The sequence below is a fragment of the Scardinius erythrophthalmus genome (genome assembly GCF_964197995.2).
Source record: "Scardinius erythrophthalmus genome assembly, chromosome: 17".
Classification (NCBI taxonomy): domain Eukaryota; kingdom Metazoa; phylum Chordata; class Actinopteri; order Cypriniformes; family Leuciscidae; genus Scardinius; species Scardinius erythrophthalmus.
Window position 1 is genome coordinate 9,004,238 of NC_138237.1, and position 144,179 is coordinate 9,148,416.

Sequence of the window (144,179 nt, forward strand, 5' to 3'; positions counted from 1 at the left end):
ATGTTGATAAACGTGTGTGTGATGTTCGCTCTTGTGTGTCGGTGCATGCTTGGGCAGCTGTGGATAGCTGTTCATCAATCTCTCATTTCAGGCATTATGATGGATGGATGAGCAGGCAGCAGTGATTTCTGGCTTGGGGACGAATGCATGTGTCTTGATGTGCAGAAATGTGTGTGCATTGTGTATTGTAAACGTGGCTCATCCTGTGTATGTGTGTGTGGTGTGTATGCATGTTCCCTGTGTATGTGTGAAGATCCATACTCCTGCTGAATGATCCAGGCTTTGATGAACATATGCGAGCCAAGGAATTTGTACAGGTGTGTCCCGGCATGTAATACAGAGAGACAGAGAGAGGACGTCTCTGTTAAAAGAGCCATAGAGTGCAATCATGAAATCTGTACTATATCTCATAATCCAAACACTAATATTTGCCTTGTGTGTGTTTAGACAGTGATGCTTTGGACTCAGCCTTATACTATATGTAACTCATGAGCATTCTCCTTTAACAATTTCCAAAATGAAAGCTTAACACTGTACAAATTAATATAGTGTTTTAGTCTCTCTTTGATTTCTGCATATTTTTTATTTTTTTGTGTGCGAAAACAAGTTTGTAGGAGGGGATTCGAGTCATATATAGAGAGACCAGAATATCATAGAGAATTGAGAGAATTGACTGTTTTGACCTTTTAGGCAAAGAAGCAGACAACTAGCAACCACTTAGGACACCCTAGCAACTGCATAACAACATGCTAAAAACTAGTGCTGGGAAAAAATTAATTGCGATTAATCGCATCCAAAATAAAAGTTTGTGTTTGCATAATATATGTGTGTGTACTGTGTATAATTATTTTGTATATATAAATACACACATATGCATGTATTTATTTAAGATTTGTATTTATTTACATATAAATTATTTATATTTATATATAATATAAATTATGTATAAATGTATATACAGTATATACATGCAAATATTTCTTAAATAAATACATGCATATGTGTGTATTTATATATACAAAATAATTATACACAGTACACACACATACAGTGAGGAAAATAAGTATTTGAACACCCTGCTATTTTGCAAGTTCTCCCACTTGGAAATCATGGAGGGGTCTGAAATTGTCATCGTAGGTGCATGTCCACTGTGAGAGACATAATCTAAATAAAAAATCCAGAAATCACAATATATGATTTTTTAACTATTTTTTTGTATGATACAGCTGCAAATAAGTATTTGAACACCTGTCTATCAGCTAGAATTCTGACCCTCAAAGACCTGTTAGTCTGCCTTTAAAATGTCCACCTCCACTCCATTTATTATCCTAAATTAGATGCACCTGTTTGAGGTCGTTAGCTGCATAAAGACACCTGTCCACCCCATACAATCAGTAAGAATCCAACTACTAACATGGCCAAGACCAAAGAGTTGTCCAAAGACACTAGAGACAAAATTGTACACCTCCACAAGGCTGGAAAGGGCTATGGGGAGATTGCCAAGCAGCTTGGTGAAAAAAGGTCCACTGTTGGAGCAATCATTAGAAAATGGAAGAAGCTAAACATGGCTGTCAATCTCCCTCGGACTGGGGCCACATGCAAGATCTCACCTTGTGGGGTCTCAATGATCCTAAGAAAGGTGAGAAATCAGCCCAGAACTACATGGGAGGAGCTGGTCAATGACCTGAAAAGAGCTGGGACCACCGTTTCCAAGGTTACTGTTGGTAATACACTAAGACGTCATGGTTTGAAATCATGCATGGCACGGAAGGTTCCCCTGCTTAAACCAGCACATGTCAAGGCCCGTCTTAAGTTTGCCAATGAACATTTGGATGATCATGGGAGAAAGTCATGTGGTCAGATGAGACCAAAATAGAAATAGAACTGTATTAAGGAGAGGATGACCGGGGCCATGTATTGCGAGATTTTGGGGAACAACCTCCTTCCCTCAGTTAGAGCATTGAAGATGGGTCGAGGCTGGGTCTTAATGACCCGAAGCACACAGCCAGGATAACCAAGGAGTGGCTCTGTAAGAAGCATATCAAGGTTCTGGCGTGGCCTAGCCAGTCTCCAGACCTAAACCAAATAGAGAATCTTTGGAGGGAGCTCAAACTCCGTGTTTCTCAGCGACAGCCCAGAAACCTGACTGATCTAGAGAAGATCTGTGTTGAGGAGTGGGCCAAAATCCCTCCTGCAGTGTGTGCAAACCTGGTGAAAAACTACAGGAAACATTTGACCTCTGTAATTGCAAACAAAGGCTATTGTACCAAATATTAACATTGATTTTCTCAGGTGTTCAAATACTTATTTGCAGCTGTATCACACAAATAAATAGTTAAAAAATAAAACATTGTGATTTCTGGATTTTTTTTTTTTTAGATTATGTCTCTCACAGTGGACATACACCTACGATGACAATTTCAGACCCCTCCATGATTTCTAAGTGGGAGAACTTGCAAAATAGCAGGGCGTTCAAATACTTTTTTTCCTCACTGTATATTATGCAAACACAAACTTTTATTTTGAATGCGATTAATCGCGATTAATTTTTTCCCAGCACTGCTAAAAACCAATGTAGTTATTGCTAAAACTATTAATAATCATTTTTGTCATTTCACTCAGTGAAATATGACTCACCCATCTCTGAAATGCCTTTTGGGCATGCAAGTGCATTTTCTATATCTTTGAATGGGGAAACATCAAATTCTCCAAAACTGCTCGCCAAGCTTACGAATAAATTCCATATTTGAAATCACCAATGAAATCTAACTCTCGAATCATGACAGAAAGTAATTTTTCAGCTGGACCAAGCTAATGCGCAGTGGAAGCACGCGTCTGACTGTTTCTATAGGAGCCGGAGCTTCTAACGGCAGCTGTAGTGACGCGATTACTTTACCAATCGGTGATTGGCTCTTATTTAGAAGGCGGGACTTATTCCGCCATATTGTGCGTTGCACTTTCTCCCATGAGTGCAGCATCTTCATGTAGGCCTATAAGTCTTTGGTATCGTTTGACTCGGGATGCTGTTCCAAATCTAAAGAGACCAATTTTGTGGCTAAACCGTTTAGAAGTTATAATCCAAAATAGTCATTCAATTTTCATGCAAGTGCAAATCTGGGCTGTTGGTGGAGCTAGAGGGATTGAGTTAGAGATTAAAAAATTGATGTGGTTAATGTTCAGACATCAGTGTGCCAGATTTCACAACTTTTTACCATACTGTTCTATGGGCTGCCAAAGACTCATTAGTGGAAGAAGAAGAAGACAAAGAAAAAGAACACTAACGGATACATGTGCCTACGGACCTTCGGTGCTTGGCCCCTAATAAAATGCTCCGAACCCCATTAGCAATCATCTACAACTGCCCTGCATCAAAGCGGTGACTTGTACATGGGTGAGCATCACTCACATTTCATGGAAATGTTAGAATATTTTTAAAAAAGGTAACTGCAAACTGAATGCTTTATTTGCCTAAAGCCAATTTGTAGTCCCATCTGGCACTTGGGGAGTCTTAATTTTGGACTTTGTGTGTGTTTTACAGGCGTGTGCAGGAGTGTCTGCCCCCCGCTGGCTCAGGGACACCCTACACAAAAGAAGCTGCATTCTTCACATTCCCTCTGAGGAGAGTTCCCGTAACCTGAGGTGGAGTGAGACATCAGTCCATACAACCTGTGTAACCTGGAGCTCTCCGAGCCGGTAGCCTGTGAAGACGTCATTCTGTACTGTAAACCTCAGCTGAACTACAGTATGATGCAGTGGCGGGCTGTGCATTTCACACCTAGGCCTTCAGTGGTGTCCTACCTGAATTAATAACGTTTAATAGTGTAGCAGTGCACAGACTGTCTATATTTGTTGTGAAATTGCTGTTTTTATTTTGTACCGGCAGTTATTGGGTTAATACGGTGAGTTCGGAAAAGGTCGGGTAGAGAGAAATGAGCGAATGAGTTCGGCTTGTGTGTTAGTGTACAGTGGTTCTTGAGTTCCGATTATAAGTTCAGAAATGGAGCCTCCCTTGTCTTGTCCTACAAGGGTTACAATAGTCCCTGTCAATATTAACTCTTGTATTGAGTTACAATAGAACATCATATTCACCATGGGAAAAACGGGGGCAAAAAAGCATTATACTCACCAAAACTACTGATTATCTTTTACACAAAATCCATCCTAATTTCTTTCCTCACAAAGACTTAAATTACTCTGTTGTACAGGTTATCTGTGCATTTCAGTCCCAAAAACCTTTTCTATCACCATTGAGGCTAATTGGCGCTGTCCCATTGTATTTCTGGCATAGGTTTTAATTCGCTTTAGGGCTGAGATTGTCTACTCGACAGAAGTGGTGGACACAGGGACAGTCACCACAAAACATGACGATGTGTACAGCTGCCCCATGCTCTCACACAGATTTTTGAAGGAAATCAATGAGCTCAGCGGGACTTTTGCCTTCAAAATCAGTCATGGCATTCATTACCGTCAGTCAGTTCTGTTGTTACCCGGACAGATCGAATAGAGTTCTGTGACTCTGCTAAGCTGGATGGCTGAATAAGGGATTTTTTTTTCTGGTACGTTTGTGGGTTGAAAAACTATTAAATCTACAGGAATATATTTAGTTTATGCTGTTCGCTATACAGATGCGGTTAGCTACACTGAACAAAATTATAACCGCAACACTTTTGTTTTTGCCCCCATTTTTCATGAGCTGAACTCAAAGATCTAAGACTTTTTCTATGTACTTAAAAGGCCTATTTCTCTCAAATATTGTTCACAAATCTGTCTAAATCTGTGTTAGTGAGCACTTCTCCTTTGCCGAGATGATCCATCCACCTCACAGGTGTGGCATATCAAGATGCTATAAACAGGCCTTTTGTAGAAAAAGTCTTAGATCTTTTAGTTCAGCTCATGAAAAATGGGGGCAAAAACAAAAGTGTTGCGTTTATAAGTTTGTTCAGTGTAGCTCAGCCTCTGACTACCAGTAATAGTACGCGCTCTGTCTGACCATCCAAGCAAAGGACGTGAAAATGCAGACGTTACTGGGCGCAAACCAGTTAAGCAGAAATCTCGCCCTGCAGCTAATTTCATTGGTTAAGGTTACTTAACCCTGGTTACTTAAAGGTCCGCTGAAGTAGTTTGGGCGAAGAAGTAAATTGCGCGAAGAAGAACAGCAGCATCCCGAGGATGGATGAACATGAGAGAGATGGCATTGGAGACTATATTTATTATGTATGTAATACAGAGATTCTGTATTTATTTATGTTAATATCTGCACAATTAATGTGTATTTAGCCTGCCTCTTCAAGCTACGAAATTAAGAGAATGGACTATTGGGAATAATTTAATACTCATTCATGGAAAAAGATATTAAAGTGCAAGTCATTGATTCTGATATGTTTGGGCCAGCAGAGAAGGCCTTGCTGGCCCTGACGGCCCACCACTGCCTTCAGCTGGAGATGATCTCGGCAAAGGAGAAGTGCTCACTAACACAGATTTAGACAGATTTGTGACCAATATAGAGAAATAGGCCTTTTGTGTTCCAGACTATGATGTCTCCTCTGGAACATGCACTTTAAGTCAGCATGAAATCAAATCTGACCCTATTCACATTCTTAATAACATTCCATGATTCATAACTGCACATTATTCCAGAGAAAGAAAATGTTAGTCTTCGTCAGTGCCATTGAGAGAAGCTCTGGTCTTCGTAATCGTTCATCAGTTGCTCCGCCTCTAAAATGACTTTCCTTTTCAATGAATCCCTCTTACATTTTTTCATCCTTTAAACACTTTGCTTCATTCTGGTATGTAACACCCACTTTTCATGATGCAATCATTTCCTAAAGGACGAAATTAATTCCCTCACACTTCCAAATTCCCATACTTCAAATGAATTTTCCCATATTCTCAAACTTCCTTTTCTTCTCTATATTTCTCCTCTTCTCTAGCTTGCTTCCTAATCTACTGTAGTTGTGGAATATCATTGGCCTTTTGACAAATTGCTTTATTCCCCTCTTTTCTAAGTCAAATGCATGAATGTAAATTTTTAATATCCTATGAACTGCAATAAGTCATATTACGGAAGTGAAATGAGTTGCAAATGGCATTTCACGTTGACTTTGTTGACTTAATACAGATCTAACGTGGTTAGTATTTAAAAAAAAACAAGCTAAAAATAAATTTTCCACATCTTACTCACATGAGAATGCAACTGAGTTTACTGTGCATACTGTAGGCTACCTCTTTTATCTATATTTATGCATTAAACAAAAAAAAAATATTGATTTGTAAGGGAAGTAACTGGCTTAATTTTGTTTTACGTGAAACCTGAAAAGGATTCCCTTCCCCTCGATACATTCGGACCCGTGTCAAAAGGTCATCGCCCTTGTGGCCTTGTGTGCTCCAGCTGTCGCGTACGTCAGGAGGTCCTGAATCGTTTCAGCCTTAAAATAGTTTGCAAACTTTAATTTTAGGAACGACTTGAAATAACCCTTGGCTCCCGCATGCACAGTACTGTTCCTATGCTAGAACAGTTCACAGAAGGTAAGACAAAGCACGTTTATTTATGTATTTTATACACAGTGGTTATTAAAAGTACTTAACATTGGTCCATTATAAGGATTAGAGGATTCTGATTGGTATCTAATTATTATTGGTATTCTGATTGATAATGTCCAGTCAGATTGTCATTATATCAAATAAACCATTCCGCACGAAAATTAATTTTATATTATATGTTTTCATTTCAATATGATTTTTTACAGCCTTTATGATACTAGACAAAAGAAGAATTATTTCTTTATTCATTATTTAGGATATTACCTTAACAAGAGCCATCCTTCAACTGGATGATTGCCCTAAAATGTTTTCTGTTGCTACACCCATCAAATTAGAAGTCAAAAAATACTAAAAGACAGTCTGCAGTCACTGCAATGGACTAACAACTTTCAGACAAAAAGAGAGAGAGAGAGTAAATGAAGTCCCACACTGTAAACTTCCCGCCTACCCATAGTAATAACCAATCAGAAACCGAGCATTTTTTGTACTGCTCTCTGATTGGCTGCTCGCCGTGTGACTGACAGTCTGTGTGAATGAAGTTTTTTCCCACTTTGGCTCCGCGAAGTTTCAGTGACGAGGGCATCACTGCAGCGCACTGAGGGGAAGGAAAGAACAGAAGGGAAAAGAAGGGAGAGAGGTGCCCCATCCATCCATCTATCCATCCTCTGAATTTTCCTGCAGGACTTTATTAACGTATGGCTGCATGAGAGGCTTTGAGCTCTCGCGCTTTCTCTCTCCGGGGCTGTTGGGTTACTGTCCTGATATCAAGCAGTTGTCATAATAATATCATTAAACTCTACGCGTCAGGACGGACGCAGGTGGTCATGGATACACCTATCAGATGGAAAGTAAAGCGGAGGTTTAAGGAGGTGCGACTGTCGGTACTCCTAGTATTCCTGATGTTTGTCACCTCACGAGTCAGCGCAGGTAAGCGGCGAATCAGCTGTTCCCAAACTGTTACTTTGTGCCGCGGGCCGCGCTCACCCGGGGCTGCGGTTCTGTTGCGCGAGCGCATTCCACGGTCAGTCCGCCGTCCCGGGACTGGAATGACCGGAGGAGGGGATGGGAAGGGGGGCCCTAGAGTGAGATTTTCGCGTCCGAAGTTCAGGTTCTGTGACTTTTGTTTTGCACTTTTTTTTTGTGCGTCAGCATTAGAGCAGAAACGAATAACGGAATGAGGGAAGTTTTCCCGTGCAAGGCAACAGATGCGTGAGGAAATCGTGATGCACCATCTTATTGTTGCATCAAACTCCTTTACGCTGCAACACTCAACAATTCTTATGCAAATTAGCAAACAAAGACCTCATAGTAGAAATCTGGATTCCAGGATTCCATGTGCGTGAATAGGCTCTTTAGTGGTCCTTTTTTTTTTTTGCATTTTAGATTCTTGACTTCAGAATATTGTTTTCTGGCATCTGTAAAGCAGCACAGATGGCATAGTTTTCAAGAAACTTACACTCTCCTACACCCTTAAAAATAAACATTCCAGTAGGAATCAAAGTCACAAGGAGAACCAAGGTCTGAAAACCATTCATGTGATGCTTCACCAGAACCCCGTAAAACCAATATGCTGATCTACCTAAACCCTATGCAGTGTTTTGATTTCTTTGCCGAATCTCAGAGACTTCAAAGAACCATTGGAGAAGCTTTATCTTTAGGGGAGTACGACATCAGGACCCTTTTTGGTATCAGACCATGCAACCTTGAATGGTCTTTGTAGACTTTTTGGAAGATGTTCCAGATGCTTTTTAGGGGATCTGGCAGAAAGTAGTTTTCCTTCAGCAGGCGCGCTAACTGCAGAACGTAATTGGAAAAATATGCAGGATGAGAAACACACCAGGAGAGAGAGCGACAGAGAGTTTATGTTTTTCCATAGGGTCATAAAAACGAACCCATCACTCTGGCTCTCCTTTTGTTCGGCGAAAGACAGATGAAAATAATAGATAAATGCAAATAAACGCACGTTAGTCTGTCTTGGTTCCTGGTAGATGGTCTGTAATGCAGAACATCAGTGGGTCAGGGTGGAGTCGCTGCGTGTCTTCTCTAGTAGATCAGAGATGCTCGAGGTGAAGCTCGCAATTATCTTGTAAACCACTTATAGAAGGAATTACCCAGCAGACTATGTAGAACAGTTAGTGTAGAGATATTTATATGCATTCATCAAGTCACATGCATTTTGAAATGATCAGCAATATGCCATTTGTTAAACATTGAGAGATTATTAGTTGTTTAATCAATATTTTCCATGCAATATGTATGCTTTTTTAGCATATAAAAAGCCAACTTTCAATGGTTTGATCAGTTGTTTAATCTGGTTTTAGTGTTCCGTCATTATAAAGCTCTGTATATCACACTGATAGTGTGGAGTTTACTAGTTGTGAACACGAATCTGTGGTTTGTACAGTAATGACGGAGCCAAAGCAGACAGGATATGATCTCTCATTCTCATCCTCCTGGTTTCTCCAGCCTGTCCCAGGGAGTACCCCTCTCTCGCTCTCTCTTTCTCCAGGCTGGAGGGAGGGCGAGAAAAAGGGGGAGGGATCGAGAGAGCGGGGTTGGAAATTCTGCTCTGCATGTGTGATCAGATTCGTGTCTGGTCATGGCCACTTGGCTGCTCATTATACTGATGGAATTATTGAGCTGTTTTAATTATAACAAGAACATTTTGGTCGAGGAACTTCTCAAGAACATGCTTACATGCTTAAATCAAGATTCCAAATAGAACCTTAAACAGTTTCATAGTTTGACTTTAACTTCCCAAAGAACTTTTTATTCTCCAGTTCTTTAGAAAACCACCATGTACTGGTGCTTTAAAGAATCTGAAGTTTTCCACAGTCATGGAGGAACTAGGGTTAGGGTTAAGGTTAGGGTTATTTTATAGACCCGGAAAAGTAATAGAAATCAAAATAGTGCATTTTTCTGAAATATTTCACAGACATGTCTCTTTGTAAACATAATGACATTTATTGGTAAAAAGGTGTGTAAACCAGTTAACACAGTCAGAAATGATTCTTTGCTCTACTTGAGAACCATTCATTTCCAACCATTCGTGTATCCAAATTGTTGAGCAGTGAAAACTTTTCAACTCAATCTCTTTTGCCTGCATGAGTCAAAGCTGAATTAATTAGAGTGATTCATTGACTTGACTGTATTAGAGACATCTGTCACAGAGCATCTGCTACAAAGATGCTCAGTGTCAAATTGGATTGAAATGCATTAGTTATTTGGTTTCATTCGCAATCTAGAATGCATTAGGCTAAATTCAGATGCGATCCCTGTAGTGTATACTATAGACTTTACTGTACATTACTGCACAGTATTTACATTACTGTATGCTTCCAATTTCTTAGTGTACACGTGTAGCGGGGTAATGCAGAAAAGATGGTGGATTTGATCCGCAGCCAGACTCACAAGTTTTCAAGGATGCACTTTTTTTTGAGCTGTGAAGCTGAGTCATTTAGCAACACTCACTGCTTCCACGACGGTGATGTCATGCAGTGGGCGGGGCTAATCAAATCTGCTGGTATAGAGTGACGTGCTGTCATAAAGTTTATGGTGGGACTGGCAGTGCATTGTGGGATACAGGGAGCTCTTACGTCAGAGTAGACAGAAGCTTGTAAAGGCAAAAATGGCCAATGGTGATGCTGCTGCACTTCCTGTGCAAGGCTATTCTGCTTTATTACTCACACTAGTGCTGTTTTATGAGATTTTTACGAACACTCTCGGCGGACCGGCCTCGCTCATTCAGCCTGTTGGGTGTGCTCCACTTTTGAGAGTACACGAATGCCTTTTAACAAATGGCATGTTGTAACGATTGTTTATTGTGTTGTTTCTGGTTTTGGTTACTCTTGTTGTTGTGTTCTGGAGACCCTTAAAGCCTTCAGAGGAGAAACTCTGGAATGTTTGGAGCCAAAATTTCACACCCTTGGAGCCTTTCAAAAATGTTTCTAGTATAATGCAAACAAGCTGTCCATTTCAGCTGTCTTCATTCAGCGATTGATTTAGTAAGAATCATAGAGAGGAACGTCATGACTCGTGAAGAAATCAAATTCGTGTTGCCTTTGGCTCTATCGGTTCCATTAACAGACGTGTTAAGTGGTGTCTTCCTCTGGCTATTATAAGGTACCTGTCCAGTTCCAACAGGAAAAGGATGAAGGGTTTCCCTCCTAATCAAACTCCCAGAATTCCTTTTTTTGCATACAAACTATCCTGTGCGGTATGCAAGATTAAAATGAGTATGTTCCAAATCAGAGTGTCATACTCTCCTTATTCAATAGTATGCAAGATTAAGAGTAATCACCCTAAAGCATGCAGGAAATAGTATGTCAATAGTGACTGGATGTCAGTGTGTGCAAGTATGCATCTGTTGACATATCATCAATCGTATATAGCCTGCAATATTAAGATTAATGCATCTCAAATCATAGTATGTCAAAATTGACTGGATTGCATAGTATTTACAATAGATTTTTGAAGTATATTTCTGTTTCAAAAACGATCTATTTTATATAGAATGCTAGGTTAAGATTAGTGCATCTCAAACTATTGTATTTTGAAGGTGCATGGATGGTGTACTATTCACAGTGGAATTTTTATAGTATGCATCTTTATGCATACTATACATCATACATAGTATGCAAGTTATAGATTAGTTTGTGCTTTTTACACTCTCTATCTTGTACAGTATTCAAGATTAGGATTAGCACATGCAAATCATGTTATGCTGTGAATTCATAGTATGTCAAAAGTGATTGGATGGCATAGTATTGACGATGGAGTTTTGAAGTATGCATCTGTTCACACACTATTTATCTTACATAGCTTGCAATATTAAGATAAGTGCATTTTAAAATAGTATGCTGGAAATAGTATGTCCAATGTGACTGGATTTCAGTATTTTTGTCAGTGACAAATAAGGTTTGTCAAGATGAGCAATTCGAAAAACTGGTTTTAAAAGCATATATCAGATATGTTAAAATGTACATAGTGTATTTATGTTGATTTTATGTATTAAAAATTACATTTGCACCATTTTTTACGATTGTGTCAAATGGTGTAACTGCCAAAGAATGAAAAATATTAAATATTTTATCCACCTAGATGGCATGTAAGTGTACATATAGAAATAAATACTATATGTAATGAAATACATTTTAATATATCACACAAAAATAGATTTTATTAGAGTTATCTCTAAATGTAATTTTTGCAATATTTGGCATATGCTGAAAACACCTCTGTTTTCTAAATAATCTGACAAATTATGTAAAAATGGTTAAAAACCATGTTATTACACTAAACTAGATTATTACATTTTATTCCACATTCATTTTCCTGTATATAATTATATTTTTTATGAAAAATACTGGTTACACCATTTGACAAAAAACAGTTACACCACCTGACCATGTTGCTTCTAGAGTCAAAGGCCTTTGTTTGTTGAAGAAATTGTGACTGAAAATCAAGCATGACTGTCAACAAGTTCAGCAGAAGTGGTTTTATTTTTGTCAATGCTGAAAAAAACTGAAAATAGCTAATGAGGTTCATTCTCGTGTTACACAGCATGTTTGAGCTTCAGCAAGAACTACTGAGGTTCATTATCGTGTTACTCAGCACGTTTGAGGTTCAGCAAGAACCAGTGAGGTTCATTATCGTGTCATACAGCACGTTTAAGCTTCAGCAAGAACCAATGAGGTTCATTCTCGTGTTACGCAGCATGTTTAAGCTTCAGCAAGAACCAATCAGGTTCATTCTCGTGTTACGCAGCACGTTTGAGCTTCAGCAAGAACCAATGAGGTTCATTCTCGTGTTATGCAGCACATTTGAGTTTCCACAAGAACCAATGAGGTTCATTCTCGTGTTACGCAGCATGTTTAAGCTTCAGCAAGAACCAATCAGGTTCATTCTCGTGTTACGCAGCACGTTTGAGCTTCAGCAAGAACCAATGAGGTTCATTCTCGTGTTATGCAGCACATTTGAGCTTCCACAAGAACCAATGAGGTTCATTCTTGTGTTACGCAGCACGTTTGAGCTTCAGCAAGAACCAATGAGGTTCGTTCTCGTGTTACGCAGCGCGTTTGAGCTTCTGCAAGAACCAATGAGGTTCATTCTCGTGTTACGCAGCACATTTAAGCTTCAGCAAGAACCAATGAGGTTCATTCTCATGTTACGCAGCACGTTTGAGCTTCTACAAGAACCAATGAGGATCATTCTCGTATTACGCAGCACATTTGAGCTTCAGCAAGAACCAATGAGGTTCATCCTCGCACGTTTGAGCTTCGACAAGAACCAATGAGGTTACATTGGTTACATTGAACACTTGAAAAGAGTTCCAAATAGTAGATTAGTTTATATTACATTTTTAATCAGCATCATAAACTAGTGATATTTGACTAAATTGGCCCCTAACAGAAAGGCTTGTAATAAGAGTCAATAGGTGTAACCGGTTTCAGTTTAAAATCAAATTTGACAGGCATTATCATGGACACCTATGTAATCATGTGGCCTTGGTGGTAATATTTAAAATGCAATTTTTTTAAGTTAATATAATAAGTTAATATAATATAATTTTTATTATAGGGTCATACCATTTGACATATACTTAAGAATACCTGACCATACCCTAAAATTGTCAAATTATCTCACATTTTAAAGAGAGTTAATAACATTTGCATTCAGCAGTTAGTTTCACCGGGGGTACGTCTCTGTGATATAATTTCCTGTCACATGGTCTTCTTACACAATATTAACAAAATGACTCCTTGAATGGTGGTTACACCACCTTGACACTTCAGGAATTTGACTTGACTCACATGATTCCCCAAATTAATTATAACATTCAGAACAATGGTGTTCCATTTACTTTTATTTACTGTTAAATAGTTCTAATGTTAGATTATGCCAAACTAGCTGATATTGTGTTTTATTGAGAATTTCACCTTTTTTAAACAAGATAAATTATTTGGTACAAAGTTTTGAAGGTTACACCACATAGACATTTTTGCAATCATCCCCCAAATATTCTCTCAAAATGAATTAAAACCAGAAATTTTAGAATTGGTCTTCAAAAAAGAGAATGTATGCTAGTCATTTGCCATTTTATTTTGAAATTTTAACCCTATTAAATTTAATTAAACCATATGGACACAAAAAAATTAGCGTCACATCATTGACCCATTTACTATGGATTTTTGGATTTATGGATTTTTTATGCATATTTTCACAAACTATAGATTAGGATTATTGCATGCCATAAAAAAAGTCATAGTTTATGCTGGCAATCAGGTACCCAGATGACATACTACATCCAGTTTGAAGCATATATACTGTATGCTTTTTGGACTAACTGGCCACAACCGCACAAGATTTGATTTGTATCGATTCATACTGTAATTTATGACTTTGTAGTATGTCTGTCTGCTGTGCTAGCTTGCCTCATACTCAAAAGCACAAACTTTTACTTTGCGAACACAGTATGTATTTTTCAAGGTTAGTATGAGTATGCAAATTGATAGTAGAAGTATGTGAATAGATGATAGTCCAGTAGTTACCAAGTCAGCATTCATGATTTTGTGTATTACGTAAGACCAGACCAGCTCTCGGCCCTGTACTTGGCTTCGATGTTTAGGAGGTCCAGCTCTGGGTTCTCAGGACAGAAATGTTGTACGTTTTGTACTGTATTAGACAGTGCTGTTTTTGTGTCCAAGTGTAGAAATGAAAGTTTTTTTCCCCTCACGGTTTGTGTGGTTTTGGCTTTATAGCGTGTGTTTTGGAGTTGCATTGTTTTATGATTGAAAGTGTTTCAAGTCTCCCTTCAATCTAAAGCCACATTTGGGAGGGTGATAGTTGGTGAAACCTTCAATGTCTCAGTTCACACACTATAAAAACCAGATATTACCTCTTTCAGACATGAGGACCAAACCCTGATCCACGTCTCTTGGGTTCACATATAAAGTTTCTCATGGATCATTATTTTGAACTAGTGTTTATATATATATATATATATATATATATATATATATATATATATGCAATATCAGACATACTGCAGACAAGATAGCAAATTATGTTTTTTTATATTTAAGTGAATTACAATATAAGATATGTATATTTAATATAAATATAAATATATCAGATTACCGTAGTTAAATTGGTTCACAAAGCTACAATGCAATATTTGAAACAACTTAATTGAACAATAATGATTAACTGCGGTATTTAAGAAAATATTTATTTCACTTGAGTGATGACTCAAAAGAATCATTGAATCGTTTTCTGAAGCAGTTCATTGAATCAAATGGCCTGAACTGCTAAAATGAATCTTCTAGTGAGAAAGGAGGTTGAGAAGTGTTCAGGACTGTGCATGTTTCAGAGAGAAAGGATCAGAGTAAGAAAGTGAAAAAAAAACCAAGTGATTGAGGGGAGAAAGGAATGTGAGTTATAGTAGTTAAAGACAGCAGACCTACAGGAGATGAGGTCACCGGTCAGAGGTTAAAGGTGGCATACTGTGGGTGGTGCTCTTCATATTATGACCACCCCAGAGGTTTACAGTGCCCCATCCTGAGACAAAGCGTCTGGAAAACACATCTCTTTGAGTGGGATCCATTTCACACTGTTTTGATGTGAGAAATGACTTAAAACTGTTTGTCAATTTTATACTTAAAGTGTGTCAAAGTTGGTTAATGTGCTTGCTAAATCAAGCATAACTATTATTATTACTCATACACTACCATTCAAATGTTTGAGGTTGGTATGAATTTTTTATGTCTTTGAAAGAAGTATCTAATGCTCACCAAGGCTGCATTTATGTGATAATTAAATGGTCGAAAAAAATTCTATAGAGTTTGAAGGACCATATCTATAGACCAGAATATCATAGATAGAGACTTGCGAGGGGGCTCTTTTGACTTGGCAACAACCTAGTAGAAACCACCCAGAACACCTTCTCAAAATACCTCAACAACTGCATAGCAACTCCCTAGCAACCACACAGCAACATTATCACTGCATAGCAACTCCCTAGCAGCCACATTGATCACCATAGAAACCCCATAGCAACATTCTAAAACCCCTCATAGCATTTTGCAACTGCATAGTGACTCCATAGCAAACACAGAACACCATAGAAAGCCCAAAGGAACATTCTTAAACCTCTTAAACCACTCAGAACAACTTTAGCAGCTTTATAGTGCTGCAGTGAAGAGTTCTGCATGGGTTTCTGCTCACATCTTCAGAAAGTGAATCTAGTTGCATCAGTATAGTGGGGAGTAGACAGGGTTTTAGTCTTTCGGATTACACCTGGTCTTGATATAGCCTGCCACCCCTGCTGCACACACACACGCACACACACACACACACACACACACACACACACACAAACACACACACACACACACACACACACACACACACACACACACACACACACACACACACACACACACACACACACACACACACACACACACACACACACACACACACACACACACACACACACACACACACACACACACACACACTGTTGTTTGCCATGCATGCGCGTGTGTGTGTTCAGATATCTCTGGTTCCCAGAGTTTGAAAGTTGAAGTTTTCGAGTATTGTATTTCTGTCTGCTCTGTTCTGTATGAATGGACTCTTTCACAGAGCTTTTAAACGGATGCCATGTTTGGGCTTTGCTAAGGCTTTGTTGTGATTAATTGCGGTCAGTGTGTGTGTGTGTGTGTGTGTGTGTGTGTGTCTGGCTTCTCTAGAGTTCTAAGCACCCCTACAACGGCCTGAGGTTCCCTTGGGCTGTCATGAAGCTCACACATGTGCACACACTTCCTCTGAAATAACATTCCCTTCATACCTGCGCTCGAGCTGCTAACTCGGTGTCAGCATGACTAGAGCACCTCAGAGCATCATGGGGTATGTGTGTATCTGGAGCAAAAAGCCACAGATGGGCCAGCGTAGATGGTTTTCTTTTATTACTTGGCGTTTAGGATTGGAGAAATCAGAGCGAGTGAGAGCGAGAGTTTGTGTTCTCACATCTGGAAGCTATAGCCGTCATTGTGCTGTCTGCTGATCCCAGAGAAAAAGAATGAAAAAAGAGGGGGGAAAAAAGGAAAAATGCCTTCCAGATGTTTTTCCCCTCCCCTTGCTGTGGAACAGCAGAAGAATAAAATACTGTTTCATTAAGACAGAAGAAAAATACATGGTCCTCTCAGTGAGGAAACGAGTGCGAATGTCAGTATGGGGGGTTGCAAAACGTGCTGCGAATTCACACTGATCACAAAATGGTTTGTTTATCTACATATTCTGCGCTTTACGCAGTTATGCCCCTGCAGACCTACTGACCTGACCCCTTTTTTTTGTAGATTTATGCATTTATGGTTCTGTTTATGCATGTGTGTGATGATTGTGTGTGATTGCAGAGCTTTTTCGAAAGAGAGGATGAGATATGTCAATCTATTTTTTTTCAAGGTTTCTTCTTTCATTCTTACTGCCAGATGACTTACACTGCAAAAAAAAAAGTTCCATTTCATAAAAAAAATATATATATGTTAATTATGTTAAATGTATATAGTTTGTAATATAATGTAATATATAATGTTATGTAATATAATATAAGATAATGTAATATAATATAATATAATATAATATAATATAATATAATATAATATAATATAATATAATATAATATAATATAATATAATTTTTATTATTTGCACTGTTGACAATCTTTTTCTTGTATTAATCATAAATCTCTTTTAATTTTCTTAAGATTTATGCTTCAATTTGTCAGTGGGGCAAGAAAAACACACTTAATTCATAGATGTTCTCTGAATATCATCATAATGTCCTACACAGATTAGCTTCTAAACTAAATTAATCTTGTTTTAATGATGTTTAGAAATGTTGGAAAATGTATGAAAAGCAAGACAAAAATGTAATAATTTTTTTTTGTTATGTGATGTTGTCAATTGAAAATATGTTCACAAATAGGTGTTTATAACAGAAATCATATGAATCAGACAGGCTCAGAATGGGAACAGTTTCTGAAACAGTTTTCCATGTTTCATTTTGAAATTTATAAACATATTGATAGTGTGTCATCGAGTTGCATTTGCAAAGTTAAACTCTGATCAGGTTTGTTGCATTGTCATCAAATACTGTTTCTAAAATCACCAACAATCTGACAATGAGTGACTTCCTATCATTTTTGTCTCTGTAAACATCTGGCATTGAGTATGATTATGTATTTTGCTTGTGTGTGTGTGTGTGTGTGTGGTGGGGGGGGGGGGGGGGCAATTGCTCTTTTGTGGCAATTAAGAGCCCTCATATCTCACATGCCACATTCATGACCCTGAAACAGGGAATTATGGGATTTCCCGGGGTTTATGACCAACACACATGCTCCCTCTTGCTTTTTATGTGAGTGACTGCAGATCTATCTTTGCATCTCATGGAAAGAAGAGACTTTTTGTGTGACAAACAGATGAAAAACGTTCATTCATATGCCTCAGAAATGCCACAGATGTTCACATCACTTCAAAACATCAGATGCCTGGATCCCTCGTCCAAAAAATGACCCACAATTCTTTTGTTTTCTCAGTAAAATGTACCATTATAGTCATAGTTTCTGTTAAAATACTGTAGTTACTGCACTATTGTTATTGCAAGATAAGGGATCTCTTGCAAACAGGGTAAGATGCTTTCAGAATATGCCTGTTGTTTTGTATATTTTCATATGCCAGTAGTCACAAATACCAGTTTACCACAATTGTAGAAACAATAACTGTAGTAATTATGGTATTTTAAAAGAAACCATGGTAAATGTTTGTACGGGTCAGTACACATGAGGTTTCAAAGCTTCTTTGAGTTTTCATAAGGTTTTCATTATCCTGTGGATGAGGAATCACTTGAGGGCAGCAGTTGGTCCTGTAATGCTTCATTTGAGCAGTATGCTAAAGGTTACGTGCTTGACTCTCTCATGTCTCTCTCTCTGTGTGTGTGTGTGTGTGTGTGTTTTACAAAGCTTTACTATAATGTGCATCTCAATCAATCAAACACTTCCATGTGTGTGTACAGCAAATAGCCTATTATTTCTGGACCAATGAGGTGGTCCATAAATCTTATTTTACTTTATTTTTAGGCTACTTCCTGGAGGTGATGATCATCATGTGTATTTTCTTTTCTTTCCTTTTTTTCCTTTTTCTTTTTTTACATCCTTGAGGTGATCATCATATTTACCCTATTTATTTTAGTTTACTTCCTAGAGGTGACCATCACATGAATGTTTTTATTTTATTTTATATTATCTATGATCTCATTGCCTATATTTTTGTCACTTAGTACAACATTTTCACTTACAGTGAGGAGGACAGTAAAAGTATGTCTTGCACCTTGTGCACATAACATGCAAAAGAACTATAGCGAGTGAGTTTTGTTCTGTTCAACATGAAGATCCAGTATGCAGTTCAATGACATCACCAGCTCCTTTTTGACCCTGCACACCTGGAAAATGCTCATGCTATTGAACACTTTTTTGTTCTGTGAATACTTGCAGGTTATCTTGGGTTACCGATATGTGGAGTTGGTAATGAGTGATTAATATTGTTCAGTGGGTTATTCATGAAATGTTTAGGGAACCCTGCAGGTCCAGACATGTGAGAAGAACTTTAGGATTCTGGAGTGGTGTGCGGAAAGCTGACATTCCTTCCACTGGCCTCATACTGAGAATATAAAATAGTCTCTCTCTCTCTCTCTCTGTCTGTCTCTCTCTCTCTCTCTCTCTCTCTCTCTCTCTCTCTCTCTCTCTCTCTCTCTCTCTCTCTCTCTCTCTCTCTCTCTCTCTCTCTCTCTCTCTCTCTGCAGTAGCAGTATCACATTATGAACTGGCCACAAAAACCACAGAAACGTTCAACTTTCTCCAGAAAGAATTAAACACACACACACTTCACTCATGCTTCAGCGCAGGACAGAGAGGCTTTTGTTCCAGAGTTGTAATAATCTGGCGATACTATACAATAGTATGTCGTGTCATGTGACTGAAGTCATTTTAATGAAACTGATGAGCTGTTTTATGGTTTTCTGCATTTATGAATTGCGGGTATTATGCAACAGAATATAAGCATAAAATGCAATTTTATTAGAGTTAAATGAAAAATTACAGTACCATGGTGCTGCCTTGTTTTTTAAATAATTCAAAATAATAATTTCAAATAATTTTTGGGTATCTTGTTTTGTAAATTACCCTGTTTTTTTGTGCATGATACCATGGTAGTTCTGGCTTCTACATGTACCCTGATTATACCATGCTTTTTGGGCATTTACCATGGTAATACCATTTGTTTTTGTACATGGTACTATGGTAATACTGTTTTTATATGTACCATGATAATGCCATGCATTTTTTGCATTTACCATGATAATACTGTACTTTTTTGTACATGTACCATGATAATACTGTATTTTTATACTTGGTACCATGGTAATACTGCTCTTTTATATTTGAATGAATGAATGAAAAACTTTATTAATCCCAGTAGGGAAACTTTTTTTACAATAGCAATACCATGCTTTTTGGACATTTACCATGATAATAGCATATATTGATACGTTACCCTGGCAATACCTTGTAATTTGCACATGGTATCATGTTAAAACCTTGTTTTTTTTGTTTTTGTTTTTTACATGTACCGTGGTTATACCATTATTTCTTTGGACATTTACCATGATAAAACCATATATTTGTACTTTACCCTTGTAATACCTTGTTTTTGTTCACAGTACCATGTTATGTTAGTACCATGTTTTTTTTTTTATGTGTACCATGATTTTTTGGATATTTACCATGATAAAGCCATATATTTATACTGTGTTTGTTTTGAAATACACTATGATAATACCATGTTTTTAAACATAAAGGCATTATTATATCATGTAGCATAGTATATATATTTTAAAAAACCATGGTACATGAATAGTAGCAACATGATTATCAAACACCATAGTATTTCCATCTGATACTGTCATTGTATCATGGTAGTTCATTTGTCAGGGTTGTGCTGGAGTTTTGTTCTGTTTTGCTTTTATGGGGTTGGATGAATTTGTAGTTGAGTTTGAATGTTCTTTGATGCTTTTAACATGTGTGTCTCTTTTGTAATAAATGTGTGTTTGATTTCACGGGAAGGGATATATGCTGCTCTCTTCTGAGTGTGCAGTTGTTCCTGCGTGCACTGATGGAATTGGATGCATTTGTACATGAATCGTGTGTGCGATTGAGTTGTGGTACAGCAGCAGATGAGTCATCGTTTCCAGTGTCTAATAATGCACATGCTGAACACCAGCCAGCGATTCAGTCAGTGAACGTGAGCCATTTAACATGGAAAAACTTTACACACTCTTTGCTGAAAGAGAAGCCTTTTTAACTTTATTAGACAATCAAAAACGATGAAAAGTGTTGTGAATGTTGCAGGCAGATTAAATGGTTTTTGCTGAATCAGTCAGTCGTTGATTGCTGCCCTAGTTAGTGGAAACCAGTGAACACCACACAGTCTAACCAAACCACCAAACCATACATACCATTATAGTGCACTTCAAACAGCCCACTGAAAGAGAGAGAGAGAGAGAGAGAGAGAGAGAGACAGAAGAAAAAAAAATATAATGGTTTACTTAAGCCACTTAAGAAGCTCAAAGCACCTGGTCGGAATACCTGCAATTTTACCTGTTAGCCCTATGAACCCTGCCCTCCCTCTCATTACACCTCTGTCCAGGTCAAAGGTCAGTTGGTGGACAGTGACCTCCTGCATGCGGCAGAAGTGAGGTCGTAATATAGATGGTCATCACCATCCGTGCACCCACAGGGCACTCCTCCCACTTGATTGGCTGCTATTGGTTGAGGAGCTGTCAATCACTCAGATTGACCTATCATTAAACTGTCACTACCGGCCTCCTAAAACCCTCAGCTTAGTGACAGGATAGCAATACACTCGAGTTGTATCCCATATTACGCACTATATACTATGTACTTATACACTATGTACTTATCCATATAGTGTATGAACTTTATAAGGTTATTTTGTCATTGAACATCGGAGTCTGAAGCCCCTCCCCCTCTGCTACATAATTAAAGCTGCGATAGTTAATGCATGAAGCGTCCAGCATTCGTTTTTTCAGTTAACCCTTAAATGCATGAATGTTTCATTATTACATAATCATGTCTTTAGCGACCCGGATCTATATCTAACATGGATGAATCTGTCGGGATAATTTAAAACTCTCCTGATATTAGAGTAACAATTACAGAAGAATAAAATAAAGTATAGTTTGTTAACTTTTGTAGCTTGGAAGGGTTCAGTTTGAGCAGATGTTTTGTACCGTCATCACTGTCCTCATCAGAACTCATTTCCCAGTACATTCAGTACACTCATATTCGTGACCTCAAACATATTCTCAAAACTATCAAAACTAACATCTTCAAAATCAATATTTTGATCGCTGACAGCTTTTTCACCAGATCCACCATCAAGTGTCAGTGATAGTAATATCTGATTGCATTCAGTATTTGCTCTGCAGTAAATCGCTGAGCCATTCCAAGTTTTGCTGATGATACTTCCTATTCTTTTGTTTTCTGCCTGCGATAACTATGAGTGAAACGTCACTTCATCATTGTGTATCAGACACTGACACCTTGTGGAATAAAGGTGAAATGCAATTATTCAGTCATCAAAGATTCAATTATTGTTGTGCAGAAAAAATATACTTACACTGTAACACACCATGGGTCGTTAGCGACCCTAATACATTTTTACAAAAAATGAATGGGAAATCAGCCATTCTTTTATAATTGTATACATTTTTTCATGTTGTATTGTTTATAATGAATTGATTGAGGAATACTAAGAAGGTTGAAGTCTAATTTAAAAAAATGAATGAGAAGGAGGGTAGTGATTCGTGAATGATGTCCCGAGTCACTAATTTAATTAAGTTAATTAAGTGCATCGTCCGGGTATTTAAAATGTACTTTTTCTTTTTGGAATTTTCAGTGTAATCACTACTCTCACTATTTAAACTACAAATCGGCATAGAATAATGCATAAGTGCCCGAATTTGGGACGCACCTTTGTAATATCATAGCAACATGCTAACAACTGATCAGAATACCATAGGAACCACCTAGCTATGAGTTGCAAACGGGCGGAAAATCTATGCCGCTGCCCCTCAAAACACACACAAGTCCCTTTCACACAGAGATTCCGGAAAATACACGGATAATGTGTCGTTTGATTTTGGTTAATTTACACTGCCAGTGATTTTCCGGAATCTGTGACTGGGTTCACACACATCCCGTAAAGATCCCATAAAGACACGTGACGTCAAGATGTGTTGTAGAAAGGCCAGTCTAATCCTCCGCTACCGCTCTTTCCATTGTAGTCGTGCACTTGGTGGATTTTTTTACGCAACGTCTGAAGTTTACTAATGATCTGCGCTTTCGATCTCGAGTAACCACGCTCAAGCTTTTTTTCCGGATTCGGTCGTACACTAACGCATCGCGTACCGTTCTACAAAGCTGGCGAATGATCTCAGCTTCAGTGCTGATAGTAAGGAGCTCCCTGGTCTCGGCTTCATTATATTTTGCAGACATTTTTTCGTTCTTTCTTTGTTGATGACGAACACAAACTTTCTTCTAAGAGCAACAAAATACCCCTTACGGCATTGATCCCGGGACGTGTTTGCGTTCACACAGAAGGCACTCTAGCAAATTTACGGCAATTATCAACGTGCTGTGTGAAAGGGGCTATGTACACTTTGAACATAAGGGTTGAGTTTCAGAAAGAACATTTAACTGTTGTCTTATGCATGCAAGTCTTTCTCTCTCTGAAGTTATTGCTTCACAGATCTTAGATTTTCCTGACACGCTTCCAAAACTACTCAAATGTGTCAGAATCTAATGCCACTGTAAAGCTGTGCTCCATTGAACAATGACATCACGGTGCGATTTAAATCAGTGATTGACACCTTTTTCAGGTTTTTTAAGGTCAGATTTTCATGGATTCATCTAAAGTGGTAGCGCATACGAGTAATTTCTCCATCATTACGGTCTGATGTGGTTTTATATTTTATGGAACATTCTAGGCATCCTAGAACATTCGAAACCTTTCTTGGTTCAAAATCCACAGAACCGCAGTAAACATGAGACGTTTCACTCGCTCCAGATGTGCTTTGGATATGCACAGTTAAGTTTTGTAAAGGAACTCAAATCATTTCTGGTCTGAGTGCAAATGTTGCTTTGTGGAAAACGTATTTTACTAGTTGTGACCCTATTAGTGTTAATAATGTTAAGACTTTTAAAGATTTTTAAAGAAATTAAAGGGTTAGTTCACCCAAAAATGATCATTCTGTCATAAATCACTCACCCTCACGTCGTTACAAACCTGTAAGACTTTCAGTCATGTTCAGAACACAAGTGAAGATCTTTTTAATGAAATCTGAGAGCTCTCTGTCCTTCCATCTACGCAACTACCACTTTCAAGCCCCAGAAAGGTAGTAAAGACATCATTAAAGTAATGTAACTCCAGTGGTTTAACCTCAGTTTTATGAAGCGACGTGAGTGCTTTGTTTGATCAAAAATGACAGTAAAGACATTTGTAACGTACAAAAAAATTCTATTTCAAATAAATACTGTTCTTTAGAACTTTAAATTCAGCAAAGAATCCTATAAAAAGTAATACTTTTAATACTTTAATGTTAAGTAATGTTCTTTACATTATATAAAGCTTAATAGGTTACATTATCACTTATCAGTTCATTAACAGTGATAGTCGAGTGATGAGTCATGTGATTCCATCTGGTTAAAGGTTTAGCTGGTTAGCATGGCTCAATTTGCCCCTGCTGGTAAATGTCAAAACTACACCATCTAGAGACCCTTCCTGTATATTCTGTATCATTTGGTGTTGGTACAGTAAGATTAAAAAAAAAATGTCTGCTCTTGAAGGCTGCATTTATTTGATCATAAATACAGTAGAAATAGTAATATTGTGAAAATTATTATATTCCTGTGATCAAAGCTTAATTTTTAGCATCATTACTCCAGTCTTCAGTGTCACATGATCCTTCAGAAATCATTCTAATATGAGGATTTGATAATCAAGAAACATTTCTGATTATTATCAATGTTAAGAAAAGCTTCATGTTTTTGTGGAAACCGTGAAAATTTTAAATTACTATGCAACACTGAGTTGACAAAAGTCAGGAAAAAAATACATATATTTTTATACACACATTATGTAGATGTTTGAGAAATGAGAAGGAGAGCGAGAAGTTTGCTTGTGTTTATAGCGCTGATCTTGTGTTGAGTAAATTTTTCCATCTCCCAGACACAGTGAGTGTTATCTGTGTGTTTCTGAGACGCACACTCACACACACACACATACTTGTATATGTGGTTTTTAGAGGACTCTCCATAGACATAATGATTTTTATACTGTACAAATCGTATTTTCTGTCCCCTAACCCTACCCCTAAACCACCAGAAAGAAAACTTTATGCATTTTTACATTTTCAAAAAAAAAAAAAAATCACTTAGTATAAATTGTTTTCAATGATATATTGAAAATATCATTTTATTCCCATAACGTTGGGTTTACCAGGGCCACATAAACACACACTGTAGATGTATTAGGATCAAGAGTTCTGTACTATAGTTAGTTTCTCATGAAATGCTCTGTTATTTGACTCTCAGGATCTGTTGCCATCGTCCTGTCAGTCATCTCTCCTTACTATCTTCACATGATAAATGAAATCTGATGTACACGACTCCCGCAGCTAGCCTAACTATGTCACTTTAGGGCCTCCGTAGAATACGTTACTCATTTTCCGTGCCTTTCCGAATTCGGAATTAGGCTTCGGGGACATCCCTAATAATTAACATGTACTGTATATTATATGCAAACAGTTGTGAGTGGTTGCCAGGGAGTTCATTCACTTTTTAGGGTGTTTTAAGGGTATTCAATGTGTCTTTGTGATTATGGTGCTTAAGGTGCTCATGGGATTCAGTAAAAATAGAAATGCATGAACTTGGATGTTTTATGTCTGCCAAATAAATATGTGTATGTCATTCTCTTATCTAGTCCATTTCCTGTTGTTTTGCGATTAAAAATACTTAGTCAGTCTGGTCACTATCTCATGATGGGAATAGAGAGAAAGAGAGAGAATTAATCTTGCCAATAGTCTTCCTGTGTCTCCTCCATTCACCTTCCTGTGTGTGTGTGTGTGTGTTTGCTAGTTTCTCTGCCACATGATTGTGTGTTCACAAGGTCCAAACTGTTTCCCCTGCATGCATATTGGAAGTTTTTGCATGTCATGCTCAAGTGGAGGACAAAAACGATGATTCATTTTATACAGAATGACCTCAGTGACCCCAACAAAGCTGAAGCTCAGAGCCCTCTGCTGAAAGCAAACTTGATTCTGTGCTGAATATTGAACATTTGTTTGATTCTCATGATGCTGTGATGAAGATCCAGGTCATCATGTGATCAGTTTGTCGTTAATTACCCGTGCTTAGCGAGAGGTTAACCACTGAAGAGTTTTAGTGGGACAGAAATTACACATGGCAACTTTAAGGTAGAAATGAATTTAAACTTCATTAATAATTTCAACCTTACATGTGCTTTCTATTATTTATTGTTTTATAAGATTAATGCTTGGAGATTAAAATCTCCCATAGGCCATGTTCACTGTTCAGAATCTGTATATAATATTAATATTCATACATTACCATTTAAAAGTTTGGGGTCGGTAAGTAAGTTTGAAAGGAATTATTACTTTTAATCAGCAAGTTCTAATACTTTTATTCAGCAAATAAGTTTTGAACAAAGAATCCTGAATAAAAATGTATCACAGTTATCACAAAAATATGAAGCACAACTGTTTTAAACATTGATAATAATCAGAAATGTTTCTTGAGCAGTGAATCAGCATATTAGAATGATTTCTGAAGGATCATGTGACTCTGAATGAAAACCAGAGTAAAATTCAGATTTGATCACAGGAATAATTTACATTTTAAATTTCATAATATTTCCTTTTTTGACTGTATTTTTGCTCAAATAAATGCAGCCTGGATGAGCAGAGGAGACTTCTTTCAAAAAGACAAACTCTTACTGACCCCAAACTTTTGAAAGGTAGTGTATTTAAAAACTGAAATGTGATTGGTCTTCATTCTTGCATTTATTTGCTTATAGAATTGTAATTTGTGGAATGTCTTACAGGTTTTTTTAACCTGTATGCTGACAACGTGAATGTGATGAGTGTCATGGCAGTGACATATCATTGATACAAACTAAAAATAAAATAAAATGTAGACTTGCCTGAAATATTCACATTATTCCTCTGCTCTGAAAGCAGTGTTATTTCCTTCAGGAAGTTCAAATCTAGTATTAGCGTCACTGTAAAGCTCCTTAATTCAGTGTGATTTGGTTTAATGAGATTTTGAGAAGCTTAAACATTTATAATGTGATCAAACAGTCAAGTTTTGGCCTGTTATAAACTGATCTGGGGTGTTTGGTGGTAAAGAGTTCAGCTGAGCTGTGCTGTTTTTGAGTTCAAGTATACCCAGCTAAAAGAGAATGTTCTCAGAACTTCTGGCAAGGATCTCTCAAGGTTATGAACAAACTTTCTTCCAGTAACATTAATAGAACGTTATCTGGTCTTTAATTACTTGAAACATTAGCACAAAATTGTTATTTCTACATCATTTATTGAATGCTTTTCTGAATGTTTATCAGAGAACGTTCACATAACCAAGAAAAAACGTTTTAAAACATTTAAAAATCTGGACATTTTGAACATTCTGAGAACATTCGTATATGACTTTTCATAACTTAATGGGAACTTTAGCAAACTTCGACCATATTTTTTGTTTAATGGGTATGCATGTTGACGCAAAGGTTTTTCAAAACCAGTGCTTACTTAATCACACTTTTATTTGAACAATGACATTTTGATCTCTACATTTTTAGCTTTTAACATTTATAATCTCGGGCAGCTTTCCAAAATAGTGCCAGATCTCTGAGAACAGGAGTAGTTGTGTGTGTGTGTGTGTGTGTGTGTGTGTGTGTGTGTGTGTGTGTGTTGTGCAGTAAGTTAAGCAGTATGATTTTGTGTGTTGTGCGGTTTGGATGTGGTTGTTTTGATGTGTTTATGTTTTGAACTGTGTGTGTGCGTCTGGCATCTGTTTTGCTGTCGATATGTAATTAAAAGTTGGCACTGAAACCCAACACGTTTAATGCTCAGAGATGGAGAGATTAGTCATTATGTTCATTTGATTTATTCTTATTTCCTGTGTATTTTAATTGCAGACATTTTCATCTAATTATAATCATCTCAGGAAATGTGTGTGTGGCAGTCGATGTTTAGGAACACAATTCTTCCTCCTAATAAGTTGTGAATGGGAATGTTTACACACACCTGAGCTGTGGTCTGTGGGTGTTTGCAGAGGGAAATATTGCGGTGACTGAGTAAATCTCAACAGGTGATGTTTCTGTTCCTCAGGGACGCCTCTTTAAGAGTGTAAACACACACACACTGTGCGGTTGACTGTAAGGTGAACCCGAGTGCTTCACCTGAGCAGGTTCTGTATGTGTGGGTGATATTAAACATGACATTTTACAGGATGTTGATAGATTCCACTTTACCAGAGCTGTAAAGTATGTTGTAAAACATCAAATTCACTTACGGCTTAAATATGTATATCCACCTGAACGGGAACTGAGTACACACAGCTGACACATAACACTGCACTGAGAACACCATATATACGCACATAATCCTATTGATCTGGTGGATTAAATCAAGAAGCCACCTGAGACAGCATGCTACAATGACTTATTTATTTATTATTATTATTTTTTACCATAGTAAGTTGTGTTTTTAGACCTAAAACGCTGTAATGCACTCTGATTCTAGTGGCTTTTTGCTTTTTTAAATTGCGGCAACAGAAATAAAAGTCCCCAATGTTACAGTACATTTTTAAATGTATTTATAATGATCATAATAATTGTTTTCTACCAGGTACAGTAATATAGTTCAGTTCTGTTCTGTATCTGTAGGATGTTTATTGCAATTTGGTTCATTAATGTAGAATTTACCACAGCTTTGAGCATCCAATCAGAATTAGAACTAAATTAATTAATCTTTTTAGTTTGTTCTAGTGATTTGTGTCTCTAAGAATTAATTTTTGAAGATAAAGGTTCTAATTAAAACCTAAAAGTATTTGTGTGTATGTTATTATATACATATTTATATTATTTACTCTAGTTTGGGGTCAGGAAAATAATTGATACTTTTATTTTGCAGGGATGCATTCAATTTATTAAAATTCACAGTAATGATGTTAATAATTTCTATTTCAAATAAGCGCTGTTATTTGAAACTTTCTATTCATTAAAGAATCCTGAAAAATATGTATCATGGTTTCCACAAAAATATTAAACAGCAACTGTTTTCAACATGGATAATAATAATAATAAGAAACGTTTTTGAGCAGCAAATCAGCACTGAATGCTAAAGGATCATGTGACACTGAAGACTGGAGTAATGATGCTGAAAATTCAGCTTTGCGTCACAGGAATAAATGACATTTTAAAATATATTCAAATAGAAAACAGTTATTTTAAATTGTAATAATATTTCATATTTTGTAATGTAATGTAATAATATTTCTATTTTTACTGCATTTTTGCTCTAACAAATTGTTGAGTGAGCAGAAGACTTAATTCAAAAACATAAAAAAATCTTCCCTACCAAAAACTGATCTGAGTAATCTTTAGAGAACCATACACCACAAATGCACTACAAAGAATTATAAAGATGAGCTTTATTTTTAGGAGTGTTGAGTTTTTAATGCTGAACTTCTGTAAGTGGGTTAGTGGGTCACACTGTGTTTGCAGGCCTTGATTCCCTGCTGTGGGTCTTGTGTGGAAAAACAGCTGTATCACATCGCCTCCATTTACAGCTTTTCCCTAAACATCCTTAAGAAAACATATATATACTTTTGTGAAAGTTTGACCCTTAGCTAATGCTTACTGAGGTAAATATTAGCTCTGCCTGCAAGCGCTCATGTTTTCTCCCCCAGTGCCGAGCTAAATGTTGATTCTAGCAGCGGCCTGTTTACATGAGAGATAGTTCATTACACACACGCTATAGCGAAGCGTTTGGTCTTCTATGTGCAGTAGATGTGCGACAAACCTTCATATCTGCGACTATTACCATTTATGCATATCAAAACACCTGCTGTGACTTAGTATGCGATCATGCATTTTACAGAGTATCTTCCGCAAATGTAAAGTTCAGGCGTGCTTTTATTTCCCACAGCTGGCTATGTTAACGATATGCAATCTGCTAAGTCTAAATTAGGATGTTGTTGACTGACACCACGTTATCATCGAGCTGGTAAAGCATGTCATTTTAAGACCTATAAATATAAACCAGCTAATTTTGGGGAAGCCCTTGAAGCACTTATATCCTTTAACCATAGAGATGCGTTTTACCTTAGCAAACCTCATTGCTATACTTTGACAGGGACTGCCAAATAGCTTTGGCTAACCAGAGAACCTCAGCGTGGTTCACCGATTCGCATCTCTGACGCCTCTGTCTGTCTCAGCAGTTCCCACAGGTGCTCAGGACAATCTCATTATAGTGTAATCAGTTGAATTATAGTGGCTGTGTCATTTTAGTACAAGTGCAGCTCTGATTACAGTGTCCCGTTCATGATGATGAATGCTATCAAATTCCTCAGGCAGGGAAAATGTGTTTGTGTGTGTGTACACATGATCTTGTCTGATGATATTACTTTTATGTTCGTATCAGCCGCTTGCCAAAGTCAATAACACGAGCTTTGCCATGTGCCAAACTAAGCAGATTTACAATTGGTGTGAATTAATCTGGACTAAAATCAAATGATCTGAAGTTAAAGTCTTTGGACGAGTATTATATTATGTGTGCATTTGACAAATGTGAATTAGGTTTGTAATATTCCTATTTAGATCAGTTTCATGTGTTTAGAGCATAGTCACAATGTTCAGTATTTTTACACTTTCATTAATTCATTTACGTAACATTTACCCTTTATGCACTTTGGCTATTCTCTTGCATTCAAGGGACATATTTTACGAAGCTTACGCAGTTCCTGGGAATTGAATCCATGATCTCAGTGTTGTTACTGTCATGCTCTACTGTTTGAGCTACAGGAATGCTATAATACAAAAAAAAATATTCTACATATTTTTTTAACTGTTAATATTTGTTTATTTTAACAAAATGAATATATACACTATATTCTTTTAAACATTATAATATTAACAAAAACATATTTTTTTATTAGTGATTTTTATTGACCATTAAGTCAGAAAGATTATTTTTTTTGTACTTATTATGTCAATAAGTAAAAAATTAAGTTAACTGGTCAGAGAAATGGATCGCCCCACACCAGACTCAAAAAAATATAAAGGGCGGAGCTTGACTTTGACCATTGGACTGTTAAAAGTGGGTGTTACAAAAAGCCATACAAATGAGAGTTTGCTGAAACGATGACTAAATATCTGTCGGGCTGCATTTCTGAGGATAAGAAAGATGTTGCATTTTGATGAAAGAAAGATTATGAAAACAAACATTTTTGCTTTGGAGCAATGTGCATCATTCAGAATTAGAACAAAAACGTGTATTAACAAAGCGAAGAGTGTCAAATTTGGTTTCATGATGACTTAATGAAAAAAAATGCCACACTTCAGCTTTAAAGATGCGCACTTTTCAAATATTCTTTTTAGTTTCTCTTTGCGAGCGGCAGTGAAATGAACAGACGGACTTTCATATAAATACCTAAAGGAAAAATGTAAACGCTCTGAAGCATCTCAGCGCTGTCTTCTAGACTAAATCAGACTGACCTGATCAGAATCACACCAAGAGGTCATGGATAAACACTGTCTTCAATGTAAATAAGACGTGCTTAAAATAATGACCTGGGATGTGTGTGTGTGTGTGTGTTCCTCGAGTGATTTTAACAAGCGGCAGCTGGAGGTGATTTGCAGACAATGAAATTGTTCCTCAAGTTGATCACCTAAACACACACAAACACTTTACCACAAATGTGTGTGCATATGTGCATTTAAAGCCTGTCACAAAGCAGACGTAGGAACTGTGTGTGGTCTTCACTCGATATCTCCCCTAGAGTGGAAAGGTTGTGTGTCTGCAACTTTGTAGACAGTGTGTCCAGTGTTCATATGGTCAGACGACCTCTAAAGACATTCAACACTTGGCTGGGTTTGTTGTTCTGTGTTGGGTCGTTCTCATGGTCGTTCTCATTGCGGTTTTATGGGCACAAATATAAGTGTGCTGCTTATTGCCTAATTGCATACTATGCAATGTATAATGCATACTATTTTCAGAATGCATACTTGCATGATTAAAATGGTAGTATCCTGTGTTGTTGTCATGTGGTGGTATGCTGCGTTGTCACATGACCTCAGTATTTTGCATGTTTAGTTCAAGAAAGTCGGTTATTTTGCAAATATATATATTTTTACTTTATTTTTATATAACTTTTCAGAACTAAGACAGTAACAAACAGCTTCATGGGTATTTACATGGGAATTCTTTCAAAATGTAACATTTAAAGAAAATAGTTTCCATAATCGGTTAGTACAAGAGATCCTTGTGTAAAAAGAAGTCATCAGGTTATCATGTAAACATATGAAGAGTTCAGATGCAAACCCCTCTAAGTGCCATCTGAAATTTTCTTCTAGAATGATCATTTTTATCAAGCTTGTATATTTAAGTTCAGTAATTTCACCTAAATGCCAATGAAAAATACCTATTAATTGTCATTTAAGTGAAATTACTGAACTTTAATATACGATCTTGATAAAAATGTTCATTCTAGAAGAAAATTTCAGATGGCACTTAGAGGCTTTTTGCATCTGAACTCTTCATATATACATTTACTAATGTTGTATTAGACATACGCAAATTCTCTCATGTCCATAGCCATACTTTCAAGGTGATTTTGCAATTCTAATGTAATTTACAGATGCCTTAATTTTTGCTGCCCAATCAAATAATGTATAACAATGAAAGATAAAAATACAAAAATAACATTATTAAAATGCTCTGTTTGTGTAATGCACTTTTTGGAAAATGTAGCAGGTCATCAGTTTTTATTTTAACACAAATCACATATAGATTTGATGGTGCTGAATTGTTTAATGATAAAATATATCAATATAATATAATATAATATAATATAATATAATATAATATAATATAATATAATATAATATAATATAATATAATATAATATAATATAATATAATATAATATAATATAATACAAAGTTGCTGATCTTTATATGTGACTTGAAATGGCTAAACTAATTTTGTGTCTCTGTGTCTCTCCTTTTTTTTGCAGCTGAGCCAGCCGATCTCCTAAAGATTTTAGATTTTCACAGTTTGCCAGAGGGTGTAACGAAAACTACAGGCTTGTGCACACACAGGAAGTCCTCAAAAGGGCCTGATGTCGCCTACAGAGTCACAAAAGATGCACAGCTTAGCGCTCCTACGAAACAACTCTACCCCTGTGAGTACCTGAGCACACATAAAAACACACAGGTGCACCTGTTTACTTTTCTTCATCCTTTCCAGTGTGTGTTTGGGCTGCCGACGTCTTTTCAGAGGACACAGACACTCTGCCCTAAATATTCAGAAACTCTTTCTTTCAACTTCACATCCTCCGTATAGACACACTGTATAATGTATTTAGACAATTGAGAGAGATGATGCAATTCCTCTGCATTCTGTTAATGTGACTGCATTTCTCACTCTTGAGCCAGAAAAAAATGCTATGCAAGTACAGAGGCGCAAAAAACCCCAAAGAACAGCCCTGTTGCATGTACAATGGGGCCAAAAGTCTGAGGCCACATGGACATCTTCTTTTTCATTTTAACCTGCGATTTAAAACATAATAAATAATAAAACCCTGTAAGATTTTATTTTATTTTATTTATTTATTTATTTATTTTTATTTATTTATTATATGTATTGCTTAGAGTCTATGAAATTCACATTTATTCAATTTCATTTAAACTTTTCACTTTTCATAAACTAATTTTTTTTATTTATTATTAACTGATGCAAAATAGCAACATTTGGTCACACTTTAGATTAGGGTCCAATTCTCACTACTAACTAACTATTAACTCTGACTTTTGCCTCATTTATCTCCTAATTACTGCTTATTAATAGTTAGTAAGGTTACGTTAGTTAAGTTTAGGTATTAGGTAGGATTAAGGGATGTAGAATATGGTCATGCAGAATAAGACATTAATATGTGCTTTATAAGTACTAATAAACAGCTAATATCCTAGTTATATGCATGCTATTAAGTAACTAGTTAATAGTGAGAATTGGACCCTAAACTAAAGTGTTACTTAACATTTTTACTAGTGGTCTCAGACTTTTGGAAACCACTGTACCTTACATGCTAATATCCATTCTTGAAAACACAGATGTTCTTGTGTTTTCTTATGAATTGCATTCAGACACATTTCGGAAGACGGTGACATGTGAAATCAAGCTTACGTAACTAAAAAATTGTGTAATTAAATATATTTTGGGCCTTACTGTACGTGTCGTTCTCAGATCCGTCTATGTGTGTGTGTGTAAGTGTGTGTCTGAGCAACTCGCCTCTACACAAAGGGCCGGAAAGTCACCGTGCCCTAAACTCTGCTTTTGGCAGGAACTCTGAAAATCTCAAGAATTTGATGGAAGGAGGGAGAGACGAGGCAGATGAGGAGAGAGATGCAATACCAGCATAATGAGACTAAACTAGATGAGGCTAAATCAAACTGAGTCACTTACTTCAGCTTGCAGTGGCTGTGTTCCAGACTCTATGAGCTGCCTACATGGACAGCATTCTCTTAAGCTTCATAAGTTTGTTTCAGATGCAAAGGCTTATTTAAAACATATCATACACATATAGCACATACTACTGCCTACTAAGATAGCTTTTTTTTTTCTTTTCTAAAATCTAATGCACCATAGCATAGTTTTCTTTTTGGAGAAGTATATTTATTCATCAATTATGTTTTTTTTATTAATTTTAAGGTAAAGATAAATCATTATTTATTTGTTTTACAGTATTGAATTTTATGTTTTACTATATAAATAGAATAAAATAAAAACAGCAAATGTAAAATGTAAATTTATTTTATTTTACATAATTTTATCTAAAAATAAACAAAATATAACCCAGGAAGGTAAATGTATTTTATTTTATTTTATTTTATTTTATTTTATTTTATTTTATTTTATTTTATTTTATTTTATTTTATTTTATTTTATTTTATTTTATTTTATTTTATTCTTCTATTTTTTATTTTTTATTTTATTTTATTAAAATTTACTAATATATATTTTTTTTCTGCTTAAAAAAGCAAAAATTTGGACTTTAGATGATTCATCTTGCGGTTTTTGATTGCATAAGATAGCTTTACACATATGATTTAATGGGAATTTGTCATTGATTTCTGTTGCCTCTAAAAAAACACATCTCTTCATTTATGATTCATTTTACCTTTGAGGATGTCCCCAGATGTCCCCAGAAGGGAGGTTTTGTCAGATTTAACTCACTTCTGGGGATGATTTGGTCCCTTAAGTACATCTAAGTAAACACACACTCCTGACTGCTTGAGGAACGTACAGGCAGAGTGAAAGCACATGGAAGAAATGAATCATCTATCGCTCCAAATACAATGCATCTGTTCTTTCTCTCTGTACACTTTTCACTCAGATGCTCAGGATTTACTTTATACACACACATGCACACACACACACACACACACACACACACACACACACACACACACACACACACACACACACACACACACACACACACACACCAAAATGTGGCCAAAAATTGCCAAAATGTGCCTATTTTTCATAACTCCTCCTTCTCTTGTCTCTTTCCTCCTCCTCATCCATACCCCTAAGGCCATTGTCTCCCTTTTGTGCCGTGTCTTTATGGTAACAGAGAGGGGTCGTAGGTCACTGGAGGTCGGGAGATGGTTTGTAAACATGGTGGAAAGTCAAACCTCTCGACAGATCTGATGAAAAACAGAGCCGGGTCAAAACGCTACATTCAGAGATGGCTCTTCCAGAATTTAAATGTACTATGTATTATGTATTTCAGACCTTAACGGAATATGTATCAAAGCTGATTTGAATAGCTTTAGTCGGTCTCCCAACCTAGTCTGGTTTTAGAGGGGTTTTGGGCACTTGTCAGCTTGGCCAGGTTGGGAGACCAGTTTAAAGACCAGCAAACCATAGGCTAGTAACTAAATCTACTTTAATTACTTTTCAGCCTTGTTTATTGGTATGACCAGTAGGATGATCTATAAAATCGAATCTTGAACTCAGTTCAGGTAGTCAGTGAAGGGTTTGAAGTGTGCAGTAATGTGACTCCAGCATTCCTTTAGGTCGTCTGCATAAAGACTTAATTCTTGGGGAAGAGAGAGATGACGAGACCGTAGATATGGCGTCCTCTCTGAACTCTGCTTTTGTTTCATATTGCCCTGGTGACAGGCAGACCTCGTCTCCAGAGTGATGGCCCTTGACTCTTGCCCTTTGACCTTTGTATCTGTCTTTAAAACACATGCACGCACGCACACACACACACACACACACACACACACACACACACACACACACACACACACACACACACACACACACACACACACACACACACACACACACACACACACACACACACACACACACACACACACACACACACACACACACACAGGAAACCAGGATAAAACCACAGAGCATCTCTTGTTGTGTTGTGTGTGTGTGTGTGACAGCTTGTACCATGACACTTGTGTGAACATGTAACAAACCTCATGAAATAAGCTGAATTGTTTATTTTACTATGTTAGTGAGGAGGACATTGCATGGACGTCCATTGATTTTATATCAGGTTATAACTGTGGCTGCCCCAAATCAAATTTGAATTTGATTATTTAATAAATGTAAATTTAATTTAAGTTGTTCCGCGCCAGACAAGTTTGACTTGTCAAGTAAAAAAATATATATGTAGGCTAATGAAGTTCAGTTTCCCAGAAAATAGCTCAAACCACTGAAACACAAAATGAATGCCTTCCAATACCCACAATAATATATTATAGGGGCTTAAATGACACACATTCACAGATTTTCAGTCAAAAATGTTTATTTAGGATCAAGAGTTTAATATATATATATGTGTGTGTGTGCGTGTACACACACACTGGTTAGAAGCACTGCAGGGATCTATACTATCTCTACAAAGTAGTTTAGCATGATAGAACAGTTCTTAATCTACAAAAGCAGCAAGATGTCGAGTATGGAATAATAAAACATTCTAAAATATGTAATTTGAAGCCGGTAAGTGATCTAAAATTTAGAGCCAGTGGTTTTGAAAATCTGTCTAACATCTGCAAAAGATCTAGAATATCTCATAAAGCTTTGAAGCAATATAGAATCTCTTGGAAAGCTGTTACATGATCTAGATAGAATGTGTGTTGCAAAACACTAAAGGGATCTATAGTAAATCTTACAAAGAGGTTTAGCATTCTAGAAGATGCAAAAATTCTTACAAAGCAAGAAGGTGTGAAATAGTAACAATCTAGAACTCACACTTAAAAATAAACGGGGCTTTCACAACGATGCCATAGAAGAACCATTTCTTTACAGTGGAAAAGGATATTCATATGATTAAAATGCTAAGTTAATTCTGTTATGGACTGTTGACTGAAAGGTTCTTTGGGGAACTATGTCTATATCTCTGTGTCATCACTGTAAAAAATAAAAAAAATCCTTTTGAAATCTTTCTTTTTAAAGCCGTAAAGTGATCTGGAATATCACTTTTGAATCCCATAGTGTCTCTTACTGAGCAATAAAGTAATGAATATCTCTTATACAATCTAGAATATGTCTAGATTTTTTTAAAGCAATCTAGAATATATTTAATGTTCTCTGTTTGCTCATTGACTGTTATTTGAATTAAGGTTGTTTTCAGTGACGGTTCTCTCAGCACAGCTTGTTTTTACAGAAACGCTGAAATTTCCATTTCAGTCAGATGTTAAATATCTTGGGTTTTGTCTGGTGGTTGGTGCCATCCCGTCATTTCATGACGTTTATATACACAGTGTGTGAAATTAAGCACAAAAAATGGTTCTTTAAAGAACTGTTCACTGAAAGGTTCTTTGAAGAACCAAAAATGGTTCTTCTATGGCATCACTACGGAAACCCAGTTTTGGAACTTTCTTTTAAGGGTTGTAATGGTGTGACTTGAGTAGAATGACTCTCAACTGACTGAAGACTCACAAAATATCTCCAGACATAAACAAAGAAGAAAAAGGAGGAGTTAGACATGGAGATGGGATTCCAGAAAAGCTGTCTGAAGTCTTTGAGGCGGGGTTATAGTAACATGTTCTCTCCAAACCATTATAAATTTTATGAAGTCCAGTAATGACTCTGAACCGGTGCAGTTGATTAAAGCTTTTCCACACAATGGCATAAACACACTGAACACAGGACCAATCATCAGGTGTGTTTACTGCACAGATGTATGAATGCTTTGTCTGTTGGACGACTGGAAAACTCACTTCCTGTCTGACCAGCCCAGATTTTCCCAGAGGTTTGGCGGCGGGCATCTGTTTGGCACATGTCGTGTGTGTGTGTGTGTGTGTGCATGTCTGTTTTTCTCATTTTAGAAAGAGACTGTTTAATTTCACAATTTTTTCCTTCTCTTTCTTTGTTTTTTTTTAAGTCTGACTTGACTTAAAGTCTTAAAGGGATAGTTCACCAAAAACGAAAATTCTGTCATCGTTTACTCGAAATGAAGTACCATAAAACTTTCAAGTCTTGTTTGCTGTCAGGTTCAGATTCAAATATGTTATCAGATTTGATGGCAGTGATGACAAATGAGATGCGAGAGCAAATAACATTACATTTTGGTCTTAAAGGAACACTCTGACTTTTTGGAACTTTAGCTTATTCACAGTATCCCCCAGAATTAGATAAGTCCATACATACCCTTTTCATTTCTGTGCGTTCTGTAAGTGTTATTTGACGCACCCACCGCTAGCCTAGCTTAGCACAAAGACTGGATGTAAATGGATAATGGTAGCATACTAATCCCAATAAGTGACAAAATAATGCAAACATTTTCCTATTTACATGTTGTGATCTGTATAGTCACAGCGTGTACAAATAACAAGGCTATATGAGACAGAGACCATTTTTAATCGTATAAATACTGGGAACTATATTCTCACTAGGCGTAGGAGCACAGCTACTTGGGCGGAGTGGCTACTTGGGCGGAGTGATTAGCGCAGCACACGAGACGCCCTGTTGTTGATTTAGCTGTGCTCCTACGCCTAGTGAGAATATAGTTCCCAGTATTTATACGATTAAAAATGGTCTCTGTCTCATATAGCCTTGTTATTTGTACACGCTGTGACTATACAGATCACAACATGTAAATAGGAAAATGTTTGCATTATTTTGTCACTTATTGGGATTAGTATGCTACCATTATCCATTTACATCCAGTCTTTGTGCTAAGCTAGGCTAGCGGTGGGTGCGTCAAATAACACTTACAGAACGCACAGAAATGAAAAAGGTATGTATGGACTTATCTAACTCTGGGGGATACTGTGAATAAGCTAAAGTCCCAAAAAGTCGGAGTTTTCCTTTAAATACACAATACCATTCAAAGTGTTGGCATATACATTTTTTATGTTTTTGAAATAAGAAATTTATATTCACCAAGACTGCATTTATTTGATCAAAAATACAGTAAAAACACTAATATTGTGAAATAATATTACAATTTAAAAGAACTGTTTTCTATTTGAATATATTTTAAAATGTAATTTATTCCTGTGATCAAAGCTGAATTTTCAGCATCATTACTCCAGTCTTCAGTGTCACATGATCCTTCAGAAATCAATCTAATATGATGATTTGCTGCTCAAGAAACATTTCCTAATATTATCAATGTTCAGAATCCTTTTTTTCAGGATTCTTTAATGAATAGAAAGTAAAAAAACAAAACTCTATTTTAAATAGAAATCTTTTGTAAAATTTAAATGACTTAACTTTCACTTTTGATGAATTCAGTTCATCCTCAAGAAAATGTTTCTGACCCCAAACTTTCTTCAGACGAATATAATGCACAAATCATATATTGATGATGCTTTACTGGCATTTTTGAAGCTTGACATCTCTAGTCACCATTCACTTTAATTGTATGGATGTCTCGTTTTACGTTTGTCACAAGAAAGAAATGGTACTTTGGAGTGACATGATGGTGCGTAAACGACGACAGAATTTTCCTCTTCAGTGAGCTGTTGCTTTAAGAATGTTGCTCATATATTTTTCTCTCTGTTTGCACTGGTTATTCTCTCTCTCTCTGTTTGTTCTCTCCACCTCTCTCTGCTAGATGAATTAGAGTAATAAAATGTCTCTTAGGGAACAGATGTTTTCCTCATTACTCTCTCCATCTCTCTCTCTCTCTCTCTCTCTCTCTCTCTCTCTCTCTCTCTCTCTCTCTCTCTCTCTCTCTCTCTCTCTCTCTCTCTCTCTCTCTCTCTCTCTCTACTCCCTCCCAGTAGATCCAAGATTCTTATCAGCACAGACATACACATAGACTGAGACTGTTACAGAGTTTCCCAAAGATGTGCCAAGTTCCCCATGAGATCCAACCGTTTTCCATTCTGCTCTTATCCGTGTCAAACACTTTATCTATGTTACCTGACAGCATCTGTCCGCTCCGAGACGTGATGTAATGCTCTGTCACACACTATCCTTAGTCTTTTGCACCCAGAAAACCCCCCAAAACACATAAAATTTCCAAGAATAACACTGTCTCTCTCTTTAGCGTCCGTATTTCCTGAGGACTTCTCCATCTTGGCGACGATGAGGCCAAAGAAAGGCAGTCAGTCGTTCCTGCTGTCGGTGTATAATGAACAGGGCATCCAGCAGCTCGGTCTGGAAGTGGGACGCTCTCCTGTCTTCCTGTACGAGGATCACCTGGGCAAACCCGGCCCGGAGGACTACCCGCTCTTCAGAGGGGTCAACCTGGCAGACGGAAAGTAAGACACTCGCACAAGCTGTGTATTACAGTTTCTCTCAGTCGCTTTGGTACATTTCTTGAATCATCCTTAAGATTTGCAAACCAAGTGCATTTCTCTATACAATTCGTACAAACATTATCTGCAAAAGCCTGGAACTTGCTCAAAATCCTTTGTTCATCTCTCAAAAGTAGATATTTATGTCAATGAACAATGAAGTCTTTGTGTCATTGTTCAACAACAAGATAGTCAAAAGTCGTGTTCAGTCGTGCTGTTAACATAACAGTGTTACTCGGTCAGTATTTTCTGACGTAAACTACACCTAAAATTTTAATGACGATAATTGAAAATTCACAAGACTGCACCACTTTATCTGTATGGCATATACACATTTCAACCGTACGAATTTACTCTATGTGGGGTATTGATTGCTAGACAGATTCTTGACTGACAGGATTCACAGTTACACTTTTACAGTTAGTCTGTCAACAAAGTGCAATATCATTGTGATATAAAGAAAAATACAAGACTATTATATATATAGTCCACAGTAGTGACCCTTATTTCACCAGAATCATGTCTACAATCTTGACCCCTTTACCTCTTCCACTGTTTTGCCTCTGTACCCTTCCACCATGCATCCTTACTCCTCTTCTTCTTCCCGGCTGTTGACCCTGTTTGTTTCCGTGTTGTTCTTCCATTGTTAGGATTTGTAACTCTGCGTTGTGCTCCGTCTATATATGCTTCAATTAAATGAAGCTTCATTTCAACCTCTGAGCTCTTTTAGAGAACTGGTTGATCATTGGTTGATCTAGTCCTTTACATTCCCCTTAGATTTACATTAGTGAATTCACCTCTGCAATTCATCAATTCAGGAGACAAGAATAGAAATGTATAGAAAATATGCTTGACAGTTTATGACTTATGCAAGGAACTAATGCCTAGATGTTTCGATGGGTTAGACTATTCAACAGAGAACCAGTATAATATATTTTGATCAACATAAGCAATTGATAATGTAGGAAACAGCAGCATTAATAATTGCATGAATGTACCAAAGCATTTGCAATTTGTTCAAAAGAATGAGGAATTGCTTTTATGATGTCCACATATGATTAGATGATGTGGAGATTGAACAAGTAGTTTTGAGAATTTCAGTTGTGGTCTGAGAAATGCACAAAGCGACTGAGAAAAACTGTGTTCTGTGTTTTTTTGTTGCATCATGCGACATTTTCTTGACACTGGAAACTTCAGGGCCAGTTACGTAACGTCTGGTTATGATTCAGTGTGTTTGGTTTTCATTATTACTGTAGCTTTGATGTGCAACATATGTAATCTGTCACACTGGTGTGAAGCCAACACCTGCACAGGTGAGCACACACAGGTGCAACAACCTATATAACCACATAAACACTGAAAACCACACATATACATGTATATATTATGGAAAACTTTGGGTGGATTGTTAGACAGGCACACAGACAGACAGACAGACAGACAGACAGACAGACAGACAGACAGACAGACAGATATATATAGATAGATAAATAGACAGACAGACTGATAGATAGATAGACAGACAGACAGACAGATAGATAGATAGAAAGATAGATAGATGGATAGATGGATGGATAGATAGATAGATAGATAGACAAACAGACAGACAGACAGACAGACAGACAGATAGATAGATAGACATACAAACAGACAGACAGACATATATATAGATAGATAAATAGACATACATACAGACAGACAGATAGACATAGATAGATAGATAGATAGATAGATAGATAGATAGATAGATAGATAGATAGATAGATAGATGATAGATAGATAACAGACAGACGGACAGACAGACGGACAGAAAGACAGAGATCACTCTATAACCCTCAGTTGTGTGTGTATGTGTTACTCAGGTGGCACCGTGTGGCAATCAGCGTTCACAAACAGACCATCACTCTGATTTTGGACTGTAAGAAAAAGGTGACACGGACGCTATCCAGAAGCCCTCACCCCATCATCGACACCAAAGGCATCGTGGTCTTCGGGACGCGTATCCTGGATGAGGAGGTGTTTGAGGTAAGGAGGAACTCTAGAAGCTTTCTCTTCATCCACTGGAACTGTCAGATATGTCTCAATTAGGTATTAGCTTTGTCTCTGATGTTTTTCCATTACTAAAAAAATGCAAAAGAATTATTGCATTTTTTTATGTAGATATTGAGTAAAAGACTATAAAATGAATGAATAGCATCTCATATCACTGGTCTTTAACACTTGTTTGAGTTCATATTGCAATGAACTCTTGCTTCTGATTGCAGACTTTGGCATCTTGATGGAGCTCAGTTTGAGTCATTGTTGTTGGAGATTTCTTCTGAAACTAGAAATTTTTCTCTCTAAAGAAAAAACTGAGAAGCGTGAGACTCCAGTGAGCTGGGTTTTTTTGGTCTTGTTGGTCAGTGTGTTCATGGTCTTTAGCAGGGGTCTGTGGATGTGTGTCTGTGGTCTTCACTGAGCGTTGAAGTATTTCAGCATCTCTCTGTCGAGTGGAGACGTGAGAGAGGAACGTGGTTGTGTTTGTTTAGCACCAAGTTGTGGTTATGTAGTGCTAATGTAAGATTGTAGGGTAAACCTGTGCCACAAGGGTTTATAGACTGTCCTGTGTGCATGTGTGTGTGTAATGGCCAGGTCAGCCATACAAGTTTAAAATAAGTATATAGTACATTTGAAGTGTGGCTGTGCTCGTATTTTTGGTCAGACTGGATTGCTCAATGATGATGACATACAGATCATATGCATACTTTTTGTGTAGTATGTAGTAAGGGGCATGGTGATGGTAAAAAAAAAAAAGATATGGGACGAAAAAATTATTTCAATGCTTTTGCATGCTCACATAACTTTTGCATTCCCCTGAGAAACTTTGCATTCGTTTGCAAAACTTTTGTGTCGGGAATAATATGAGATGGGAGAAAAAAACGCGAAAGTTTTGCGAGCGAATGCAAAGTTTCTGGGGGAACGCAAAAGATCTGCGAGAGAATGCAAATGTTTTGTGAGCAAGCATAGCACTTCTGAGGGAACGCAAAAAGTTTTACGAGAGAACATGTTTTTCGAGAAAACACAAATGTTTTGCAAACAAACGCAACGTTTCTGGGGGAACGCAATAGTTTTTCAAGTGACCAGTTAGAAGTTATATTTTTGAACAAGTTTTCTTGCTTCCAATTGCAAGTTTTGTGAACGCGAAAGCATTGAAAAAATGTTTTTCCTCATCTCATATTTGTTTCCATCTCCATGTCCACTTAGGGCCTCCGTAGTATGTGAACTTGGAACAGTATGCACATTTTCTGTACACATAGATTGAATTACCTAGAAAACATAATACATTTGCCAAAAGTACACTAGGTGGAATACTGCTTCCCACAATGCAATGTGCATTTCCAATGTGGCAAATGAACCAGAAGCGATGTCAAACACTGGGATTAGACAGCCAAAACTGGACAAAAATGAAAAATAACAGTAAATAGTTTATATTTCTGGGATGAGGACTTCATGGCACTCGCTGAATTATACACACTCTGTAGTGAAAAACATTTATACTGTAGTAAGCAATATGTTAGTGTTCTATTCGGAACATGTACAAATCCAAAACACCTTAGCAACTGCATAGCAACATTCTAATTGCTACTTTGAACACTTTAGCAGCGGCTTAGCAGCACCCTTGCATTGTGGCATAGAGTTTTGCATAGAAAATCACAGCTCACATTTTCTTTAGAAAATGTAAAAATTTAATTCAGTGTTTCTTGATAGCAAAAACTGAAGGATTGTGGGATTGGAACAGTCCATGAGTGGATGTGAGTCATTCAGCAGTACTGTAGGTAATGTTAGTGTTCATCCCGAGGGCTTTGACCGCAGACACACAGAGTTCGTGGAATGCTGATGTGTCTTTAAGGTTTGGTCTACCTTTCTGTTTGAAGTTGAAGTGTTTGGAGAAAATGGAAAGAGCCGTGTGTTTTTTTTTCCACAGACCGAGACACCGAGTCACCACAGAACCTTAACCAAACCCCTGCCGTATACACACACCGAAAACATATTTCATTTCAGAGTCTGCACATGTAATTCAATTCCCTTAAATGCAGACAAATTTCACTATGGACCTCTAAGATAAACAGAGAGAGAGAGAGAGAAGAGACGAAAGACAGAGAGGATAATGGTGAATCTGAAAATCATATAGACATTGAAGAAAAAGCGTACACTAGATGTGTGTTATTTTCATGAAGCAGATCTATTTAGCAATACGGTTTAAATTTAGGTTTAAGTGCTTCAATTTCTCTGTTTGATTCTTAATTTTTTTTAATAGAAAATATTAAGATATCACACAGACTAAATTAAAATGCTTAAAATGCACCCAATTTTTGTGTGTTCTTTGTGTTTTTGCTTGTTAGCTACCACTTTCTTAACATCAAACTCAGATAGATATATTTCTGAGATTATGACTTTATGGCACTCACTGATTTAAATAAGTGATGTAGCAACTGCATACTAAAACACACAATATTTATGTGTTTTATGTTTTTTTGCTTATTATTTTATGGTGTCCTCATGTTAATCATCAAACTATGTTGAAATCAGTTGTGAGTCGAGTATCTTATGTGCATGACTACAAATATATTATTTCTGCTCAGGTAGAGTGTTACAAATCAGTCACTTATTCATTTCTATTTCATTTAGAAAATTGCTTTAGAAAGTACGCACATATTTATAGACAGCAGACAGCAAGGCAGATGTTTATCTTCAATCTCCTCTAGCATCACACTGATATCAGTTTTAGGCTTGTATCAGATGGAAAAGTTTGCTTCATAACAGTTGATAAATATCTCACACACACAGAGACAAAGGTGATGTTTTTGTGGAAAGTTCTGGTCAGGATTTGGAGTTTGAGGCTCATGTCTCATGACATCATTGAGGGGGTTTCCACAGCACATGTACAGGTCAGCAGAAGTGTATGTGTGTGTGTGTGCGTTTGTGTATGTGTGTGTGTGGTTCAGGTAAACCCACAAAGATGGCAAAATCCAAAATCCTTGTCCTTGTGGGGGCATTTTTCGGTCCCCATGAGGAAAAAAGCTTATAAATCAAAAGAAGTGATGTTTTTTGAAAATGTAAAAATGCAAGAAGTTTTATATGATGGGTGTGTTTAAGAGTAGGTTCAGGGTTAGGGGATAGAATATACAGTTTGTACAGTATAAAAATCTATTGCATTTATACATTTCTGAGTGGAGCAAAATATTGAGTTAATAAAGTAGGTGGGACTTCATATTATGTATCAGTATTTGATTGGCTGAACCATGTTTGGCTGTGATATGATTGGTTATTGTTTTTTCTGTATACAGTATTGTTGTTCAAAAGTTTGTGGTCAGTAAGTTTTTTTAAAGAAATGAATGCTTTTTTTCAGCAAGAATGGATTCAATTGATCAAATGTGAAAGTATAGACTTAAATTGTTACAAAAGATTTCTATTTCAAATAAACGTGGTTCTTATGCACTTTCTATTTATCAAAAAATAAAAAATAATAATTATCAAAGTGTCCACAAAAAGCAGCACAACTGTTTTCAGCATTGATAATAATAATTATTGCAATATGTAAACAGAATGAATAAACTTTCCCTGCATGAATGAGCAAGAACAGTTAAGGCCCTGTTTACACCTGGTATCAAGATGCGTTTTGGTCGATTGGATCACAAGTAGACGACAGAGACATATTCCCGTTTACACCTTGTGTTTCAATTCGTCTCTTCTGTCCACTTTCAACCACTTCTGTCCTGATTTCTTCGAGGGGAGGGTCTATGGGACGGTAAATGTATGGGCTTTTTCAGATCTTTTTCAGAGTGATTTACATATGAACTGCCCGGAGACGACACAGCCACAGGACCAGCCGAACACTGTGAGTGTGTGTTAGAAATCAGGAATGATGAGAGAACACTGTGCTTGGTACATTTTTCGTCTTCAAACCAAACTCGGGTCTTCAGCTGACAGTTTAAATCCCGTCTGGCTAGAACGCTTCCCATAATGTTCACGCGTTAGATCAGTAGGACGGAGAGTAGACGGTCTTTTGTGGCTGTTCGAACACATGAGCGTTTACACTACAAAAGCAATCCGGTCGAATACGTTTTCGACTAGCTCTAGAAGCTCTCAAAACATTTTAGACCCTGTTTTCACCTGTATTTAGCGTCGTCCACTTGTGATCCGATCGACCAAAACGCATCTTAATACCAGGTGTGAACAGGACTTGAGATACTTTAGAAGATTTGGTTCAGTAGTTAATCCAGCATTTATCAGCAAGCTGATCCTAAAAAGCCAAGAATATTTTGCTGTAGGGCCGGAGATGCCATTATAATTCATACGGAGAAGTGAAAGTGGAGGTGAGTGATGGGAAATGGGAGAAGTGAAGTAGCAAAACTTGATGGAGGGTTGGTGGACAAAAATGCAGTGGTAGACATGCCTGTTGCTTTTGGCAAAGATCTTAAAGGTCTCCAGACGCTGCCACTGTGTGTGTGTTCACGTCATTGGATGGTTTGGTTTCTGTGGTTTTTTCTTCTTCTTGAGAATGGCCAGACGCCGCCTGGATGTGTGTGTGGACACCGTCACACGTGTGCATGTGGCGATTGTGGTTTCGAGGTCGCCCAGATATTTAGTCGTTCTTGTGGTGATTTTCAGGCTGCTTCATTAAAATCTTTTTGCAATCTCTCCCACTGCGAGAGCCCATGTTTTAATGCGGATCACATGCGGTCTGTTTCCCGTGTCTTGCGCTGATGAGGTCATAAGCAGCTGCGATGATGTCATTTTTAAACAAACCTAATAACTACAAGACCTCAAAAGCCTTAAAACTTCAGTCAAACCGGACAGAGTGTGTATGCATGGGTGAATTTAACACAACCTGTCAAGAAGGTGTCTGAGCCATTTAACTCCAAAATCAGTACAATTCACCAGTTTCTGTAAACACCAAGATGTTTTCAATTGTGTCATAATTGTAATGATAAACACATTTCCCCACAAAAAAAAATAAGATTTGTAAATGTAAAGCAAATTGTAAAGTATTGTTGTGGTATGTACTACTTTTAAATCATGCTGGTTTCATTGTACAGTAAAAAATACTGTATTACTTTAATGAGAATCATCAATGAGAATAATGAGAAATGCACAAATACTCAAAAGACTGGCATGGAAATATTGTCATTTTAATAATATTATAAATTATAATACTTATAATACTTATATATATACTATATATATATATATATATACTGTGAATATATATCATATATTATTAAATGTATTATTTATCAATATAATGTTATTTCTATTTTTATATAATATATTACTATATATATTATATTATTAATATATTATATTAATATATAAAAAAAAAATAGAACATATATAATATAAATTAGAAATAAATATTATTAATTATAAAATATATAGTATAAAGTAAAATATTAATAACATTAAACATTATAATACTTCTAATTTATACATGTATAATATTATAATTTTATCTTTAGAATATATATATATATATAGTAATGATAAATATATCATATTATTATATATTATAAATTATATAATAGTATTAAATGAATAAATTATAAATTAATAATTAAATTATTAATTATTAATTATTCTTACATTATAAACCTATATATATATATATATATATATATATATATATATATATATATATATATATATATGAGAATTATAATATATAATACATATATAATAAAATAATGATATATAATATATGACACAGACGTGTGTGTGTGTGTGTGTGTGTGTGTGTGTGTGTGTGTGTGTATATATATATGGACCATTAAGAACCATTTGGGCTGAAATATGACTCAGACATGTTTTCATGAGATTCACCCAAATGCGCGCGCGTGTGTGTGTGTAAGCATGTTGCATGTCTGTTGAAATGAAATATTGCAGGACAGAACAAGGAATCGAGATGTTTTCAAGCACTGAAGGGAACGTGTTGTACTCTGGGCTCCCTACCAGAAAAGTTTGGGACCGTTCCTCCATTTTTGCTTATTTGCAGCAGTGCCGTCTATCGCCCCCTTCTGTTGACTGCATCCCTGTGACACTAATTTTTGGAAAAGTTTTGAAGCATTTAAACGCGTGTGTGTGTGTGTGCGCAGTGTTTTGGCTGCGTACATTGCCACAGGCAGCTGCTGAAACAGTTAGCTCGGCCTCCAGAGAGAGATGTGGGGAGTTTTGGCCAAAAAGGCGCTCGTATTTCAAAGTTGCTGACAATGCAATGTCTATTATTCTCTCTCTCTGTCCCACATTAATGTGATAAACTTCTCTCAGACACACAGAAATCCCAGAATAGATCCGTTGTCTCTGTACACCTCTGTGTCTCTCTCACTCTTCCTCTGTTTCTGCTTTTCTCTGGCCTGTTTTTCTGCTCTTCTCCTTTCATCATGCTATGCAAACAGAAACAGTGTATGTTAAAATCTACAGTGATACAGAAAGTGCAAAGGTTTCATTTTACAGACCTAGACCTGATTTATTCCGGTTTAAAATATTCACATGACAGAGAAAAGAGTATTATTTCAGTTTGTGCTATTGTTAGCTTATGAGCAGCGGAGAATGACTGTGATTAATCATAGATTCAAGGGAAATGGGGATTTATGAAGGACTATAGCATGTTTAAAGGGTAACTCTCGCCAAAATTCAACCTAGGGTCTTTTTGTTAATCTACATGAGGCAAACTTCCGTTTAAAAGCATAACTAGGATGGAAACGCCACTTTTAAGATTGACCATATTTTTGTTTTCGGTCATATTGCCTTTTGAATGCCTTTCTATGATAGCATCAAAAATCGCTATTTTTAAAACACTAAGAAGGCCCGACACAACATGAAAGTTTGCTGGAAGTATCACCAGGGACTCTACACATGAACTCGAGCATTGAGAACATTGTTTGTGTACACAGAGTTTACTAAAAAGAAAGATTTTTAACAACTCACTGTAGCTGTGTCATTTTGATAATCAAAAATAGTCGATAGCCTAAAGCTTAGTTCCATATAAATTCATGGATAATTTGTTGTTTTGTCGTTAGTGAAAAGCAATATTGACCTTGTATTTGAAAAAGGATGCTCATATAAGAAAAATGATAACTAAAATATAACTAAAATTCAGAGTCAGTTCATTCACATTCGGAGATCGACTATTTTTGACTGACAAAATGTCGGCGGATTTTGACGGTCTTAAAGTTACCCTTTAAGAATGCCAAAAGTTTTAAGGTTAGGGTTCATCTGAATTTTTTTTTGCATGGTGCAGATGTGGTTCAATAATAGTTGAAAAGTTGGTCTGTCACCATTGTGTCTGTAATTTGCTTTGCATAAGAGTGTGTGTTAAAATTTCAGCTCACTAATCTACTGTGATTATATTTAGTTTACATTAAGACAGTAGATTTGTCTTTGTGTGTTTTGGGCCAGTTAAAAATGTTTGAAGTGTGTGTGGATTTAGGAAACTCTGGATTTTGGGATCTGAATCTGGCGTCAGGTCCAAACACATGTTTACACTGGCAAACAATCCAGAGCAACAGCCGACGAGAAATGACTACAGTCATTGTTCCTACAGTAAAGCCTTCGGGAAAAGTCACGAGTGACAAATAGAACAAAAACAGGGAATGAAACCAGGGAAGACACTGATGATACCTACACTGTTCAGGGAAAATGCTAATGCAAATGTACTGGTCAGAAGTTCGGGGGCGGTGAAATTATTTGAATGATAACTCGCGTGACTGCATTTATTTGATCAAAAATACCGTAAAACTGTAATATTGCAAAATATTATTATAATTTAAAATAACTGTTTTCTGTTATGTAATGTGTCCTCTAGAACTCTGTGTTCAGCTGTTTGGTCGACACTAGAAGCGTTTTGTCTTCCAGTTTTCGCTGTGGATCATGTTTCGCAGATCTTGTGTTTAGTGTGCCGATTCTGTCTGGTCACAGCCAAATCTCCACACAGCCTGGAGAGCCTTCTGTCTCTCTCTCTCTCTCTCTCTCTCTCTCTCTCTCTCTCTCTCTCTCTCTCTCTCTCTCTCTCTCTCTCTCTCTCTCTCTCTCTCTCTCTCTCTCTCTCTCTCTCTCTCTCTCTCTCTCTCTCTCTCTCTCTCTCTCTCTCTCTCTCTCTCTCTCTCTCTCTCTCTCTCTCTCTCTCTCTCTCTCTCTCTCTCTCTCTCTCTCTCTCTCTCTCTTCCCATGATGATTTAAATCTTCTCCATTAGGTAATGTGTGTGTGTGTGTGTGTGTGTGTGTGTGTGTGTGTGTGTGTGTTCTAGTCTCTTCATGTTTGACTCTAAACTCATGTCAGTTCCAGACATTCATCTTCCCAAGTTCACACTCACTTTGCCCACATTTTCTCCGCCTGCTTGTACAAGTTTCCTTGGGATTGCTGTGGGAAAAATGTGTATCTGTGCGTGTATAACAAGGAAAAGCAGGAATCTGACTGCTATAATAAATCAGTGTGGTAATTCCTGCACATTTACAAACAAAACTAAACAGTACTATTTTTTTGTAATGGTGAGGCAACATTGGCTTTTGAAGAAGTCTCACTTGATTTAGTTAAACATGCACATGGACTTTAACTCTCAAAACAAACAGTAAGCAACTAAAATGGGTCAAACTAAATTATAAAGAATTAAAACAATTATAAGAACATCAACTGAAAAATCATTGACTATAACAGAAACAATTGGTGTTATAAACATTATCTAATAACAATAATTAACAAACACGGCAGTGCATCATGGGAAATCAAGCTGATGTCCCAATATTTTAATGTTTATTTATTATTGAATTAAAATAACAATTATTATAATTAAGCCCATTTGTTAATGTTTATCTTTTATTATATGTTGTCATAAGACTGATTCCAACCGTTAACTTGTGAGTCTTTTTGACTGATTCAAAAGAGTCATTTGTTTGTGAGTCGAGTCAAGTCATTTTGTATGTAGTGCTGTATACAATACAGATTGTATGATCTGATTCAATGCAACTTCACATTTATAAAAAATCCATCGATTATTAAATCATTTCTGAAGCTCTACAGAAGAGAGAAATGCTCTCAAATGATAGTGTGAGAGTGTGTGTGTGTGTGTGTGTCTACAGGTGCTGGTCATTGTACCCTAATTCGATTGGACAGTTTTGGCGTCCGCTCAGGTCCTGACTCAACTCTCTCCTCCCAGACTGTGACCCACTTTCACTGTGTGTGTGTGTGTGTGTGTGTGTGTGTGTGTTTCCTGTCCTATTGCAACAGGTGTTTCATCCCTTTTCCATACTGTATTCATTATTGTTTTTCCAAAAACCATGGTTATTGAATGAAAGGGTAGAGCTGTAATGCAGAAAGCGCAGCAATCTCTCCTGTTTCTGTGTGTGTTTTGAGTTTTGGATGAATTTGATGTGACGTTTTTATTTCCTGGTTCATCTGAATGTCCAGATTGTGTGATTGATGTTTGACAATTCTTCATGCATTGGTATACATTTCATTTGTACGTTTGGCAACCAAGAACAGTTCTTATTCATTTTTTTTTCTGTTAACAGTTTCATCTGCAAATGATTCGCCCAAATAATTACAAATCAGTCTGAGCAGTTACTGAATTAGTTTAATAATAATAATAATATGTAATTATTCATTTAAGTACTATGTAATAATAATTAACTACATGTACTCACTAAAAGGTTAAGTTTAGGATTGGGGTTTGGTTTAGGGTTAGTTGCATGTAATTATGCATAATTTATAGTCATTACTACAGTGACTACATGTAACGTGTAACAAGGACACTGTAAAATAAAGTGTTAACATATATACAGTATATTATTGTTAAAGTTATTATTATCAACTGATCTTTTAAGCCTTTATTTGTATGTGGAGTCAAAATAATTCACATTTCTTAGTAAATGAATGAATTAGCCCTGTATGCTGTATAAAATATAACTGCTTTTTTTTTTGCACTTCAATCCATTACATCCTTATTTTAACTTGGATCAGTTTAGATTTGGCAGTCACTGTGGTCTATAGGGAGTAAAAAGTATGTTTCTCTCCGCTGGTCCACTGCCTCATGTTTTCTTTTACATGCCCTAGATCAAGTGTAAAGATATGTCAGTCCTCTATATTTGTTTTGTGTTCTCTTCAGAAGTTGTAATGGCAGATTTCTCTGTTTCCAGGGTGACATCCAGCAGCTGATGATAGTATCGGACCATCGTGCTGCGTTTGACTACTGTGAGCACTACAGCCCCGACTGTGAGGTTCCTGCCCCAGAACAACCCCAGAACCAAGACCCAAACACTGATGAATATGTAAGTTCATACTTCCTCCAAGATTCCCTTTAGAGATGGAAGAGCGATAAGGTTGTGTATATCCACCAAAGCTGTTTCATCCAGCTGAAAGTGCCTTAGCTTGAGAGCGTTGAGACGCTTTGCTTGCTATGTGTCTAAGTGTTACTAGTATCTGATTTCAAGGATAGTTTGTTTCTGCATATAAAAATGTCGATACAATGTAAAGTATTTGCTCGGGCGCTTGTTTTAAATAATTTTGTTCCGTTATTATGCTTGTTGTTTTCATTGTACAAGCAGGATGTGGCGGTTGGTCGGTGTGATATTTGTCCCGCCCCTCCTCCACTGTGATTGGACGGCTGGGTAAAATGTGACAGTGATGAGCTCTGCGTTCTACTCAAAGTTGAAAACTCTCCATAAAAACATAAAAACAAAACAAAAAACGAAGTGCTCAGCGTGAAATAGACGATCAGCGCAATTGAAAAAATACTTTGTTGGACACACGGCCTGAGGACGTCCCAGAATCCTTGGCGTTCTGTTCAGAAGTCAGCCCAGTCTGAACAAAACCAAAGCAAAACAGACAGCAGAGATCAAGTTCTTGTAGCTCGTCATGATCAGCTCAAATGAAGTCATGAACTTGTTGAGTGTTCGGACAGCCGAAGCACTTTTAAATCTTAATCCTGTGAAAATAAAGCCATCACATCAGCAAAGCACTTAGCAATAATCCCCAGCCATGGCAGCTTTTATAACAGATGTGTTTTGACCGGAGGTCATAATGGTGAGCCGGTAATGTCACTAAGAACCTAATTTATAATGGTAAATGATTTATTATTAGTGCTGCTCTAAGAAAATGTAGAAATCTGGTTTTGGTGTTACAAGTGGCATATCTGACTGCACAAAGCACTCACTGTTTGACTATTTATACACTTGTTCAATTTTATTCAGTCTTTGGAATGAGAAACACATTAAAACGGAGTAATAATACCTGCCCACACTTGTGTGTGTACGATTCAGGCATATTAATTCTTTACAGCTCTTTCCATTCCATCGGAAAAGACCCAGCTGCAGGCGGAGCAGAACTTATTTTTCCAACCGAACGGATGACCTCATCAGTCACAGAAAGAACGAGCGAGAGAGTGATAGAGGGAGGAAACGAGCAGGTCTCGGCCTGTAGAGCGTTTGGGCTCCGTTTGGCAGACATATTCTATTAACAATATGTAAAAAAAAAATAAAAAATAAAAAAAAAATAAATAACAGACATTGTTTTGTCACAAAATAAAATTCTAAATTCATATTTGGCACTTTCTGGTAGAAACAACACATTTAAAATCCCAAAGAAATTGTATTTTGCCAACAATTAGGAGTGTATTAACATAGAAGAGATCAAAAATTGGCCACTTAATATTTCATGAGGTCAATCGAGCGTTCACTCAGTCTCTGTCCATCTGCGTTCACTCAGATGCCAATATCCTCTGAGCGCAATGGAGAGAGGAAGAGAAGGCATTAAATGAAAGATTGAGAGATTTAGCATGTGAAAACGTTTAAGCTGAATAACACGGAGATGACCGACCGTTTCAATTGATTCTCTATGGGAGCCAAGCAAAAGGCGCGCTCAATGGGAATTGTGGGATTGACTGGGGGTGAGAAATGCTGAGTTTAATGCAAACAAGAGGTGAAAAAAATAATTTCACATTTATGTGACTAAGAAAACTTAAACATTTTGTTAGTAGTGCTGGAGTTTCTGGTGAATTTGATGCTTGAATCACACACATTCTAGTTTTGTAAGACTGGTTAATGAAAGAGTATGTATTTGACTGCATTTGGAAAAGTTTTTCCTTCTCTAATTCTGTATGCATGCACCCTGAAAGCTCGATGCTCTACCATTGGATATTCAGGAACAAAAAGGAACAAAAATGTGAAAAAGAATCGAGAATTAAACCACAGCTGTGAGTAATCTTCATATCTTTCTGTCGGAAAACTGCTGTGGCCAACATATGGTAAAGTTATCTCTGAGTTATGTCTGTAAAAAGAAATGACACACATGTGAGTGCATCATGCATTTTCAGCCATGAAGGGCTTTGATGTCAGTGTGTTGGCACGGAAATGACCCTCTGCTGACCTAGCGTTCACCTTTTTCACGTTTGTGTGTGTCAGGAGCTGTAAATCTGAGTGTGGGGTATTAGTAGGGGGCAATATGAAAGAAAAGCCCCTGCACCTTTGACCGGTCATTCAAAAGCCAAGTCCAGCGTTTAAAAACCAAAGCTCTCGACAGATGAAAACATGATGAGTTATCCGTTGCTCACGTGTGGGAATTAGGGAGAGAGAGGCAGAACGGTGGATCCGAGCGAGAGGTCGCCGAGTGGCTGGAATTTCTCACGTTCTTCTCTTCTTCTTGATAAGAGAGAACATGGATTTCCGCTGGACTCCATCAGAGGGAATCCCTCCTTTCCTTTGCTCTTTCTTCCCAGTGAATTTCAATCTATTAAGTCCAGACCAGTGTTGAACTGCTTAATTAGCATGCCATGAGGACAACTTATGAATGAAAGAATGAAAAAAGAGGGACAAATCTGTATTTATATTTACTTGTTTTATATTCAGATTTATTTTCAAATATACAGTATATGTATATACATACTGTATATGTGTATTTATTTAAAAATATAATGTCAAATATTTATATAAATACAATAAAGTAATACGTTTATATATATATATATATATATATATATATATATATATATATATATTTATATATATGCACAATAAAATAAAGTAAAATTAATATAAGACAAATTATCAAATCATTTGTCCCACCTGCAATATTGTGCTTTTTGAATATATTTATATTTACTAGTTTTATATTCAGAATATTCAATGTTTTATAATCAAATACCTGTACATATATGGATATTTATTTAATTTAAAATATACTAAAAATATTGGTAGATATAGATAATATAGGTAATAAAAAGTATTTTTTTTTATAAAAGAACAAATATCAAAATTAGAGTTTCAAATATTGTGCTTTTTAAATATATTTATATATTACGTTTATATTCAACATATACAATGTTTTTTTAAAATTCAGATACGTTTACATATATTTACTCTCACTTGAATATTTTTTATATAAAATAAGCACTTATGGTTGCGCTCTTTTTATCAAGGAGAACAAATAGCATATGCTGCATTCACATCGTGTCATAACTCCCATAATTACGGGATGTCAACGCTCGAGAGACTCTTGAGAGACGCTTTTGAAATCATGTTTGTGTCCTCAGGCTCAGAAATTATTTGTTTTTTTGCATTACTCAGATTGACAAAATGGATCCATGTGCAGGTTTATATCTTAGGATGTGGTGTGATGTGCTATATTCCATCTGAAACCAGTTTAAACAGCATTTTGCTCACATAATTACTATGCATGCAGCGTGAATGATCTCATTCCATGAGACTAGAGGACATGGAATATAGTCAACTACCCATATGCACTTGCAAAAGAACTAAGAAAGCGAATAAATGCACGCTGACACACTCGAGTCTAGAATATTCATATGAGTAACTCTGTAATTCTATTGTGGTGTTCTGTCGTGTTCTAGAACACAATTATCAGTATCTCAATTATCAGTACTCTATACGTTTCTGGAACACTGGTGGTACTGTGTTTTAAAATGTTATATTTCATAACACTTAATATTAAAATTATTTTTCTTCAGAACACAGAGGATGATAACTACTATTACGAATATCCCTACTATGAGGACATGGACGGGGAAAAGACAACGGCAACTGATGAAACGACTGGAACCGAAACTGAAGACCTAACGGTCTGTGTTATTTTAATATTGTTTATGTACTATTTATAGTATTTATTAATATTTTGATATAGCTTTTATTTTTTTATGCTTTCATTTTAAGCTTTAGTATTATTTACATTTTATTTGTAACGTTTATATAACTTTTATTCGTTTTTGTATTTTTCTGTTTAGCATACATTTATTTTATTTCAGTTTTAGTTTTATAAATTGTAACACTTCAGCTTAAACTTTTTTATTTCGTTAGTTGTCAAGGCAACATTTTACCTCTTTTAAGTTTAAGGTTTCATCTAATATTTCTATATTTAATGTTTCTGTTTAGTTTAAATTAACAAAAAATAAATTTAAATATTATGAAAATAATTCATAACAGTTAGGGCTGTGCGAAAATAAAGATTTTTTCTGAATTAAAATCGAATATTTATCATTAAACTGTGTTTGTTGGCCATTTCTGTTCCATAATTTGACATATTTGCAAGTAAAAAAGATATTTAATGAATAACAAATGTAGCGGGACTGTTGCTCAAAATAACTGTACTATAGATCGATTCACACAGTTCCCAGCATTATTTTTCGGAGAATTTCTACACAGTGAAACTGAAATATTCCTAACTGGGATCAACTGGATTGAAACTGAATCAGAAAATCAGTGCCAATCCCCAGCCTATCTCTTCTTAAACGGTGTCTATTTACTGTGTTTACCAGGTGTCTGTTCCGGATAGCGGTCGCGTGGTTTCCTCAGTTATCACTAGTGGAACAGGAGGCTCCAGTAGTTCATCCTCCTCTTCCTCTTCATCCTCCACTTCTACCACTACTAATGGTGAGGACCCGTATGACGGCTACGATGGGTACGGGACCGGATATGACACATACTACGACGAGTCGACCTCACGGCCTGATGGCTCCCGAACCATCACGGTCACTGGCACAGGCACTGGTGCTGGAGGAGAAGTAGATATTGGACTGGGTGAGGTGGATATGGGATTGGGAGTAGACCTGGACAGGCGGATCATCACATCATCATCGTCATCAGGAGGAGGAGGAGGAAGTGTCACAATCATTAGCAATGGAACCTCCAGCTTTGGCTCCGGCTCCAGCTCTGGCTCCGGCTCCAGAATCAGTATCGGCTCCGGCTCCAGCTCCGGCTCCAGCAGTTCCAGTATCAGCACTGGCTCCAGCTCCGGCTCCGGCTCCAGTTCTAGGATCAGTATCGGCTCCGGCTCCAGTTCTGGAGTTAGTACCGGCTCCAGCTCTAGCTCTACCTCTACCTCTACCTCAGTGAGTTTAGGTTTTATTGACTATATTTTTACTGAATTTTCTCTGTTTTAAATGTATTTCATATGTTTTGAAAGTTTTGCTAATTATTGCAATTACTGCAAAATTCACATTCAATGTCCAGGTTAAATTAAAATTTTTATCAATACTTTATATTACTAACTATATATAATATATTATACATTTATTATAATAATATTATAATACACATAGAACAGATATAATATAAATTAGAAATAATTATCTGCTATGTGATATTAATAATACTATAAATTATAATATATATGTACTGTATATATATTATGAATTTATCATATATTATGAATTGTAATATTATCAATAAAATGTTATTATGTTGCTATTTATTGATTTATAATATAATTTATTATATATATATATATATATATATATATATATATATATATATATATATACATTTTGTTCAAAGAAAATAAATCCTATTTTTAGGACTATGAAAATACTTTACTACAGACTATAATGAGAATCACCTCTGATCATTTTTTCCTTTTGATTTTGGGTCGGCATCTGAGATGGACTTGCTTTTATAGATATTTTAATTTCAAAATCCATAGATGTACACAGTGCACAAACACTGAGTTATTGGTGGGTTATGTTTATCTGATGGCCTGTTAATGTTTTTGCAGGTTGATGGTGGTTATGATGATACCCAGTACGGTGAGGGTGATGATCTGACCTATGGAGAGGGATATGGAGAAGGATACGGAGAGGGAGATTATACCGTGGGAGGAGGAGGCAGCAGCAGCTCTTCTGGGTCCACAGGGGGCGGGACTGTTTCTGTTGGGGGTGGGTCTGTATCAGTTGGAGGCGGGTCTGTTTCTTCAAGTGGCTCAGTTGGGGGCGGATCCGCCAGTGCCGGGGCCAGTGTGGGGGCGGGGTCTGTTGCCACGGGAGGACAGGGAGGAATCGGTGGAGAAGCAGATTCCATCGATGCTGACGCGTTTAAGGAGGAGTCTATCACAGATTACACCGATGCAGAACTGGAGAAGATGTATGAATATGACGACCTATACAACGAAGGCAACAAAGCGTTGCCTGCGGAGACCGACGAGTTCTATGGACAGGTGATCTCCACTTACACTTTTTTGACATTTTTATCCAATTTTTTTTAAATTTCGTTTGTTTCATTGAGCACAAAAGGAGAATTGTGTTCCATGGAAAGTCGTATGGGTTTTGAACGACTAGGGTTGAACTATCATGAGTTCTCAGAACTGTTTGTTTTATTTATTACCTGCAACTCCAGTTATAATCCACATTGTGTTTACACTGATATACACTGAATTAAATTGAGTTTGTGTTTCCAAAGGTGGATGGACTGAGAGGAGAGAAAGGCCAGAAAGGAGAGCCTGCGATCATTGAACCCGTAAGTGGCACTCAGTGTAATACACACTTACACTACCGTTAAAAAGTTTGGGGTCGGTAAGATTTTACACGCACAATTTAAAGTAACTGTTTAAAAAAAGAAGAAGTTTTTTTTTCTAATTTTAAAATGATCCTTCAGAAATCATGAATGTCTCTATAATTTCTAATAATTTCTAATATATATATATATAATATAAAAATGTGAATGTTATTATATACCAGGAGCGAAAGATTAACACTGTGCCCTATTCAGTCAATCCGGCGACGAGCAATTTGTCTGTCCACACTGAATATGAAACTGCTAAGCAAAATGACACAATCACAGCCAATCTGAACATGACTGATGTTTAATATACCAGTTTATTGAACAAAATTTTGTACTGAGATTGAAACCAAACAGTCAACAAAATATCCTGTATCTCATCTCTTGTTGCTTTATCTTGTCGCATTTCAATTCACATTTCAATTCACATTTCAATTCACATTATATAGCGCTTCTCACAATACATATTGTTTCAAAGCAGATTTACAGAAAATGCACATCTGCATTACAATTTAGAGTCATCTGTTATCAGAGGTGACTGTGTCCAAGTTATGTATTTCAGAAATGTACATAAAACATTCGGGCAGCTTAAAAACCTGAATCAGTCGTCCATCTCAGAGTAATCTGGATTCACTCCTGATTTGCATTTGCATTCTAAAAAGAGCCTCAGATTTGCAGATGCGTTTACCATGCTAAGCCTGACAATTATACTTGCATGATGGGAATCATTATTATCTGTCTTTGCAAACAGTCTTCACTGCTCACGTGGCTCTTGATGTCTAACATCTGTGAGATTTCAAACAGATGTCACTGCGTTCTCAACATGAGAGCATGGACATAAGCGCTAGAAGACATCTGGATTTAGTGTGAATGAACATCAGGATGTATAAAGAGGCTAGATCCATGCTAACTTAAGTTATGAACAAACCCAGTAACCCAGTAAAATTAATAAAACATTTGTTCATAGTTATCTGGTCTTTATTCTCAAATCTTAGCACATAAACATTATTTATACATTGTTCATGAAACATTTTTACTTGAAACGTTTGGTTGGATTTGATGTTCGCCTAATGTTTTTTAAATGTTACAACTTGTTTCAGAATTTTTAGTGAACATTCAAAAGTAACATTCCCAGATTGTTTGCAAAGTGATAAAATGGAATGTTCCCTTAACGTTTGCAAAAACGTTTTTTAAACAGTTAAAAAACGGTACTTTTTGAACGTTCAGAGAACTTTAAGAAATAACGTTTTTATAACTTAAAGGGAACATTAGCAAAACGTTTTTAGGACATATTTTTGTTAGCTGGGTTCTTACCTTCGCAGTCATATCAGGGAAAGACCATGCAACGTTTGGGTTTATGTGCTATTCAGAAGTTGCAGAGATACAAGAACACATCAATGAGAAGATCAGAGTTATTTCAGAGTCGAGGAAAAGCACTATTATACAGATCAGGACAGCTGGTTTTAATGAAGGATGACCATGTGCTTTAGAGAAAGAAAAATGCTTAAATCATATGCTGCTTTCTGCAAGCGCCCACATTCTCTCTCGTTTCTGCAAACACACACAAACTGTGTCCACTCTGTGTTTTTTGGCATGTAAGGAACGCACCAAAACAAAGCGAACATGCCCAGTGCCACGACAGCACTCTCGGATGATGCCTTCGGGACATCGCTAAGAGACCCACGACATCTTTAAAAAGCGGCAGACTAGGCCAAGATGTTCCAATAAACAAATGCAGTTTTCTTCTGTTCTTTTTTTATCTAATAGTAAAACCCCTGACTTAAATGAGCCTGAGCTTTACACACTGTATCTAATGATCCTCTGCTTTGGGTTCTGGACCTCTCAGTCATTCAGTCTTCATTGGCTTGCTTGAGATAATTGTACTATTGTGGTTATGACACAACTCATGCGAGCACATTTTGAACAGTAATTGATCATGACTGATGACTTCCAGACAAAATAGCTTGAATGTCCTGATACAGATCACAGTATATTTGGTTACAGCTGATTCGTTTTAGTTAAGAATTTCCCTAGCATATTTGCCATGACACACATATGCATGCAACAATATTTAACTCTCCATTTGTAAGAAATTGTAGTCTGCCTCGACCCAGATTCCACTCCAAAATATATTGTAGAATGAGCTCATCCCCAAAATGGCTTAATTATCATAGAGATGAAAGAAAGTCAAGTTATATTGTTTCTTCACCATTTGGGTTGATCACATCCTGAACGAATTGTAGTCAATTGTAGAATGGGACTGGGTGTGGGACACAGAGAACTTTCTCAGACAATCACAACTTCATTAACATACAGACCACAGCTGTTGCAACAAGAGCAACTTCATTTACATTAAAGGGATAGTTCACCCAAAAATGGAAATTCTGTCATCATTTATTCTCCCTCAAGTTGTTCCAAACCTGTATGATTTCCTTTCTTCTGCTAAACACAAAAGAAGATATTTTAAAGAAGGTTGGTAATTAAAACAGTTGCTGGTCCCCATTGACATCCATAGTATTTTTTTTTTCCTACTATGGAAGTCAATGGGGTCCATCAGTCGTTCGGTTACCGACTTTCTTCAAAATATCTTCTTTTGTGTTCAGCAGAAGAAAGAAATTCATACAGGTTTGGAACAACTTGAGGGAGAGTAAATGATGACAGAATTTTCATTTTTGGGTGAACTATTTAAGAACAGGATAAAAGGTTTAAGATTTGGATGTTTTGTATCCAGTTTAGACAGCGTCAGTTATTATAATGGGCTTTATTTGCTTTTGATGCGACGCTCACATCCACTGAAGGCAAGTGTCGGCCGTTAAGCGACTGAATGCCAGTGGGCGGGGCCTATGGTGTGAGGATGTATAACTATTCGTTAGTGTCTTTCTCTGGAGGCAAATGTGTGACGTCACAAATCCCACAAACTAGCCATTTTGTAAAATAAATGCTTTGTTTATAATGAGGAGGACATTTAAACTATGAAACTTATATGTCAAAAGAAGGCAAATTTAATCATGACCTATTTTGTAAATTATATTTTATTTTAGCATTTATGCAGTTAGCAGACACGTTTATCCAAAGAAACTTACAAATGTGGAACATCACAATATACAATTCTTTCACAAATATAGTTCATTAGCATAAATGTGTGCTGTTTATGGTTATCAAACAACCAATCATTGCCAGTTTTATAATGGTTTCGTCACTCACAAGTTTTTGTAAACAATTTTGTAAACAAATCTCCTTTATGCCTCTTATGCTAGAGTCCAATATTTTGAGGCATGTTTTAATGGACTACAATGTTTTTAAATCCAATAGAAAAATATACAATATAGATATTAGTTAAAACATTTTAAAAAAACTTTCTTTGGCAGCTAACTGAAATTAGTTGTTTTAATTGAAGAACTAAAATGACTGAAACTAAAATTTAAATAAAAATAAATTAAAGCTATATAGAAATATAGAAGCTATTAAAAAACTAAATGAAAATGATAAAGGCACAACAAAATTATTAAAACTAATGCTAAGATAAAAATATAAAAATATAAGATAATTCAAAATAAATCATTTTTTTCCTTATTTTGCTTTGTTTTAATCTGTTTCTCGCCTTGAAAATAGCTGTGATAGATGTCCCAATAGAGCGTCCCATCATCCAATCCTTATATCCAGTTTTAGATCTGGAACTTTAGGATTTATTTTAGAAGTTTTTCTGCTGAATGTTCTAGAATGTTCAATCATGTTTCAGTTTGAAGATCATCTCACATGCTTCATAAACAGTCAAGGCCATGAGAGACAGGCATCAGTGTTTTAGCAGACTTCCTGACTTCCTGATGATGCTGTTTGCTATGATCCGTACAGCGACCTGTGGCCAAGTGCAGATCTCGCACGCACACACACACACACACACACACACACACACACACACACACACACACACACACACACACACACACACGCATACACACACACACACACACACACACACACACACACACACACACACACACACACACACACACACACACACACACACACACACACACACACACACACACACACACACACACACACACACACACACACACACACACACACACACACACACACACAGTTTCAGCCCACAGACTTGAAATAAAAAAGGATAAGAGAAATGTACTGTAATTTTAAATGATTGATTTTGACCAAAGCTGTGGTGGTCTCACACTTAAGATCTTATCTTTGTGTTGAAGGTTGTGTTTATGCTGTTATTTAAATGTGTTTGTGTTATTCTGTTCTTGTAGGGAATGCTGGTCGAAGGCCCACCTGGTCCAGAGGGTCCCACGGTAAGTCTACCTGTGTGCGTGTGTGTGTGTGTGTGTGTGTGTGTGTGTGTGTGTGTGTGTGTTTTCATATGTGTAAAGGACTTTGAATCTCCAGCTTGCCAATTTACAAGCAACTTATAATTGAAACCAGTCAAGCTACCTTTATTTAAGGTTGATAATTATGCTGAAGCTTTTTAAGGTGACAATCTCTCTTACTAAAGACCGGATCACTGTATTTTTATGGCATAAAACAATATTAACTATATAAATTTTACGACTAAATTATAATACTTATAAAACAGTGTTTCAGATAACTGAAGGTAAAACTATTCAAAATGGTTTTTATTATTGAAATAAAATAAAAATAAAAATATTGAGAAAAAAAACTGAAAAATGTGAAATGTTGCCTTGGTTAAAATAAATTAAGTTAAAGTTGAAGTACTAAAATTGCTTCAAATAAAACTGAAATAAAAAATAAGTTAAAGCTATATAGAAATATATAAAAATGTATATGAATAAAAATGGCGAAAACAACAAAATTGCTAAAACCTAAATAAAAATATAAATATTAGATGAAAAAAAAATTCACTTTAAAAAAATTTGAAATGTTGCTTTGGCAACTAACTAAAATAAATGAAGTTGCAGTTCTAAAATTGCTAAACTAAAACAATAAATAAAAAATAAATTATAGCTATATAGAAATATATATATAACAAAATTATTAAAATGAAAATGAAAATATAAAAATAAAAGCAAATTCAAAATTTTTATAAATACTGTAACAGTATTGAAATAATATTTAAATAGCACTGAAAAACAAAACATTGAAAAAATATAGCTGATAAACAGCAGTATTTAAGAAATACAGAGGATTTGTCCCAAAACTAATTCAGAGAGAAACTGTACAACTGTACATAAAAATAGTGTTGGAAAGCAGCGATTTACTGGGATAACGGAACTGTGTTAAGGCTCAGTGACTATTTCTGACAATGCTAAACAGCTGTGTGTCTGTTTTTTTTCTTCAGTTTCATTCTTGACCTACTTATTAATAAAGCAACTCTTCTCTCAGCTGGAGAATTGATGGAATTGATGGCTCTATTGGGACTATTACAACATGAGTATGAGAAATTGAGCAATGGAAAGAGTCCAGCAGTGATCTAGAGTCTTACTGGACCAACACCCATGCGTGTTTGTGTGTTTGCAGTGGCTTTATGTGTGTTTCTCACAGTACCTTTGTGTTGTTCTAGGGTCTCCCCGGCCCTCCAGGTTCAACGGGATCCCCAGGTAGTGCTGGAGATCCTGGAGAGAGGGTAAGGAACCATGAAAACAAAAACAAGCTAACGCATATGTTCAACAACACTTAAAATTGTGCAAAATGTCCAAGTCCGGTAAATAGTGAACCAGGGTGAATATATATATAAAATATATAAGTATAAAATAAATTGAAGCCTATTTTACCATTAAATTGTAAAGTACGTTTATAAGATATATATGAATATGAAGAATATGACCTGGACATTTCACCATACTATATAATTAAATGTATTTTAAAGTTTTTAGAGCCCGTTTTACATTAAATATGCTTGCTGTTTTATGCATTACCCACAATCCTCTGCTCTTGACAGGGTCTTCCTGGTCGCGCTGGTCTGCCCGGAGCCGATGGTCTTCCAGGACCTCCAGGGACTGTCCTGATGTTGCCTGTATGTAATTCTGAGCACATTTACAAAAACTAAACTAAAATTTCACATTTTCACACGTGCGTTTAGCTTGGATTCAAGCCCCATTTAACTGTACTGAGATCAGTTTTAGCCTGTAGCCTGTCATAATGTATGTTAATAGATGTTCGTTCTTGCGCTGGCTTGATTGATTTTCATTTAGTGGTTCAACAGTGATAATTATGTCAGAGAGACTTCAGAAACATGATCGTCCCTTTGCCGCTGTGATCCCCTATCAATCAAAAGCGCTGGTGAATGCGCAGTGACACATTTCACAAATTCCACTTACTCTCAGCTTTTCCAAATTTCCTCTTTCCCAGCTGTTACTCCAATATAGTTTTTTTATTATTATTCCGGAACATGTAGAGACTCCACAATGTCTTTCAGCAGAGGGTTCTGGAATGCTTCCATAACAAATCCAGATGTTCTAGAACACCACAGTAAAAATGATGTTGTGTATTATGTGTTTACCGTCAACATTTGATTGTAATTAAACCCCACCCTATACACTACCTCTACTCAATCGGAAAAAATACTCTTGAAAACCAGTACAGAGTCATGAAACAACCAACAGCACTGCTCATGAGGATCACTTTAAAACTAGCAGTCTTACTCTTGGAAGTGTAGTGATTAAGTTCAGCCACCAGATGGCACTGCTGATCAATGTGACTCATGCACACAGATGAAACAGCACACTACATACTAGTCACATTATTTCTGCCTTCATTGTTTTATATGAAAAAAAAAATGAAAAAAAGTCTGAATTCCATACTACTTATATTTATTATCTTTTTGCAGTACGTACTTTACTGTTTTATTTTATTTAATTTTATTTTATTTTTAAAAGTAGAACACTTTAAAGCTATTTTATTTTTTATACACATTTTATTTTATTTTAACATATATGTAACATTTTAAAATAGGTGGAACGCTTTAAATTTATTTTTTTTATTTTTTATTTTTTTATTCAGATTTACTGTATTTATTTCTATAACTGAACGCCACTCATTGGATTTAGCATGAAACTTAAAAATAATGTAGAATATATGGCTTTTACCATTCTATTTTTATTTAATTTTGTGCAGTCGTTTTTTAAATATTGTGCAGTATGCAAAATGCCGTACGCTAGTATTCCATTCTGAACACTTCTATCTTCCGTATGCATGCTTAGCCTCACAGATGTGGTGTCTTACTTTTGAACATCCAAAAAGAATCACCCAGTCAATGTTAAGATGAAACACATTTATTTTAACTTTTGCTGGCATGTCTAACTTATTGTTTTGTGCCGCTGTGTCTCTGTAGTTCCGCATGAGTACAGGAGGGGACAGTGGACATAAAGGTCCGGCTGTTTCTGCGCAAGAGGCTCAGATGCAAGCCATCATGCAGCAGGCCAGGGTAAAAGACACACACTAATACACATTATATCACACACACATGCCTCTGCATGCAAACTAATCGCTCTGTTTTATTTTTATAAAGCTGGCGATGAGGGGTCCAACTGGACCGATGGGTCTGACGGGCCGCACTGGTCCTCTGGTATGTCTGTATACTATATCTCTATTATCATCTGGCTACATGATAGCATGTATGATTTTGTTTCATGCTTGATTTGATTTTTCCAGGGTCCTCCTGGTGTGCCCGGACTGAAAGGAGAGTCTGGAGAAGTAGGACCTCAGGTAGGCATCACAAATTACCCACAATCCTCAGCTATTTGTGCCTAATCTATTTAGATGACAATCAAAGGCACTTCAATGCAAGATAGAGCTGTTCTGAGACCTGTGGGTGTGTTTTTAGGGTCCTCGTGGGCCACTGGGATCCGCAGGCCCTCCTGGAAAGCCTGGTAGAAGGGTAAGTTTGCGTTTTGTCCAAAACCACTGAGTCTGTGCAGAAGCCTGAGTGATTATTATTGACTTATTGATTTCTGTGGCATAGGGTCGACCCGGCTCAGATGGAGCCAGAGGGATGCCTGGACAGACGGGAACAAAGGTAAAACTGAAGAAGATTGACATATTGACAGACTTCTTTTATCAAACCATACAGTTATGACATGCAATACGATCAATAAAAAGTAAATAGGGTCAGTTTGATAGCATGTAGACAGATTACAGTTGATGATTATTTCTTATTTAAGTTAATATCCTGCATTTCTGAACTCTTTCCTGTCTGTGTGCTTCACAGGGTGACAGAGGATTCGATGGTCTCGCTGGTTTGCCCGGTGAAAAGGGTCACAGGGTAAACACATTTTTTAGTTTATTTTATTTTACTTTACTTTACTTACTTTATTTTACTTTATTTTATTTTATTATTTAATATTAATATTATTATTTTAACTCTCTGGAATACATGATTATGATTGGCCAATCTTAAGAAAATTATTTCAGATGATATCAACATTTAATGTCCATTTGATGATTTATTTGGCAGTAAAAGGGTCACATGGTATGAACATTTTAAAATAGGTGGAACACTTTAGAGCTATTTTATTATTTATTTTATTTTATTTGAACATATATTAAACATTTTTAAGTATGTTGAACAGAGTAGATTTTTTATCAAATGGCTCACTGTAGTGCATGATTCTGATTGGCCAATCTTAAGAAAATTTCAGTTGATGTCAACATTCAATCTTCATTTGATAATTTATTTGGCAGTAATCCAATCCTAATGCAAAAAGAAATGACAGGAATCATGTAAACAGCAGGTTAATTCTTTATATGAATATTGATGAGTGGTCTTTGGTGTTGTAGGGTGAGACGGGACCTCAGGGGCCGCCTGGGCCTTCAGGAGAGGATGGAGAAAGAGTATGAGCTCCTTAAATAATCCCTTCTTATTTCCTTCATCATCTATGCAATTTTTCTTTATCTAAATGGATCATAATAATGACATAACTTCCTGTATCCCAGGGCGACGACGGTGAGGTCGGACCCAGGGGTCTGCCAGGCGAACCGGTGAGTTAATATTTCCTCCAGTATCCCAGCATGCACTCTCATCCTCTCTAATCCATCATTATTGTAAAGTGTTATGTAATATAGCGTTTCCTCCAGTGTAGTGAAACCACAAATGCATGTCTCTCATTTTTTTGAGGCATTTTGCTCGTTATGGATGTGAAGTGAAATAATCAATCAGAGAGAGGAAGTGTAGTGGAGATGAAAAAGGTTTAGTCAATTAACCACTAGTTTAGCACTCTGTCCAGCAGGGTGCGCTCCATATTCACCATTTAGATTGGGAGCGACTTTATCCGCTCTTGCCTATACACATAAACACACTCAGTTATGTCCGATAAAATATTTAAAGTATGTTTAAAGTCCGCATTAAACATTTCTATATCTCAGAAATAAATTGTACTTTAGGCAAATATGTTTAAAATGAAGCACATGTTGCATAGAAAAACTGTTTTATTTAAAATGCATGGTGAGGTCACATGACCAGGCGAATGCTACCCAAGTCATCTCTATTATCAGACATTTCCTGCTGAACACAACTCTCTGTTTCTCTGCTTTCTCTTGTTCAGGGTCCTCGTGGTTTGTTGGGCCCCAAAGGTCCCCAAGGGGCCCCAGGACCTCCTGTGAGTACACACTTTATCTTAATCGGAATCAATTATTTAGATTCTAACTGAATAAAGTCACCAACCGTCATGTTATTTATACACTTACTCTATGATTAAATATATATATATATATTTTTTTCACATGCAATGTTTAATCTGAGAATGAAGTATGTTTTCATTTATTTTGATCCTTCTTTTCTCATTTTAGGGTGTTACTGGCATGGATGGACATCCTGGACCTAAAGGAAACATTGTAAGTCTGAGACGCACACACTCTCGCACACAAACACGCTTATACACGCATTCACTTCATTATCCTTCTGTTTTCCACCCATCAGGGTCCTCAAGGTGAGCCAGGTCCTCCTGGACAACAAGGCAACCCCGGAGCTCAGGTATTGATCAAGCCACGCCCACTTAGACACTGTAGAACCCGCCCTTCATCAACTTCACATTAACCTTTACTCCTGTCCTCCTTCCACAGGGGCTTCCAGGTCCTCAGGGAGCAATCGGACCTCCAGGAGAGAAGGTGAGATTGGAAGGATGGATCTCTGGTTAATGAATTAGTGCCTTTATATAGAGTTTGCAATGTGCCTTGATTTAGAACTAGATTATTTGAAACAGGAAGTGTGTGCTGAGTGTTAATGGATTTTGAGTGCTCATGCTGGTTTTCCCGTCTTCAGGGTCCCAATGGAAAACCAGGCTTACCGGGAATGCCAGGAGCCGACGGACCTCCGGTGAGTCTGGGAAATAGACACGCATACATACGCGCTTCACATCTGTTAATCTCAGGCTCTATTGTTCGTGTATCAGAGAGATTTCATTGTATTAATAATTACAGTACAGTGATCTGCCTGGCAATTCTTTCTTCACTGACACACATTGTTCAGATCCGTTCTCAAAGCTTTTTCTATCCACACGGCAAATATTCTGTGGCTTTATAGTGTCAATTATTGCAGCATAACTGATACATTCTCTTTATCTTTGTGTCACAAACACAGGGCCACCCAGGAAAAGAAGGGCCATCAGGAGAGAAAGGAAACTTGGTACATTTTTATCCTTCCTTCTTCTATCCAGGTTTTTATAAAGACAATTCTCTTGCATAAATGTAGCTTATTATTAATAACTCAATCATAATGAATTGCACTTTACAGGGACCTCCTGGTCCTCAAGGGCCAATCGGATATCCTGGGCCTCGAGGTGTAAAGGTAGGTGTTTCTTGCATCTCAGTGGTCATTGAAGTACTCAAAACAATCTCTGATTGGTCAGTAGAGATTAGTGTAGTTCTATAGTAGGAAGACTTCTAAGATACCTTTTTTTGGCCAGTGCATAGTCAATGACATGATACAACACTATTTTTTTTCAACGAGACCTATTAAATATATTTCATATAGATGATCACTTGAATATGGTGAGGATGTATTACTGAATTAAAATTAATTTAATTGTTTTGCAGGGTTTCAAATCGTCCTGCGATTGTAACAGACAATAAAAAGATGAAATTCTTAAAAAACATTTTTTTAATTATTATTATTTCTTTATTTTATTACATTATTTCTGTTATATTTATAGTCTTCGCGGAGAAGGCAATCCGAGAATGCGATTGTGCAGTGGGAATGCAGAATTGAGTGTTCCAAATCATTAGGGCTTTCACACCAGAGGAACGTTTTCATAGTTCCAATAACTATTGGCGGAAATCCCACCTTTCTGTATGTTCTCACCGCAGGAACTGAGGATGACTTTAGTTCAAGGAACGCCTTTTGGGAGGACTTAATTAGCTCCTACTTCAGAGTAGGGTCTAACACTGCACAATAGGAACTACCAGTGACGTAAGTGTTCGTTGATTGGCTGCCGCAGCCGAAACACCGGAACCCACCATTTTTAAACAGCCGTGTAAACACACAGTTTACATATACTTACTCCACGAACAGAAAGTGAATGAAAGCGAATGTCTGCGGTGTTGTGTTCTTTTCTCAGTCTTGATGATATGTATCACTGCAAGTAGTCATAGGAGATTTCGTCTCTTATACCCCATACACATATAGTATGATTTTGGGCTGTCCCAGGCGAAAGATGACCAATCGTGGCGATTTCTGTGGTTGTGGTGGCTCCTAAACAGTGGTCCTACGTCGTACTGTGAGAGAGGTTCAAAGAAGGCCGTTGTTCAGTCTTGCGAGCAAAGATAGCCTGGGATCATTTTCTGACCGTGACTTGGCGCTAAAACTCAGTACCCCAAGCTCCATTTGCAAAATTGGCTTGCCAAGTTAGGCTCCTTTCCCTAGCCATGACCGCGCCCATATTCTCCTCTTTCGCTTCCTCTTCTTTTTTTAGCGCACATAAAAACCACAACTGCCAAAGTGCGATTCATCTTGCTCTATTTATTTACCACTAGCACACGCTGATGACGTTTTATTCTTCTATACTAACTTGCATCGTAGCCTACGATTCAATAGGTGTTATCATCGTACAGTCTACATACTACATGTCGTACCCAAGTTTATTAGATCCACGTCGTACTGTGTGATTTGTAATGATCCTTATGCGCCAGAGAAATGAGGGCGCCGCCATCTTTAGAATATTGTCTTTGAACTTCCATTTTTGCAGTCGCTCTGTATATTTCTATGGCATCGCTGTCCAGGAGTAATTAGCTTTTGAAGTGGATTTACTTAATATAAAGTTAACGAAAGTTATCATGAGGATTGTAATGTTTAAAGCAGATGTCTTTACAAATGTCAGTTGATCGGGAAGATTTTAAAACGAGCCGTTCATTCATAAATACGCAAGATCGCTGTGAAAATACAGACCGTAAGTCAAAAGACAACGAGCTCAGCGCTGAAAAGGGGCGGGGCTACATAAGGTCTATAGGATTGCCGAAATCGAAGTCTGTAGCAGGCATTAGACTCCTTTTTTGCTTTCAATCGCATAACTTAAATGTCTACATTGAATCTCCGTTATCACAAAACCCACGGCACATGACAAAAGCACAGCTCCGATCACGGCGTCCTCCATCCTCCAGTTGTTGACGTTGTCCAAAAGCAACCAGGAAAATTTCCCTAGGGGAAAATTTAGTTCTCAGGGGACTGCCCTGGTTGCTAGTTTCTATAAAAAAAAAAAGCCCCTATTCACTTGTGAGGTTGCATTTCAGTTAGGATGCTTGCTTGCCCATCTAGCTTTGCGACATTCTAACATAAAAGTCTATTGGAATCAGTTGTGAGTGGAATCTCCTATTGGACTTTGCGTTCTAAATCCGTCACTTAAGAGGTTCCAGTTCAGTTAGGATTCTGCCAATGTAGATAGAAGAGAACAAGGCGGCTTGTTAGGGTTTGGAACAGAGCTTTTATCACCTTCATGGTTTATGAACAGCGTTCGTGAGACCGTGAGTCCATCATAGGGGTTTGGGTTCTCAGATGTTTGTAGTTTAGATGGACTCTGTTGATCTCAGTTCTTTTTTTCTTTCGCTCTTTCTATCCGCAGGGTGCTGATGGAGTCCGCGGACTGAAAGGAGGCAAGGGTGAAAAGGTAATTTTAGAGTGTGTTCGTGTGACTGTGTCTGTATGGATACGAGCTGTTGTGTGTGTGTGTGTGTTCCGGTGGCTAATGCACTGCTCCTGTGTCATTAATGTTTCATTTCTGCTTCTGAATATGGAAACCATAACATACTCCAAGATGCATTTTTGACCTTCTCGCTTTGGTCATTAAAAAGTTTTATCCTGCGAGAGTGCAGCAGGAAAATAAGATCAGGCCCCGGCAAATAGCAGAAATAGCAGTTGCCATGGAGATCGTTCCCTTCGCATTTGTCAAAAAAGGGGTATTATGTGCGAAAGGAAGTTTGCAATGCTCTCAGTGTCAAATCTTCTTCTCTTTCTTTCTCAGGGAGAAGATGGATTTCCTGGATTTAAAGGAGATATGGGCATCAAAGGCGACAGGGTAAGAGACTTATTCTCAGGTTGAAGAGGTTATTTGTGTTTGGATTTATCTCTGGGGAATTATGGGATTTGATCTTTCCTCTCTGTCTCTTTACACTTCGGTTGATCTTTAATTCTCAAAAGCGACTCTGAAGAAGCAGATAAATAACAGTGGGTCTATATTTAGGAGTGCATCACTATTACTTTTGCTCATACGCTTTGGGGTTTGAACAAATATAGATATTCACTGAAGAAAGGACCCAAGCTGTATCTAAGGAGCAGAACCTGGGGATTGGTCACATAGAAATGTGCTAATAACCACTCAGAACACCTTAGCCATCACATATCCCCAGATGACACACTCCTGAGTCCATTTCACAGACTGTAGGATGCATTTTGCACACAGAAATGGCAAGAGATTTTGTCATTGAGGGCCCCAGAAGTCAGTTTTCCCCTCGGTCGAAGGGCACGTAATATTCACACTGCCTAATTGATCGGATTTTTTGGGTGTTATAAAGTACACTGGCTAAGCTGCGTCGCTGGGTAAATGTCTGTAAATGAACAAGCGTGTCTCACTCTGGGTTATTAAAGGCCAATATGCAAATACTTCTGGATTTAAGTGGGTGGACATTGTCCCAAATTAGTGCCCAGATTTGCCTATTATGTCTGTTAAAGTGGATAAACATATCAAACACACACACACTAATGGCCAGATTTACTAAACAGGTCAAATTAGCGTGAGAGTGCAATCCCATAAATGCGCCGATGGGGGTGGAACGTTCTGTGCACAAATTATAGGACACAGCCGGATCATTTCCATAATGACCAACGCAATCTACCAAGAGCAGCGCAAATTAGCATCTGGTATAAGACATGCTTTTTTTGGATGGTAAATAATGGTGCAAATACCAGTAAATTGACTAGCACAAACCTTAGTAAATCACCTTGCATGATTCATTTAAATACTCTCCTCTCATAAATTTTGCGTCTGAAAGGGAAACTCCTACTAATACATATGCAATAAGGTCAGCAGCAAAAAAACTGCTTCCACATCTTTTCAGCGCTAATTTTTCACTGCGGGTCTTTAGTAAAACACCAAAAGAGGGTTTGCGCTGGCGCAAGTAAATCTGGCCTTAATTGTCCACATGAACTTGTTTTATAATCAATTTCCAACATCTTTTATTCAAAGATGTCCACCTTAAATCAAATTAATAAACAGCTGCACAGACATATGTGATATACACCTTCACTGACCACAAAAATATTCAAAGGCCTTTTTGATTCACTGAAATAAGGAGATTACAATAAATAAAACAATTAAATTATAATTACAATTTAAATTATTAAATTGTAGAATTCCAGAATTTTGAATTTTAGCTTATTTTAATGCTTGTTATATCTTATTTTAAAACATTTTAAGTCATATTGAGGCCTTTGAAAACTTCTCATGAAATGATGTTTTATTAACAAAGTTCGGGAGGAGCAGGTTCAGATAATTAACCAAATTATGCACAGCTGGAGATTAATCAGTAATCAACTCAATGACAGAGTATAAATTCACAGCAGACCAATCTCTGTTCATTGAAAGTTTGTCAGCATCCCTCCTCCACCCCATCTCCTCACTTCCAGTTCCATCTACACTTACCAACTGGGGGGAGTACTCTGGGTTCGGGCCTTACTCCGAGCTCGGAGCCCTCCCCACGGACAGCACGCCAAATATGCATAAACGTATTGTACTAATTATATGTAGATGTGAACTTGTGAAATTAAAGGTGCATTGCACAACATTTCATGTTAAAAATACACGTTTTTCTAACCCACACATGCTTAAACAATTGCCCGATGGGCTGAATGAGCCCTTCTATGATCACTGCGATTGCCTCTATAATCCTGTACAGTAAAATAAACAAGAGGGATTCGGGTCGGAATTTGAGACTGGGCGTGACGTCATGCGCGTTCAGTTGCAGTGTTGCAGTTTCGCTTGTCGCCAGAGGGGGCATAGTTCTGCAAAAACTGAGAGACTTGCGCAATGCACCTTTAAAGAGACCATATTCCATACTTTTTAATGTATTTTTCCCATTAAGGTCACTTATAATATTAATTCACGAGTTCACATGTACATGAAATCAGATGTAGTAATTTATGCGTATTTGGCGTGCTGTCCGGGAGAGGGCTCCGAGCTCGGAATTTGGCCCGAACCCAGAGTACTCCCCCCTTTTTACTGGGATAAAAAACCAGCCAAGAGTGAGGTGATGGGGTGGTGGAGGGATGCTGTGAAACTGTCATGGGACAGAGGTGAGGGAAGGCTATATTTATACCGGCTTCCTCTTGTGCTGATTGGTTGATTACCTGAACGTGCTTCTCCCGAACTTTGTTACATAAAACTTCATTTATACATCCAATAATAATGTTAGTCAAGGATTCTTGCACCAAAAAGGTCATAATTTAGTTCTTCATGTCAAGTTTCCCTTAGAATTTCTATATGTAAATGAGCTGTGATATGATTGGCTTATATATACATTAGGTGGTTTACTGTGTTATTCATCAGGATGGGCCTCTAAATTGATTGAACGACCTTTTGAATCTTGATGAGTGAATGTGTGTGTGTGTGTGTGTGTGTGTGTGTGTGTGTGTGTGTGTGTGTGTGTGTGTCTTTAGGGAGAACTTGGTGCTGCTGGACCCAGAGGTGAAGACGGGCCTGAGGGACCCAAAGGAAGATCTGGTTTGCCTGGAGATCCTGGACCACTCGGGCCGTTAGGAGAGAAGGTGAGTGTGAAACTGACAGTATTTTAAGGTACGCCCCTGATGCAAAGCCTATTCCAGTAGCTATATGTTATCAGATACTTTCTTTTGGCAGTTCAAACTGTTCAAAAGTTTTGGGTCTAACTGTTTACTCTTTGAATAAATTTAAAAACATATTTTTTGAGTGAAATGACTTGCCTTAAAGGGACTTTACTACACTGTATAGTATGTATGCAGTTAGCTTAGCAACATGCTAGCGTCAAACTCCATTGAAATGAATTGTGAGTCAAGTCTCCTGTACACTTTGCATGAGGAGAGCGTTCTAAACCAGTCTCAAATCAGAGGTTCTTAGTTAGGATGATGACAGAAAGGCAGCATGAGGTTTTGTAACAGAGAGAACATTTGCTCTGTCAATAAACTGAGAGCTTTATTCATCTTAATTCTGGAGTGACAGAAGCAAAGCAAAGTTGACTTTGTTGTTGCACCTTTATCAATTAAAACAGCTTTCATTCTTCATTCTGGGAAAGGCTAACAAGATTAGAGCACTAGCAAAACAGAATCAACAGGAGTATAAAACATTATATATAGTAGCATTTGAATATGCAAATGATTTGACATTGTTCAACACTTTGTCAGTGTTTTGTCACGACTGATTAGTTATGTTTCTTCTGTGTACTCTGGTTTTAGGGTAAGCTTGGTGTACCTGGGTTACCAGGCTATCCGGGAAGACAAGGCCCCAAGGTAAATATACCCGATCTGCCTGTGATTACCCAGCATCCACAGCATTCGTGTTCGAGTGTGTGCATGTATTGATATAAGGACAAGGTTGTGTGTGTGCGCGCATGCATTAGAGTGGGTTTGGAAGGCAGACATGTTTGAACTTCTTGATCAAAGCTAAGTGGATTTACCCATAATGCCATCTGGTGTCAGCTTTCCGTTTGACCGTGACCCAGCATGCACTGCTGCAACAGCACTTTTCTTCTCTTCTCCTCATTTTATCCCTCTCTCCCTCCTCGCTTTGATGGACCTGTGAATTAATCTCTCTCTCTCTCTATCTCTCTCTCCCTCGCTCTCTCTCTCTCTCTAACTCTTTAGGGTTCTCAAGGATTCCAGGGATTCCAAGGAGCCAGTGGAGAGAAAGGCACAAGGGTGTGTTAAAAAGAAATCCACGTGGAGTTTTCCTCTCTTTTTATTTCTCTCACACACCCTCTTTCTTTATCCTTTTTTTTTTTTTTTTTTTTTGCAGAAAGATATACTCCCTCTGGTTTTCTATTGAGTTTATGAATTTTGAGAAAGAAATGCTTGATGATCATGTAACATAATGACATATAATATATAATAATGATATAATACAATATAGAATACATCAGATGTACTATAAGCCATAAATAAATGCAATTTGATGAATCCTGTGAAGTGAGCAAGAAAATCAACTCCTCTATTCCAGTAAGACTTATTCTCTGTCATGTGATATCAAAATGCAAAAAAAGTATGAAGGGTTATTAATCGTAACTAAAACTATTAAAAACTATTAAAAATGGATAAACTTAAAGTAAAAGAAAATTAGAAATAATAAAATAAAATAATTAATTAGTTTAATTTAAAGCACTAAAATTGCTAACTGAAATAAAAACAATAATCAACCAAAAAAGTAATATTTATAGTATAAAATGACAAATGCACATTGAAAATTGAAAATTGAAGTGAAAACTTAAAATATAAAAATTTAAAGTTAATTCAAAATATAAGTTAAAAATATAATGCTATACAAGTTTACACAACATTGTTATACCAAACCTGTAAGATACCCATAATGATATATTAGGCAGAATATATTATGCACAATGAAAGTGGTTGCATTCTGTGAAACTCAAAAAATGACAACAACACCATAAAAGTATATAATAAAAGTGGTGATTTCGACTTGTGCACTATATATCAGAAGTAAAATGCAGGTGTTAGTCTCAGTGTATAGAAGCTATCAGGTCTCTGAGCTGTAGGGTGTATCAGAGCCCTTATGGCCAAGAAAAGCTGGGAAATGCCCTGAGTAAACTCACAGCTCTCCGCACGGATGCTTTATTGGCTGTATATCATCACTTTAAGCTGAGAGCGGCAGCCGGCTGCCATTAGGAAGACAATGCAGTCTCCCATAAACACATTATAATCCAAAAACATCTCATTTTCTCAAACCATTAAACACACGCACACATGCACGCACGCACGCACGCACACACACACACACACACACACACACACACACACACACACACACACACACACACACACACACTGGATTCATTTGTTGATGCAAAACTTTCTTTATTCTGTGTAACTCTGCATTAATTATTCATGAGATGGATGGTGCTAATATAATGTACAGATAATTAAATAATCACAATGTGTTCTACTAGGCTGAAGGAAATATTGCTTGTGGTTTTGTTGAAATACCGCAAATAACGGCTATCCTTTTTACAGTATGACTGAAGTGAATCGTGAGAATTTAACAGCTTGTATGTATTTAGTTACCTCTACTTCTCCTAAATTATAATAATAAATAATGTTATTATTAAAACAAAAATAATATTGAATTAACAATTATTCACATATATTAATAATTATTCTTAATTTAAAAATGTATTTATTTTACTAGAATGTATTAATTATAGCATATCTCATGCAAATTTAAAAAATATAATTATTTACACAATGCAGTTTAATTATTTTGTTATTGTTAACTTAAAAATACTTATTTATTTATTTTACTAGAATGTAATAATCATTCCATTAATATCCTTTAACAATAAAGAATATTAAATTAACAATTATTCCCATAATTCACAGTTTAATTCTGTATTATTGTTAATTCAGATATATTTATATATGTATTTTACTCGAATGTAATAATTATAACAAATCTTTTAATACTACTTCTACTAACTACTACTACTAATAATAGGGAACTGACACAAAATATTCTATGTTTTGAATTTTTGCTTTAAATTCACGTGTTATTCTCTGTCACACATAGGGGACACTAGGGAAGCCGGGCCCCAGAGGACAGAGAGGACCCACGGTAAGGCAACAAAGTTAGGACAAAACAAATGATACGTACTCTTTTGATGACTAGTTTAGGACTGCTTTCTCATATTTGCACACTTCTTGTGATTCTCTCTGTAGGGACCCCGTGGTGAAAGAGGGCCAAGGGGACCAACAGGGAAAGCAGGACCAAAGGTGAGGCTGTCCTTTCCCCCCACCAATTTACATTTGTAATATTATACAATGTAACTTTAATAAATAAATACTATAAAACACAAATGTAAAAACACAAAGAAAAACATATCATACATACATTCACGCATAAATAAAACAATTGTTTGGCACATACAAATTCAGTTAGGAAAAGCACACCACACCCTGACTGAAAACATTTCTGGCTTCAGGATATTTTAAACCTCTCTCATCATTTGTGGAGCCATGAAAGCTTAAAGCAGACACATTGACAAGAGCTAATGGAGCTTCTAATACATTTTAAAACGCAATGTTTGTCTCATCTGCTCAGCTGGAGCAAATTAAAATGCAACAGGAATTTTACCGATCTACAAATCCTCCATCAGTCAAACAAATCTTTAATGGCACTCATTACTTCAGGCAATAATCATAGATTTTACTTTATAAATAATTTATCACATTTGCATGGTCATTTTATACTGCATTTACAAACTGAAATATTAAAAATGTTCTGTTATATTTCCCTCCGTCTTCGTCCTTTACTCATTTGCTTCTCCACCCACCTCCACAGGGCAATTCAGGAAGCGATGGCCCCCCAGGACCACCCGGTGAACGGGTACGGTATTAATAACAATTGAATCCTTCCAAAGTATTGATTATTGGATATTGCTTCGGAAAGAGATTTACCTTCCATTTCTGTGCTGTTTTACAGGGTTTACTGGGACCACAGGGACCTGCTGGATTCCCCGGCCCTAAGGGTCCACCTGTATGTGACGTTAACACTATAGATATAACTATCGAAATACCTCATCCAATCATTTGTCCTGATTCCTTCTCTCTTTCTTGTTTTCAGGGACCTCCCGGAAAGGACGGACTGCCCGGACACCCTGGCCAGAGAGGAGAGACTGTGAGTGGCGTCTGAAATGACCACAAACACTTTCGCTCACACACTTATAGAAATAAACTCACTTACGTTTTCTTCTCACAGGGTTTCCAAGGTAAAACCGGACCTCCCGGACCCCCAGGTGTAGTCGGACCTCAGGTAAGAGGAACACAGAATGCTGATGTCATTATTGTGACAAGTTTGAATTTTCTGAATGATTCTAGAAATCCAGAATAGCGCCACTAATAAGATTCCACTTAAACGGGTTAGTAAAACGAATGTAAAAACTGAAAAAAAAAAAAAAAAAAATTGTATAAGGAAAATTAAGCCTGTTTTTTACATTTACATTTTTTTCCCATTGTGGCATTATTTGTATTTTCTAAAATACTAAAAACATATATTTCTATCGACACCAGATGATTTTAATTACTGTATTAGAATTGAGAATAATGACAGTAGGCTGGGGGGAAAAGGAGTCCAATTGTCATGCAAATAATATAGCAATGCAAAAGAATTGTTCAAAAGTCTATGCATTATCATTATTTTGATGTTGGGGTGAAATATGAAAAATAAAAGTGTTAATATTGCTTACTAAAACTAAAACTGTCAAAAATCTTTATCAGTAATTAAAATAAAGCTTGAAATGCAACCTGAAAGTATTAAAATAAAATCCCATTTAAATCATCAATACATGCTATAATAGTATATAAATAACACTTAATTCATCCTGAACCACAATCTTTTGAAGCAAACACCTATCAACAAAACAGAACTCCCTAGCAACCACAGAGCAATACTCTGGTATGAGGCAGAGCCCCTCAGGAAATGTAAAAATCTGCTTTCCAGGGCTATGCTAATTTTAGCTGTTTTTAAGCATATTTAAGATGCTTCTACACTCTATTGTATCTTTAATGCTCTGGAGGCATCAGACACACTAGACTCTGGGCTGCATCTACGATCCACAGAAGAATAAAACATTATAAAGCATTTGGCTTAGAAAACAGCACACTCTACACATCCATCTGTTTTTCCTGCATCAGTACCATAGGCTGAGGCCAAAGACATGCGATACATATTCATGAGGCTGTCACCATCACTCGGTCATTAGATTATCTTAAAGGTGTCCTAAGTTTGTCACTGGGGAATCATAATGGCTCCATTAGGTTACATATGGGCCGTTTGTTGGCCTGTCTGTGCTTTGTCACCTGACATGCTGTTGTTGATGCAGTTAGATGTTGGCGCTGGCTGAGTAATGAATTATTCATAAGCAATCATGATATTCTACTTTTTATGCAAATGTTGAGGTGGGCACAGGTTTAAACTGGGCCACACACACATATGGATATTCAAGTGCACATGCTCTGCCATGCAAATTGAAGCATATAATCTGATTTTCTTTCATTCTTCATGTTGCATAATTTGCATATCCACTTATCTTTTAGAAACACCTGTAGCATCTTTATTATGTTTTCCAGACTTTTTGATTGCTTTCCTAGATTATATAGTGAAACACTTTTTAAAATATGAAATAACTAATACAACAGTTCATTGTTTTCTCAAAGCATTGATAAAAAAATTTATCGTATGGCTTTTGAAATAATGAATCGTTTTTGCTCTAGATTAAAAATATAATTTGAATGAAACATAAGTCATGTGCAACCTCTGTGAATTGCTTTGTTGTGGTAAATTAAATCATTCTGAATCTTCAAATTGCTTTTGAATAGAATTGATTCATTTACGAATCATCATTTGAATTGATTCCAAGATTCATCTACCCCAATACCTTACCCATAATCCATCTCTCTTTTTGCTCAGGGACCAACAGGTGAGACAGGACCAATGGGAGAGCGAGGTCACCCTGGACCCCCAGGACCACCCGGTGAACAGGGTCTACCTGGATCTGCGGGCAAAGAGGGAGCGAAGGTGCAACAAATTTACACTTCAGCATTTACGAACAAAACAATTACAAATGCACAGGAATACATTTCCTGTGTTTAGAAGTGGTTTACAACATCATATCTGGTTCTTTGTGTTCACAGGGAGATCCAGGTCCAGCAGGGCCAACCGGTAAAGACGGACCTCCAGGACTCAGAGGGTTCCCAGGCGAGAGAGGTTTACCAGGCCCTGTGGTGAGTATCAAGAATGAAACATGCGATTTGAACAATCCCATAACCCTAAGAGTTAAAGGTAGGGTAGGCAATTTTCAGAGCGGCTAGCAATAGCAAGCTAGCTTTGAAAGCATAAGATCCCACCCTTCCTCTAAAGCCACGTCTCCTTCAAAACACATAAATGCGTACCACAGCAGAGATTGCAAAGCGTCACAAGAGACGGCGTTAAACTAGCTCATGTCTCAAAGCACATAACATTACAATAATAATGAACATAAACAACTCAACGAGCCCTGACCTGTACCACCTGACTGCTGCAGATTAATTTCGCCGCTGATAGTGTTGACATTGAAATGCATAAATTTGAGTCACAGACCTCTCTGAGTTCTCTCTGACAGTAGTTATGGCCTGAACGCAGCATAAGCTGGTTGTTTTGGTTCAGGAGGCGTCTGCTGTTTCGGTTGTGCTGCTCGGTGACTGACGTCTGTCTAATTCTGCATAGCATGAAACGCGCTAGTGACGCGTGATGTCTGCGTGAGACATACGCTGACAGGCAGGTAGGACATCGTATCGAATGCAATGATTGGGTGAACATTTTATGGTCCCACGCCTTCCACAGACAATTATATATACATATAAAAACATTTAGACCTATAACTTAGTGATTGCTATCAGGATGTGAAGAGACTTTGAACCAGCATAACAAAAGATGTTTCTAGAACAAATCGGCTACCCTGCCTTTAAACTTTGTGTAACTCGCCCTTAAGTTTTGCACAGTCGAGTATCTCTCTTTTCATGTTTTGTTTTTAACTCTGAGCTTTTTAGTTTGTTGTTCAGTATAAATAGAACATCCCCTGTGTCTCTAACCTTCAAACATGTCGTGCAGGAGCGCATGGATGTGTTTGTGTACGTTCAGCAGTTTATGTGTCTGTTTGCAGGGATCAGCTGGCTTGAAAGGAAGTGAAGGACCTCCAGGGCCACCTGGACCCGCTGTAAGTAGACATTGTCTGTCTTTTTGTCTGACTTTTCTCCAAACGCTTTGTTGTTTGCTTGTTTACCTTGTTTTGTCTTTCTCTTTTATCCTTTTGCTCCACAAACTGGCTTTTCAGTGAGTATAGTGATTCAGTGAATATGATATTGATTTATATCTACAGTACCAGTCAAGCATTTGGACTCAGTTTCCTAAATCAGTATATTTATATATAAATTAGTTTTGTATACTATTTATTTCATGTTTTAGAGTGACATGTGTAGAAAAAGCATCAACAAGGGTCCAACATACACTACCGTTCAATAGCCCGGAATTAGTACGATTCTCTTAAAATAAATTAACACTTTTATTTAGCAAGGATGCAGAAAAAAAAGAATATTTTTTTCCCACAATTCTACTGTTTTTAATGTATTCAGCTTTGGTGAACATAAGAGGCTTGTTTCAAATACATTAAAATATCTTACAGGCCCCAAACTTTGAAAGAAGAAGCTCAAGTATTTATATAAAATTTCATGTTTATTATATATTTATTATTATTATTAACTATTAAAATAAAATGTGGAAAATAGTATAAATAAAGAAAAAAAAGTTGTGTCCAAATGTTTGACTAGTGTATATTTATAAATCATAGATGATTCTAGATTATCAAAAGGTTTGCTATTCACCTCTTCTCTTTTCATGCAGTCTTGACTCCAGCATTTTTGAATACTCAGATTTTACAGATGTCTTATATAATGCTGCATAGTTATATAATCAATAATTGCAAATGCAGTGCTTATTTCTGCATTAAAATCATAGCTTGTTGTTTTTATATGTGCAATGCCGGCTGTCTACGCCTCCATATGAATTCCTCCAAGAACAAATGCATAATTAATCAAACATCGTACTAGCTAATGGTAGTCGCTGCATGTACATTGGTTATGAAATGTCATATTGACATTCATAGGGTTCTCCTGGTGAACGTGGTCCTGCTGGCCCAGCTGGTCCTACCGGCCTCCCGGGCCGACCTGGACCTCAAGGACCCCCGGGCCCCGCTGGAGAGAAAGGTGGACCTGTGAGTACACGTTTGATCTTCATTTATGATCCCATTGCACTGTCATATGGTTACAATATTCACTATATCCTCTCTCTCTCTCTCTCTCTCTCTCTCTCTCTCTCTCTCTCTCTCTCTCTCTCTCTCTCTCTCTCTCTCTCTCTCTCTCTCTCTCTCTCTCTCTCATATTAGGGTGAGAAAGGACCTCAAGGCCCAGCTGGTAGAGATGGTATTCAGGGACCTGTGGGGCTTCCAGGCCCGGCTGGACCCATCGGACCCCCGGGAGAGGATGGTGATAAGGTATAGAAGAAAGTGAAGTGTTAGAAAGTTAGAGAAGGAAGTTTGAGAAGAGAAATGAATTAAAAATAGAGAGACATGGGCATGTAATTGATGATCATGGTTGAATCTGGTGGGTTTGCTAGATGATTAGATCAGGATGAGGAGAAGTGAAGGTCACATCACACACACACACACACACACACACACACACACACACACACACACACACACACACACACACACACACACACACACACACACACACACACACACACACACACACACACACTTACAGATCAAACTACTCAGCTGTCAGATCAATATTTTCTTTTAATGAAGGGATGGATGGTTAGGGAAGAAAATGTGCGGTTAGCCTTATTGTAAATTATCTGATTTAGCACTTAGGTGAACGTGTAAAGGAAATGACATCACCATGACACGCTCACACACACCTACACAAACAGATTTGGGGTTAGTGTAGGTGTGTGTGACACCAACATGTGTTAGCATTGGCAGTTTTAAGGTGTGAGCAATATATTTGAAGAATGTTTGTGTCAGCTCTGCCATGTGTGACAGGTGAAAAGCCTTCTGGGAAATATAGTCAGAGGAATAAATAACAGTGTTAGTTTCCTAAAGTCTTCACAAACAAAAATGGGCCAAAAAGTCTTACTGTGGGGCTTTTTTTTAACATGTCCCCTGGCAATACTATATGTTTTTGTATATGTAAATCTTTTTTTTCTACATATGATAGTATCATTGCATTATTTGATTTTCCTTGGGTTGCCATTAATGCTTTGCTGTTTAAAAGTTGTACGATATTTGTTTTGAAAGATATTAATACTTTTATTTGGCATGAATTCATTAAATTGATTAAATGTGACATCAAAGACATTTATAATGTTGCAAAAGATTTTATTTCAAAAAGATGCTGCTCTTTTAAACTTTCTATTCATCAAAATGTATTTAAAAATGTATCACTGTTTCCACAAAAATATTAAGCACAGCAGCATTTCTTGTTGAAATAATTAGAACTGTTTCTTGAGCAGCAAATCAGCACATTAGAATTATTTCTGAAGGATCATGTGACACTGAAGACTGGAGGAATGATGCTGAAAATTCAGCTGTACATCGTGAATATGATGATCATAAAATACCATGGTATCACCATCTGATACCATTATTGCACTATCGTCCACAATATAATATGTTAGACAGACATCTCCAAGAACAACAGATATTGTATTTGTATTTGTTCTATCATGTGACCAATTTGCAGATATTTGCATATGTAAATGCCGCTTTATTGTGACAGGGCGAGATCGGAGAACCAGGACAGAAGGGAGGCAAAGGTGACAAGGGCGAACAGGTGAGTCACTCCGAATTCACTGTTTACATTTACATTACAATTCAGACTGAGAGAATCATTTATTCAACGATTCCCTGTTTGGACTCGTCTGTTTGTTTGTGTCGTTCTCCCATGATGACCATTCGTTCTGTTATTACCACTGTGCGGTGATTAGTATAGATGTTATGGAAATCAAGTAGCTTGCTTATTTCTTTCTTTCTTCTCATTTCTTTTTTCCCCTTTCTCTCGCTCTTTCTTCCGTTCTTCAGGGTCCTCCAGGGCCTACCGGTCCCCAAGGTCCTAGTGGTCAGCCGGGTCCTTCTGTAAGTACTCTGAAATATCCATGTCTCATACTGTATGTTGTATGTCTTGCTGCGGTATATGCAGTGTTAGTGATGTCACTTCCTCCCTGCAGGGTGCTGATGGAGAGCAAGGTCCCAGAGGTCAGCAGGGTCTTTTTGGACAGAAGGGAGATGAGGGCTCACGAGGCTTCCCAGGACCACCCGGACCTGTCGGCCTTCAGGTTAGATGGCCGAGTTTGTTTTCTGCTAGTTTAAAGTCAACATGAAATAAACATATTTTTCCAATACACTTTATGGGTCGTATAGCGCACAATTAACAGAGGTAACTCTAAGTACGTCAAATAAAATGTTGGCGCGTTTCGGTTCGCTCTATGATGTACTTGATCATTTTGGAATACATTATTTTAAATGCAGTTCATTGTAGTATATCATCACGTAAAAATCATAATCATTTTAATAATTTTTGGTTGTTATGTGATGAGACAATAGATGAAATACAAGTGATAAGGAATCAGTCATGTCATAAAAATTGGCATTACAAGACTGGAGAAATGTGTAACAGACACTTTGCAGAGGCAAACGTAAATGATTAGTTTTTTTGCGTGTTTTTCATAAAATAAAGTTTAGCATGCTGATGTTTTTCAAACCGAATAATCCACGCATACGATGCTAAGTCAAAAGAGGCACAAGTATTTGTATTTAGTATACAGATGTTCACTCTAACAGTAGATATAAATTTATGGAGGAAATAAACCAAATATCCTGCCTAATTTTGAAGCACACTGCCATATAAAACTCCATGTAATTGCTTAAATTGCATCTAGTGTTGATGAAAACTGCTCAAATAAGCAAGCTTTATTCGGAAAGTTTTTTCATGTAATGGAAAAAGAAATCACAGTTTAAAATGAACGATGGTCAACGTCATAAAGAACGACAATTCTGATCCAATGCTTGGATTTTTCACGATTACTGGCTGATTGTGGGAACATAACGAACAAAACTCTAATAGCCCCCCTGGATCCGAATTACATGTGCCATAACAACACCTTTTGGAAAAAAGGAAGGTTTGCGATTGGATTGCCTGGTTTTAACTGGTTTGTGATTGTGTGCAGGGCTTGCCTGGACCCCATGGTGAGAAAGGAGAGACTGGTGATGTCGGTCAAATGGTACAACTCCACATCTATAAAATCATCTTGGTGAAATGTACATTTAATTTAATAGAAATAGAGTTTTCTCATTGTATTTTCTTGACTTTTCTCTCAGGGTCCACCCGGTCCACCGGGCCCCAGAGGCCCCTCCGGACCCCCAGGAGCTGACGGACCACAGGGACCTCCGGGAGGTATCGGAAACCCAGGATCAGTGGGAGAGAAGGTGAAGAAGCATCGTGCTCAAAACACTCTTTAATTAGATTTTAATTAGAAACTGACGGCCTTAATGATCTGAGGGATGTGTCAGACTCAGTAATGATCCCACTGTGTGTGTGTGTGTGTGTGTGTGTGTGTGTGTGTGTGTGTGTGTGTGTGTGTGTGTGTGTGTGTGTGTGTGTGTGTGTGTGTGTGTGTGTGTGTGTGTGTGTGTGTGTGTGTGTTATAAAGTTGCTGTCATGCTCTGTCAGTTCAGGATTTGCAGGTCTCTCTGGAGAAGGCGACTGAAGTGTTTCCTTTGGACGTGTTTGCTTGTGTGTCTGTGAGGTTGAGATTGATTCTGTGTAGTTTAATGTGTAAAATTAACTATAAGTAAGCCATTCATAGGTTGATATCCCCAAAAACATTTCTGTGACACGGGTCGTTTGAGCAGCATGACCAGCAACACTTAAGCTTAACCATTATTTGTCATACAGTATAGTTTGTATGCAATGATGATACCCTGTATAGATGTACAGTATGTATAGACTGATGTACAGGCAGCTTTGTTTGTTCTAATCAAAGTTATTTATTAATAATAATAATAATAATAATAATATATAATTTTTCAAAGAGTATCATTTAATTTAACTTGTTAAGTAATGACTATACACCATGTTGATTTATCAGCAGATTTGTTCATTCTAATTTGAGTGATTTAATAATAATAACAAATATGTTTATCTAGTATAGAAAAATAATATCATTTAAAGTGTAATTTGGGACTATACAACAAGGAAATGCATTGATAGATTTGTTTATTCTAATTAGAGTGATTTATTAATAATAATAATAAATCTGTGTGTCTAGTATATAATAATTAAAGTACATTTAATTTGTAAGCAATGGTTAAACAACAAGGTGTTAATTCAATTTAATTTAATTTAAATTGTAACAAATACTACACAGTAGAACATGTAAATGTATTGATAGCTTTGTTAGTTCTAATTTGAGTGATTTAATAATGCCAATTATAATAATAGTAATTATTATAATTGCTGAAAATACATTACTGAAATTCAAAATTATGGTGTTTTTGTGACAGCAGATAAGTAATTCAATTGTCATTAAAATGAGACATTTTTATCAAAGTAATGCAAAATAATGTTAAAAAATATTCATGGCCGGTGAAGTTTCTCAATTTAATCGCCATTTTTAATGGCAAAAACAAAATTTTGAGCCCTGTCATGTGTGACGAGAGAAAGGAAGAGATCGTTTTCTTCATTAAATAATTAAACATGCTTTACTTACCTGGGAAAAAGTACAATATTATGGCATAAATTCAATAAGTACACTGTAAAAAGTGATCAGTTGACTCAACTTAAAAAAAAGTGAGGAAACCCGTTGCCTTAAAATTATTAAGTAAATAAACTTCATGCGTAATTGAAAAAATTAAGTTATGTGGAATTGTCAAGTTCACATAACTTAATTTTTTCAATTATGTATGGTTTTTGTAATACTTTTAAGGCAATGGGTTTCCTCACTTTTTTAAGTTTTTACTTTACAAAAGAGCATTCTGATAGTTCAGGCTGTGTTTGCGCTGTGAGAGTGTTTGTGTGTTTATTGAGTGTGACCGTGAGAGCTGAGTGTTGTATCTTTCTGAGCGAACAGACTCGCATGACTGCGCTCGATCACCTCAGCACCTTCCACTGCCAATATTGTTTAATATGGCACTTCAGCACTATGGTTCTGCCGCAGAACCAAGGACCCATTTCAGTTCTGCTTAGAGAGGAGTTTTGCCCAGAGAAATGACCCAGAAAAACACAGCTGAAGGCAGGACTCAAAGAAAACAGATAAAGATGATAGAATGAGGGCTAGAGACAAGGCTGTTTGGTGTTAGTCTGGGAAGATTTACCTCGGCACTTCACTCTGACAGACCTCTTATTCCACTACAGAGAGAGAGAGAGATACCACAGTCTGACACACACACACACACACACACACACACACACAAACATGAATGATGCAGTTCAGCAGTCTGAGAGACTCTTAATCCCTCTATATGGCAGACACACACACACACACACACACCGGTTAAACATGTAGTTCTTTCATAGCAGCATTTGAAGGGAAGGTTGGATGTTTTTTTAATGTTTAATTATTCACAACGAGCACAAATAGCGATGCAGATTGACCCAAGACGATTTCCTAGGCAGATATTGACTTATATATTAAGGACTATATTAGGTGGAAGCACAGGCGAAGCACTGCTTCTTGGGCGTGATATCTCTGCGCCCAAGTTGCAGTGCTTCACCTGTGCTTCCCCCTAATATAGTCCCAAGTCAATATCTGCATAGGAAATCACCTAGTGTTAATCTGCATCGCTATTTGTACTCGTTGTGAATATGCAGGCCACAAGAAGTAATTAGGTGGGTTTTTTTTATTTTTTTATATCACTTTTACTCAGGACATGCTAGCTGGCAACAAAGGATTCCATTCATTATGCTAAGCTAAGCTAGCACTGACCCTGTCAAACTAAAACAATGCATGCACTGAGACAAAAATGCATTTGCCCATCTATCTAAATGTAGGAAAGAAGGTGAATAAGCCCTATTTCAAAAAACGGTGGAGTGTTCCTTTAAGGTCCTTGCACACTGAGTCCGAAATTTTCGCATGCCTTTTTTCGTATTTGTGATTCGGTGGCTCTGAAATGTCAAAACACCATTCAAAATGCTTGCTACAGATGTGAGAAATGCAGAAAATCGAACCTGATCCGAATTTTTTTATGACGGACGAAAGTTTCGGAGGCAGCATGCAAGCGTGATTGACATAACGTGAGGGCGTTTTTTTTTTTTTTTATGTGCGAAAATTTCGGATGCGAATTTCAGACAGTGTGCAAGGGCCTTTAGTCAAGTAAGGAACTACCTAGCAACCTAAAAAACACTCATAACACCTTAGCAACCACCCACAACACCTTAGCATCATGGCAGGTAGTTTTGCACCTGCATCAACACTCATCTCTTCAGAAAATGTGCAAGTCTTGTTATCAACACTCAGAGTGTCATCGCTTCATTCAAAACTGTCTGGATATATTATGATTTTCATTCTCATCTGATAGCTGATGGAAGTGGTCATCATCAAGGTCATTCGTCTGAATATTGATGTTGCACATATTTTCATGCTAGAATGTGCCGTTCTGAGGAGGAAAGCAGATTTGCTGACGAGACAGTGAATAATGATGCTGACGTGCTCTTCTGTCCAGTGGAGAAAATCTCTGTAGTGTTTTAGAGAAAAATAGTGTGGGATACCATGTTTTACTAACATCTCTCTCTTTTTCTGTAGGGAGACTCTGGTGAAGCAGGAGAACCAGGCCCACAGGGAGACGTCGGCCCTCCAGTACGGCAAAAAACACTTACAAACAAACAAACTCACATACAGTATTCAAAACTCTAAAACATCACTGCTGAAAGTCTCTGAATAACACGCGCATATTTCATACCTTGTGTGTGTTTTAGGGTCCAAGAGGAGAGCGAGGAGAAAAGGGAGAGTCCGGACCCGCTGGTTCTGCTGGTCCCCCCGGACCAAAAGGACCCCCAGGAGATGATGGTCCTAAAGGAAGTCCTGTAAGTTCCCACCGTGCTCACATCTGATGCTTTATTTTGTGTCTGAAACATACACTCTTTAAAAATGTCTAAACTTTCCAAAGTGGGTTCTCACAGCAATGGCATAGAAGAACTGTTTTGGGTTCCCTAAAGAACCTTGCAGTGAACAGTTCTTAAAGGAGCCTTTTCTTCTGTAAATCTGTAAAAGAACCTTTTGTGCAATTGAAAGGGTCCTTGGATGTTAAAGGTTCTTCATGGAACCATTGATGCCTTTATTTTTAAGAGTGTATTATAGGTTCTGCTTGCTGATTGGTCAATAAACATGGCTTATTGTGCCATACTGTTAAGCAAAACACACTTATAAGACCATGCAATTACCACATTTTTGATCAAATATAAAACTATTAAAATGTTTTGGTTTGATTTCCAGGGTCCAAGTGGTTTCCCTGGTGATCCCGGTCCTCCTGGAGAGCCAGGTCCATCTGTAAGTACTATTAATGTTTGAATGTAGTTGTTACAAAGACATTTTCAGGTTGTTTCCAGGAAGTGACCACTTTTTCTTCCTCCTACAGGGTTTGGATGGTGCTCCAGGTGATAAGGGTGATGATGGAGAGTCTGGTCAGCCAGTGAGTATGCTTTAAGCACAAAAATGTGTCATCTCTGGTGTCGGCTGCATGCATATGTGTGTTTTATAATGATTGCTGCTTTTATGATGCTGTTTATTTGTTTATAACAGGGATCCCCTGGACCTACTGGTGAAACTGGCCCTACTGGCCCTCCAGGAAAGAGAGTGAGTAATGCTTTAGACATCATTTAAATGCATTGAACGTGAGTGCAAAATTAACTTTTTATCACACCTGGAGCCAAAAATATCTCTGACTACCCACATATATTAATATTTCTATTAATATTAATATATTTTTCAATAATATACGGATATATGGCTTTTTCTTTAGGGACCTCATGGACCTGCTGGACCTGAAGGAAGACAGGGAGAGAAGGGTGCCAAGGTAACATGCACACACTTGCATGCACTTCTATTACAGTCAGTCTCAAAAACCATACTGCATTGGTTTCAATGGTTTTGTGTCTCTGAATCAGGGTGAATCTGGTCTGGAGGGTCCAGCTGGTAAGACGGGTCCAGTTGGCCCTCAGGGAAGCCCAGGAAAACCTGGTCCTGAGGGTCTGAGAGGTGTGCCTGGACCAGTGGTGAGTGATAATGGACCAGCCTGACAGCCATACACAGCTCATGTCAGATTTTATGTTAAAAGTAGCCTATTTGGTGAATCACACCTGTTAATGACATACCCGGGTTAATATTTCACTACAAAATCAAAACAAATATATATTGTGCACAAAGAAACTGGAGCTATTGATTTAAGATTTTTCTTTTAACATTATAAAAGATTTAAGATTTAAAAAAAATAACTTGCGTATTTCTATAATGCAACAAAAATGACTTAATAATAAATTAAACATCAATTAAGTTTTATTTTAAAGATCATTGAAGCTCTTTCTCCTCAATTTTCTCATTAAATGTATACATTTTCCAATTTATTATTATGTATTATTTAAAATTTGTAGTATTAATGGATAAAACCTATTTTTAAGACTCTTTAAATATTTTTAAATATCATTGAACAACTGAAACTTTTGTTTTCATCATATATATAGATATAATACATGCTAGTATTTTAATTTATGCTATATTTTTTTCTCTTTCGAGTTTCTGTTGAAATAATACTGACAATTTGAGTAAGAATCATCCTTTCAGCTTCTAAGATATAACACCATGCCTCATATTCAGTTCTGTCTATGGCAGTGATTCTGATTTGGTGTTAATAAATTGATCTGCTTGGTTCTGATGTAGGGAGAACAAGGACTGCCTGGTGCTCCTGGACCTGATGGACCCCCTGGACCGATGGTACCAACATGTTATTCGTCTGGGAATGAGTTCATTACAGTCCAAATGACAATCCACAGTCCTCACTCTCTTCTCTTTCTCTCGCTCTCAGGGTCCTCCAGGCCTGCCTGGACTGAAAGGAGATACTGGTATTAAAGGTGAAAAGGTGAGAGAAGCAAATTCATCTTTGACACTCCTAATTTACCGGACTGTCATGCTGTCTAGGTAGGTAGCTGACTAGACAGCTTTCTGGAACAAAGCTGTAGTAATGACTTTATATGTCATTTGAACTCTAGCTGGCGTAATTGATTATGAATATGTTCATTACAGCTGAGTTTAGAAATTCATTTGGGTTGTTTCAGGGTCATCCTGGTCTCATTGGACTCATTGGACCTCCAGGAGAACAGGGAGAGAAGGGAGACAGAGGGCTGCCGGGTCCACAGGGAACTGCAGGACTTAAAGGAGACAATGTATGGAAAACATGTACACACATACAGCAATAAAAACTAATATAAACTTTCTGTATTTTCGTATGGCAGTCTTTAAAATCTGTGTCTTTTTCTACAGGGTATTGCAGGTCCCTCTGGACCTATTGGACCCATTGGACCCCCTGGTCACCCGGTACCATTTTCTAACATTTCTTTGAAAACTTTTATGATGTACACTAAAGGAAATAATAAAGGTTCTTAGGTTCAGCATAGAACTTTTGTCTTATCAAGAACCATTTTTGCCTTTTGAGTTAAATATGGTTTTTAGGAGATTGAAAATGTTCATTAAATTATTGTTTGGAGACTGTAGAATAAAATCATTTTAAACGATTCTCTTGTGGCATCATCTAAAAAAACATTTTGGTTAGATGTTATTATTTCATATGTAAAATTGAATAAATTCTTCATTGTGATTTATATTTGTATTTCATTTCTGTTCAGGGTCCTCCTGGTCCTAAAGGTGCTAAAGGATCATCTGTAAGTTATTCATGTTCTTATTTAAATATTCCTGTTAATTTAATTTGTATTTTAATTAGAATATTCATTTATCATCTTTAATTAGCTCTGATTTGTTTAGCATCCCTTTGGCTAAACCTATTTCTGGTTCTGTCTCTATAGGGTCAGACTGGCCCGAAGGGTGAAACTGGAGTCCCGGGACCTCCTGGAGCTCCTGTACGTAACTAGGTTCAACACAAAATTGAACTATAAAACAAGGCAAACTAAACACATAAACAGGTTATTCCACTGTGAGATAACGGCATAATTTAACAGATGATTTTGCAGTAGATGTTACATAAGTATAATTGAGGTCTATTACGTTGTGTAAACCAAATCTGTTAATATTCCTCTGAGAGATTCTGTGGTTATTGCTTCCTTGAGAAAACCTGATATTACATATCTACAAATTGTATTGGTTTCTGTTTCCACACACTGAGTACAACAGCTTCAGGTCACAGAGAGAAATGCAAGTGTTCAGTTAATGTCAGTGTAAAGTTATAATTTTTTAGATGTACTGTATTATCATAGTAAAAAAAAAAAAAAAAAAAGGTTTATTTCTGTAGTATTTATTACTGGGCTTTTTGACACATTTATTTATAGAGTCAGAAATAGAACAGGAAACATTTAGAAAAGTGAAGAATGTGATGCCCTGGCAACCAACTTGCAAACTTTCCAGAAAAGCCATAGAAAACACCCCAAACCCTAGTTACTGCCTAGGGATGGCTTCTCAAATACCCAGAACACCTTAGAAAGCACAAAGTCACATCCTAGCAACCACTAAAACATTTGCACGGTCAAGCAAGTCAAGTCAAGCACTACTCATGTTTTCCAACAAATTAAGTAACGGCCTCGCAGCCACTTAGAACATCCTAGAAGCTATTCAGAACACCTTAGCAAACTGCCTAACAACACCCTAGTAACCACCCAAATGTTGTGAATTTTGCACAAGCAAGCAACACTCACATTTTCCAACAATTTAGTAGCGGCCTAGCAACCACATTGCAAAAAAAAAAAAACACTAGCGACCACCCAGAAGTTCTTAGCAGTCACTCAGAACACCTTAGCAACTGCTTAACAACACCCTAGTAACCACCCAAACATTGTCGTAACAAATTTTACACAACCAAGCAAATCCCTGGGAACCATCCAAAATATCCTAGCAATACCCTAGCAACAACTTAGAACGCTCTAGCTGCCACCCAGAAAACCCTAGCAACTACTTATAACACCTTAGCAAATGCCTAACAACACCCTAGTAACCACCCAAACATTGAGATGGTGAATTTTATATGGGTAAGCACCACCACATTTTCCAAAAATTTAGTAGAAGCCTAAAAACCACTTAGCAAAACCCTAGCAACTATCTGAAATGTCCCATAAACATCCTAGTAACCGCCCAACACACTGGAAACCACCCAGAAGATCCTAGCTGTCACTCAGAACACCTTAGCATCTGCCTAACAACACCTTAGCAACCAACCAAACATTGTGAATTTTAAACCTATACTCTTAATATTTTTCTAATGCTTTAAGGCATGACGTGATTATTAACGGTTGTCTTCTCGTCTAGGGTCCACCTGGTGATGTCATCCACCCTCTGCCCATCCAGTCCAGCCCGAAACGGGCAAAGAGGAACATTGATGCCAGCCAGATGATGGACGACGCTGCAGATGCCAACTACAAAGACTATGAGGATGGCATGGAGGAGATATTCGGCTCTCTGAACTCTCTCAAACTGGAGATTGAACAGATGAAACATCCGCTGGGCACACAGAGTAACCCCGCCCGCACCTGCAAAGACCTACAGCTGTGCCACCCGGATTTCCCAGATGGTATTTCTCTCTCTCTCTTTCTCTCTCTCTCAAACACACACACACATGCAAAAATCTAGCAGTATAGATATGGTAACAAAGTTAAAGTTTATTTTTTTTATTTAATTACAATTATCTTCATCAGTTACGCAACTACCACTTTTTCAATATTCCAAATTTTCTGAAGAGACTTGATTGCTTTATATGATTAATCGAATATATTACTCACATTTACTAAACATTGATCAGCGAACATAAACTGAAGGTCAACCGAACCTGCTTGACGCACGAGAACAAACCTCATTGCAGAAGCTCAAACGTGCTGCGTGAGACGAGAATGAACCTCATTGGTTCTTGCTGAAGCTCAAACGTGCTGCGTAACACGAGAATGATCCTCATTGGTTCTTGCAGAAGCTCAAACGCGCTGCGTAACACGAGAATGATCCTCATTGGTTCTCACCTGTCAGTCAAGTGAACCTGCTTGAGCTTCCGTTTACCACAACTGATGTGTGAGTTGATGAATGTTTATATATGAATAAAAGCCCAAATTCAATCTGTTCATCATATGTTCGATCGAGTCTCTTCAGAAAATTTGGACTAAACCGCTCAATTCGTATGGATTAGTTTTACGATCTCTTTATGAATTTTCAAACATAATGCATTTATCTTAGGATGGATCGGTCTTCTTCCTCTCTTTTCAGGCGAATACTGGATTGATCCAAACCAGGGCTGCTCCAGAGACTCTTTCAAAGTGTACTGTAACTTCACAGCGGGTGGCGAGAGTTGCATCTTCCCCGAGAAAAAGAGTGAAGGGGTAAGAAATGTTCTCCTGACAGCCACAAAACGAAACACTTTTGGACGACTTCCCAACAGTCCAGATCTAGGGTAAAACAGTTTTGATGTCAGAATCACAATGCACAACAACACTTTTAAAAGTATCACACATCAAAATTAAGATGAACACTAAATTCAACTCACATTTCAAGTATAGTCCATGGATTCCTGAAAAACCTCTTGAGAGAAATTGTTCAGCTTAGCATGCTGAGAGGAATAGACGTACAGTCTGTTCAATATGTCACACTGTCTTAAGGTCACATCTGATTTTCACCGGATTTGCTGTTTTTTTTGTCCACTGAAAATCTATGGGAAGATGTACCCATCACATCATAATGACAGATTGAACGGCCTGTACTTTCTTTCACAGACTGTATTTTCTGTTCACATCAAACTGAATAAGGTCTGCACAAGCAACTCAACTGAAGATTTATTCTGTATTAGATTCTGCACAGAAGTGTGATGAGTTACTTGCCTTAATGAGTCTGTGAATCAGAGTCACTGATGGAGAATAACTCAGTGGGGTGTGAAGGTGACTCTCACAAACAAACAACAGAACTAACTTCAGTGCTTCACTCCAGCAGATGCAGCCAACAACAGACAATAACCTCCTCAGGCCTATTCTCCCCGAGCACAAATATTTGCCTTGGCAAGCTATTCATTCAAACCAACCTTTGTATTTTGATGGACCTCTTCACACTAGATGCATCATCTTTTGGGGCCAAGTTTTAGGTTTTTTTTTGTTCACTTAACAAAAGAGCAAGTGTAATTTGCCGCATATAAATGGTTGTGAATGACCCCCATTACAATGGATATGAAAATTCATCCTGAAAGAAAATCCTTTTTTTATTACTATTTTATTAGGTTTTTACTCACATTGTTGTTTGTTCAGCAAAAATATTTTATATAATTAAGTTAATTTATTAGAATTATTTCATAAAATTAAAATTATATTGTTATTATTGTACATGAATGTTATGACCCCCTTAACACTGGATGTGAAAATGTATCTTGGAAAAAAATAAAATAAATAATAATAATAATATATATATTTAGCTTTTTAGCAAAAAATATTTTACACAATTAAATTAACTTATTAAACATTTTAAAGTTTTCGAGGGATTTTTGTTTACTGTGTACATAATGTTCATAAAAGCAAAATTATCTTATTATTTTTAAAACATATTTTGTAGGTTTTTAAGACATTTTTTTAGTTCACTTAGCAAGATAAATTCTTTCATTTTATTAAAAATTACATTATTATTATATAATTTTTTAAAACATTTATTTAGGTTTTTAACTCACTTTAGTTTTCTCAGCAATTTGTTTTTAAGTTTTTTAAAGATTTTTGTGTCAATTTTTTTGTTTGCTCAGCAAACGATATGTATGATTATATATTAGATTAGATTATAGTTGTGTATAGAAATATTTGCATTGTATTAGTTGTATGGCTGTTGGAATAATGTGTTAATTTACAACACAATGGCCAAAGACATTCCTCTACATGTGCATGATAGTTACAACATTGTACAAACTGGATGCAAGAACATGTGAAAGCTCCTGCCTCGGACAGATTGACAACTACACTGAAAAACAGATTCCCTGTTGGCTCTCTTCTACTCTCTTATTCTCTTCAGTATTGACTCCAGCTAACTCTCTCTTTCTCTCAGGCCAGACTCACCTCTTGGGTGAAGGAGAATCCAGGGTCGTGGTTCAGTGAATTCAAACGTGGTAAACTGGTAAGAGTGACTCCTCTTTTTTTGTCCTCCTGAAACAGTCTCCTATTTTACAGAGCAAAATGGCTCGCTGGCCCAAAGACAGTCCAGGCACATGGTATAGTCGCTACAAGAGAGGGTCAATGGTAAGTAGGAATGCATGAGAGAAGGGGCCCGGTGCCGAGGGTCCAGGGATCCTGGGCCATCGGTCTTTTGAAGGCCCGTGCTTCTGCATGCTTCTCGGGTCTCTTCATGGACGAGCATGGTCATCATCAGAACAGAAGCAAAAAGTGTCTTTGCACAGACTTATGGGTAATCTGAGGGCTGTAGGCGGAGACATCAGTCAGTCTGTTGACCCCCAAAAAAGTTAAACCCTAACTAACCTTAGATTTACAGATTTGTATGTGAAAGGTCTGACTGGTGGAATCCAACCTGTCTTCTGTTCCTGTAAGTTTGAGAAAATCACCTTGAAGTGACTGAGTCAGTTAACATGATCATAGATCTGCTTCAAACGCTAGTAAGATACTCACATTCACGGTGATAACAAAGGTTGTGTCAAACATCTTCCATATAAGATACCTTGTTATAGAACTTCACACACCTTTTGTGGAGAAGATGATCACTGAAAGCATTTAGATGAGCTCAGTGGAAAGCAGCAAATAGATACGAGGGAAATGTTGACTATAAATATACGTGAATGGCAGTGAAGAGGCGTAACTGACACTGGTAAGTCACATGATAATGACAACATGGCGAATGTAGTACGTCCAGATTACATTCATATTATACACATTCATAGAACATACTTTTTTAGCGGTTGTAAAGTAATTACTTACTTATAAAAACCTACTCAAGCGAGTATGCCATTTCGGACGCAGCTCTTGTGTGATGCTTCATGTGATTATTTTGATTATCTTTTAAGTCGAGGAAGAGCATTTCAAATCCGACACTATGAGGATCTATTTCATATAAGCTCCTGCCTTAGAAGGTAGATACTAGATAGTAAGCTGTTCACTGGCGTTTGGAACAGATCCTTTGTGTCTGTGGTGGATCTCAGTCACTTCACTGAGCTTCTGGGTTCAGTCTCAGTTGACATGCAGCTGTGATCATGAGGTAATGTGGTCATGGGCAGGTGTTCTTGGTGGGTTGCATGCATGCATGGAAGGTCAATGCATATGAGTGTGTGAGCGGAGTTCCTAATCTAAGTATATCATGTGTGTGTGTGCATGGAGCATGCGCTCGCTCTCTCAGTCAGACATGTGTGTGTGTTTGTGGATCAGAGGAGATGGAGTTTTCTTCTAAACATGGGTTGGTATATTCAAGAATGAAAACAAAACATTTGCATATTTTCCGTAATGCAAATGTTGCATCACACCACAAGGGGAGAATTTGCATATAAACCAGAACAACTCATTTGAATATATTAGTGATATTTTTCACTGGAGTCTGTAACAAAATGAGTTTAAAATCCATGTTTGAATGTGTAAATGAATTTTGGTGTTTAATACATGCAGAGCATATCTGTACTGGGAAAAGATTTTTGTGCTCTTATCTGACTGAGGATCAAAGTTAAAAGTTTTAACCACAGATAAACGTGTATATGAGGCAGTTATTTAGCAAGGATGCATTCAATTGATCAAAAGTGACAAATAAATGTTGTTCTTTTGAACTTTGTTCATCAAAGTATCCTGAAAAAAGTCAGTTTCTACAAAAACATGAAGCAGCACAACTCTTTGTTGTGAAATGTTTGTTGAGCAGCAAACCAGCATATTAGAATGATTTCTGAAGGATCACGTGACACTGAAGACTGGAGGAATGATGCTGAAAATTCAGCTTTGATCACTGGAATAAATTACATTTTAACTTTTAATTTTTTTTGTAAAGTTGTAATGATATTTTAAAAATAATACTGTTTTTACTGTATTTTTGATCAAATAAATGCACTCTTGATGACCCCAAACTTTTGAATGGTAGAGTATACATAAATACATAATGGTTATAGATAAGTATTTATTGAAAAGGAAAGCTTGACAATAATTTCACAAATTCTTTTTATCTTGTTTTTCAGTAAAAGTATTTATAAAATATTTTAAACAAGATAAATTTACTTGAAGCAAAACTGTAATATAGAGATCAAATTTTTTTTTTTAGAGAATGTATCTTACCATTATTATTTTTTTCTTAATCTGAAATATTCCTTAAACAAGAAGTTTGTTTCTTTTTTTAGCCATTGTAGACTTTTATACCCAAATCTTAAACAATAGTCAGCAGTGTTGGGGGTAAAGCATTAGAAGTAATGGAAGTTACGTAATCAGATTACTTTTTCTCAAGTAACAAGTAAAGTAATGCATTACTTTTAAACCTACAACAAAATATCTGAGTTGTTGTAAGTTACTTTGTTTTCCCATGCAATGACTGACACCTCCTGTCCCCATGTTGAGCGAAATCGTGAGTAAGGCGTAGTGTGCGCTGTGTAAACATGATGGGTATTATATTTCTAGACTAAATGTGAACATGACTTATTCATTTCACTTCTGGTGTGAAAAGGCCTTTACATTTGCCTAAAATAGAACTTTTTGTTAATAAAAAACAAAAACGCAAGCCCAGCCCAGGTGAGAAAAAGTAACTGTAAAGTAACTTTCCATGAAAAGTTACTAAGTAACTCAATTAGTTACTTTTTCAGAGAGTAACTCAATATTGTAACACATTACTTTTAAAAGTAACATTTCCCAACACAAGTAGCCAGTGACCATAAAGTACCATTGGACCGGAGGGGTGTGATGTGTAGTTTTCAGCAGATCCTCTAGGGGGCGTTGGTCCAGCCGTTATCTACAGTAGAACGCATTGTTGTCTGTTTCTCTGTGCAGCTCTCGTACGTGGATGCGGAGGGCAATCCGATCGGAGTGGTGCAGATGACATTCCTGCGTTTACTCAGTGCCACGGCTCGACAGAACCTGACCTACAACTGTTACCAGTCAGTGGCTTGGCACGACCAGGATTTGGACAATTACGATAAAGCCATCCGATTCCTGGGCTCCAACGATGAGGAAATGTCTTACGATAACAACCCGTACATCAGAGCCGCCGTCGACGGCTGCGCGGTAAGAGCCAGGAATACGATGTTTTGTTTTTTTGCAAGTTTAAACTGAAATCTCTCATAACTTAAGCGATGTTCGTAATGCTCCATTTCTTTCCTCCCGCAGTTGAAAAAGGGCTATGAAAAGACTATTCTTGAGATCAACACACCGAAAGTGGAGCAGGTACCGTTTGTTGACATTATGTTTAACGATTTCGGCGGAGCAACGCAGAAGTTCGGCTTTGAGGTCGGACCGGCCTGCTTCATCGGCTAAGACTGCTCAGCGAGCACACGCGAACAAAACATATTCATTTTCTCCGAAAAAAACAAAAACAAAACACAAGAAAGAAATAGGATGACTTATTTGTAAAGTTTTGTGTTTCCAAACAAACCCAACAGATACCAAAGTAAGGATAAAAGAAATTTGAAGAAAGAATGGATGTCTAAACAATGGGTTCTTATAACAGAGCAACCTTTTTAACCTCAGTGTACCCTCTGCATCACATGCAAGTTTTGAAACTGGATGAGGTCATTGCTCATGTCTCTCCCAGCCCCGCCCACTTTACGCTCGTCTGACTCTTTGCCCCTCCCACAGGCTGTATAGACAGATTAGATCCATCTTTTTACTTCCCGCTTGCTCATGGACCCGTAGCGCTGCGCACGTCCGGTTCGGCATTTTCGTACGAGAAATCTTTTCAGTCGGTTTGTTTGCTTGGGTTTTATGTTGTTCCAATTTCACACTTCTATGCTTTGTTTTTTTGTGCATACTTGTCTTCCATTCCCTGGAATGGTAATTATATATATAAATATATATAAATATTTTTTTTTCTATGTTTGTAAGTACTTTCTGTATATTTTTTTCTGGTGAAGTGTTTGTTTTGGTTCTGGCTTCAAAACATGCATGTGAACCCATTGAGCGATAAGGACAGAGCTGCTGGTTATTGGATTTTTTTTTTTTTTTTTTTAAATCACAAACAAATAAATAACTGAACCCTCCCAAAAACAAAAAAGAGCCTGAGGAAATTTCCAGTGAACCTGAAGTAAAGAAAATAAAGGAAATTATTAAAGTACGGCAAAAAAGCAACAGCAACAAAATGTCTTATTGCAGATGTGAACAACATCTTTTTGTAATTTAAACAGCAAAATGACAATAAAAGTAAGAAACATCCGTAATGTGAGCATTAATTTGCTACCTGTCATGTTGAACTGGCTTCCGGGGGTCTGTGAGTTTGCGACCCGTGTGCATGAGGGGAATGATCTCTGATCTGATGTTCATGAATCTGTGCTTCCCTGTATCAGAAGAGCACACCGTCACACTGAGGAAACACAATATCAGTAAACTAGGTGCTATTTCCTTCTGTCTGTGGTGCTACCAATATATACCTTTTTTCTTGTAATTGTTTGTTGTAACTGAAAACGGCTCTGCGGTGATGCCCAAAGTGGTTCCACGTCCTCTGTCAAAGTCCTAGCTTTGCTTCCCGAGGTGGCCAAGTACTTTTATGCATGCCATAAAATCATATTCATTTATAGATGAGAACACATTTTTCTTCTGTTATCATTCCTCAGCACATCTGACAATGTCCAGATTGCTACATATGGAGATAATCGATGTCTTCCAAAGGCTCAAGTTCACACTTTGCATTACAGTGTTCACAGCACAGTCTATTTACATTAAGAACTTTATTGGAAATGGTTAATTGGAGCACAATTACTGTTAATGCTGTTGTGCAACATGGACCCTGTAATGTAAAGTGTTACTCTAGTTAGCTTGAAAACAAGCTCTTGCATTGGAAATGAAACGCCTATTCACACCCTTAAAGTTTTAGCATTTGAAACCGCTCTGGAGAATTAGCTTGGGACCTTTTGATTAGATATTTTTGGAGGGTTCTGTGAATATTTTAACCAAAACGCTTCGAGGAATGAATAGTTAACTCAGCTTTCCTTCCAAAGAGATTTCTCTTAATTTAAGAGACCAAGAATCAGATTGTCTTGTGTGATTATTCAAGTATGTTGTACATTCGCTAGCATATATTCCTTCTTCACCCGTCAGAATTGTGAAGATTTGTTGTCAATGACTAGAGCCATCTTGTTATCCATCTATCATCTTTTGCCACTAGACATTTTCCTGCACCCTTTTGTTCCGCTTTTGACCACTAGGACCTGCTACTGCAAAATCTCGCTCTCCAATTTTTGATTAAATATGACTTGAACTGTTTCTTTTAAGAGGATTCAACATGGAATATGCAGTTTTGACACAATTTTATCAGTACGAAACGAAACGAATTTCAACCAATTCTTCTGTATATTTCAAAACCAGCAGTAATGCTGCCAATAAAGTTTATTCTGTTTTGTTGTTTTGTCTTTGTAATGTTTGTTTATTTGTTTGTTTGTTTGTTTTTTTGCGGTCGTGTCAAACCTGTGTACGAGCAGATAGAAGAGGTATTGGTTTTGTGTCAATAAATTCAAGTTTACTGTGTCCACCCACCCTTGTATGTCTTTTGAAGCATTAAAACTTTCCTGTATGCATGAAATTGTTAAGCTTTCTTTTGATGTTTCTTCCCACAGCCACAATTTCTTTTATCAGCGGTATGATACATCCTCACAGCGCTCCGATGAAAACAGGCCTGTCCTTCATTGTGAAATGGAGAGAGAGCGATGTTTGTTGTAACTCTCTACCAAAGCCCATGTTCCTTTGTAGTATATTTATTGTATTATTTAAAAAAAAATAATAAATGTTAATTGATACCAGTAGTGTTCTTGATATCTGATAAACATATATATATATATATCTGATATCAGATATACATCTTTATATCTGATAACTGTTATCAGTGTGATATATAATGTAGCGATGCATGGACCTGTGAAAAATGAAATTTAAAAATATCAGTGGTTATACACACCTGGAACAAAGCTTTTCTTCAAATTTGTGAGAAACATTTCAACAAAAAGGGGCATACATTCATTGCATGACATCATCCTGGAAAGCATTATTATATGAACAAAAACTGATGATCTTTGATGTTCCAAAGAGCATATTGAGCTTCAATGGAAGCAAGAAAATCTGACCGGATCTACAGTCACATGACTGACACATTTACTTACATTTGATTAGACACCTATAGAAATATTAAATATTTCATATTTTTTATATTAGTTTTATATTATAATACATAAAACTTTCACCTTTTAAAGTTTCCAACATAGTTTTGGACCACTGTAGTTTATAAAAGAACAACACAATGATGTAAAAGAGAGAGACTGTTGAGTTTTGACAACCAGATCATTGAACATGTCATGGACATTTTAGTTGCTGTGATATATCTACATATATTTTTTAACACTTTTCAGAAATATTTCTGGAAACAAGTTACAAATTGCACGACCCTTTTTTAACCCATTTGACAGGTCTGTGATGTGAAAACTAATGTTGGCTGACAACCATCAAATGAAATTATTCTTCAAGACATGGAAATGTACGGAAGCCATGGATAATATTTTTTTTCTCTGTTGTTTTCTCGTGATAATGACTTAATTTTCTCGTGATCTCGAGATAACAAAAGTTGTTTTCTCGTGATCACGACTTGTTTTTTTCTGCGTAGTCGGCAAGAACAGTATAAGCACCAAACGCAGAGTAAAGCAGCATCATGGATGATCGCATTCGCTTTTACTTTGATAACGGGCTCACTCAAAATGAAATAGTTCTATGTCTGTCAGTGATTGGCGACTTCCACATTAGTGTCCGACACTTAGAAGGAGGAGGCTGTCAGTTCTGCAACTTTATCGTATAGAAAACGGAGACAATATAGCTACCCTGAACGTGTAGTCAGTTTCATTGCCAGCCAACTTCAGGTCCTGGACGTCTGCATGTCTACCAGAATTATGTTTGAAAGATTTAGATTAATGTTTTTTTGCGGCTGACCCGAGAAATGGTCAGAGAGGTTCAGTTAAGTCTGGCCAGGTTCTCCTCTGGGACACCTCTCTCTCTCTCAAAGCAATTATAAATCCATCTCTTCTGCGGGATTTTTTATGAAGTAGATTTCAAAATCAAAGAAGCCAGCTCGCACGTAGGCTACATCATGATATACACAACATTCAGAAGGAGCGAGATTTTCTCGCGAGTCGTGATACATAGGCTACACATTACGGCGTGAGAAAACGGTTTTATGTCGAGATCATATATTAGAAATTAAGTCGTGATCACGAGAAAACAACTTTTGTTATCTCGAGATCACAAGAAAACAAGATAGAAAAAAATAACAATCCATGGCCTCTTAGGGCTTCCGTAGAAATGCTTCCTGTGAAACACTATGAATTCTTATTAGAATTTATGTTTCTGTTATTTGAAACCCCTTTGGAAGGATTCTGTTTAAACTTGTAGATTGTAAAAGATTTTTTGTGTGTGTGTGAGTGTGTGGATGACTTGCAGCAGATACTGAAGTAAAAGCATCATCAAGTGGTCTTAATTTATGTATTTTTTATTATCAACTTTTTTTGTCTTCATTATTATTATTATTATTATTATTATTAAAGGGACTATATGTAAGAATTTTAATGTATTAATTGGTTGTCTATAGCTGCGTCCCAATTCAGAGGCTGTATCCTTCGAAAGCCACAAACAGCGTTGTTAAATGGGATGGTCCAGACCAGGGGTGCCCAATCCTGCACCTGCCGAATCACATTCAGTCTCTTGTACGTTGCGTTTGCACGTGCACGAGCAATAAATTGCTGTTTGCAGTTCACTTAACGACCATAGGTGTCGCTAATAACAAGGGTTTCTGAATTCTACGTATAGCCCCTTTAATTATAATAAAATGTGCAATATTAATTATAAATCAAATCAAGATCTTTCTCTATAACAGAAGGTAGTAAAGTGCACAGAGACAGCTGTAATAACCCAGAGCTCAGTGACTGGAGTCTTTTTCTCAAGAGCCCCGTGTCAATGGCCTAGATCCATCTCAAACAGCCCCGACTGCAGGACGGAGAACATTAAAATATCCAGCACGTCAGCCCGACTCAGCTGTGAAAGACCAGAATCACACTGCTTATGTTACTCATCCAAACAGTTTAACAGTAAATAAGTTAACTTAATCTTATTCCTCTGATGATTTACAGATCTTGTTTATCCAGTATTATCTCTGATGAAAATGCACAAGGTGTTTTTGTTGGGCCTAAAATTTTAACTCTTGGAAATTTTTATTCAACTGCAGTTGTATTTGCATAATTTTCTTCTGAAATATCAAACTGACATCCAAAGTCAAGTGTGAGAAATAAACTAGCTACTGTACACTAACCATTCAAATTACATTAACAACAAAACCAGCACAGAACTGCAAAGGCTTAATTCCTCATTTATGCAACCTATTTCCAAAAATAAATATTCTATTCCCAAATCAGTGGGCATGTTCAGAATGGTATGCATGCTGCCATATAGTAGCCTACTTGTAGGCCTACCTTGTACAACTACATCATGTCAGTCTAATGGTATAAACTATATTAGGCTATAGTATGCGTATAGTTTATACCATTAGATTGACATGATGTATGTAGTTGTACAACTATAAACTATATTAGGCTATAGTATGCGTATAGTTGATTGACAGAAACAGTATTTGTACTGTATTTTAGTAGACGACTATGCTATTCTGATGGTGACGCCCTCTTTTCATTCTGAATGAGCAGAAAGAGAAACCTATTTTTTTTACAGTCCATGGGAGAACATTTAAATAATACAGTTTACATTGGCTTCATAAGTTAATTAAAAACATAAAAAGAAAAACACACCTGATGTGCATTCTTTGTTCTTCATTTTCTATAAGCAGGAGTAAACAAACCTTGCTGTATTTTCGTGTAATTCATTAAAAGAAGGTACACCGCCATCTTGCTCCGACGAAACTGACTTGAACGCACCTCACGTCGTAAACACGACTTCCCACCTCGTACGTACGAACTTCCCAGGAGGACTTGAACGCACCATAAACGCATAATTATCTATTATCGACCTATTCTCATTGCTCGTCAGTTCGTTAGATTTTTTTTTTTTTTTTTTTAGTTAAGGTATTCAACACAAAATTTGAGGCATTTTAAACAAAACTGGGTCAAACATGTTTTTTTATCTATAACGGAATTACTGTTAGGCTAACATGCAAAGTAATAAGGTCATGTGATTACTGAATAATACTGATTGAAATGTTTAGTGTTGCATAAAGTTTCACATACTACATTTAATAAACATAGTAGACACTAGACAGTAGCCTATGCATTATATTGTGAGCAGTAGGCTAGCCTATGCCAGTATTTTTTAAATTCTGAAAATAGTCTTAAATATAGCTACTGTTTTCTTGAGTATTATACCTCCAAGTGATATAAGCAGAGAGAGGACGTCATGAAGGACAGCTACAGAAATAAAGGTTGCTATAATTTATGTGCAGCATGAATGAAAGAATAAAGCTGTAACAGCAAACAAGGCCTTTAAGACTGTTTGAAATGAACGCACACATGCAGCGAGGACACCGGGGCGCGATCACTCTCACAGAGAGAGAGGAAAGCTTTGAAATGGAAAGAGCACCTTTGACGATACTACGTGCAGAAGTATCTGTGGAAGTGAATTGAAGGAATGTGCTTCACATTAAGAGAAGCCAGAGAACATTTCTCTATCACAGCCTGTGGAAGGATGAACTCAGAAGAATGTGTGTGTGTGTGAGAGAGAGAGAGAGAGAGAGAGAGAGAGAGAGAAGCAGGAGGAGAGATGCGTCTGATGTGTAAATTCATACACATCAAATCAGAGTCTCTGTGTGATGTTTGTCTCTGGAGACTCAGAGACTCATTTACAATCAAACCACATTAAACTATCTATCTATCTATCTATCTGTCTGTCTGTCTGTCTGTCTGTCTGTCTGTCTGTCTGTCTGTCTGTCTGTCTGTCTGTCTGTCTGTCTGTCTGTCTGTCTGTCTGTCTGTCCGTCCGTCCGTCCGTCCGTCCGTCCGTCCGTCCGTCCGTCCGTCCGTCCGTCCATCCGTCCATCCATACCTATAAGTCAGTCTTTCTAGGCCCACTGGAAATACATTTAGAATTTATTAATAAATACATAAAATCTGGACCTTATCAAGTAATAAAAAATGACATCATATACCCCCGCGGATGAAGGGGAGGGAAGTGATCTCACTGGGAGAGAGGAAGTGGAGGGTTGTGATCTCACTGGGAGAGATGAAGAGGAGGGAGAGATGAAGAGGAGGGAGAGATGAAGAGGAGGGATGTGATCTCACTGGGAGAGATGAAGAGGAGGGAGAAATGAAGAGGAGGGATGTGATCTCACTGGGAGAGATGAAGAGGAGGGAGAAATGAAGAGGAGGGATGTGATCTCACTGGGCGAGATGAAGAGGAGGGATGTGATCTCACTGGGCGAGATGAAGAGGTGGGATGTGATCTCACTGGGAGAGATGAAGAGGAGGGATGTGATCTCACTGGGCGAGATGAAGAGGAGGGATGTGATCTCACTGGGCGAGATGAAGAGGAGGGATGTGATCTCACTGGGCGAGATGAAGAGGAGGGATGTGATTTCACTGGGCGAGATGAAGAGGTGGGATGTGATCTCACTGGGAGAGATGAAGAGGAGGGATGTGATCTCACTGGGAGAGATGAAGAGTAGGGTTGTGATCTCACTGGGAGAGATGAAGAGGAGGGTTGTGATCTCACTGGGAGTGAGGAAGCGGAGGGAGAGATGAAGAGGAGGGTTGTGATCTCACTGGGAGTGAGGAAGCGGAGGGAGAGATGAAGAGGAGGGTTGTGATCTCACTGGGAGAGATGAAGAGGAGAGATGAAGTGGAGGGATGTGATCTCACTGGGAGAGATGAAGAGGAGGGAGAGATGAAGAGGAGGGATGTGATCTCACTGGAAGAGAGGAAGAGGAGAGATGAAGTGGAGGGATGTGATCTCACTGGGAGAGATGAAGAGGAGGGATGTGATCTCACTGGGAGAGATGAAGAGGAGGGAGGGATGAAGAGGAGGGAGAGATGAAGAGGAGGGATGTGATCTCACTGGAAGAGATGAAGCTGCTGTCAGGAGGATCAAGACGTTTTTAGGGATCTTAATATGACATCCTGATAAGCCCAGGAGCAAGAATATCAGCGTCCATGTTACGCAGCCAGAGAACAAAAAGATGAATTATTACAGAAGTCAAACGTGGTGTTGATGACAGGAGAATGAAAGGGTGCGTTTGGCCCCACTTTGATCAATCCGTTTTTTTAATTATTCATCCGCAGATGAGGTGTCATCCCCTCTTTCTTCTCCCGTTCCTGTCTTGTCGTACAACGATTGCTCCTCCTGGAGTGAACGATCTCCTGATGAAAACTGATGATCTCTCGATGACGAAGGCTCCCTGTGTCACGGAGGAATTGTATCATCATAAGATGAGAGACGAGGGGAAGATTGGCTTGATCACAGCTCTGAAACAAGGCAAAAAACTGCAGAAAAATCGGAATTAATCTGACGAGGGGTTTGTTCCTAACAAAGAGAGTGTTTTGACAGTAATTATTTAAAGTAAGTCAAAGAATCTGGTCAGTGTCATGGCTTACTGTTTCTGGTAAGAAACCGAAAATTACATACCCTACATTTACCATTTCGAAAAAAAGTGTTTGAATTTTCTTTGGGTCTGCTCACTCATGAGTTTGATATTAATCAGAAAGAACTGTTCATTTACAAAGCGAACATCACTACTCACGCTCTTCCTCCTGCTCTCTCTGTTTGTTTGCTCTGAGAAGAGCAGCCGGAGGATTAGAAGACGTTTAATCGCAGCAAACAGCCCACCTGATCCTCAGCACACACAGATGGTGATGCTGACCGGGTTTTCCACTTCAGCACGAGAGAGTGAACGAGGAGAGAAAGAAGAGGCCGCGGCAGCAGAGAGACGGATTAAATGGATCTTCATAGCAGCTGAGCTCCTGACATGAGACACACTAGCTTTAGAGAGATATGCATGTATCATGAGGTCAACAAACCTTCACTTCGGCTCTCTGTCTCACCTCCGTTGTTGTAATGACAAAATTACATATTGCAGAGTGTGTTAAATTAATGTTTTATCACCATTTAATAAGTTTGAACATGCAGTTCTGTCAAGTTAAGTCAGGTTTAGTCATGTCATCTGCTGAGTTTTGTTTAGTTTCTTGTCTTGTACAGTATGATCTTTTGTTAAACAAACTGCTCTTGGATTTCACTTTCACATCACACCTCAAAAGCTCTACCTTACATGTGAACACAAGAGCCTTCAAAAACTCATGGCATATCAAAAGAGAAGCCATACGTGAATCAAGGAACAAGCTAACGGAGGACAGCAAGAAACAAACACAACGCAAAACAAAATAGTCCAAAACCATTTCAAGAAGACTGAACTATGCTGTTCATCGATATATAAAAAAAAAAAATGACTTGAGTCACAATTAATGAAATCTATATTAATATTTGCTGAAGAATAAATTAGGAAAGTGTATGACACTACGTTATGGGGCACATTGTAATTTTAATATTTTATACATTATATATATATATATATATATATATATATATATATATATATATATATATATATATATATATATATTACATAAATTTTTTTTTTTCATTATGCTTAAATATGGAATATTTTACTATTATATGTTTAAATGAATGATTAAATATATTAAATTTGACATGTATAATGAATACATATACACTGCCCGGCCAAAAAAAAGTTGCTGTTTGGATTTAAATAGGCAAATTCTTAAGATATGATTGGATCATTATTGCAGTGATTATGTTTCTAGCATGTTATGTTTGGCAACAGTTCTTCTAACCCTAATTGATGGAGTGTGTAGCTTTTCATTTCTTAAACATCCATGTAGGAAGACACATCATGACCATATTCCAGAATGACAATGTCAAGATTCATCAGGCTCAGATTGTGAAAGAATGGTTGTGAGGAGCATGAAGAATCATTTCCACACATGAATCGGCTCCTCTGAGTTCAGATCTTAAACTCACTGAAAGTGTTTGGGATGTGCTGGAGGAGACTTTACAGAGTGCTGGACTCTTGCATTGACAATACAAGATCTCGACCATATTGACCAGGAGTAATATGACCATGAAGTGTATTCCTGGTTGTTTAAGAAATTAAATTCTACACACTCCATCAAACTCATTTTTAAACATTTATAATACTATATAATATATAATACTAGTATATATTTAAATAAATAATACCTCAAATATTTCAGATATAATATGCATAATTAGAATTACATCCGATTGTGTGTCTGGTGCCTGTATGTTTATGAAAATGAATTCCTCCTATTAAACAGACAGTTTTAGCTATATTCCTCCATGGTAATGTCTTATTTTTTATCTGGTACAGTATCTCTCAATTTCTCTCTCTTTCTCAGACTATTTTTATCTTCTCCTCAGGAACAGTTTCATTCTCTTCGTTAAACTGACAGTGATTGTGGGCGGGCGGGTGCGTTTCAGTCACCCTGTACTGACAGGTTTAAACTTAAACCTCTAAACTAATGAGCACGAGTCTCACACACACACACACACACACACACACACACACACACACACACACACACACACACACACACACGATCAACACTCCTCAGTGTTCCCCTTCCAATCACACCATTCCACCTGCACTCCTCCAAAAACAATCCCTCCATCACCTTATCAACAGGATCTCAGCGCTTCTCTCTCCATAGAGATATATTTCTTACCTTCAGAGTGTCGTTCTCTTAATCACTTCTCAAGTTTTCTTTGTGCTTCTCTCTCTGTGTCACTCGGTTTGATCAGTCATATGAGCCTGTGAAAGGATAAAAAGATGCTGTTGAAAAAAGTCTTAGCTGGAGGAGCTCTGAACTACACAAAAAAAATGTTGGTGAAAACCTCCATGGCGCTTCTCAATCTTGAGCTTTGTTTGCTGCCTTTTAGAAAGCGACGTGTGGTACAAACATCATATGTGACAGGTGATGATATGCAAGTATTTCTGGTATGTATTTTGATGCAAAAGATCGAGGATGCGGTTCTAAGATCCGACTGAAGATGAGAGGGCCCTGGGTAACTGTCAATCATTTTACTGTTGTAATGATTGATTCACAAGTATTTTACATATAAAGTAGGGTTTATTTGTCTTGAGATTTCCTTTAAAGGCCCATGTTTATTTTACCGTGAGCGCAGATGGATGAATTCGGCGCATATGCTTCGGGTGCCATTCACACATTCGGGTGCCATTTTTTCGTTTAAAAATGTAGGGCAGTGGAATACAAAACAATGCAAGGTCTAGATGCATTAAAAAAAGTCAACGCCAACTCTGCGTTTTTAGAAGTACGTCTTTGTTTTTGAGTGGTCAATAGACTGGTCGGTTTCCGGAAGTAATTCAATTACTCTATTGGCAGACAAATTTTTAATGATAACTTATAAACCTTTAAAGACAGCCATACTGATTGTTAATCGATATTAGCTGAAGCCGTTAGCTCGCATTATTTCAGATTTGTTTTAAAGTCAAGCTTTTAATGTTGTTTATATGTCTATGTGGTGTTTTTAATATGCTTTAAGTCAAACCATGTGCAAATTCATAACCATTCAACACCATTGCTGAGTATTTTCTCTTTAAAACTGCAGTGAACCAAAGACAGTCTCAAAAACGCTGTTTGAAATCGCTGGTGTTTCTGACGTCACAAACTACCTTGTAACCAATCAGGTCAACGTGTGATCGTCAACGAGTGGATCTCTGAGCTGGAGTGAGTGAGTGGAGGCGGGGCTTTTTTGCATATTCATAGAACAGCGCATGAGCTGGATGAGCTGAGCTGGATGTAGTGGACTGGGCTGATCACGAAATCGACGTCACGCAGACTGTCCACGAGTCAGAACAAACGCAGAAAAAAAGGCTATACTTTTAGCTTTATGACAACAATTACGTTCTGTGTCATATCAGCTGATTTGTCACATGAAACCACGTGTATTATCAGATAGGACTCGTTCTACTGAATACTGACATTTTGTCCAGTTAATTTAATTAATTTGCAAATATACAATATCAACATGAGACTCAGTCCACCTTTAATGCAAATAAAGCAAAAATGTAACTGAATTCCACACTGCAAATTACAGAATGTACGATTCCTTTTTAAATAAACGGGGAAAAGAATACCGGAATAATCCACACTGTAAAAAAAATCCTGTTGTTTTTACGGAAAAAAACTGCCAGCTGTGGTTACCAGAACAATACTGTAAAAAACACATCAAACCGTAAACATACTTACGGAGTTACATGCAAATGTATCATTTTAAACATGTGAATTCAACATTGGATTTCAGTAATGTGATATAATGGTATATGACCAATTGAAGTATTAATATCTGTTTTGTACCATGGTATTACACTGACAAACCAACAATCTCAGCAGTAATGAGAGTTACATGATTAATCGAAGCTCATCACAAGTAGTTCTTCTACAAGAGAGTTATTATTAAAGGTCCCGTTCTTCGTGATCCCATGTTTCAAACTTTAGTTAGTGTGTAATGTTGTTGTTAGAGTATAAATAATATCTGTAAAATTATAAAGCTCAAAGTTCAATGTCAAGCGAGATTATTTAACAGAAGTTGACTACATCGAACGGCTGGATTGGACTACATCCCTCTACTTCCTTCTTTAATGACGTCATTAAAACCGTGTTTTCACTAACCTCCGCCCACAGGAATACAGGCGTATTGATGGCGAAATGTCAACAGACGTGGTTGATGTTTATCTATAATCGGATACCGCAAAAGTTTAATTCGAAGTTGTTAGTTTGCTCTGTCCATTTCACCACGGACTGTTTTTCTAACCTGGGATAATATTAAGCAGGCTTCTCTCAGCGTTTCATACTGACGAAGGGGACAATTTCAACTATATTCCAGCAAGTGGTAAGTAGTGATTTACTATGGAAGTAGCGATCAACTTCACATCGTTTCTCTTAGTAGGATGAAAATAATCTTACTTAAAATGTGATTAATATACAGAAAGCGATCAAAGAACAATCCCTTTCCAATCGCCCAAGCTGTTAATCACACAGCGCGAGTTTATCTGGACACTTGCCAAAACTCGTTATGAAATCAATGATGCTGTTACACTGCACAACGAAGCTCTTACTGTATTTATATACCTCATGTTTGCATTGGTGAAATCATTAGTGAGTGCAGAAACTGCGTTGCAATGATAAGATCTTCATTCACGCGATCAACAGTCTGTCATCTGCTCAATGCTCATCACTGCAAACTTTTGTGTGATTGAAATAGATCTAAATACTTCTCAGGATTCGTTAATCCCGATAGCTGTAATAGTAAAAACGTATAATAGCTGTAATAGTAAAAGTTTTCCAGATAGTTCCACATGTAATGCCAGATATTTCATATGCAAGCATGTCAGCCAATCACAGCAGAGGGCGTTTACATTGAAGTCTCACAGCAGACACGCCCCTTCAAACAGAGCGTTCAAATCAGGTGATGAAATCAGGCTAGGAAAAATGCCTTTTATTTCTAAATTATAAAAAATTTTGATCTAAAAAACATACTAACATTATAAGGGCACCCCAGGAAACATTATAAAATAATAAAATTATCCATGGAATGGGACCTTTAATATACAGTATACAGAAGGTGCACAGTGTATTAAACACCATCATGGTAACACACATGAAATTTTAAAAATACAATAAACATTAATTTAACAACATTAAATGTAACATAAACCCCTAATGTACATAACTGATTATAAAAAAAAAGAAAACTATGATGAAATATAGTTATTTCAACAAAAATACATCAAATGTGAAGTGTCACGCAGGGAATTGTAGGAATGTCAATTTACGTTTTTTCACTGTAAATTATACAATGACTTGTTCGTTTTTACTTCCAAAAACTGTAAAACTACAGTAAAATTACATTAAATGTACCATTAGATCTATCACAGTTATTTACTGCATATAGTATGGAAACTTTCTGTTAACCAATTAACAGTTTTTCACTGTAGCATTTTTACAGTCTTTTACTGTTAAAATCACGATCATTTTTTACAGTGCAGACTCAGAGTAAAGTGGTTCATTCCCATCAGCTGCGATTCTTCAGCTGGCGTTTCAGAGTTCAGGGTGACAGTTCTGAGACGGGACTCATTAGAGTGTGTGTGTGTGTGTGTGTGTGTGTGTGTGTGTGTGTGTGTGTGTGTGTGTGTGTGTGTGTGTGTGTGTGTGTGTGTGTGCTCACCAGCTGTTCTTATGCAGGCCTCATTAGAGTGTTTGTGTTTGACGCTGCTCATGTTTGGTTAAAAATACATTTGAATAATTTCACATGGACATAAGTTTACTATGAGCTCTTAAGGGCAGCTGTGTGTGTGTGTGTGTGTGTGTGTGTGTGTGTGTGTGTGTGTGTGTGTGTGTGTGTGTGTGTGTGTGTGTCATTCTGATGTGTGAACGGAGGAAAATCACAATGGAATGCAGAGGAAACAGACTGATAAAATCATTATCTCCTTTCGTCCGCTAGCGACTGCCCTGCTACAGTTATGAATATGAATTAAAGAAAGATTACACAACACTGATATTGTTTTTATGACCATTGTCCATATGCCATCTTTTAAATTATTGTTTTATTTCTGCTTTTTGACACAAAAATACCTAAAAGATTATTAAACTTCAACAATATAACCACAACATTCATAATAATAATAATAAAATATTCATATAATGCATGTTCATATTCTCTAAATAAAAATGAGGTGTCCTTTGAATAATAATAATAATGAAGATGATAATAAAATAATTATGATAGATATGGGATCTCATTTGAATAATAACAATAATAACACAATATCCATAATGCATGTTCATATTCTCTAAATTAAAATACGATTTTTTAAATGAAAATAGGATCTCATTTGAATAATAATAATACAAAAATCATAATGCATGTTAAATTTTATATAAATGAAAATGGGATTTCCTTTGAATACTATACTACTACTACTAAAAATAATAATACAATATTCAGAATGCATGTTCATTTAAATTAAAACATTCTCAATAAATGTAAGTGGGATTTCCTTTGAATAATAATAATAATAATAATAAAATATTAAGAATGCATGTTATATTAAAAGTTTCATAATGCATGTTCACATTCTTTAAATTTTCTCTTTAATATTCTCTCTAAAATGAATATGGGATCTCTTTTAAACAGTATTAGAAACTTTCAGAACTGCAGTAAGAGTATTATTAATTTGATAGATATTAATTTCTGTAGCAGCTACTTTGATAAAACTCTTAGTTCATGTTGAAGGGAAATGGTTAGGGAAATGAGGTGTGTGTGTGTGTGTGTGTGTGTGTGTGTGTGTGTGTGTGTGTGTGTGTGTGTGTGTGTGTGTGTCTCCACAGGATAATATGTCCTGTGCTATATTGATCTGTTTCCTTCCAGACTGAATGAATGAACTCGTATCGATCTCAGCCATTGCTCAATCAGCGTGTTGGTGTGAGTGTGTGTCTGTGTATTTCTGACTGTCCAAAACAAATCAATATAAAGCAGGATGAATGTATCATGGGTAAGAGATTATCTGTCCCACACTTCATTTGACACAAAACACACTTCTCTGGCTCCAATGAGAATAGTTAAAAGGCCACGCACTCACATGAAACTCCAGTGATACCGCTTCATGATGGTCGTCATGCTGAAATCACATGTTGTTACTCTAATAAACATCAGAATACATAGTTATTTTTATCTATAGTAATATTGATCTACTTTTATCTATATATTCTTCAGTAAATTTGACATTTCTCTCACCTCTCTTGGGCATCTGTAATGAATATTTTCACTTGGCTTGTTGCATTCTGGGATTGCTGTGTCTGTTAATGACATATCTAAAACACTGCATCTTAGAAGACAGTTTAATTTTTCTTCCATATACACTCTAAGAAAAATGGTTCTGAACAGTACCAAATTAGGGTTCTTTGGCTTGTAACAATAGCAGAACCCTTTCTGGTGCTAAATAGAACCCTTTTTATAAGGTTCCATAAATAAGCATGCTTTGAAAGTGCTATATAGTACCTTAATGGTGTTATAAATAACCTTTTCAATGATATTTATTTTCATTAATATTAGTATCTTCATATTATTAATATTACTATTATCAATATATATATATTTATTTTTATAAATTATTTATTAATATTGTTTTTAGCCCTCTATATCTGCCTGGTCTTATATCTTGTTGCCTCTATTTGGGTTTTACATTAAAAAAAAAAAAAAAAAAACAGCATGTTGTGTCAATTAGGCTTTTATTTTTTATTGATATGACTGTTGCAAAAATGACAGTGCTCTAACAACAGAGGTTAGCTGAATACATTAATAAATAACAATTGACACTGAACACGATATAGATGTGATGAAGACCAAGTTGAGTGAAATATCTTCACAATCCCCTATGATGTCTCTATACGTCCTTCATTACGTGTGTATTCTGAGAGGCAGATTCTCTCTGCAATTGATGAGGTTATGATACGGGACAGCATCTGAAATACACAATCGAGTTTAGAGTTACATTGTGTCTCTTCCATTTGATTATGTAAAAATAAATATGTTCATGAAGGCCAAAATTAGCAAAAATGGACAGTACGAGCCCTGTACCATGTTAAAAGGAAAAAGTGATATAAAGTGATGGGATAGCTTTAATGTTTTTTTTTTTGTTTTTTTTTTTGTGACTGGGTATGTTTAGGCATAAAGTCATAATAAAAAAAATAAATCAAACAATATGGATCATAAATTCCATATCTCTGTTACTTACTTTGTGGAGAAGAGAAGTATCCTTAATGTCCGCGTGAACCGATAGTTGCAAACGACTTTTCTCCAGTGTTGTGACGAATTTCCCAGTGAAAAGGAATATTGAACAGAGGGCAGGGTTTTACTCTAGCGCTCCTCCTCTCCATCTCTCACTCATAGCAGACTAATGGTTTGAGGGGAGTGGTTAAGCGTTTCCCAAACCAAGCCGTCAAACCTACGTCATCAGCCATTCCAGACCGGAAGCAACTTTTCAGACTTTGATTAAAGATTATGACGGCAAACAATTTTTTCTGTGTATTAACTTGCACAGATTCATTTTTCACCACAAGACTAGTAATATGTGCTAACAAAGTAAATAGGGTCAATTTTGATTTCAGTTGGACTTTAACTGAACAGAGCTTACAGAGAAGAATACAAGATTGATAGGAAATGATTGTTAGAATTTTTAAAGTTTTATAAACATTTTAAGAAAGAAATCATTTACCTGTTGAGAGTATGTTGACAGTCTGTGTAGTGACTGTAGTTGTACAGCTGAGCTCCAGGAAATCAGTAATGAGGAGGCTTTGACAGTTACAGATTTGAAAAACAAAAAGGCGGGAACCCTAAACTCTAACACAACAGCTTTCATGCCAATGATGCTCTAATGTAATCTAGTTAGGGAGCTCACTAGGGACTGGGACAGTGTTAGTTTAGCACTGTTTATCATTGTACTTGTCTCTCAGTTAGTGAGCGAGAGACCCATGTCACTATGTTCATGTAAATAGCTATTGATTGAGGGTTTTGGAAGTATTATTTCCTTCAGCGGGCCTTTTTCACTGCAGCACACATGGCTTTTATTTATAGAGACAGAAAACAGAAGACATTCAGATCCCCAAAGACAAAGAGAAAATCTTTACAAAATCACTTTCACCAATAAGATCCCAGAGCGCGCGCACACACACACACACACACACACACACACGTCTGGTTAACTATCTTTGTGGGGACTCTCCATAGACTTAATGGTTTTTATACTGTACAAACTGTATATTCTATCTCCTTACACTAACCCTACCCCTAAAAAAAACTTTCTGCATTTTTACATTTTCAAAAAAATATAATTTAGCATGTTTATTAACCCATTTCCCGCATGGGGACCGCTGGCTGGTCCCCACAATGGAGGTGATCTCAGGTTTTACTATCCTTGTGGGGACATTTGGTTAATTCCCACAATGTAATATAAATCAAACGCACACACACACACACACACACACACACACACACACACACACACACACACACACACACACACACACACACACACATTCTTGCGCAGGCCCCCTCATGGGGACCACCAGTTTTTTTATGCGTTGTGGGATCCACCCTTTCCAGTGGTCCTACACTGCTGTAAAAAACAACCTTAGATCCAAAAAAAAATCTCAATCATTAATATCACTTCAATTTGACAAATTTCAAAAGTTTTGTCGAAAAAGGTATTTGGCCCCTTGTGGGAACCGTTTCTAGGATTGCCAACTTGTGGGGTCCGCCCACATACACACATACATACCAAGTTTTTATATGTTAATGGGGCCCAAGGTCACTATCTGCAGCTGCTGACACCAGCCTTTATTATTACTCCCAGTTTCCTTATTTTGGACTAAAATAGTTATTTTTGTAATGAGCAATTAATTATGTATATATGTGAAACTTTCCATCTGCCTTTACAGATTACAAGACATACGGCTTCAAAGACAGTTTTATGACAAAACTGAAATGACCAATTTTATTGTAATGACACAGTTTATGCCACACAGTTGTCAGTCAATAAACTTTCTATTAAATGATTAAAACAAATTATTAATTTAATGTCTAGAGGTCTGTACAATCTGCACTCAATGTTTGAACAACATCAGCCTGAACTTTTATGTAAACCCAACAGTTTCTCTTATATAGGCATTGAAATTATATGTTTCATTGGACTGCATCCATAATGTCATGTTAACAAGTTGTTCTTTCCAGTGAAGCCTCAAATTTTGAAATCATGACAGAGATATTTAAAGAAATGAAAAATCCTTTGAAAGTGTGTGGGGCATATGTTAAATATTTCAGTGTTCAGGCCCTTAAAAAAAATGTATTAAAATAAATAAGAATATATCAATATCCATCCAACATCCACACATCCATCCATCCATCCATCCATATATACAACATCTGGTCAACATCCATCCATCCATCCACCCATATATCCAACATCTGTTCAACATCCATCCATATATCCAACATCTGGTCAACATCCATCCATCCATCCATCCATCCATCCATATATCCAACATCTGTTCAACATCCATCCATCCATCCATCCATCCATCCATCCATCCATCCATCCATATATCCAACATCTGTTCAACATCCATCCATCCACCCATATATCCAACATCTGTTCAACATCCATCCATCCACCCATATATCCAACATCTGTTCAACATCCATCCATCCATATATCCAACATCTGTTCAACATCCATCCATCCATCCATCCATCCATATATCCAACATCTGTTCAACATCCATCCATCCACCCATATATCCAACATCTGTTCAACATCCATCCATCCATATATCCAACATCTGGTCAACATCCATCCATCCATATATCCAACATCTGGTCAACATCCATCCATCCATCCATCCATCCATCCATCCATCCATATATCCAACATCTGTTCAACATCCATCCATATATCCAACATCTGTTCAACATCCATCCATCCATCCATCCATCCATATATCCAACATCTGTTCAACATCCATCCATCCATCCATATATCCAACATCTGGTCAACATCCATCCATCCAGTCATCATCTACCCTACATCCATCCAGCCATTATCCACCCTACATCCATCAAACATCCATCCATCCAACATCCATCCAACATCTACCCTACATCCATCCAACATCCATCCATCCATCCATCCATCCATCCAACATCCATCCATTCAAAATTCTACCCTACATCCATCCAACATCCATCCATCCAGCCAACATCTACCCTACATCCAGCCAACATCCATCCATCCAACATCTACCCTACATCCATCCAACATCCATCCATCCAACATCCATCCATCCATCCAACATCCATCCATCCAGCCAACATCCATCCAGCCAACATCTACCCTACATCCAGCCAACATCCATCCATCCAACATCTACCCTACATCCATCCAACATCCATCCATCCAACATCCATCCATTCAACATCTACCCTACATCCATCCAACATCCATCCATCCAACATCCATCCATCCAACATCCATCCAGCCAACATCCATCCATCCAACATCCATCCATCCAACATCCATCCATCCATCATCCATCCATCCAACATCCATCCATCCATCCAACATCCATCCATCCATCATCCATCCATCCAACATCTACCCTACATCCAGCCAACATCCATCCATCCAACAATCATCCACCCTACATCCATCCAACATCCATCATCTACCCTACATCCATGCAGCCATCATCTACCCTACATTCATCCAGCCATCATCTACCCTACATCCATCCAACATCTACCATCCATCCATCCATCCATCCATCCATCCATCATCTACCCTACATCCATCCAACATTCATCCATCAAACATCTATCCATCCAACATCCATCCAGCCATCATCTACCCTACATCCATCTAACATCCATTATCTATCCTACATCCATCTAACATCCATTATCTATCCTACATCCATCCATCTATCAAACATCTATTCAATATCCATCCAACATCCACACAACCAACATCCATCCTACATCCATCAAATTAACAATGAAATGAAATGAAATAAGAACTGTGAAATGTGTATATTTGTAGGCCACTGGACATCCATAAAACCTGAGCAAACCCCTACAACAACAACAAAAAGGTTACAACAGAACACAACCAAAGACAAAACACTTTAAGATCCTACCTCTAATGTTTTGGTTTTACCTCAGTTCCATTAGGTGCTTACACTAGACTTTTCTTCTCAGGGCTGTAATGCGATTTTTAACATAAAATTTAACTGCTTTCCAGTCTCTGTTTCTGAGAGCTTGAGGTTCTGCAGTAATACAGCGCTGACACTCTTCTTTACCAGGAACTTGATTCATTACAATAAATCTCCTCAAATGTTTGTCCACTGCAGCACACTCGTCTGGGGTCCAGCTTCTTTTGACAGCCGTTTGTTTTCCTATGTAGGCAAAAACACAAAACATTGTAGGTTTTCTTTTATAAAGAAATTTTAATCTTACTTAACCCTGTAAGACACACTGTTTCAGAATTACAACAATTGTGGTTATTCCCCAAAACCCCTTTTGTCTTTTTTTTATTGTTTGTTTGTTTATACAACCACATCAATATGATCTGTGGGTCCAACATTTTAATCCCACCATGTAATTGGATCCAGGATTTGTATACAAAGCCCACCCTTAAGTCAAGAAGTGACACATCCTACAATTTTCTGATCAAGCAACATCCCGTTGATTTACTGGACTGGATTCATCTTCAAGTAAGTAAAATGCTTGGAATATGTTTTTCTGTGTTTATTACAGTGTCTAGAACAAGGACATATACAGTAAATGTTGCATATTACAATGTTGGATGAGAGTGGCGGTCATAATTGCCCTGTTTTTAAGAGGAACATCTTGAGGGGAACTTAAATGAAAATGTTCACAACAAATTATACATGATTTAAACATTATACCCTTTAGCTTTATATCGTAATACATATTCTATACTGTATTAGAGACTAAAGTTGAAAGATATATTGCCATATCTAAACATAATTTGCTATCACATTCAGGACTTTCTAACAAAGAAATTCTGTTTGTGCAAATCTGCCCTTTCTTAGTCTACTGGTAAACAAAATGTTCTTATCAATTTATAGTCAAAGTGCTTATCATTAGGCCTATAACCTTTATTTAACCAGGTCTGTCCCATTGAGATCCAATATCTCTTTTACAAGAGACACCTGGCCAATCCTCCAAGTTGTGCGGGATGCTCCTGGTGCTTTGTTCTGGCACAGGTGTAAATGTTCATCACTGTTAGATTTTGTTGTAAACTGGACGCTGAATGCATTCCTGTAATGATTACAATCACAGTCTACTATAGGTGAGCCATTAGGTATAGTGTGACCGGTGAGATGTGTGAATAGGCTGCTTCAGTCCAAAGTGTGAACGCGTCATAATGAGGCATGTGTGCTATTTGTATATACAATGTACATTTGTTTCAATTTTATCTTTTTCATTTCAGAATGCCACCAGCAAGGAGAAATCCTCGGTACAATGTGCACAATATAATTGCCATCATCCAAAAAGGAGAAAGTGATGTGGACATAGATTTTGACAACACTGATGCAAGTGATGAAGAATCAGATATTGATGTCTCTGTGGACAAAGAAAACCAAGAACCTACCGAATGTCCAGCTAATGTGAATATTGAGCCCGGGCAATCAAAGAAATACATCATGCCACATGACAGACGTCACTGATTTTTCTGGTCAAGCTCTCACAGATGATGTCACCTCCCTCCACACACCAAGCTCTGGCAAAACAAAATACGTTTTGCTTTGGTTCAAGCTCTGGCAACAAATACGAACGAGTACAGCATTCAAAATGACGAAAGATCAGTCAACACTAATACAAAAGAAATACAGGCAGCATTGGGCATGTACCTGAGGATGGAACATTACATTTTGTAAACAATTTAACCGTGCCAAAGACTGAAAAGAGGGACAAACTCTGGAAACTCAGACCACAGCTTGATTCACTCAGAGAAAACTGCCTGCAGCAGGTGGTACCAGAAGAGCACATTCCATGGACAAGATGATGATACCCTTCAACGGGAAGTTCAGCAGCATCAAGAAGTATATGCAAGGTAATCTACGCTCATGGGGCTTTAAAGTATGGGTGAAAGCTGAAATCTCTAGCATGATGCTTGACTTTGATGTTTACCAAGGGAGCAACAATGAAGTACGAGTCAAATCTGAACTTGGATTGTCAGGTGATGTTGTAATGAAGCTTGACTCCACATTTCCAAAGGGTCAACACAACAAGATCTAGGCAGACAACTACTTCACCACCGTTCCATGAAGCTCCTTGAGCAAGGAATCCATTATGTGGGAACAGCAAGGCAAGTGCATCTACCCAACTGTAATCTTTACATGTGAAGAGCTTGAAGAAGAAGGGCAGAGGAAGCTTTGACCACAGAGTGGAGGAGAAACAACATCTGTGCTGTCAAATGGTACGACAACAGGGCGGTGACACTTGTGTCATCCTTCGCTGGACCAGAACCTGTTCAGGAGATTCAACACTGGGACAAAGCCGCCAATACCTACATTGATGTTAGAAAGGCTTCCATTGTGGGCATCTACAATAAATACATGGGAGGTGTGGATTTGTTGGACTCATTTACAGCAAAACACAAGTATGCACTGAAATCCTGGCGGTGGTACATGTACATCTTCTGGCACACAATCACCCTTGCTGTGGTCAACGCCTGGCTCCTCTACAAGCAGCACAGCCTATGCTCTCAGGATGCCAAAGGAGGAGATACTGAACATGAGCAAGTTCCAAGCATAGCTGGCTTCCTCTCTCATTACGGTAATGATCTATTTGTGCTATTTACCTTGTTTGTGATAAATCAGACTGGTATTTGAGATGTACATAAATTGATACATTTGTTCTTTATATTCTAATCTGGTGGACACAACACTGAAAACACCAAAGAGAGGACGGCCATCTTCAATCAACAAGAGCCCAGAGACAGGAGCCCTCTGAATAGTGGAAAGAGACCACACATGGATGATGGAAGTCCAAAGGCTCCCTCTTCTAAAAAAAACTGGAAACTGGACATTTCCCCCTGAAGACAAAGAGAGGGCACTGCAGACATTGCAGTAAAGGGTACACCAATACCCAATGCAGCAAGTGTGATGTCCGCCTCTGTTTTTCAGAGAACAGGAACCATTTCTGGGATTACCACTATAAGTGAAGGTGGACTTCACACTGAGCACACAGATTTCAGTGGAGAGCGAGAGAACACTGCAGACATGGCACTGTTAACAATGTAAATAAATAAAGTTCTTATTTGTTGGAATAAACAACTCTTCATAATAACATGACTGAGAATATTATTCATTTTATACACTGGTTTGGTAAAAACAAAAACACAGCAAATTAATCCATAATTATTTAGCTTGATGGGCACCTCTTCGGACCTGACGTGCAGCCCAGCTACTCAAACGCAGCTACGTGTATGTACTCTTGTGATTGGCCAGAGTGATCACAAGTCTCCGGATGTTTGGGTCTCGTTGCTGAAAGAGTGCATGAAGCGGTGGAAAAAACCCAGCCCCCCTGTGCTGCCAAAATACAACAGACTTCTTATTGATATAAAGGTGATAATGTCAGTCTTCCCCCAACCCTACAACCTGCGACAATGCAGGCTCACAAGGTCTGTTCCTGCAACAGCTTCTTTCAAGCCACTGTCAGGCTTGTGCCACCGGACAGTAAGGAGGGACAGACATTTTTCAAGTGTTGAGTCAAGGAGGCAAAGTAAAAGCCCTTAAAAATAAATGAGCAGCTCTGGCCCAAAAGAGAGTGCAAGCCCCAAAGCTTACCTCTCTTTTTTGCAGACACACTCCGGTTTTGGACTTGTGATGTGGAGGGACATTCTTGCAGGGATGACATGCTGACCTCATCTTCTGACCCCTCTTCTCTTGGCATACTGACATCTGGACAAAGAAATAACTTTATTGTAGTATACACTACTTGAAATATGTAATAGCCGTCAGTACAGTGGTTGTGTTATTTTATAAAATAATTTAGTATATTCAATTCAATTTTCAATTCAGTATTCAGTTTATTTATATAGTGTCGATTCACAACAGATGTCGTCTCAAGGCACTTAACAAGAAGTCAGTATATGGGATTTGTGTCTCTTAAAGAGACAGTTTATTTCATCCCGTCTCCTATCGTCCTGAAATTCTTTTCAAGTGACTAATGACGTGAAAATTAGTTGTCATGTTAGCCGAGGAATGGGCAACTCCAGTCCTCAAGGGCCACTAATCTGCAGCTCTGAGATGTTTCCCTGCTTCAACACACCTGATTCAAATTAAATAGATCAAACAGCTTGTTGCCAAGCTCTGCACAATGAATCAGGTGTGTTGCAGCAGGGAAACATCTAAGACCTAAAGGATAGTGGCCCTCAAGCAGTATATTTCCTCATATAGTGTACGGACGACAGACCGTCCCACGCAGTCCACTAGTGCTGAAGTAGCTGTGCACCGAAAAGATTGTATGTTGGACAATATAAGATGAACTGATTTCATCAGACAAAAAGCGACTGTTGTTACTGACATCACAAGTAGCATTAACGTTTAGGTTTGTGTGCCCTCACCTACTGTTTATAGGTTGCTCCAATCTCACGGCGCAGACTTCACGCAGGGATTGCACGGCTACTCAAACATTTTTCCTCCTCAACTGTGTACGAGTACACAGTTACAGCGAGTCGAGTATGAGTACACAGATGAGGAGGAAACATGTCAAGACGACAAGGCTGTACGAGTTTATTTGATGTCATCTAACCCGATGGCATGTGTGTTTGAGCCAGTGATGAGGAGGAGGGTTGAGAGACCCGTTTTTGCGGAAGTTGAGGGAGCTGCAGCGGCTCCGGACGGAGATGAAAGTGAGGAGAGGGTCGGCAACCCTTTGCAGTGCAAGTGCGGTCACTGCTCAGCAATGCGGACAACCGTGGAGTCTGTTTGCTGCCATGAAGCAGACTTGGATAATGTGCCCAGGGAATTGTCCTGCATCACCTTATCACGCACATTTCAGATGTTCTGTAGTGACAGGGACGTGTTGGAGTAGCTGTGCTATCCCTGTATGAAGTCTGTGCCGAGAGATTAGAGCAACCTATAAGCAATAGGTGGGTACACGCTAACCTCACAGTTAATGCTAGTTGTAATTTCAGGTAGTACTGACGCAGTGTTCAGTTATAAAACGGGGGTTGTGTTTGACTGATTGTGCAGCCTCTGCATCAGACAGGTCTCCTGACAGAGTAGCAGGAGAAAGAAGTGGGTGGGACAAAGGAGGGAGGTGGAGTTGTTGATGTTCAAATTTTTGCCATGTGGTGTGTGAAATGCACGAAAGGTAAGAATTGCGTTCAAGCTCACCGGTTGCAGACACTCCCTGGTTTTGACTTTGTGATGTGGAGGTACATTCTTGCGTGGATGACATGCTGACCTCATCGTCTGACCCATCATCTCCTAGCATACTGACATCTGGAGAGGGAAATAACTTAAGAATACAATACACAAAATATCTAAAACAGATTATTTATAATCAATTTAGGAACATCGTATACACATACCTTCAATGTCCTCTGCTAAAGGTCCCTCCATGTCAATGGTCTCTAAAATGATAATTGATAAAAAGTTGAGTTTGGAAAGCTGAAACTATGGGCAATCTGCAAGAGTATACAACAGTAGTATTATCTCTCATCCCGTCACCATTACTGCCCTATGTTTTACATGGTAAATAGTTGTTTTCTGAATGCGGAAGACTAAATGTCATATATAGTGCCTTCAAGAATATAAAGTTAATTACCATTCACATCGACTTGTATTTCATCAAGGCTCTTTCCTTTGTAATCTCCTAGGCGTCCTTGTTCCATTGCCAGGAGCACTTTACTTACTTTGGCTAATTGGAGGGTGCTTTCTGGGAGCCTGTAGTGTTTCCTGTGAACAGCGATATTATGACCAAGGAAGTCTGCCAACTGGTCGAGCTCGGTGGTTTTGAGGTTTAGAACAGTAGACAGGGTAGCAATATGTTTCCTCAGTTGAATTGATGTTAACGCTTGAGGATTTTTTATGTCAGCACATTCACTGACAAATTGCCTCATGCAGTCACAAGCCCTGAGGTAATGGTCAGATTGTGGCAATGCAAACAGATATTCATTGTCCTTCAGCACCCCACATTCTTCTCTGCTCTCAGTAAGAGCATCAAGTGATTCTCTCATTAATGGGGTTAGAAGAACAGGAACCTTCCTTCCTCTTTTTCCAACAATTGCTATTCGAACAAAATGCCTGCAGAGCTTCTGCTCAAGCGCTGTGAGGGCCAAATTTACATCTCCCTGTTCCTCTGATGTGTCCTTCGATAAGTATGCAGACAGGCGCATTCGGGACACTTCACCTGCTCTCCGCCGATTAAAAAGCATAACTTGAGTCAGCGTTACTTTTGCAAGTTCCTTCCAATTTGTGGATGAACGATGTTCTTTTAAATCTTTGAGATGTTGCTGGTGTTTTTCTTCTAGATAGCAATGTAGCTTTTGGATATCTTGTGTAAGAGGTAAAAGTTGCGGTGCATTCCATTTGGCCCGGTTAAGCTGGGTTAATGCCTGGCCTGCAATATCAAACCTCCAACTCTCTAAATACAACTGTGCGAACTCCTCAGCATTTTTAATGGTTTCTTTATCTTTCTTTTTCAGTCCTTCGGACTTGATAAACATAGCCAACGAATGCAGGCTGTGTCCTACCTTGCGTGCAAGAGAGGGACATTGGTATATGCCAGTTTCATCACTGAATCCAGATAGGTTCTTTGCAGCTCTGACAACCTGGGAGTACTGTTCAGGTTTGATGAGTTCTAGAATGGTCTTCACATATGTGATTTTTTTAGCTTCCAATAAAAGCCTACCAAGTTCTCTCAGTTTTTGGCGTATATACTGGTGTTGACTGACTATCTTCTCATTCTTTTTGAACAACCTGAACCCATAATTGAGGATGCAGTTGTCTCCTTTAATTGCAACTGCAATCTTGTCCTGAATCATTACACTCAAGAACTTCCAATACGCGTCTGTATATTCCGATGGAGAACGTTCAGCGAAAGCACACAATGCCTGAACTCTCTTTTTACCTGGTTTAGAACTTTCGGGTTTGAAGCTGCAGACCTTGAAATGCCGCCACATCGCTCTTCTTGAGAACAACCCATAGCAGTGAATGCAATGTGCAAATTTATGTCCCTCTGATTTTTTTCCCGGTTGTTTACATGGGATTAGTTTTCCCTTTTGTGTTTCCAAAACATGACTGTTGTGCTCGAAGTTTCCCTTATTTCGTATGTAGTCCAATTGTAGTTTTCTTTCCTTTGAGTTTTTTGGAAAACTGAATGCTTTCGCGACATCCAATTCATCTTGGTGTTTGCGCCACAAGTGTCTTGACATTTTCTGGACAAACTTCCTGCAATAAAAGCAGAAATGTTTCTTGTTATAGCTTCTGGATCCATCATCTTTCTTTAAAGTTGGACTGACAATGATATACTGCTCTTCTTCCAGGGGCACTGAAACATTGTTTTCAGAATATGTTGCGATTTCCTTTTCATTCCCATCAACTCTGCTATTTGGAAATCTTTGTGTGGGATCATGACATCTTTCCAAAAGTCTTCTCTGGCTAAAGTCAAATTGGCTATGACTAGAGGATCTACTTCCACTCTCCCTGGGCTTTGACTTGCTCTGTCTGGAGGACTCGCTTCGACTCTCCCTAGAGGATCTACTTCCACTCTCCCTGGGCTTTGACTTGCTCTGTCTGGAGGACTTGCTTCCACTCTCTCTGGAGGATCTACTTCCACTCTCTCTGGAGGATCTACTTCCACTCTCTCTGGAGGATCTACTTCCACTCTCTCTGGAGGATCTACTTCCACTCTCTCTGGAGGATCTACTTCCACTCTCTCTGGAGGATCTACTTCCACTCTCTCTGGAGGATCTACTTCCACTCTCCCTGGAGGATCTACTTCCACTCTCCCTGGGCTTAGACTTGCTCTGTCTGGAGGACTTGCTTCCACTCTCTCTGGAGGATCTACTTCCACTCTCTCTGGAGGATCTACTTCCACTCTCTCTGGAGGATCTACTTCCACTCTCTCTGGAGGATCTACTTCCACTCTCCCTGGGCTTAGACTTGCTCTGTCTGGAGGACTTTCTTCCACTCTCTCTGGAGGATCTACTTCCACTCTCTCTGGAGGATCTACTTCCACTCTCTCTGGAGGATCTACTTCCACTCTCCCTGGGCTTAGACTTGCTCTGTCTGGAGGACTCGCTTCCACTCTCTCGAGAGGATCTACTTCCACTCTCCCTGGGCTTAGACTTGCTCTGACTGGATGATGCACCTTTGTTCTTTTTTTCCATTTCCAGGGTTAATTCCATACTGCTATCACTTTCTGTGCTTTCATCCTTGGGATTTGGAATATACTCCTCTTCGCTACCTAAGTTTGAGTCATCCGATTCCATGAGATTCATCTGAATCTTTAAAAACAAACACACATCTGTTAATAACTATTTTTGCAACATTAAATATTAAAAATAAAAAACCTGAGTATACTGATTGAACAGGCTCAGGATACTAAATGAAGAAAAATCTGTATGGACCATTTTCAGTACAAGTAAATTTACAAATTAGAAGAATCCCCATCAGACTCACTAGCAAGAGCAACAGACATTTTCACAATCATGAAAACACAAAAGAACCCCCCCCCCCCCCCCCCAAAAAAAAAAAAGACTTACGGGACGGCAAGACCTTCTTCTCAGCTTCTGTGAATCCCTTTCAGGCTTAAAAAAAGGAGTCTCCTCTGCGCTGTCACTACTTGAATCATAGAGACTGTGGGTAAAATCTTGTACTCTATCCATCTGCAAAAAGGGAGACATGGAGATATTTTGCTGTATGATTGCTGTATTTTTAATTGATAGGGAGACCATTCAGAGGTTGTCAGGTGAGCTAGACACCTATGATAATTATTGACCAATATTACCCCTCCATCCACCTGCTGAGGCCCATGTCCAAACTGCCTTCCAGGTGGAGTAAATGTTGACAAAATTCTAAAAAAAAAAAAAGAGTAATGCTTCAGTTTTCATGCATTTGATTGTTAAATTTAATGACTTCACAGCAAATGATTAATCATAATGATATAGTGTCATTCCTGTAGACATGGAACTACTCAAGAGAGAGAGATTAGTCAATAATTTTCCGAAGTGTCTTCCTCACCTCACAATTGTCTCCCTATCAATTAAAAATCAGCAATCAGTCAGAAAAGAAGTTGAGCTTCTCTAATAAATGTTTACTGATTGATTGTTGGTGATCTCTATTTAATTGATAATTAATGCACCAGGCGAGGAGGAGGACTCGACCGGATTTTGGCAACAGAGACCGTTATCACATAAACAAGTTAATTATATTGTTAAAATGTGTTTTGGGGCTTACCAGAATGCTTTTTGTGCGTCTCAGTGGTGGAACAAGTTCATCATCCGATTGATTGTTGGAATGGTTGCTTGGAGAAGCCTCATCACAAGTTTCTTTCACAACAGTTTCATCTGAATCGTACAAAAGATCTGAAACATCTGGGCCAATATCATTCTGCCCTATAATAACATCCAGGTGTGGGGTGGGAGGTTCGTTTTCCATACCATCCTCATCAGTTTCATCACTATCTGAATAATCAACCAGTGAAAATCCTTGGACAGTAAATGCCTAAAAATAAACAAAAATTCATTAAGTATGGAATTAGAAAGGTTGGCCAAAGAAACATGGCATGGTCTGACTAAAAATCTAAATCCAGAAATGTGAACATCAGCCCTTTTAGACAGCGTACAATTATAAATGTTAAAATCAGAGTACAGCTATACTATAGTATTACAATACTATCATATAGTTGCCTGAGGAAGACCATTTGGATCGAAACATTTGTTTTTTAGTCAATAAAAGGTAACTGTGAGCTTTAACCCAGTATGCAGATGTTCTTATTTTTTCTCCCCAGATGTTATCATAATGCATTAAAAGGTGCCCCACAAGAATGGGACTGGAAAGATGCCAGTGTGTTACATTACCTGGCCTTTACAACCCAATATGGTCACCTGACTACTTTAAAGCCCCATGAGCATTGGTCCATGGTCCAATTGACCATTACAGGAGTTTTCAGTGCATCAAATCAAAATATTTAAAATCAAAATTAAAAATCAAAAAGATGCTTTAAAACATCTAACAGCTCAGACACAGTACACAATTACAAATGTTAAAATCACAGTTGAGGTCATGTCAGGTGTTGCCATAGTGCATTAAAAACAATTACAGTAAGAACTGGACGGAAGGGCCCCACATGGGTCAGACTAGAGACATATGAGTGTGTAAAGGAGAGACTAGAGAAACTAAATGTATTTGGAAGATGGAAGGACCCCATAAGAACATGACTGGAAACATGCCGGTGTGTGTGTGACATTAACTGGCCTTTAACACCCAATATAAAGCCACATAAGCAAAATATTGCTTTAAAACATCTAACAGCTCAGACACAGTATACAATTACAAATGTTAAAATCATAGTTGAGGTCATGTCAGGTGTTGCCATAGTGCATTAAAAACAATTACAGTAAGAACTGGACGGAAGGGCCCCACATGGGTCAGACTAGAGACATATGAGTGTGTAAAGGAGAGACTAGAGAAACTAAATGTATTTGGAAGATGGAAGGACCCCATAAGAACATGACTGGAAACATGCCGGTGTGTGTGTGACATTATCTGGCCTTTAACACCCAATATAAAGCCACATAAGCAAAATATTGCTTTAAAACATCTAACAGCTCAGACACAGTATACAATTACGAATGTTAAAATCATAGTTGAGGTCATGTCAGGTGTTGCCATAGTGCATTAAAAACAATTACAGTAAGAACTGGACGGAAGGGCCCCACATGGGTCAGACTAGAGACATATGAGTGTGTAAAGGAGAGACTAGAGAAACTAAATGTATTTGGAAGATGGAAGGACCCCATAAGAACATGACTGGAAACATGCCGGTGTGTGTGTGACATTACCTGGCCTTTAACACCCAATATAAAGCCACATAAGCAAAATATTGCTTTAAAACATCTAACAGCTCAGACACAGTATACAATTACAAATGTTAAAATCATAGTTGAGGTCATGTCAGGTGTTGCCATAGTGCATTAAAAACAATTACAGTAAGAACTGGACGGAAGGGCCCCACATGGGTCAGACTAGAGACATATGAGTGTGTAAAGGAGAGACTAGAGAAACTAAATGTATTTGGAAGATGGAAGGACCCCATAAGAACATGACTGGAAACATGCCGGTGTGTGTGTGACATTATCTGGCCTTTAACACCCAATATAAGGCCACATAAGCATTGGTCCACTTTAGTAAAAGAACACCACCACATACATGTCAGCATAGATGAATGTGTTTGAATGTACTTTTACCTGTGAGCAGGTCTGATCTGGGTTTGGTCCATCACTAAGCGTCTGAGGAACAGGGCTGGTCTCATTCTCTACTGCTGCGGCTGGAGTCTGAAGGCCTTTCACCTGAAATAGACAAGACAAGAAGAGACTCAGAACTGTATGAAGAGACATTCACAGGCTAATAAGGTCATCTAATGGTGACACAGCACTGAACTTCAACTGAGAGCATGGACTAAAAAGCAGCTCACGTCTATTTCAGGAGTTTACAGTGGATCAAATCAAAATATTGCTTTAAAACATCTAACAGCTCAGACACAGTATACAATTACAAATGTTAAAATCATAGTTGAGGTCATGTCAGGTGTTGCCATAGTGCATTAAAAACAATTACAGTAAGAACTGGACGGAAGGGCCCCACATGGGTCAGACTAGAGACATATGAGTGTGTAAAGGAGAGACTAGAGAAACTAAATGTATTTGGAAGATGGAAGGACCCCATAAGAACATGACTGGAAACATGCCGGTGTGTGTGTGACATTAACTGGCCTTTAACACCCAATATAAAGCCACATAAGCAAAATATTGCTTTAAAACATCTAACAGCTCAGACACAGTATACAATTACAAATGTTAAAATCATAGTTGAGGTCATGTCAGGTGTTGCCATAGTGCATTAAAAACAATTACAGTGAGAACTGGACGGAAGGGCCCCACATGGGTCAGACTAGAGACATATGAGTGTGTAAAGGAGAGACTAGAGAAACTAAATGTATTTGGAAGATGGAAGGACCCCATAAGAACATGACTGGAAACATGCCGGTGTGTGTGACATTAACTGGCCTTTAACACCCAATATAAAGCCACATAAGCATTGGTCCACTTTAGTAAAAGAACACCACCACATACATGTCAGCATAGATGAATGTGTTTGAATGTACTTTTACCTGTGAGCAGGTCTGATCTGGGTTTGGTCCATCACTAAGCGTCTGAGGAACAGGGCTGGTCTCATTCTCTACTGCTGCGGCTGGAGTCTGAAGGCCTTTCACCTGAAATAGACAAGACAAGAAGAGACTCAGAACTGTATGAAGAGACATTCACAGGCTAATAAGGTCATCTAATGGTGACACAGCACTGAACTTCAACTGAGAGCATGGACTAAAAAGCAGCTCACGTCTATTTCAGGAGTTTGCAGTGGATCAAATCAAAATATTGCTTTAAAACATCTAACAGCTCAGACACAGTATACAATTACGAATATTAAAATCACAGTTGAGGTCATGTCAGGTGTTGCCATAGTGCATTAAAAACAATTACAGTGAGAACTGGACGGAAGGGCCCCACATGGGTCAGACTAGAGACATATGAGTGTGTAAAGGAGAGACTAGAGAAACTAAATGTATTTGGAAGATGGAAGGACCCCATAAGAACATGACTGGAAACATGCCGGTGTGTGTGTGACATTAACTGGCCTTTAACACCCAATATAAAGCCACATAAGCAAAATATTGCTTTAAAACATCTAACAGCTCAGACACAGTATACAATTACGAATGTTAAAATCATAGTTGAGGTCATGTCAGGTGTTGCCATAGTGCATTAAAAACAATTACAGTAAGAACTGGACGGAAGGGCCCCACATGGGTCAGACTAGAGACATATGAGTGTGTAAAGGAGAGACTAGAGAAACTAAATGTATTTGGAAGATGGAAGGACCCCATAAGAACATGACTGGAAACATGCCGGTGTGTGTGTGACATTATCTGGCCTTTAACACCCAATATAAAGCCACATAAGCATTGGTCCACTTTAGTAAAAGAACACCACCACATACATGTCAGCATAGATGAATGTGTTTGAATGTACTTTTACCTGTGAGCAGGTCTGATCTGGGTTTGGTCCATCACTAAGCGTCTGAGGAACAGGGCTGGTCTCATTCTCTCCTGCTGCGGCTGGAGTCTGAAGGCCTTTCACCTGAAATAGACAAGACAAGAAGAGACTCAGAACTGTATGAAGAGACATTCACAGGCTAATAAGGTCATCTAATGGTGACACAGCACTGAACTTCAACTGAGAGCATGGACTAAAAAGCAGCTCACGTCTATTTCAGGAGTTTGCAGTGGATCAAATCAAAATATTGCTTTAAAACATCTAACAGCTCAGACACAGTATACAATTACGAATATTAAAATCACAGTTGAGGTCATGTCAGGTGTTGCCATAGTGCATTAAAAACAATTACAGTGAGAACTGGACGGAAGGGCCCCACATGGGTCAGACTAGAGACATATGAGTGTGTAAAGGAGAGACTAGAGAAACTAAATGTATTTGGAAGATGGAAGGACCCCATAAGAACATGACTGGAAACATGCCGGTGTGTGTGTGACATTATCTGGCCTTTAACACCCAATATAAAGCCACATAAGCAAAATATTGCTTTAAAACATCTAACAGCTCAGACACAGTATACAATTACGAATGTTAAAATCATAGTTGAGGTCATGTCAGGTGTTGCCATAGTGCATTAAAAACAATTACAGTAAGAACTGGACGGAAGGGCCCCACATGGGTCAGACTAGAGACATATGAGTGTGTAAAGGAGAGACTAGAGAAACTAAATGTATTTGGAAGATGGAAGGACCCCATAAGAACATGACTGGAAACATGCCGGTGTGTGTGTGACATTATCTGGCCTTTAACACCCAATATAAGGCCACATAAGCATTGGTCCACTTTAGTAAAAGAACACCACCACATACATGTCAGCATAGATGAATGTGTTTGAATGTACTTTTACCTGTGAGCAGGTCTGATCTGGGTTTGGTCCATCACTAAGCGTCTGAGGAACAGGGCTGGTCTCATTCTCTCCTGCTGCGGCTGGAGTCTGAAGGCCTTTCACCTGAAATAGACAAGACAAGAAGAGACTCAGAACTGTATGAAGAGACATTCACAGGCTAATAAGGTCATCTAATGGTGACACAGCATTGAACTTCAACTGAGAGCATGGACTAAAAAGCAGCTCACGTCTATTTCAGGAGTTTACAGTGGATCAAATCAAAATATTGCTTTAAAACATCTAACAGCTCAGACACAGTATACAATTACAAATGTTAAAATCATAGTTGAGGTCATGTCAGGTGTTGCCATAGTGCATTAAAAACAATTACAGTAAGAACTGGACGGAAGGGCCCCACATGGGTCAGACTAGAGACATATGAGTGTGTAAAGGAGAGACTAGAGAAACTAAATGTATTTGGAAGATGGAAGGACCCCATAAGAACATGACTGGAAACATGCCGGTGTGTGTGTGACATTAACTGGCCTTTAACACCCAATATAAAGCCACATAAGCAAAATATTGCTTTAAAACATCTAACAGCTCAGACACAGTATACAATTACGAATGTTAAAATCATAGTTGAGGTCATGTCAGGTGTTGCCATAGTGCATTAAAAACAATTACAGTAAGAACTGGACGGAAGGGCCCCACATGGGTCAGACTAGAGACATATGAGTGTGTAAAGGAGAGACTAGAGAAACTAAATGTATTTGGAAGATGGAAGGACCCCATAAGAACATGACTGGAAACATGCCGGTGTGTGTGTGACATTATCTGGCCTTTAACACCCAATATAAAGCCACATAAGCATTGGTCCACTTTAGTAAAAGAACACCACCACATACATGTCAGCATAGATGAATGTGTTTGAATGTACTTTTACCTGTGAGCAGGTCTGATCTGGGTTTGGTCCATCACTAAGCGTCTGAGGAACAGGGCTGGTCTCATTCTCTCCTGCTGCGGCTGGAGTCTGAAGGCCTTTCACCTGAAATAGACAAGACAAGAAGAGACTCAGAACTGTATGAAGAGACATTCACAGGCTAATAAGGTCATCTAATGGTGACACAGCACTGAACTTCAACTGAGAGCATGGACTAAAAAGCAGCTCACGTCTATTTCAGGAGTTTACAGTGGATCAAATCAAAATATTGCTTTAAAACATCTAACAGCTCAGACACAGTATACAATTACAAATGTTAAAATCATAGTTGAGGTCATGTCAGGTGTTGCCATAGTGCATTAAAAACAATTACAGTAAGAACTGGACGGAAGGGCCCCACATGGGTCAGACTAGAGACATATGAGTGTGTAAAGGAGAGACTAGAGAAACTAAATGTATTTGGAAGATGGAAGGACCCCATAAGAACATGACTGGAAACATGCCGGTGTGTGTGTGACATTAACTGGCCTTTAACACCCAATATAAAGCCACATAAGCAAAATATTGCTTTAAAACATCTAACAGCTCAGACACAGTATACAATTACGAATGTTAAAATCATAGTTGAGGTCATGTCAGGTGTTGCCATAGTGCATTAAAAACAATTACAGTAAGAACTGGACGGAAGGGCCCCACATGGGTCAGACTAGAGACATATGAGTGTGTAAAGGAGAGACTAGAGAAACTAAATGTATTTGGAAGATGGAAGGACCCCATAAGAACATGACTGGAAACATGCCGGTGTGTGTGTGACATTATCTGGCCTTTAACACCCAATATAAAGCCACATAAGCATTGGTCCACTTTAGTAAAAGAACACCACCACATACATGTCAGCATAGATGAATGTGTTTGAATGTACTTTTACCTGTGAGCAGGTCTGATCTGGGTTTGGTCCATCACTAAGCGTCTGAGGAACAGGGCTGGTCTCATTCTCTCCTGCTGCGGCTGGAGCTTGGGTTTTTTTCAACTGGATTGCAGATAAAGAAGAACTCATTTTAACACACATCACAGATCAAAGATTAAATGCATTTCCATAGACAGTCAAGAGTAATATTGGAAACATGGTTAATATTGGAGAAATACAAAATTTGCTTTTGCAACAAAACATTTAAAAAAAGAAATCTCTAAACTTAATCTAACCAACTCACCTTACTGCGCCAAGGCCATTTTGAATCACCATAGTTGTAATCAATTTCATCTCCTATTTCTATTTTCTTCAGAGAAAAAAGGCACAAATGTGGTTTGTTGTCAACTATGATTTTTTTCATAACGCAATTTGGATTTTTGTGGTTGTCATTGGCCAATCGCCCCAGAGATGAGTCTTCTTCAGATGCATCCAGGCTGAAAAGTATCAGAAAAATGGTAATAGTTTTACATCTTTTAAAAAGTTTTATTGAAAGAGTTATTTTCAAAAGAATTTAAGAGTATTTGTGCTTAATTCATTCATCAAGTATTAAACCCTTGATTCAGGGTTAACTCGTAATTTCTCTAAATCAATACAAAACATCCATCTTTCAATGTTTACCATAAGTGATGATTCTGCCACTGAAAGTCAAAGAGAAATGTGCTTTCAATCTCTGAGTATTTTCTTGACTTGCATTCCTCCTGTGTGAGGAGTTTACCCCTGTACTCCAACACGAAGTCCCCGGGTTCAATGGGGTGTGTGGCAAACACTCCTCTTCCTACAATAATATATAATAATTAAACAAACATTACATTGTAGCCGCAGCTCCGCCCACAACGCAGAGGCGAATTGCTAATGAGCTACTGCCGCTCTGCAGAAGCAAAGTCCTGGAAAAGAGCACATGATTTGGGCTAAAAACTGCATAATCATAATTTAAAGACCACTGAGAATGCTTTAAAATAGCTCAAAAGATGATCGGAGGGGGACTTTAAGTTGCAGTGAACGAAAGGTGCATTGAAACTCGCAATAACTTTATTAATTACAAATTTGTAATAATTGGGGTTTGACACCCAGAGACTGTGAGGAAAAAAACTGTATGCTGAAGCAGAAACAGAGAAGAAGAAAGTGCTACTTCATGGTTCCTGCATCATTTTAAAAATCAAACCAAATGCTTTTTAAAAACCTTATGAGCTCAGTAAATGAAAAATAAGACCCAACAGGCCAAGGGAAACAACAAGAAAAGAACTGAAATTCATACATGTGAATGATGACATCTACTTTTAATGTTTTATAATGCAGACGTTTATCCCTGTTAATGTTTTATCCCTATTATATATAACCTGAAAACACACAAAAACTGTACCCTGCCATTACATCAACAATAATACTTTTTTGATTTTGAAATGCACAAGTTGTGTCAAGGAATCTTCTGCAACTTACCTTTGTAACGGTCAATGAATCTCGGCATAAACCCATCCTTGTCAGTGCAAGACAGAATGTATGTCTTTGCATCGTCTATAGGCTTTTTTCTCCTCCTCCTTGTGGACATAATGGCTCTGTGAAAATAATTGTAATTCGTACTTAGTCAAGGCAAATCTCACAAAAAGCTTTTTGAAAAATAGCAAGTCACAAAAAAAATCTATTATGTAAAGTAAAATAAATACATAAACAGACATTCATACAAACACATAGATGCTGCAACAGCTGTGTACTGAGCTTTGCTATTGCAGGATGCACATTGTTTAACATCAAACACGGGCTAATGAAATATGCAAATTCTGAATGTGCACACTGAAAGCTGACCGAGCCTGTTGAAGCCGAGAAGTTAACTTGTTAGATGATAACCATGTTGTGCTGCACAGACACTCAGTAATCAATTTAAACTAGGGCTGTCAAACTTAACTTCTGGTACAGCAGCATGGCAGCGTTGCCACATGACCATTGACTGATATATGCAGCATCACATCCTTCCTCATACATACGCTCATGGATGGTTATGGGGGGGTCCAGGGTATGCCGGTACCACCCAGACAAAAAGCTTGGTGAAAACTTCCCTTAGAAGTATTGAGTCTAAACAAGCAAAGGTTTCAAATCTTGCTACATTTGTTGATCAGTCACAGTGATGCTCTGAAATTTAAGAATGTGTTTTTATTTGTTAAAAATGTGTTTGTTTTTAATATATATATATATATATATATATATATATATATATATATATATAGTACCAGTCAAAAGTTTGGAAACGTTACTATTTTTAATGTTTTTGAAAGAAGTTTCTTATGCTCATCAAGCCTGCAGTTAAAAAAAAACAGTAATATTATGAAATATTATTACAATTTAAAATAATGGTTCTCTTTTTTAATATACTTTAAAATGTAATTTATTTTTGTGATGCAAAGCTGAATTTTCATCAGCAAGTACTCCAGTCTTTGGTGTCTTATGATCCTTCAGAAATCATTCTAATATGCTGATTTATGATCAATGTTGGAAACAGTTGTGCTGCTTAATATTTTTTTTATAACCTGAGATACTTTTTTCAGGATTATTTGATGAATAAAAAGTTAAAAAGAACTGTATGTATTTAGAATAGAAATCTTTTGTAACAATATACACTACTGTTCAAAAGTTTGGGAACAATAACTATTTTTTTAAAATAAATTAGTACTTTAATTCAACAAGGATGCGTTAAATTGATAAAAGGTGATGGTAACAATTTATATTGTTAGAAATGTTTTTATTTTGAATAAATGCTGTTTTTATGAATAAACGCTGTTAACGTTTTACTCAATGAATCCTGAAAAAAGTATTCCAAAAAATATATTAAGCAGCACAACTGTTTCCATCATTGATAATAACTGAGTATCAAATCATCATATTAGAATGATTTCTGAAGGATCATAAGACACCAAAGACTGGAGTACTTGCTGATGAAAATTCAGCTTTGCATCACAAAAATAAATTACATTTTAAAATATATTAAAAAAGAGAACCATTATTTTAAATTGTAATAATAACATTTCATAATATTACTTTTAATATTAATTAGTAATATTTCATAATATTACCTCTTTTTTTTTTACTGCAGGCTTGATGGCATAAGAGACTTCTTTCAAAAACATTAAAATTAGTAGGCTAATGTTTCCAAACTTTTGACTGGTACTGTATATATAAAATGAAGTTGAGATAAGATGCTAAAATGGCAAGCATCACTTCACATTGTCACGGACATGGACAACTGAGAGCAGGAAAGATTTTTTTAATAAATACTTTGCATTTTACGAATTTTATTGAAAAAAATATGTGACCAAAACATCCACAACTGAATTGCTACAGCTATATTGCTGTAATTGCAAAGTAAATTTGGAAAAACTTGAAGGTGGTCTTTTCTATTATTTTCTCTCACCTGTCCTGCTCTAACAAACCAGCTGCGGGTAGGATGAGTGACTCCAAAACGGCACCGTAGCTTCAGGCCTGCGTTAGCTTCTGGCTAACCTCCATCGGCGAGTCCTGCCCTGTCTTGCTCACAATTCACAACCGATTCCACCTTTAACGACACGACTTTCACTGCACCCCGTGTCTGCCCCGCTGTCATGTCCGTGGTGACGTTATTAGGTTATGCCAACTGCTAAAAGTAATATTATGTCCCTAACGTTAGCTACATGGCAGCTAAACGAGGTAGCAAACATCACGATATAACGCCAAAATATGAACTCACCATAAAAACCTCACAATTCACAACCAACTCCACTTTTAACGACACGACTTCACTACACCCCGTCTCTGCCCCGCTGTCATGTCCGTGGTGACATGTTATTAGGTTAAGCCAACTGCTAATAGTAATATTATGTCGCTAACTTTAGCTACATTGCAGCCAAAAGAGGTAGCAAAAATCACGCTATACTGTAACGCCAAAATAAACTCACCATGAAAACCATGCCTAGCTTACCTGTTGCATCCGTCTTCTTATGTCTTCAATCTTAAGTCTTCTTCTTCTTCTGCGTCTTCTTCTTGTGCAATTTCCGCAGTTTTCCTTACTTTCGCGGCAGATTGTACAGTGCAGTAATTTCATTGGCTAAAGGTTTCAGATTCCCGCGGTGTGTATTCGATTTCGCGGGAAGTGTATCCTGACTTCCGGTTAAAAAAAAGGCTCGACGACACACACCTTCACACACTTACCCACTTTTTGCTACCTTACGGGCCACTTTTTAGAGATGAAAAAAAAAGCAATGGTAGCATCAGGGGAAGCTGCTGAGCTTATTTTAATTGAAATCGGAGTGGGGTCCACCATTTTGGGCCCCACTACGATTTTGGACCTCCTTAGGTGGATGTGCTCCCACCGATGGGAACCCACAGCGACGTAAATGTTAGTACACACACACACACACACACACACACACACACACACACACACACACACACACACACACACACACACACACACACACAGTGACTGACGTGCACTGATTATATTGTCCTGTCATTTCAGTTAAGGTTTGGTCTCTCTTTTCTCTTAACAAGTCTTTGTTTATTGCACATACTGACGATTAAACCTTGAGAATTTAATTCCCAGTATATTCCTAGGGGAATGAAATGCATAGCACGTGTGTGTGTGTGTGTGTGTGTGTGTGTGTGTGTGTGTGTGTGTGTGTGTGTGTGTGTGTGTGTTGGAATGGGGTCGAGTGTGGACCCATTTGTCCGATGTGTTGCCCATGGCAACAGCTGAAGAAATCGAAGTAATCAGAACACAACAGCACATTCACCACAGACTTTGACAAACCATTTGCTCATTTTGTTCAACATCAATTATTGAACACATGCTCACCCCGTCTGCAAGACAAAACTAGAACACACACGTATTAATGAACGACAACGTCTACACTGCGATTGAGAGATTTGCTTGTTTCACATTTCACCCTAAAATCCCCTCAAATCAAAAGAAAAAAAGTGAATTATATTCTGTCTGAAGCCCTTTTTAGAACCATTAATATTTTTGCATCATGACATTTATATGACAATAGTCCTAAAACCAGAAAATTATGCTGTAGCATTTTTCAAGTCACATGTTCCTTCAGAAATTGCTAATGTTTTTTTTAAATGGAGGAAAAAAGATACACACCATCATACCTAACCGATAATTTTGAGTTAGGCTATGTGATTTTAAAAGCTTAAGTTGCTTAAGAAGAAATACAACAGTTGTCAAGCCTACTCTGGTAGTTGTAGTCCTTTTGACTAAAAAGCTTAATGTCGAATGCTTCTCGAATGAGGAACAAATGTAAGGCAGGATCCATTGGGAATTGATTGGATGGTTGTGGTTTGCTATTCGATCTCATGTGAGTGACAGGTTGTCCCGCCCTCGCACCAGTAAAGAAGAGAACAGATGTTGCTGCAAGTTATTTTAATTATAAAAAAAACATTGATGTGCACGGATAAGCCATTTATAATAAACACTGCAATATTCCATAAAAATTAAGAACTGTTCATTTTTAATTTCATGGTGATTTATTTTCACATATTTTATGCATTTCACCCCCTATATATACAGTTTCTATACATTATGAAATGGTGTAAGTTTTGTGTATGCGTTTTAGTATAGGTTTTGTGAGATTCAATAATTCTAATTTCATTCTGTCCCATGAATAATAATGTCAACAATGAATTTTTTAAGTATTTTTGAAAGAGTATTGAATATATTGTGTTATTTCTTTTAGTAAATGTATAATATATATATATATATATATATATATAAAATTATTATTATTATTACTAATAATAAACAATAATAATAAACTCAGATTGTTCACCCAAAAATTAAAATTCTGTCATAATTTACTCACCCTCATGTCATTCTAAACCTGTATGGCTTTTTTTCTTCTATGGAACACAAATACAAATACTTTGAAAAACGTCAGTAACCGAACCATTTTGAAAGGGTCATGCGGGTGAGTAAATGAGGGTGAGTAAATAATGACATTTTTTATTTGTGGATGACCTCTTTAATGACATTATATTTTAACACTCACACAAACCTTTCTTCACTTTTAGATTTTCATTAACACATTATTTAATATGTTTTCCTCATGGGGACTTTGGCTGCTTTCCACAAGGTGGGTTATTTCAGGTTTCACCATCTTTTTTGGGAACATTTGTTCCCCAGAATGTAGAAAAAACCTGACACACACACACACACACACACACACACACACACAGTG

General features: G+C 37.5%; 2 protein-coding genes across 3 annotated transcripts; one reads left to right on the forward strand and one right to left on the reverse strand.

The window, feature by feature from the left end:
- The first annotated feature begins 7,109 nt into the window (after positions 1–7,109).
- On the forward strand, positions 7,110–101,616 carry col5a1 (procollagen, type V, alpha 1). Of its 2 annotated transcripts, none has more exons than XM_081390607.1 (66): positions 7,110–7,467; positions 32,986–33,153; positions 40,507–40,720; positions 42,619–42,781; positions 52,925–53,056; positions 56,749–56,859; positions 57,553–58,125; positions 58,788–59,225; positions 59,468–59,524; positions 63,841–63,882; positions 65,109–65,171; positions 65,487–65,561; positions 66,879–66,971; positions 67,056–67,112; positions 67,199–67,252; positions 67,371–67,424; positions 67,509–67,562; positions 67,755–67,808; positions 68,324–68,377; positions 68,480–68,524; positions 69,088–69,141; positions 69,332–69,376; positions 69,462–69,515; positions 69,605–69,649; positions 69,804–69,857; positions 70,122–70,166; positions 70,275–70,328; positions 72,595–72,639; positions 72,994–73,047; positions 75,684–75,791; positions 76,455–76,508; positions 76,863–76,916; positions 78,796–78,840; positions 78,945–78,998; positions 79,567–79,611; positions 79,708–79,761; positions 79,849–79,902; positions 79,984–80,037; positions 81,694–81,801; positions 81,918–82,007; positions 82,925–82,978; positions 83,924–84,031; positions 84,203–84,310; positions 85,602–85,655; positions 85,904–85,957; positions 86,050–86,157; positions 87,049–87,102; positions 87,200–87,307; positions 90,622–90,675; positions 90,795–90,902; positions 91,312–91,365; positions 91,454–91,507; positions 91,618–91,671; positions 91,838–91,891; positions 91,983–92,090; positions 92,752–92,805; positions 92,897–92,950; positions 93,147–93,254; positions 93,352–93,405; positions 93,714–93,749; positions 93,891–93,944; positions 95,341–95,602; positions 96,283–96,395; positions 98,086–98,154; positions 100,998–101,231; positions 101,334–101,616. In XM_081390607.1, the coding sequence occupies exons 1-66, from the start codon at positions 7,365–7,367 to the stop codon at positions 101,478–101,480; spliced, it is 6,093 nt and encodes a 2,030-aa protein (XP_081246733.1). In that variant the 5' UTR covers positions 7,110–7,364; the 3' UTR covers positions 101,481–101,616. The 2 variants fall into 2 exon arrangements, with proteins under 2 accessions (XP_081246733.1, XP_081246734.1); XM_081390608.1 differs by lacking the exon at positions 98,086–98,154 and adding an exon at positions 98,208–98,276.
- A 27,341-nt stretch (positions 101,617–128,957) lies between these two features.
- On the reverse strand, positions 128,958–142,061 carry LOC308705515 (uncharacterized protein). The gene is made up of 13 exons (XM_081390561.1): positions 141,917–142,061; positions 139,411–139,526; positions 138,592–138,748; positions 138,215–138,407; positions 137,932–138,033; positions 136,082–136,183; positions 135,157–135,258; positions 134,232–134,333; positions 133,309–133,410; positions 131,297–131,563; positions 130,603–130,725; positions 130,209–130,344; positions 128,958–129,286 (listed from the first exon to the last, which is right to left on the reverse strand). The coding sequence occupies exons 2-13, from the start codon at positions 139,517–139,519 to the stop codon at positions 129,105–129,107; spliced, it is 1,677 nt and encodes a 558-aa protein (XP_081246687.1). The 5' UTR covers positions 139,520–139,526; positions 141,917–142,061; the 3' UTR covers positions 128,958–129,104.
- Positions 142,062–144,179: the final 2,118 nt, after the last annotated feature.

What these genes read in the sequence shown, in the direction of transcription:
- col5a1 (XM_081390607.1), top strand. Translation starts at nt 7,365, where the DNA reads ATGGATACACCTATCAGATGGAAAGTAAAGCGGAGGTTTAAGGAGGTG. An exon ending in GGACTGTCCTGATGTTGCCT is followed by an intron (nt 65,562 to 66,878) that starts GTATGTAATTCT and finishes GTGTCTCTGTAG; the next exon opens with TTCCGCATGAGTACAGGAGG. An exon ending in AATTCAAACGTGGTAAACTG is followed by an intron (nt 98,155 to 100,997) that starts GTAAGAGTGACT and finishes TTCTCTGTGCAG; the next exon opens with CTCTCGTACGTGGATGCGGA.
- LOC308705515 (XM_081390561.1), bottom strand. Translation starts at nt 139,519, where the DNA reads ATGTCCACAAGGAGGAGGAGAAAAAAGCCTATAGACGATGCAAAGACA. An exon ending in CAGATCAGACCTGCTCACAG is followed by an intron (nt 135,259 to 136,081) that starts GTAAAAGTACAT and finishes TGTCTATTTCAG; the next exon opens with GTGAAAGGCCTTCAGACTCC. An exon ending in GAAGAAGGTCTTGCCGTCCC is followed by an intron (nt 130,345 to 130,602) that starts GTAAGTCTTTTT and finishes TTGTTTTTAAAG; the next exon opens with ATTCAGATGAATCTCATGGA.